Source organism: Zalophus californianus, chromosome 10, assembly GCF_009762305.2.
Source record: "Zalophus californianus isolate mZalCal1 chromosome 10, mZalCal1.pri.v2, whole genome shotgun sequence".
In the NCBI taxonomy this organism is placed as follows: Eukaryota; Metazoa; Chordata; class Mammalia; order Carnivora; family Otariidae; genus Zalophus; species Zalophus californianus.
In genome coordinates, this window is record NC_045604.1 from 96571223 (window position 1) to 96707169 (window position 135947).

At 50.1% G+C, this 135947-nt stretch overlaps 10 protein-coding genes across 28 annotated transcripts in view; 5 read left to right on the plus strand and 5 right to left on the minus strand.

Moving 5' to 3' along the window:
- Positions 1-11834: 11834 nt before the first annotated feature.
- CD2BP2 (CD2 cytoplasmic tail binding protein 2) lies at positions 11835-16521 on the minus strand. 4 transcript variants are annotated; one of them, XM_027610239.2, is made up of 7 exons: positions 16389-16521; positions 15745-15848; positions 15368-15503; positions 15087-15244; positions 14537-14978; positions 14348-14454; positions 11835-14255 (listed from the first exon to the last, which is right to left on the minus strand). In XM_027610239.2, the coding sequence occupies exons 2-7, from the start codon at positions 15820-15822 to the stop codon at positions 14145-14147; spliced, it is 1032 nt and encodes a 343-aa protein (XP_027466040.1). In that variant the 5' UTR covers positions 15823-15848; positions 16389-16521; the 3' UTR covers positions 11835-14144. The 4 variants fall into 4 exon arrangements, with proteins under 4 accessions (XP_027466040.1, XP_027466039.1, XP_027466037.1 ...); XM_027610238.2 differs by having other exon boundaries at positions 15745-15953; positions 16389-16467; XM_027610236.2 differs by lacking the exon at positions 16389-16521 and adding an exon at positions 15945-16324.
- LOC113931954 (sesquipedalian-1-like) lies at positions 16476-18208 on the plus strand. Of its 4 annotated transcripts, none has more exons than XM_027610241.1 (3): positions 16617-16925; positions 17028-17169; positions 17395-18208. In XM_027610241.1, exon 3 carries the CDS (start codon positions 17419-17421, stop codon positions 18034-18036), a length of 618 nt encoding a protein of 205 aa, XP_027466042.1. In that variant the 5' UTR covers positions 16617-16925; positions 17028-17169; positions 17395-17418; the 3' UTR covers positions 18037-18208. The 4 variants fall into 4 exon arrangements, with proteins under 4 accessions (XP_027466045.1, XP_027466042.1, XP_027466043.1 ...); XM_027610245.1 differs by having other exon boundaries at positions 16761-16925; positions 17409-18208; XM_027610244.1 differs by lacking the exons at positions 16617-16925; positions 17028-17169 and adding an exon at positions 16476-16600.
- TBC1D10B (TBC1 domain family member 10B) lies at positions 18199-28478 on the minus strand. The gene is made up of 9 exons (XM_027610235.2): positions 27526-28478; positions 24558-24657; positions 24150-24257; positions 23953-24059; positions 20866-20980; positions 20673-20738; positions 20302-20491; positions 19816-19970; positions 18199-19731 (listed from the first exon to the last, which is right to left on the minus strand). The coding sequence occupies exons 1-9, from the start codon at positions 28476-28478 to the stop codon at positions 19108-19110; spliced, it is 2418 nt and encodes an 805-aa protein (XP_027466036.1). The 3' UTR covers positions 18199-19107.
- A 393-nt stretch (positions 28479-28871) lies between these two features.
- MYLPF (myosin light chain, phosphorylatable, fast skeletal muscle) lies at positions 28872-34765 on the plus strand. Of its 7 annotated transcripts, none has more exons than XM_027611300.1 (8): positions 28872-28919; positions 32389-32427; positions 33034-33129; positions 33380-33455; positions 33651-33755; positions 33862-33940; positions 34424-34472; positions 34564-34765. In XM_027611300.1, exons 2-8 carry the CDS (start codon positions 32425-32427, stop codon positions 34666-34668), a joined length of 513 nt encoding a protein of 170 aa, XP_027467101.1. In that variant the 5' UTR covers positions 28872-28919; positions 32389-32424; the 3' UTR covers positions 34669-34765. The 7 variants fall into 7 exon arrangements, with proteins under 7 accessions (XP_027467101.1, XP_027467096.1, XP_027467099.1 ...); XM_027611295.1 differs by having other exon boundaries at positions 28882-29004; XM_027611298.1 differs by lacking the exon at positions 28872-28919 and adding an exon at positions 29240-29291.
- Positions 34766-35158: 393 nt separating this feature from the next.
- On the minus strand, positions 35159-50053 carry SEPTIN1 (septin 1). 3 transcript variants are annotated; one of them, XM_027611010.2, is made up of 11 exons: positions 50024-50053; positions 38771-38861; positions 38587-38673; positions 38239-38362; positions 37796-37930; positions 37584-37701; positions 36594-36695; positions 36374-36473; positions 35972-36137; positions 35640-35730; positions 35159-35535 (listed from the first exon to the last, which is right to left on the minus strand). In XM_027611010.2, the coding sequence occupies exons 1-11, from the start codon at positions 50036-50038 to the stop codon at positions 35449-35451; spliced, it is 1116 nt and encodes a 371-aa protein (XP_027466811.2). In that variant the 5' UTR covers positions 50039-50053; the 3' UTR covers positions 35159-35448. The 3 variants fall into 3 exon arrangements, with proteins under 3 accessions (XP_027466811.2, XP_027466813.2, XP_027466812.2); XM_027611012.2 differs by lacking the exon at positions 50024-50053 and adding an exon at positions 45488-45608; XM_027611011.2 differs by lacking the exon at positions 50024-50053 and adding an exon at positions 39034-39176.
- Positions 45860-49966, plus strand: ZNF48 (zinc finger protein 48). The gene is made up of 3 exons (XM_027611009.2): positions 45860-46012; positions 46180-46273; positions 47357-49966. Exons 2-3 carry the CDS (start codon positions 46195-46197, stop codon positions 49156-49158), a joined length of 1881 nt encoding a protein of 626 aa, XP_027466810.1. The 5' UTR covers positions 45860-46012; positions 46180-46194; the 3' UTR covers positions 49159-49966.
- Positions 50054-54143: 4090 nt separating the features above from the next.
- On the plus strand, positions 54144-64071 carry ZNF771 (zinc finger protein 771). Of its 2 annotated transcripts, none has more exons than XM_027611014.2 (3): positions 54144-54493; positions 55150-55297; positions 61753-64071. In XM_027611014.2, exons 2-3 carry the CDS (start codon positions 55157-55159, stop codon positions 62563-62565), a joined length of 954 nt encoding a protein of 317 aa, XP_027466815.1. In that variant the 5' UTR covers positions 54144-54493; positions 55150-55156; the 3' UTR covers positions 62566-64071. The 2 variants fall into 2 exon arrangements, with proteins under 2 accessions (XP_027466815.1, XP_027466814.1); XM_027611013.2 differs by lacking the exon at positions 54144-54493 and adding an exon at positions 54718-54793.
- Positions 64072-64262: 191 nt separating this feature from the next.
- DCTPP1 (dCTP pyrophosphatase 1) lies at positions 64263-67774 on the minus strand. Its single transcript, XM_027611015.2, has 3 exons — positions 67600-67774; positions 66756-66866; positions 64263-65241 (listed from the first exon to the last, which is right to left on the minus strand). The coding sequence occupies exons 1-3, from the start codon at positions 67698-67700 to the stop codon at positions 64941-64943; spliced, it is 513 nt and encodes a 170-aa protein (XP_027466816.1). The 5' UTR covers positions 67701-67774; the 3' UTR covers positions 64263-64940.
- An 8451-nt stretch (positions 67775-76225) lies between these two features.
- Positions 76226-78502, minus strand: SEPHS2 (selenophosphate synthetase 2). Its single transcript, XM_027613454.1, has one exon. The coding sequence runs from the start codon at positions 78326-78328 to the stop codon at positions 76985-76987; it is 1344 nt and encodes a 447-aa protein (XP_027469255.1). The 5' UTR covers positions 78329-78502; the 3' UTR covers positions 76226-76984.
- Positions 78503-95952: 17450 nt separating this feature from the next.
- The window catches only part of ITGAL (integrin subunit alpha L), a 40486-nt gene continuing 491 nt past the window's right edge, over positions 95953-135947 (plus strand). The window contains exons 1-32 of one of the 4 annotated variants that reach the window (XR_003523186.2): positions 95953-96148; positions 97207-97309; positions 98165-98259; positions 98372-98439; positions 99894-100011; positions 100133-100263; positions 101068-101213; positions 105445-105577; positions 105717-105867; positions 108490-108563; positions 108666-108798; positions 112141-112292; positions 112646-112783; positions 113268-113465; positions 113611-113741; positions 115204-115364; positions 115443-115594; positions 117083-117172; positions 119573-119629; positions 119723-119796; positions 120141-120282; positions 122094-122204; positions 122544-122623; positions 122722-122808; positions 124341-124416; positions 129049-129162; positions 129422-129478; positions 129575-129673; positions 130077-130172; positions 130856-130966; positions 132793-133132; positions 133329-135947. The exon at positions 133329-135947 is cut by the window's right edge and continues 491 nt beyond it. Coding sequence is in view for 3 of the 4 variants with exons in the window: in XM_027612547.2 (XP_027468348.2) it covers positions 96094-96148; positions 97207-97309; positions 98165-98259; positions 98372-98439; positions 99894-100011; positions 100133-100263; positions 101068-101213; positions 105445-105577; positions 105717-105867; positions 108490-108563; positions 108666-108798; positions 112141-112292; positions 112646-112783; positions 113268-113465; positions 113611-113741; positions 115204-115364; positions 115443-115594; positions 117083-117172; positions 119573-119629; positions 119723-119796; positions 120141-120282; positions 122094-122204; positions 122544-122623; positions 122722-122808; positions 124341-124416; positions 129049-129162; positions 129422-129478; positions 129575-129673; positions 130077-130172; positions 130856-130966; positions 132793-132966 (3507 nt within the window). In the remaining variant the exon portion in view is untranslated. Of the gene's footprint in view, positions 96149-97206; positions 97310-98164; positions 98260-98371; positions 98440-99893; positions 100012-100132; positions 100264-101067; positions 101214-105444; positions 105578-105716; positions 105868-108489; positions 108564-108665; positions 108799-112140; positions 112293-112645; positions 112784-113267; positions 113466-113610; positions 113742-115203; positions 115365-115442; positions 115595-117082; positions 117173-119572; positions 119630-119722; positions 119797-120140; positions 120283-122093; positions 122205-122543; positions 122624-122721; positions 122809-124340; positions 124417-129048; positions 129163-129421; positions 129479-129574; positions 129674-130076; positions 130173-130855; positions 130967-132792 lie in introns of all 4 variants that reach the window. The other 3 variants (XM_027612547.2, XM_027612549.2, XM_027612550.2) reach the window with 3 other exon arrangements.

The window sequence follows — 135947 nt, forward strand, 5'->3', positions numbered from 1 at the left end:
GGATAACAATAGTACACCTCACCCCCTGTTGTATAACATGTATATACACACCCATGTTATGTTATCAGGTAATTAACATGTATATAAAACTTAGTCTAGAGTCTAAGTGCACATTATTAGTGCTTAATAAATTTGGAAGTTTGGACTTCTCCAGTGGGCGTGAGGTAGATGTCACGTATCCAGACTCCTCGTGGATCCCAGATTAGGTGGCAGCTGTAGGATCACAGGGAGCCCATGGCCGGGATATTAAAAGCCAGGCTCTTTCGGCCGCCCTGCTCTCCCTTGCCTGCCTCTCGCCCACATTGCTCAAGTGCTTATGAACACAGAGAATAGTGCCCTCTGCTGACCTCCGTGGAGAACTCTGGGTACATTTGTGGAAAACCAGAAGCTGCCCACTATTACCATTGCTATTGGGGCACAAGATGGGGTTGGGTTGGGGCACAGCATAGTGTAATCAAAAAGCCTGACTAGGGCTTCTGACCAGAATGAAGAAATAGGGACCAGATATACCTGATGTGGAGAACAAAGACAAAAGGAAAAAATTAAATTTCCTTACAACTTACAGCCTATTGACAAGTCTTTGAGACAGGCAGAGTGAACTTCCTCTAGGAACTCAACTTCCTCAATGTTAATACCCTGCAAAGGGCGAAAGGCAACAGTAGCTTAACATTAGCCAGACCTCCAGCATCTGTAAGTCTCTCTTAACATATAAAAATTCCTTTGGAAAATTCCTTTATCTCTACCCCCCAAGATATATGTTGTCAATCATCCTCCAAGCATATGACCCACCGGCATACATCTGAAGGGTCTCATGACTAAGGTTTTACTAGACAGTAATAAACGATTTTTTCTTTTTTTTTCTTTTTTAAAGATTTTATTTATTTATTTGACAGAGAGAGACACAGCGAGAGAGGGAACACAAGCAGGGGGAGTGGAAGAGGGGGAAGCAGGCTTCCCGCTGACCAGGGAGCCCGATGCAGGGCTCGATCCCAGGACCCTGGGATCACGACCTGAGCCAAAGACACTCAATGACTGAGCCACCCATGTACCCTTAAACGACATTTTTCTAACAACAGCTAGCCCCTCAAGGTCCTGAAAGCCTTGCTTCCAAATTCCTTAGAGACTTCCGCTATCCCTAACTCCCTCCCAGCCTGAAAGTCTATAATCAGTCCCTCCTCACAAGCCCGGTGCAGCAGCTCTTTCTGCCCACGGGTCTTGTCCCCGTGCTTTAATAAAACCACACTTTTTGCACCAAAGACATATCAAAAATTCTTTCTTGGCCGTTTACTCCCAAACGCCAACATTTTCACATCAATACCTGCCTCTCTTAAACAAGAAAAAAGAACTTTTGGTCACTGGACAACAGGCAATGCAGGATGGGGGGCTGTAGGGCTGGGCTGGCTCACTGCCTGGGGAGAATTTCTAGGCTGTAGCACAAGAAGAGGGAATCCGAATAGACTCCAGCAGTCTCCCTGGGGTGAGGAGCCAGAGTTCCACAGGGAGACTCTCCAGGGCAGAGAGAGAACTCTAGACCCCAGCACAGGTTGCCACACACCTTCAGCAGAGTACCAAGCTGGGTAACAATCCCCAGGGCTTAAACCAGGTGGAAAAATCTCATGGTTCCGCCAGCCAGAGTGAAAAGATCACCAAATGCACAGGCATCCAGTAGAGGACTCAGAAGGGCATTGCCTCAGCAGTGGGACTGAATTAACCCTCGGTGGAAGGCTGTTCTGGTCTCACCTAACATGTAAAGGCAAGCCTTGAAAGGATCAAACTGTTTCCAAGGCATTGAGACCCTCCAAACTCTTTGGATGAGTAATAGAACTATTTCCCAGAACAGGGTTCAGAATATTTAAAGGAGGAGATTCCCACCTATGGTTGAGTGAGGAGGTCAGCAAATCCTCTCCCCAGAAGCAACTATAAAGCTGCACAAGATAAACAAAACAGCCACTCCTGGGCTCTGAGATCCGCCAAAGGCCGACTACAATCTGAGAAGTATATCGTCTTGAAACCCACTCAACTTTGGGTTAGAACAGGGGGAGTCAGTGGTGTTCTTGCTTGGGGCTGCTCCATCTCTCCCCCTTTCCAGCTTGGGAGACACAGGCTCTGCCAAGGTGGGGTGGGCCTTTGAGGACTGGCAACTTCACTGCTACAGGGGGTTATTTGAATTGGACACATGGACGATGGCTGTGCCCCGTGACATTGCCAGAAGAAGTGGCCATCTTAGTGGCAAGTGAGTGGGGAGAGCCAATGGCTCTATTAACCTGATGTTGCAGTTGTGGTTGAGGCAAGCATACTCCCTGCTGAGGTTGTGTGCATTTGCAGCAGAAAGAGCCCACGTTATCTGTTATCCACTCTTGGCTAACACTGGGTCTGCATGCGCAGAGGAAAAGAAAGCTGGGGTTACCTTGAAAATGGCCCAAACTTTGTACTCTCCTACCTACACATAAGTCCATTGGCAGAGGACAGAATTCTCACTGGCTCAAGGTGAGTGTACAACCTCTGTTCAATAATTAGCTGACCACTGGGGCGCCTGGGTGGCTCAGTCGGTTGAGCAGCTGCCTTCAGGTCAGGTCATGATCCTGGGGTCCTGGGATCAGGTCCCATGTCGGGCTTCCTGCTCAGCGGGGAGTCTGCTTCTCTGTCTCCCTCTGCTGCTCCTCCTGCTCGTGCCCTCTCTCCTTCTCTGGCAAATGAATAAATAAAATCTTTAAAAAAAATAATTAGCTGACCATTAAGCTACACAGACACAAGGGCATTCCTAGAAATCCAAGCTTAAAAACAAAAACAAGAATTATTTTAAATGGGGCAGTGATATCAGTGGCCACCCACCATGGGGGAAGCAGATTTCACAAATTTGGACTAGGCAAATTAAACAAAGAAACAAATAAAAACCAATGACAACAACAACCTGTAGAGGGCATCTGAATCCAGTCTAAACTCCGGAAAAACAAGTTATCAGTGGAACCTGTCTCTGAGTGTCCCCAGATGTTGCATTTAGCAGACAAATACTTTGAAGCAGCTATTATAAATATGTTCAAAGAACTAAAATAAAAGAACTCAAAGGAAAGTGACAACAAATAAATCATCTTGATAAGGGGATAAAAAAAATTTTTTTGAGAGAGTGTGGGAGGAGCAGAGGGAGAAGGAGACAAGTAGACTCCCAATGTGTGGGGAGCCCAATACAGGGCTTGATCTCACAGCCCTAACTGAGATGATGACCTGAGCTGAAATCAAGAGTTGGTCGCTTAACTGACTGAGCCACCAGCTGCCCCAGAATTTTTTTTTTTTTTTAAGGAATGAAATACTGATATGTGCTACATTGTGGATGAGCCTTCAAAACATTATGCTAATTGAAAGAACCTGGACACAGAGGGAAAAATATTGGGTTTTGAGTTTGGGATTTTTTGGTTTTTTTGTGTGTGTGTTTTTTAGAGAGGGAGGGGAGGGGCAGAGGGAGAGGGAAAGAGAGAATATTAAGCAGGCTCTACACCCAGCATGGAGCCCAACATGGGGTTCGATCTCAAGACCCTAAGATCATGACCTGATCCAAAATCAAGAGTGGGCCGCTTAACCGACTGAGCCACCCGGGTGCCCCCAAAAGGAAAAATACTGTATGACTCCACTTATATGAGGTACCTAGAATACACAAATTCATACACAGAGACAAAAAAAAAAAAACAGGTTATCAGGAGCTGGGGGAAGAGAGGAATGGGAAGTTGTTTAATAGATACAGAGTTTTTGTTGAGAAATGAATAGTACTTGTACTTAATGCTATTGAATTATACACTTAAAAAATGGTTAAAATGGCGGGGTGCCTGGCTGACTCAGTTGTTGGAGTGTGCAACTCTTGATCTCAGGGTTGTAAGATCAAGCCCCACATTGGATGTAGAGGTTACTGAAAAATAAAATCTTTTCTTAAAAAATGGTTAAAATGGCAATAAATAAATAAGCAAATTCCAGAGTTGAAAAGTACAATAATAACTGAAATTTAAAATTCACTAGAGGGGTATCTGACTGGCTCAGTTGGTAGAGCATATGACTCTTGATCTCAGGATTGTAAGTTCGAACCCCATGTTGGGTGTAGAGATTACTCAAAAATAAAATCTTAAAAAAAAATTCACTAGGGGGGCTCAACCACAGATTTGAGATGACAGATGGCAGAATCAGTGAACGTGAAGATGGATCAATAGAAACTATCCAACCTGAAGAGGGGAAAAGGCAAGAAAAAAATGAGTCCTTACTCAGAGATCTGTGGAACAGCATCAGGTATAACAACATAAACATAATAGGAGTCCCAGTAGGAAAGGAAAAGAGAAAGCAGAAAAAAAATACTTGAGGAAAAAATTGCAGAGCTTCCAAGTTGAGTTCCACAGAGTTCCACATACCAGGATGGTGGCACACCCCATTTTTATGGGAGCAGAACCTCCTGAGCTTGGGACCCTTCCAGATCCCACCCTATGTACTTCTTTATCTGGCTGTTCATCTGGTTATCTGTATTCTTTATAATATCTTTTATAATAAAGTGGTAAACATAAATTAAGACTCAAAGCAATGAAGTGACTTGTCCAGGTTTGCACAACTAGTAAGTGGCAGACCTGGAATTGAAACCTGGGACTCTGTGACTGGGAAACCAAAATCTTAACCATTTTGTCACAGAATATGTCACCACGGGAACTCATAGAGTACTTTATCAGGGAAAAGGAAAAAAAGAGAAACAATGGCCAAAAACTTTCCAAATTTGATGAAAAAATAATCTCCACATCCAAGAAGCTCAATAAATGCCATGTAGGATCAATGTAAAGATATTCATAGTCAGACACATCATAGTCTAACCATTGAAAGAGAAAATAATAAAAGCAGCATTAAAAAGACTCATCGTGTGCAAAGAAGCATCGACACTGATCTACACGAACTTCTCATCTAAAACAATGGAGGCCAGAAGTCAGTAGAATGACATATTCAAAGTGCGACAAACCAAAAATGAAATTAAGAAAGTAACTCCGTGGGATGCCTGGGTGCCTCAGTCAGTTAAGTGTCTGCCTTCAGCTCAGGTCATGACCGCAGGGTCCTGGGATCAAGTCTCGAATCAGACTTAATCTGATTTTGCTCTCACCCTCTGGCTGCCAGTCCCCCTGCTTATACTCTCTCTCTCTCTCTCTGACAAATAAATAAATCTTTTAAAAAGAAGAAAGAAAAAGAAAGAAAGAAAGAAGGAAAGAAAGAAAGAAAGAAAGAAAGAAAGAAAGAAAGAAAGAAAGAAAGAAAGAAAGAAAGAAAGAAAGAAAGAAAGAAAATTCCATGAACAACTTTGTGCCAGTAAAATTCAATCACATAGATGAAATGGACAAATTCCTTAAAATTAGCAAATTGTCAAAGCTCACTCAAGAAGAAATAGAAAACTTAAATAGCCCTACATATAATTAATGCAATTGAATTTGCAGTTAAATCTTCCCATGAAATTAAATGGAGCTCTGTGCCTAAATAAAAGCATTATCTTTGGAACCAGCACAGACTTCTAGGCACTGAGAGGAAAGGTTTTTCTCTTTTATTCCCAGAAATACTCTTTCATCATACAGTTTTTTGTTGTTGTTGTTTTACACGAGCCAACTTTCAAAATATTTGGAAGCAGAAAGGATTCACTCTCAGGTTTCTCATCATTGTTTTGCTGGTGAACTTGATAAAACCAATTGAACTCTTTTGTGTTTCCCATATACCAGAGACACGAAATGGAAATATTCAGGGGAAAAAATTTCCTACAAAGAAAATTCCAGGTACAGATGGCTCCATCTGTAAATGTAGTATTCTACATAGTAGTAATTCTACATAGATTTAACATTATTCCCATCAAACCCCAACAAGGTTTTTTGAGAAATTGACAAGCTGATTCTAAAATTTGCATAGAAATGCCAAGGACATGGGCGCCTGGGTGGCTCAGTTGGTTGAGCGACTGCCTTCGGCTCAGGTCATGATCCTGGAGTCCCGGGATCGAGTCCCGCATCGGGCTCCCTGCTCGGCGGGGAGTCTGCTTCTCCCTCTGACCCTTTTCTCTCTTGTGCTATCTCTCATTCTCTCTCTCTCAAATAAATAAATAAAATCTTTAAAAAAAAAAGAAAAAAGAAATGCCAAGGACATAGACTAGTCAAAACAATTTTTTTTAAGATTTTATTTATTTATTTGACAGAGAGAGACACAGCGAGAGAGGGAACACAAGCAGGGGGAGTGGGAGAGGGAGAAGCAGGCTTCCCGCTGAGCAGTGAGCCCGATGCGGGGCTCGATTCCAGGACCCTGGAATCATGACCTGAGCCGAAGGCAGCTGCTTAACGACTGAGCCACCCAGGCGCCCCTAGCCAAAACAATTTTTAAAAAGAAAAAAGTTAGAGGATGTTCACTACTTGATGGACTCACTATAAAGCTACAGTTATCAGGGGTGCCTGGGTGGCTCAGTCGGTTAAGCATCTGCCTTCAGCTCAGGTCATGATCCCAGGGTCCTGGATGGAACCCCACGTCCGGCTCTCTGCTCAGCAGGAAGTCTGCTTCTCCCTCTCCCTCTGCCTCTGCTCCTTCCCCCATACTTGTACTTGCACTCTCTCTCTCTGTCTCTCTCTCTTAAATAAATAAATATTTTTAAAAAGATTTTATTTATTTATTTTACAGGGAGAGACACAGCGAGAGAGGGAACACAAGCAGGGGAGTGGGAGAGGGAGAAGCAGGCTCCCCACTGAGCAGGGAGCCCGATGCAGGGCTCGATCCCAGGACCCTGGGATCATGACCTGAGCCGAAGGCAGACACTTAATGACTGAGCCACCCAGGCGCCCCTTATCTTAAAAAAAAATAAAGCTACAGTTATCAAGACAGTATGGTATTGGGGGGTACCTGGCTGGCTCACTCAGTAGAACATGCAACTCTTGATCTCAGGGTCGTGAGTTTGAGCCCCATGTTGGGCTTAGAGATTATTTTTTAAAATATTAAGAAAAAAGACTGTATGGTATTAGTATAGAGATAACCATAGAAATCAATGGAATAGGGGTGCTTGGGTGGCTCAGCCAGTTGAGTGTCTGACTCTTGATCTCAGCTCAGATCTTGATCTCAGGATCGTGAATTCAAGCCCCACATGTGGAGCCTACATAAAAAAAGAGAGAGAGAGCACCTGGGTGGCTCAGTCAGTTAAATGTCTGCCTTCAGCTTGGGTCATGATCCTGAGGTCCTGGGATCGAACCCTACGTCGGGCTCCCTGCTCAGCTGGGAGTCTGCTTTTCCCTCTCTCTCTCTACCCCTCCACCCGTGCTTGTGTGCTCTCTCTCAAATAAATAAAATCTTAAAAAAAAAAGATTCCAATCAATGGAATAAAATCTGTAATTCAGAAATAGATGAACATATATGTGGTCAACTGATGTTTTGCAAAGGTGGCAAGGCAATTTTTCAACAGGACGAAGAATAATCTTCTCTACAAAAGGGTGCTGACACAGTTGGCTAGCCATAAGCAAAAAAAAGTGATGTGTACAAAAGTTAACATGAATGGATCATAGACCTAATGTTAAAGCTGAAACTGTAAGACTTATAGAAGAAAAAGGAAATGTTGGGGACCCTGAGTTTGATGAAGATTTCTTAAATAGGACTCAAAGAGGCACAGACTAAAAGAGAAAAAAAATCAAAAACTGTACTTCTTCAAAATTTAAAACTTTGAACCTTCAAAAGATACTGTTTAAAAACAAGTTAAAGGGGCACCTGGGTGGCTCAGTCGTTAAGCGTCTGCCTTTGACTCAGGTCATGATCCTAGGGTCCTGGGATCGAGCTCCACATCGGGCTCCCTACTCAGCGGGGGGCCTGCTTCTTCCTCTCCCACTCCCCCTGCTTGTGTTTCCTCTCTCACTGTGTCTCTGTCAAATAAATAAAATCTTAAAAATAAATAAATAAATAAATAAAAATAAAAACAAGTTAAAAAACAAGCCACAGACCAAGAGAAATATTTGCAAAATATATATCTGACAAAGGACTTGTATCTGGAATATATAACTGTCTGTTACAAATTCAATAATATTAAGGGCGCCTGGGTGGCTCAGATGGTTAAGCATCTGCCTTCGGCTCAGGTCGTGATCCCGGGGTCCTGGGATCGAGTCCCGCATCGGGCTCCCTGCTAGGCGGGAAGCTTGCTTCTCCCTCTGCCTCTGCCTCTCTCTCTCTGACTCTCATGAATAAATAAATAAAACATTAAAAAAAACCCAAATTCAATAATATTAAGACAAACAACCCAATTTTATAATAGACAAAAAATAGGAGCGGGAAGCTTTAGGTGGAGTGTGTGACTCTCGATCTCGGGGTTGTGAGTTTGAGCCCCATGTTGGGTGTAGAGAATACTTAAAAATAAAATCTTTTTTTTTTTAAAGATTTTATTTCTTTAGTTGACAGAGAGAGAGAGCACAAGCAGGGGGGAGCAGCAGGCAGAGGGAGAGGGAGAAGCAGGCTCCCCGCTGAGCAGGGAGCCTGATGCAGGGCTCGATCCCATGACCCTGGGATCATGACCTGAGCTGAAGGCAGCTGCTCAACTAAGCCACCCAGGCGCCCCTTAAAAATAAAATCTTAAAAAAAAATTGGAACAGGCATTTTGCCAAATATTTTGGCTGGACTTTAGGATCCCACAGACCTGGGTTCAAATACTGGCTTTATCACTTTCAGGCTGTGTGACATTAGATAGGTCACTTCACTACACCTCTACAAGCCTCGTTTTTCTCATCAGCAAAATGGAGGAAACTTGTAAGTAAAAGGTAGGTAGTTGAGAAGATTAAGTATACTATTTCTAACTTATTTAGATACTTAAGAAATGCCAGATGCCCTTTTCTTCCCTTTCAAATACAGATAGGTTTAGTTACTGCATGTCAAGCCTGGGGAAAGCCGACATTGTGATTAAGCAAGCTGAAGAGTTTGAGACAGAGAAATGTGTCCAAAACAGGACACTGGAGCTGCTGCCCCTGGGGCTGCAGGGCGGAGATCTTTGGGGTAGTCGGTGGAGCCCGGAAACTGAAAGCAAGAACAATAGCATCAGAACAGGAAAACCAGAGGCGGCCCAAGGAAATCTCAGGCAACATGAGCATCTGCAGTGGGTGGTACAAGCTTGTCACGTGCTGTGTTTACACAGGTAGGAGGGGTCTTACCTTCAGGGCCAGCTGGGCCAGGCCAGCCTCCTGGAGAACAAGGGGCTTGGTGGGGGCAGGGTGTCAGCAGCCCCCACTAGACCGAGGGAGATGTGCGCTGGGATGGCCCCTTGGAGGGGGCTAAAGCTGTCTGGGGGCCACTGCACCTACCACAGAAAAGCATACCCTTGAACCTAGGGAATGGCCACAAAGAACCAAGGGGCAAGCCTGGCCTCCATGTGCAGGTCAGAAGTGGCTACTGACCGGAAGAAACCTCATCCACCCTTGGGCCTCGTGTAAAACAGCTGCTTCCAAATCCACCCTTGAAAGACATTCCTCTGGGCTGTGAGTGTCTGGAAGGGCTTGGCATCTCCAGGGCTTCAGCTTGGTTCTGGCTGGGAGCAGAATGGAAGACAAGCTGCTCGGTCCCAGGCCTCCCCACTGCCTGGGAGCCTGGCATTCAGTGACCCTGCCTATAAAAGGTGCCATCAAGCCAGCCAGGTGGGTTTGGAAGGGGTGACAGATGGATCATTAAGAGGCATTCAGAGCCTCTCCAACTCCATGGGCTTTGTGGAGCCTGACTCATTGCTTCTTTTAACTCCTTTTTGCCATCCTCCATGGTCTTTGTCTCCCCCAAGATCCTACAGATGCCCAGGACAGACTGTGACACCCAAAGCCCAGACTCGCCTTCTCCCACTCCTGCTAGTCTTCTGAAAAATGGCCTACCAAAGACAAAAGCCTGCATTTCAGAGGTTTTCATGCCCTCGATACAGCGATGACATCTGCAGCTTTGAACTCGGGCCCCCCCCTGGAAATTTTCCCATGGCCCCAGGGACACCCCAGTAAGAATGACCCTACTGACCCCTCGGCTCTGCTCCCTGAGACTCTTGGATCTAGACACCTGTGCACTGCGGTCATAGTTCACCCCTTCTGGGGCAGCAAATAGCCCCACCAGCCCCAGGTTTCTGGTTTTGCTCAAGAGGGCAGTGTCCCACACAGGACTAGGAAAGACTTGGCTCATTCCCTATTCATTCATCAGCACTGATCCCCAGTCTCAGGCTAACTGGTGGAGACAGACCAGGAAACACTGCTCTGGGTATGGCGTCAGGCATCTGTGCTACTGGGCACAGTGGAAGAAATGCTGACCAAGCTGGGAGATGGGGAGTGGGTTAGGAAGCCTTGTAGGAAAAGGAGGCTTTGGACCTAAGTAAAACATGCATAAATTAATTGGTCTTTCCCAGATAGAGACGAGAGAAAGGCATCACTGGCCAGGCCTGGAGAAATGAAATTGCCCTGTTCTGGGAGAAGGCTGGAGCCTGGAGTCAGGGGAGAGAAAGGGGAAGAAAAGCAAAGGCAGATGTGAAGCTGGTGGGGCTGGCTCAAGCCAGGCCATGGAGACCTCAGTCAGTTGCAAGCTGTTGAAATTTATCTTGAGGGAAATGGAGCCATTAAAAGTTTTCAGTAAAAGGGAAGGGACTTCACCTCCGTGGTCTTCCTCCCCCAAAACCCATAACCCAAATCTAAGCATGAGAAAAATACCAGGCTGGAAAAGCCCACATTTGAGGAATATTTTACAAAACACCTAGTCAATACTCCTCAAAACAGTCCAAGTTAGCAAAAACAAGTCTGAGAAACTGTCAGACCAGAGGTTAAGGAGACACGACAATTGTATGTGAAGGGGAATCCCAGAAGAGATTCTGGAACAGACAAGGGACATTAGGGGAAAATGAGTAAAATCCAAAGAAAGTGTGAGGTTTAGTTAATGGTAATATAGTATACATCCATATGGTGGAATATTATTCGACAATAAAAACGCATAAAATACTGTTATATGTTACACGGATGAATCTCGAAAACTGGCCAAGTAGTAGACCCAGAAGACAAAAGAGACCACATGTTTAGGAGTCCATTTGTACGAATGGCCAGAATCGGCAACTCTACAGAGACAGGAAGTAGATCAGTGGTTGCCAGGGGCTGGAGGATGAGGAGGGTGGGGAGGAAGGGGGAGCGGCTGCTGATGGGTGGGGTTTCTTCCAGGGTGGACAAAAATGTCCTAAAACTGGATTGTAGTCCCAGCAGTACAACCCTATGAATATACTTTAAAAACCACTGAATTGTACACTTCAAATGGGTGCGTTAGGGGCGCCTGGGTGGCTCAGTCGTTAAGCGGCTGCCTTCAGCTCAGGTCATGATTCCAGGTCCTGGGATCGAGCCCCGCATCAGGCTCCCTGCTCCGCGGGGAACCTGCTTCTCCCTCTCCCACTCCCCCTGTTTGTGTTCCCTCTCTCGCTGTGTCTCTCTCTGTCAAATAAATAAATAAAATCTTTAAAAAAACAAATGGGTGCGTTAATCTCAATAAAGCGGTTGATAAAAATAGTAATGTTTGTTCATTAGTTTTAACAAAGGTACCACTGAAAGATGTTAATAAGGGAAACTGGCTGAGCTCACTGTAATCTTTTGTACATTTTCTGTAAATCTACAACTGTAAAATATAAAAGGCTTAAGTAAAAATTATACATGTGCATATGTACACACAGACGCATACATGCTGTTTTAAGAAGGGCAAGAGAGTTAAATGCTGATAGGGGCTTAAAATAGGGACAAGGGAGAGAGAACTCTGGGATGTTTGTGGGAGGGGAGAGGCATTCAGCTAAATGGGGTATGTTAGGTTTCCTACTGGGGCTGTAACAAATAACCACAAACTTAGCAGCTTGAAACACAAACTTTATTAGGATTCTAGAGGTCAGAAGTCCACAATGGTTTTCACTGGGTTCAAATCCTGAGTAGGGCTGCATTTTGTAGTGGCTTTGGGAAGACTTTTTCTTGCCTTTCCCAGCTTCCATAGGCCACTGCATTCCTTGGCATATGGCCCTGTCTTCCATCTTCAAAGCCAACAGCTTTGTTTAACACCTTCACCTCCCCCTTTGACCCTCCTGACTCCCTTCACTTTGTAGGACCCTTGTGATGACATTGGGCCCACCCACCTCAATAATCCAGAATAACCCCTCCCCCCAACTCATTGATTTAATCACACCTGCAAAGTCTCTTTTGCCACGTAAGCTCCCATACTCAGATTCTGTTGAGGGTATGGATATCTTTGGGGAACGATTATTCTGCCTACACAGTGTCATCAGAGAGGTTGGGGCGCGCCTGGGTGGCTCAGTGGGTTAAGCTTCCGACCCTTCATTTCAACTCAGGTCATGAGCTCAGGGTGCCGACACCAAGCCCCACTGTTGGGGACTCTGCATCAGGATCCGTACTGGGCATGGAGCCTGTTTAAGATTCTCTCTCTCCTCCTCCCTTTGCTCCTCCCCACCCAGCTCTCTCTCTCTCTCTCAAAAACTTCAACAACAACAACAAACAAAAAAACGGTGAACACAGGAAGATGCTGTGAGGGGAAGATAGGGTCAGCTCTGGAGAGGCGGAGCCTGAGGTACCAATGGCATATCCGAGGGCACCGTGCCCTTGGCCTTCATCTATTCACCAAATATTAAGCACCTCCCATGAGTCAGTCATTGGGGTTATAAAGGGGACCGCTGTATTGTTTTTCACTTCTGAACATTTCTGCAATGAGGATGCATTTTAATCAATGATCTCCTGTAAATGTAGTTGGCAGGGGTTTCTTTCTTAAGGACAGAAAAAGACTTGTTACAATCGAAGTCATCCTGGAGTCAATGAACACCAAGCCTGCAGGGACCCAATTATTACAGAAGCTGGAGCCCTCACTGGGGCACCAAGTATCCCCACCCTGTCCCGGTCTTCCTGCTTCCCAGCCTGGCCCCTTCCACCTGGGGCTCTGGTGCTCAGCAATCCTGCAACAGACTCCAGCAGAGCCGTGGCCACACGTGCTCAGCTCTGCCACCACCACAGGATCCGGTGAGTGGCCCCTTGTTCTAGGCATAACCGAGTCACAGGAGTCAGGCTCGGTGGTTCTCCACCTGCCCGCACACTGGAATCCCCTGGGAGCTTTCAAAAACCCCAACCACCAAGCCACTACCTAGACCAATTCATTTAGAATCCGAGGAGTAATTTTACAGCTCCCCCGAGACTCCAAATGGACAGCCGAGATAGAAAAGTGGAGGGTTCAACCTCACCTGGTGCAAGAGAAGAGGTCTAAGGCGGCACTGGTAAGAGGTGGGAGGTGTTAGGTCCAACTATACCTGCCTGTCTCCCTCCTGACCCCACTCCCCAGAATCTCAACTCCTGGAAGAGGATCAACCTCCTAGCTAGCTCAGTTCCTTCAAGGCACCAGCCCTGTACCAGGCACACTGTGAGACCCCAGGAAATGGAAACTTCAGGGCCTCAAAGGTGCCAAAAAAAGGTCGGGAAAGAAGCCTATTGGGTCTGGGCCAGCCCTCTGCTTCACTGTGTGAGCTCCAGGGAGGCACTACCTCTTTGTGTCTGTTCAATGGTTGGCCCAGGTGGCCTTGAGGGGCCTTGAGTTTGCCGTTCCCCCCAAGGAGCTTGAGACCCCTGGGGAGCCGGTGTATACCAGGCTTACTACTCACCCCAACAGATGTCCTAGCCCTTCGAGGCCTAAAATCTCCACTTCTGGTGCTCTATCTTATATTGGCTGCAAAGACCCTGAGGTTCTAAAAGCTGAAGACCTAAGAAGAGCAAAATAGGAAGCCTGCTCCGAGAATACTGGAGAACAGCATGTGAGCAAAGGGATTTTTTAGATGGTAAGCAGTCCGGGTGCGGTCGCCACAGACCACCCGGGAGCCCTGGCTCTGCCCCAGGAGTGGTAAACAAAGGTGAGGTGGTTCAAGTGACCAGAAACTCCCAAGAACGAACTTCATGAGGAAACACTCATGAGGCGAGTCCAAAGGGGCTATGAAGGGCCTTGGCTTCTGCCCATCAGCACAGCCAAGGCCCTAATATACAACTAAAGGCTTTTATTGGGAAAGAAAAACTGAATGAAAAATGGCCCCCCAAATCCTCACTGCCTGAGGCAGCTGGGGCCTCCTCCAGAGAGTGCAGGAAAAAAAACATCAAGCTGGGCCCTCGGCAGGCTCAGGTATAGAGGTCAAAGTCAATGCGTTTGGAGTTATAGAACTGTCCACCGGGAGGGTCCAGCTTCCGGCAATAAACACCATCTGCGAAGTAGCCTTCGTTCACCCAGGTCTGCAGGAAACAAGAGACAGCGGAGCTGGGAGCGATCTGATACGGGTGCGGGGGCGGAGAGCAGTGGCAGAAGGAAGCAGGCAGGGGCTTACCTGCATCTGGGCGCTGGTGAAAGGCCCGTAAAGCTCGGCGTCCCCCGTGTTCTCCCACTTATACTCCCACATCACGTCCACCAGACCGTCGCCTGGCAGCTCTGCTTCTAAAACAACAGGCAAAGCCATCTGGGCCTCAAGTGCCCTGCCCCCTGCCGCCATCACCCCTCCTCTGCCTTCCAATCTTACCTCCCTTCTGGGTAGGGGTTGGGGTCTGCAGCTCCCCCTCTGCCACTTCCTCAGCAAACATGTCCAGAGTGGGTGGGGGCGTGGGCTCAGGGGGTCCCTGGGTCCGGGACCCCAACCCCTTCAGCCGCATGGCTAACCGTTCTCTTGTCTCCTGATACACACCAAGGTTGCCCCGGGCCACCATCTGGTCAGCCAACCCAGAGAGCCGATCCAAGCGCTGGGGGGAACTAGGCCGCCCAGCCCCCTTGCTGCCCCCTTTGCCTCCTCCTCCTCCTCGGGCCCCCAGACGCCTCAGTGCCCCGGCCACTGTCTCTCTTGGTAAGAGCAGCTCCAGAAGACCCTCCAGGAGAGCTTGGGCACTCATTGGTGTCTGGCCCAGGCTGTCCTCTCCCTCTGAGTCTGACGGCGGGTGCTGATCAGGTGGTCGCTCCCTGATCTTCACCTGTGACATGAAAACAGGGGGGTGTTATCTCCAACAAACAGTGAGCAGAGCCCAAGCCCAGCACTTGCTGCCTCCAGGTCCCCAGCCGTGTCAACCCCTGGGCCACACCCAGTCAATGTTGTCCAGCCAGCTGTCTCGGATCTGAGCATCCCGGTTCAGGAAGTAGTTGCCATCGGCGTCAAAGTGGCCCTCCTCCATCTCTTCCTGCAGGTTGAAGGGTGTGATCCGCACACCTCCCTCACTGGGGAGTGTGGCTGCTTCCTGACCTGCACCGAACACAGGGGTGTCCCACGCTGAGCAAGCAATAAGAGACAAAGGCCTTCCTTGCCCCACATCCCCTGAAGCCCTATCTGTTCCTCCAGCAGCCTCAGTTCTTGGATTTAGCTCACCTTCCACATCCTCTGAGGCCAGGATGTCATATTTGCTGGACCCCTCCTCATCATCATCCTCCTCATCGCTGTCCAAAGAGTGTTTGCCTTTGAAGCGGCTCCCAGGACCCCCTGCCCCGGTCACAGGATCCACCAGCTGTGAGGAGGAGCAAGTTGAGAGAGGCAGGTTACTGGCGATTCCTCAAAATACTCTAGGTAGGTTTTTCTTCAAAGCCTTCTCGGACTGAAAATTCTCCAAACCCATTTCCCAGAGAACATGGAAAAGCTAGCCCTTTCTACGCGTCCTTTGTCCCCACGGGCTTTCTTTCTCTTCTAGCTTCTAGTTCCTCTTCCCTCCCCTCACTCCTCCCCACAATGCAGGAGTCTGGCCCCCTCACCTTCTTTTTGGGGACACTGATTTCATCCTCATCAGCCTCATCTCCTACGCCTTGGAAGGTCACTTTCCTCTTTGGCATGACTGCACAGAGGGGCCTTCCCCAAGCTGAGCCGAGGTGAAAGGGTGCAGATTAAGGGAACTGGGCGAGGCTACTCACCGCCGAAGGGCCCCCAGCACAACAAATTATCACCTGGTACGCACTAGATCCAGCTTGGGAGGAGAGGGAGCACAGAATCAGGGGCCGAAAGGGAAGCTGGCAGCCAGGTGGCCCCCGGGACTTGGTTTGGTCCAAAAGAGTCGCTGGAGACAGGCCGGAGAGGCGGACGCGCGGAGAGGTTTCCCACGGGCAACCCCCACCCTTGACGAAAGGAGACAGGCTCCCCCCACACGCACCCCCCATTCCTGGCCCCCGCAGTGCTGGATGCGACGGGGCTCCGCGGGCTGACACCCGCTCCTACACCCCCAGCTCCCTCAGAGCCCGCGGGGCCCGCGCGGACCCAGGACCTGGCGTCCTGGCAGCCCCCCTCCTCCCCGCGCCGAACTCCCAACTCCGCGGGGTAACCACCAACTGTCCCGGGCTAAATATACAAATCAGAGGGGCGGCAGAACCGCGGGGATTCGAGGACCCCACCAGCGCGCGCTCACCTAAGGGTCTACGGGAGGCTGAGGGGAAAGAAAAAGAGAGAGGCTTTCACCGGGGCTACGTCCGGGGCACCGGCCGCCACCACCCGGAAGAGAACTGCGGAAGGCGCCAGAGAAAGCCGGAAGTGGCTTCACTCGGGTTAGAGGACTAAGTGGAGAAACGGGCGGAAGTGCGCCGTGAGCGGGGAAGACCACGCCGCCCTGCCCAGAGTGACGTAAGCAGCGTGGGCGACAATGGCGAGGACAGGGGACGTATGAACGCTTAGACCCTGATCAGACGAAAGGGATGGCCGGCTGCGATTCCGACTCCCTCCTACAGCAGTTAGAGGCTCTGGGGAGAAAGTGGAGCACACTCTACTTAAAGGGGCACCCGGGACCTTGATGGAGGGCCAGAGTGGGACAGTGGGTTTCGGCCTGTTTCCCTCTCCAGGGTTGAGTCACCCTTCCCCAGGATTGGCCAAGAGCTTTGCGCCCCCCACCACCTCTTTGGGGATCCTGCTTTTCCCTTCAGCGTCCAGTTCTATCCTGTCCTACTCCTAGGTGCGGCCTTGCTCTTCTCCCTGGGGAGAGGCCGGGTTCTGACGGCCCGCCTGGACGCCCCGGATGGCTCTGGGAGCACTTACCGAACCCAGCTCTCTTTAGGACCCAGGGGAAGTCATTTACCCCACGCCAATCCCTTGGGCGAGTTCCCGGTTTCTGAGGTGGGAAGAGCCATCACCGGAAAGGTGACGGTGATACCTGTGCCCGGTACCCAGGCCAGAAGTCTCTTGTGTCCTGATCTCAGGTAGGCCTGGAAAAGGGCAACGGTGCCTCTCTCGAACCACAGCCGCAGGCAAATAGGGGCCCAGGCCAGCGTCCCCTGCCCAAGGTCTGTAAACTGGCCCAAGGGCCAGAGCGGGAGGTGGGAGGTGTGGGTCCCAGTGCTGTGGGGACAAGACCGTTACCTCTTGAGGACAGAGTCTTAAATCCCACTGGGCTAGGACCAACCCTCCTCTCTCCTGACCCCCAGGGTTTACTCCCCAGTTGGACTACCATGAAACTGCACCAAAAGCCCGTGCTCAGTTTCTTCCGTGGATGCAGAACACAGGCTCCAGACCGGGAGGGCATCTTGCTAAAGAAGGGAACCCGAAATACCAGCTATCAACGCCGCTGGTTCATCCTCCGGGGAAACCTCCTCTTCTACCTGGAGAACCAAGCGGATCACACCCCCCTGGGCCTCATTCTCTTGGAAAACAGCCAGGTGGAGCCACGCCTTGGGGCCACAGAACCCTATGCCTTTACCATCCTGACCCCCAGGGCTGAGGGCACAGGTGGGCGGGCCTACAAGCTAGCGGCAGAAAACCAGGAAGAGCTGGGAGCCTGGCTGTGGGCGCTGGCTGGGGCGAGCTGGAGGCGGCTGATGGTGCTACTGCCCCCCCTGGAGGCCCGGTACCGGGAGCTGTGCCAGGCAGCTGGCAAGGAGCCCAGCTCACCCCCAGAGGACTGCGGCTTCCTAGCCACCCTCAGTGCCCCCTACAGCTTCCAGGAGTTGCACGAGCACTTTGGGAAGGAGATCCGGGTGTTGCAGATGGTACGTAGAAGGCCCCAGGCCAGTCCCAATGGAAGCAGCAGATCCCAGGCAGAGGAGGAGCAGGAGCTCAACAGCTGTTGATGAGTGACTGAAAGATGGACCAAAGACCAAGAGGTACCTACCTGCCAAGACCAGCCAACTGCTTCAGGAGACACCCAGATCCAGGCCTGCTCCACTGTTTCCCACCCCCTGCCCCGTCCTTATTCTAACCCCCATCATCAAATAACAAAGCGGGAGACAGGCCCAGGTACAACAGCAGGTTCTTTTCTGGTTCCTCAAAGCGCCGCACAGGGTGGGAGCAGAGACAGAAGAGAATGTAAACATTGGGTTCCACCCCCTGGAGCTCAAGGGAAGACCCCCTTCCCCAGATGGGGGCTGCAGGGGAAACAAGGTGAAAGGTGGGGACCCTGGTGGAGACAAAGCAGAAGCCTGAGAATACACAGGAAGGTGGGTGAAGAGGAAAGAAGAGCAAGGAGGATGGCGGGTGGGGAGAGGGGGGACATGGCCTGTTCCAGTGCATGTCCCCTTAAATAAATGAGTGCAAGAACATTGTGGAAGGAGAACTAAAGGACAGAAGACAGAGCGAACACCCCCACCCTGGACCCACCAGGTCCTCTGTACATAATTACAACAGAGAGATGTCCACAAGTAGAGCGAGGAGAGCCTCGGCCCCCAGGCAGGAAGAGGGGGAGACCGGCAGAGCTGAAGAAGGGAAAAGGGAACCCAGCTCCACTCACGGATAAGGGGAGAAACTGGTGTAAGAATCTGAAAACTGCTGATTCCCATCGCCGAGTCACCCCTGAGGTGACAAAAGGCCAATTAGGACTGCACCTGGGAAGGACCCCAGAGGGAACTGGGGCAGGAGTGACAGAAACCCCAGCTGGGCCCAACTGGAGGTGAGGGGGCTCCAGATTTGTTCACGGCTGCCCCAAGGAAAGGCAGCTGCCCTGTGCACTCACTGTCCCAGCTGTGTAGGGATCAGCAGCTGGCAAGGAGATGGGGAGCCAAACCGCTTTCCCCAGAAAGAGTGACGGCCTGCCCAAGAAGCTCAGGGCAGCACCCCAGGCCAGGCCTGCTCTTGACTGAGGAAAAAGAAGAGGGAGGCCGAGCAGTCCAGCCCCGAGACAGAGCAGTCCAGCCCCGAGACAGATGTCAGAAGTAAGCATCCTGCCGGGCCTCAGACGCCGAGGACCTGTCCCCACCATCCTGGGGGGCCGGGGGCCCATCTGCCTTTCGACGCAGCGAGAGCTTCCTGCCTTGGGCCTTCTTTTCCTGCTTCTGCCGCTCCTTCTCCTGCTCTTTTTCCCACTTCTGCCTCTCCTTCTCCTGCTTTTCCCGTTCCTTCTCCTGTTTCTGCCGTTCCTTCTCACGTTCCTTTTCCTGTTTCTGCCGCTCCTTCTCCTGCTTTCGAGTCTCCTTGCTGGGACCCAGTGGGGTGCTGTTGCCAGTAGGCGAAGGAAGGGATGGATGCAGTCCCTCAGCGGTGACCACAGGCCCTGGGGCAGGTCCAGCGCTGGCCCTGCGGGCAGGAGGGGGTGGAGAGGGGGCCCCCCCGGCTGCCCGGGAACCTCGGCTCTTGAGGCCAGGGAGGCTAAGAAGGCTGGAGGAGGGGCCCAGGGGTGGCTGCTGCCGCCGCCGCTCCTCATGGATGGCCCGGGAGCCGTGTAGTCGTCGAGAGGGCCGATACTGCAGCTCCCCCCGGGTTTCCCGCCACTTCTTGAGCTGGGCCGTGTTCTCTCGCTCAATCAGTGCTTCTGTCACCGGGAGGGTGGTCACCTAGACCGAGAAGGAATGGGGAGAGTGAAGGGGAGGGTGGAGACGTGCTGAAGCAGGTGCGGGTGGACTCAGGCTGCGGCCTACCTCATGCACCAGGAAGTCCTCCTGCATGCACTGCGGGGGCAGGTTGCGCAGCTGCTCCATGGTCTCGTACATGCCCTGGCAGGAGCGCAGCTTCTCCACCGAGCCCAGCGTGTGCCGCAGCAGCACCAGGGCCACCCGGAAGATGATCTTGACGCCTGCAAGGGCACAGAAAAGATCAGGGCTGGGATCTCAGCCCGTCCCATTTAGAAGAGACTCACAGGCCCTATCCCCGTCTTACTGCCATCCTCACAGATGAGGAAATGGAGGCCCCACGGAGGGAAATGAGCTGCCATGGGTTTCAGACTCCTGGGAGGGAGAGTGGGCTCCGGAATGATGGCAGAGCCAAGACCAGGCCCCAGTTTCTCCAGCCCCCGGACTGCAGACAGGGAAGCCTAGGCCTCAGACGTACCTTCTGGCAGCAGGCCCCTCTCTGGCAGCCACTGTGGAAACCCCAGACCCCTCATGGCCTGAGCGGCTCCAGAGTACCTTCACAGAAGAACATATCCCAGACACGCAGCACTGACGCCCAGGGCAGGGTGCGGGCAAAGATGCACATGAACCACTCGGTCATGTAGAGCACGGGGTCAATGCGCTGCCGCCGCAGGTGCCGGTGTGCCAGCGGAGAGGCCCGGCGCAGCAGCGCGAAAAAGATTTCTCCATCCAGCTGAATGGCCTCCTGCAGGTGGGAGAGGCCATGAGAAGAGTCCTACGGTGGCCCCCGTGGGGTAGCACTGTCCCTATGAGGGGATCCTCACCTCAGTGGGAGAGGCCCAGAGCAAAGGGACAAAAGGGCAGCAGGTGGGGCAGGACAAGGACTTCCCTGCAGCCTTGGGTGCACCCAGCCTTCAGACACTCACCAGCCCTGCACTGTAGTAACCGGGGAGGTACTTGTCGCAGATCTGCACCAGGCACCAAAAAGCTTGCTGAGGAGGGCAAGAACAAGGGGCGGGGGGATAGGACCTGAGAAACAGGGAGTAGAGTGCTCCCCCATCACCACCGTAGGCCAAGGTCCTCCCAGGCCCTCCCCAGCCAGGACCAGGGTATGCTGACCTCAGCAGGCATGTGCATGAGCAGCACGGCGGCCACTGGGGCCTGGGCCTGGCAGTAGCCCTCATCGGGCCGGTAGATCGTGTAGGCCTTCAGGATTCGGTACAAGTCCTGTTGCCTGTGGGTATTGGGAAAGACCATGAGGGCCATCAGCGGAGTTGGGGGCTCTCTGCCCCAAACTAAGCCTGCTCCCCGCAACCAGCCCCATTCCAGACCCCTCCTAGATCCAGTTCCAGATTAACCTCAGAGCTTCCCCACCACACACCTCCACTGGCGTTCCTGGTGATGCCCACCAAGGTGAAGCCAAAGACTCCGACCATAAGCAAAGCATTCCAGCCTTCCACCTTGCCTGCACACCCCACATGCTCCCTACCCATTCCCCCGCACAGACTGTGCTCTCTCTCCTTCATCTGCCACCATCCCATAGACCTTCAAAGTCACCTTCTTCGGGAAGCTTTCATTGCCCGCAGCATCAGCCCTCCTGTCGCACTGTCTGAATGCTTTTAGTACCTCGGAGCAGGGGCTCTCCCAGAGCAGGGCTCCCCTCATCTGCCTCACTGGATTGAATCAGGTCTCCATCACCATGTCCAGTGGGCCCTGGTTCTTGGGAAGCCTCAGTGAAGGCTTGGGAAGCCAGCTGTGCCTCAAACCTTTCTCTTGTCTCTGCATCCAAAAGAATAAAGTCTCTGCCCTAGACCTGCTCCTCTTTCTTGAGGGCGCCCCATCACTGTGTCTGGGAATCCCATTTAGTCAGCCCCACACTGGAAAAGAGAGCCCTTCATCACTCCCCGTGGCTAAAACCAAATCTTCTCAACACTACCTCCTGATTTTCATTCATATCTGTTCCTTCTCTCTGCCTCCACAGCCATTCCGTAGCTCAGACCCTTATTTCTTACCCAGAAAAAAAGTAAGAATAACCTCCTCTATCCCAAAATTCAGTCACTGAAATGTGATCTTCATTTGTGCTTTATCTGCATACCTCCCGGCTATTTTTCACTTAATCTTTTTTCTCCACTTTGCAATAGCATCCATGAAATGACAGGTTGGATGCACTAGTTATTTTACCTAATACCTATTAAAATAAACATGTAATTCCCACAAGCTCCCATGCTTCATTCACCTACCTACCTGCATGTGTCCCTGCTTTTCTCCCCTGTTGCTGTGGGTGAAATGTCTGTGGTCCTGGCCAAACACAGCCTTTCCACTTGGGCACTGCACTCCATCCACTTACCTACACGGGCCATCACCCCAGCAAGCCTCCCACCTCTCCTGCATCATCAGTTTTTCTCTCCCTACTAGATCATTCCCATTGGCATACCAACATCTGTTATTTCCTCTTGCTTAAAAAAAAATGTCTCTTGACCACCACCCCCCTTTCCCCTCCAAACACCATTTTTCTCCTTACCTACTCAGCAAAAACTTCAGGGTACAGACTCGCTGTCATCAAGCTCTTTCCTCCCATTCTGCAGTCAGGCTTTAACAGACTGCCCCGTGCAAAACTGCCCTTATCAAGGTCACCAATGACTGCCACTGTGCTGAGTCCTGAGGTCAATCTGCAGACTTGACTTTACTTGACCCATCAGCAATATTTCATACAGCTGGTCCTGAAACCCCTCTTTAATTTGCTTCCAGAAACCACACTGCCCTGGTTTTCCTTCTACCTCTCCAGCTTCTGCTTCTAGTCTCCCTTGCTGGTTCGTTCTCATCTTTCCATTCTTGAAATGTTGGAGCAACAGGGCTCAATCTTTGAGCTTCCTTTTGTATCTACACTTGCTGCTTTGATGATCTCATCCAGTCCCATGGGTGAGATTTAGTCCCATCTAGAGGCTGACAACTCTCAATCTCCAGCTTACCCTCACTTTAAACTTCTCCCCAAATTCCAGGCTTGCATATAGTGTACATTCAACTTACTTGACATCTCCATCTGGACATCCAATTAGCATTTCAAACCTCATATTCCAAAACTGAGCTCCTGATGTACCCCTCTAACTTCTTTATCCCCATTTTCCCCATCCACATCAGTATACAACAATTCCATTTTTCTAGTTTCTCAGGCCCAAAACCTTTAGAGTCAGCCTTAATTGTGCTCACTCTCTCTCACACACATCTATTGGCAGATCCTTCTGTTGGCAGATCCTTTTGGCTCTACCTTCGGAATATACCCAGAACCCAACCACTTCTCCCCATAGTTACATGGCTACCAATCTGGTCTATCTGTCATGGTCTCTCTCCTGGATTATGGAAATGGTCTCCTAAAGGGTCTCTCTGCTTCTGTCCTCGTCTCCCTATAGTCTATTCTCAGCACAGCAGCCAGAACGATCCTTTCAAGACACAAATCAGATCAGATCACTTGTAACCCCATCTCCGTTCGCATTCTCTATTCCCCTTTCTTGCTTTAAACTCCTCTTTCATACCATTTCACATGCAACATACTTTTTCCTTCTTTGTCTTATTTATGTATTGTCTATCCCCACTAAAATGTAATAAGCCCCATAACGGGAGGAGTTTTTGTCTCGTTAACTGCTGTCATCTGTGGCTAGACCAGTGTTTAAGTGTTTGCTGAAAAGATGAACCAACTGATGAAAAAAGTCCACCTGCGAGCCACCTAATACCATCTTGCATGTTACTAAGGACTCATACATATATATACACCTTGGGGAAGCCTAGCATACAGAACAAAAGCACAAGTGCCTGGGAACAGTTTTTAAGGGCCTTTGGTGATCTGGCCCTAAACTGCTTCTCCAGCCTCAGCTCTACCCAATCGGCACATCCCAGACAGAGCTTACATAAACCCCCGACCAGGAAAAACCTGCCCCCTGCTCTGCTCCCAACTATCCTTCAAAACCCAGTTCAAATGCGATCTCTTCGATACGTCGTTGTGCCTCCTGTACCCCCTCCAGCAGCCCCCCAGGCCCAAGTCAGAATCTCCCTCCCAGCACGCTTCCTTCAACATGGCTTGGCACTCAGTCCATGAAGGACCACTCTCCTAGAATCCCTGGAGAGCAAGAACTGCTTTCAACCCAGCCCTGTATCCACCTGGAGCCTTCTACCAATGTTGGCTGACTGACCTACGCGGTCAGGCCATCTCACCCATGCCCCCCTCGAGCAGCAAACATCTCATGGAAAGGGAACTGGCGGTGCAGGTCCTTCTCAATTACATCCAGCCACTTGGGGTCCCCAGGCGCCCGTTCCAGCTCCTGCAGTGGGACAGCAGGGATTAGCTCAGGATCTGGAGGGGACTGATGATACCCTTCACACCATGTCACATCCCCATACCCTGGACACACCTCAAACTTGCCGGGGTTCTGCTCCAGGAGTTCCTTGCTATTGGACAGGTACTGCCAGGCCTTGGCTCTGAGGGAAGAGGGGATCCCCTTCCGGCAGCGCAGCTTCACCTAAGACAGAACGGCAGGCAGGGCAGCAGCTCCAGGGGCTGGCAGAGCCTCCAGGCTTTCCCCAGCAGTCGTCGGGCTTCCCGGCACACCCCTCACACATCCCATTGGCTTGACTCCACTGGACCTGGTCTGGCCTTCTATCTTTAAAGCTACTCCTCCCCCCAGGCCCAAGGACCACCTGCCCCCCAGTGTGGCCTAGAGAGCAAATACTAACATGGCTTCCCCGGACCACATGAGCCCTCCCTGCCTGCCCCCTTCCCAACCTGTCCATCGCCCTGCCCACCACTCAGCCTTCCAAACCTTCTGGAAACGCCGTGACAGCCACTTATCCCAGTTACTGAACATCTCCAGCCATTTGAGCTCCCGCTGCCGAGCCACATCTACAGGAATGGAGCTCTCTCTGCAGGATGAAGGGAGCATGGAAGGGGTGAGGAGTGGTAGTGTAAAACATGGATTGCTGGCGGAACTGAAGCAAGCCACCTCCCCGATTTCAAATGAGAGACTGTGAGCTACCAAATATCAGGACATCTGGCCGCTCAGCCATCCACGGTCTAGCTTACCACACTGAAAGGACTTCTCTTTAGAAGGAATCTCTGTACAGAGATTGTGTTCTCATGTTGGATCTCTATACATGCTGGGTGTGTTCAAATCCTGCTTATGGCACATACAAGTTTGGGGAGAGGGTACAGAATATTTAAAAACCACACTTTGCATTAGACCTGGGTCCAAGTTCTAGCTTTACCACTTACTCATTGTGTGACCTTGGACAAGTCACTGAATTCCTCTGATCCTCAATTTCCACATTTGTAAGATGCAGAGGTCATAGGAGAGAACAAACAGCAAGTGCTCAGTATTGGCAATTATTATCCATAAAAGAAAATACAGAACAAATATATTTCTCTGCCTCCTTAGAAACAACTATCTGAGTTTCCTCCTTTCAGACTCTTGAGATCTCCTGGGCCATCTGCAATCCCCTCTACCTCCTCCTCCCTGACATCACCCTAGATTCCCAAGCAAATGAAGTTTTCCTTGCACTGTTTGCCCACTGTTCTGTCACAGCCTCACACTCAAGATGCCCCATGAGTCTTGAAACAGTTACTTGTAGGAGCCAGTACCAGGAGGTGAATGGAAGAAAGAGCTTGAGTTTCCAGACAGACTTGAGCTCAAGTCCCAGTTCCATCCATCTATTAGAAGTTGGGGAATCTTGGCAAATAATAACCTGAGTCTCTTCCTCTCCTATAAAAAAGCGATGTCACCACCTACATCACAAAGTTATGAGAGGACTACCGAGAAACTATATAAAGGACTGGTAAATGGAAGGGCTCTTTAAATATTGGTTTCTTTTGTCTTAGAAGCCCCTTAACCACCTCTCATTAATTTCTATCTAAGTCAGTTCGAAACTCTACTAAGGATCAGGAAGAATAAGATAATATCTTTCCTGTCCTCAAGAAGGTCACAAGCTTGCAGGGGAGATCACTGCAATGTGGTATGGGAAATGCAATGATAAAAATGCACAGAAGAGGCACCGACTGGAGTAGGGACAGTGGATATCAGAAAAGGCTTCCTGGAGGAGGAGATATCTGAGTTATAAGCCATGAAGGACTGAGTAGAACATACTAAGACAAGAAGGGGGAGAAAGGCATTCCTGGCAGGTGGGAAAGCCTGCGTAGGAAGGTGGGAAGACTACAATCCATTCAACAGGACCACAGTACTAAGTGCACGGTTAGGAGTGGTGACAGAGAACACCAGAAAGGCTGGCAAAGCCAGATACTAAGGAGCCTATCTGCAGAATAAAGCACTTGGGACTTCATCCTGTGGCCAGTGGGGAGCCACTACAAGCTTTTAAGGTAACATGTGCCCCAGTCTTAACTCAGAAGTATATTCCGCCAGCACAGTAGACAGATTTTAGAGGAACAAAATTACAAAACATAGAAATAGCAACAAGCACGGTGCCTGGCACACAAGAGCAGCTCACTAAAATGTAATTCAATCCAAGCTCCTAAGGGCAGCATGGTATTGAGAAAGCCTGTCACACAGATCAAGATGTGAGTGGGGCAATTCACTCAACTGCTTCAATCCTGTTTCTTCACCTATAAATTGCGTACAATGCTTCCTCCATGCATGGGAAAACACCAAGGTCAAACTTCAGTTGCCTTCCTAAGACCATGAATGTTGGTGCTCAATCAAAGGTTTTCTGGTTTCTGTTGGATTATAAAACATACTTAGAATATCCTCCCAAGTGTTCCCCCCAACCCCAACATGCACATACACAACTAAATCCTACATTTAGTCAGCATTCAGACCAGCCTCAGCTGACTTCTGAGTGGGCAAAAAGATCCCTTCCCTAGGTGCTCACAAAATCCTGTGATGATCTCTAGGCTAAACCTTATATCGAAACCAACTCTTGAAGTATTTGTTTCTCCCTCCAGATGATAAGCACCTTGAACAACTATTTTATCCAGCACAGGGTCTGGAACCTGGGTGCTCCAGTGATGCTGTAGGTTAAACTGACCAGCAGGTTAAAGAGGTACAGGAACAATGCACAGGATCCAGAGAGAGGGAAGGAAGAAGTCAGAGGCAATCACACCCCTACATCAGGAGTGACTCAGGCCCCTGGAGGGAACTAGGAAAGAGTAAGCCGGGCTGGGGAGATGAGGAAATGGGGAAGAGGCCTCCCCCAACCCTTTCCTTCTAAGAACACAAGACTGCCCTTCTCTGTTTTGCAGGGGAGCCTTGCCTTCAGGGTCTCCCCTCCATCAACCAGACTTCCCCATCTCACTGCCCCATCAGACCTAGGGCTATGGGGGAGGGGAGACGCCTGCATCCCTCCCAGACTCCTTCCCCCTCAGGGACCAAAGATCTCTACCAGAACCCCTGCCCAGCCAGCCTTCCAGAATATCTGGCCCACAGCTGGAGTTTCACATCAAGGACCTGGGACGACCTTAGGTATCATGTCACTCAACCTTTCACTTTATAGAGAAGGAAACTGAGGCACGGAAATAGGGAAGACACTAGCTGAAGGCACACAACACACTAAAAGCAAAGCTCAGACCCAGAACTCCTGGAACCCTAACATGCAAGTGCCACCAAAACCTCAGGATGCTCTAGGCATGATAGGGATCACCAAATATCTCACTCCTGCTGGAGCCACTCCCCTGGAACCTCAGAGGAGGCTGGGCTGCCAGAGTCTGGGCAAGGTGTATCATTTCCTCCTCCCCAATCTTTGCTTCCCTGAAGCAGTCCCACTGGCTGCCCACTGGGTACTCACAGACTGCCCGAATACTGGCTGCCCCCAAGGAAGCCATACTTGTCCGTCTTGCGCAGGGCCAGCCCATTTATCTCCGAGTCTGAGCCCATGGAGCTCACATCATCTGCCAAGGACTCCAAGGTCCCAGACATGAGGCTTACAGAGTCCAAGTAGCTCAGAGTGTCCGGGGCCTGCCCTCGAGGCCCAGAGATGCCGGGACCCAGGCTGGACGTGGAGCCTAGGTCCTGAGAGTTTTCAGCAGGCTCCGGAGCTGGGGTGACCGTCACGACAGCTACCAGAGCCTCACATGTCCCTGAAGGGCCTAGGCCAGGCCCTGAGGGGTCCTCTGGAGCCTGTTCAGTTGATGCTGATGTTGCTCCTGCAGCTCCATGTCCACTTGTCACCTGTCCTGCTGTCACTGCTGCAACCCGCGCAGTCACTCCTGAGGCAACTGTGGTTCCCGGCTTGGGGGCAAGCGGGGGTTTGGCGGTCAGAGCCCCAGGAGCCGTTCTGGAGGGGGTCCTGGTGGGGGTCCCGGTGGGGGTACCTGGTCCAGGGGCGGTGGAGGTTCTAGCTTCCTCCGTCTTCGGAGAGTCTGCCCCCGGGCCCAAAGCCATAGACATCTCGGCTCCTGCCACTGCCGCGGGCACCAGGGCTTCTGAGCCAGGGGAGACCTGCGCCCTCGCGGCTTCGGGTGAGGCCTCCAGCGTCAGCACCACCACTGTGCTGCTCGTGACGGCCGAGGCCGGGGCCGGGGCCGGGGCCGGGGCCTGGGTGGGCTCCGGTACCCAGGCGGGCCGCGCCTCCCCGGGGGCCACCAGGGTGACCGGGGCCGAAGTGGCCGTGGTCACTGGCGGCCCCGGAGCCACCACCACGACGGGTCCGGCCCGGGAGCCGCGGGGCGGCGGCGAGGGGGCCGCGGGGGCGCCATGACGGCGCGGCGGGGCCACCAGGGGCGCCGGGCCCGTCTCCATGGCCGCGGGCCTCCCCTCACATCCCCCCGCCGGGGCGGCCGCAGAAGGCGCCGCCCCTCAGGCCGCTCCGCGCCGCCCGCCAAGGAAGGGGAGAAGGCTAAGGGCGCGGCCCGGCGCGCGTCGGGGACGGGGGCGGCGCGCGGGCCGCCGCCCGGCGCTCAGAGGCGTGGCAGGGGTCCCGGGGCGCCAGGCGCCGGGGTCCCGCTCGCGCCCTCTCACCCCTTGCGCTCTCTCGCCGCCTCCCCCTCCCTCCTGCTTCAGGCGAGCGGCCGACCTCGCGCCTGCGCACATGCCCCAGTGCCGGCTAAGCGGCCAGCGTTTCGGCGTTTCACGCCTGCGCGCGGGCAGTCCCATCGCGCTCCTTTTTTTCTCCCGCCTTGTCAGAGTGTTTGGACGAATAATAGGAGAGAGGGAACTGGGTTTCTGCCAATCGTTGGAAGGGTGGGTGGGGTTGGAGGTGGGAAGGGGCTGGGTAATTTGGAAAGAGGAAATGGAGAAGGCGGAGGGCTATAAGACCAATGAAAGGGTGAGTGAAGGCAGGAGGAGGTGGAACAAAAGAGATAACTAATAGAAAAGCGGGAAGCTGAACCTCCTGGCCAGTAAAAAAGGCTGGAGAGTGAATGACCACGGAAGGAGGCGGGGGCTGCGCGAGAAGAGGCCAGCCTGGCCAATGGAAACAGTAAAAAGGGAGCCAATGAAAAAGGGGAGTAGGCGGAGGTCAAGTTGACAGACAGTGGTGTCTCTTTGGGTGGTGACAGACAGCATCTGCAGTCAATAGGAAGAGCTGAGGAATTCTTTAGGTCTCCCAAGAAGGTCAAGAAGGAATGACAGCTGGGGGGGCGGGCCAGAATTGCTATTAATTTGCATCGTCAGCCAATGAGCGTATTCCCACACTTTAGCAACAGGGAGGGGAGATAGACGGCTGTCTCAGCCAATGGCAGCATCCAAAGGGTAGGGGAGCCGCCAGCGGCGGTGCCAGCGCAGGGATATCGGTGACAACCGGAGACAAGCGCAGGAGGGGGTGACAGTTGGGGACAGCGCCGAGAGGGGGCGGGGGCCAGGGACATTAGAGCAGTCCTTAGCCAATAAGAGCGCCGCGCTGCTTTGCTTGAGTCCTTTTTGGGCTGCCATTCTCTCTCTTTCTCTCTCTCTCTCTAAGTAGGTTCCACAGCCAAGGTGGGGCTTGAACTCACGACCCTGAGATGGAGAGCCGCATGCCCCACCGACTAAGCCAGCCAAGGGCCCCCTGGATTCCCATTCTCCATCCAGAGCCGCCTCACTCTGGTGGTCTGTAAGAGCCCACCACAGATCCAGTGCCCTGATCAAGTACTCTCAACCTCCACTCTGTCTCTAATTTTCATTCCGACCCGCAACCAACCTCAACACTCAAAGCCCAGACGACTATGACCAGAGCCCCCAAATCCTCTAAGTGACCCATCTCCCTGGATCCTCCATTTCCTATAGGAATCCCAAGCCCTAAGTCCTTCTCCTCAACACCTCCCCTCCCCCATCTATCTCATCTCCTCCCCAGAATCCAGGCTCTAATTCCTTGGACCTCATCCTCTGAGTGCCCCCCCATTCTAGTGGGTATCCTAGACCCCAAACCATGAATTCCCAGTAACATGAACTCCCATATCTGTGTTCTTATTCTTTGGGGGATCCAGGACCTGTCCCATCAACTCCTCTCCCATCACTGCCACACCTCTCTGTACTCCTCATTTTCTGCTAAGAAAGCAGACCCCAATCTCATGAGCCCCCAGGCTACCATAGATCACAAACACAAAGCCCTGACTTTAGGAGTCCCATCTCTCTCTGACCCCCATCCCTTTGAGCCTCAGGGTTAGAGGGCCCCACCTTCCATACAGAGTCCACCATCCTGGAGTTTCAGTCAAGCCTAGCTCCCAATGTCCCAGGTCCTCCTTGGTTTCGGAGTTCTCCCAGGCTACTCGTTCCCAGCTCAGACCCAGATCCTGTGTATTCCCATTCAGTGTCAGAGTTAGATATACAGCTACCTGAGCACTTTCCCCTTCCCCTCTTTGGAGTTTTTCTCCCCTCCCAGAACCCAGAATCAAGTGGGCTCCTCCCTGGGCCTAGACCCCCATGGTAACCGTATAAGGTGAGGCAGCTGTCAATTGAGGCGGGGAGGGGCCGGTGTAGGAGGCCAAGGGCAGCTGCTAAGTTTAGGGTGGCTCCTTCTCTCTTCTTAGAGACAACAGGTGGCTGGGCCCCAGTGCCCAGAAAAGAAAATGTCTTAGAGGCATTGGCATGAGACTGGAGGAGGGCAAAGGGAAGAGTCACCTTCCTCAGGACATCGGGTCCTAGAGGGAGCAAGAGAAGGAGGAGACGTGTGTCCTTGCCAGCCTTGGCCTCGTAGGGGGCTTCCTCAGCCACTATTTCCCCAGGAGAGGGTACCTCAAAGTCACACAGTCAGCCAAACTGGTTCTTGCCCAGAATGAAGAAAGGAGCCACTGGCCATCCCAGCCACCCGGAAGGAGGTGACCAACTAGCTTCCCTCTTGGTATTTTGACCCCCCTCCTCTGAGTTCCAACTTTCACAATAGGATCCAAAGAAATGATTATGGACTCACACCAGGTTATGTTCTCCTGTGTCAAACTTTTCCAAGGCTCCCAAGGTCTCAATCCTCAGCCTGGCATGGAAGACCCTCCAATTTCTGGTCTCCAGCCTGCACCCTCTGCTCCAGCCCCATCACCATTCTGGCAATCTGATTTTTCACTTCTCCAGGCCTTTGTCCATCTGTGCTCTCTGCTTAGCATGCTTGCCCCTCCACTTTCACCTGACTTACTTTTCCTGGCCTTCATAAAGTCATCCCCATAGTCCCACACAGGGCTACTATGCTTTCTACTTTTGTGCTCCTAATCACTGTTATGACATTTTCTGCCTTTATCCTGTCTCCACAGCTAGGCTGTAAGTCCACTAAGGCAAGGCATAAATACTAATTGTAATGATTATATTTCACTAAACTGTTTCCAAATAGTGTGCATATCCACAAGTTCTGTGGGATGGGGAAGACAAGGCCCAGGGAGTTAAAGCACAAAGCGCAAGATCACAGAGCAGGCTTTCTGCTCCAGGCTGTCTAGCCTCTTTCTACCTGGTCATTCTATGCTTGGCATCTTTTCTTGAAACATCCTCCCTGCCCCCACCAAAGGGGATTTGGAAGACCTTCTTGATTCTTCAGCTTCTTAGACAGCTGTCTCCCTTTCAATTCTGCCACTACCCCACAAACATACATATACTTGACTGTGAACTCCAGAATGGGAGTGGGGGACTATGCTTGCCAGGGGGCACCCATGAGGCACAGCCCAGTGCCTGGCATACTGTAAGTGCTCAATAATTTTACTGGCTTTAAATCTGGAGGGGCGCCTGGCTGGCCCAGTTGGTAGACCATGCAACTCTTGATTTCTGGGTTGTAAGTTTGAGCCCCACGTTGGGTGTAGAGATTACTTAAAAATAAAAAATCTTTTTAAAAAACACAAATAAATAGAAACATAAAAATGTTAATTTCAAAATAAGGAATATTTTTAAATAAATAATAAATCTGGACCCACCCCACTCAGGGGTACAGGGGCCTGACTTATCTTTCTCCCAGTACAATGCCTCAGTTTGGGTCTTCTCTGAACTCTGGCACATTCAAGCCCCCTTTTGGGAAAGAGAACATCCCTTCCTGCCCAGGTCCTAGTGAGCCATGCATCCCAAGACCCACTCCCTCCTCCCTCCCTGGGCTCCAGCTGCTGCCGGCCCTCCAAGAAAGGAGAGGCCCTGAGCCGGTCTATTTTGGTATCTGGGGTGGGCACCCACAGGGCTAAGGTTACCCTGGTATGTTGAGGGCTCCCTGGGGCAGGACTATATAACCCCAGAGGGATCGCCACAGGCTGACTCTGCTCCTTTCCAGCCAGAGCCACTGCTTTGCCCCCAGGAGACTGAAGACATGGTGAGTAAGAATCCTCCAGCCCCTACCCAGATCCCTCAGACCTCAAGGCAGCCTCACTTTTTAAAAGAAAGTAGCTGATTCCCAGTCCAGTAAGAGGAAACAGATGAATCTTCCCTTTCTTGGCATTGCTAATGAGGAGCGTACAGAACGATGGCCTAAATGACCCAGCCCAGTCTGCCCAAACTCTCCACTCACAGGAGACCCATCCCTCTCAAAGCATGCTCCATACCTTCCTGCACTCCCTCTTCCTAAAACCCTCTGGGACCAATCAGGCAAGGATTCCAACTCCCATTTTGTAAATGGGAGAGTCAAGGTTCAGACAGGGTGAATGAGTAGATCAGGGTCACACAGCAAGTCTGGGACTCAGAGGAGGCAAGCTCAGGGCACTGAGAAGGGGACTCGACTTGTTCAGTAGAATGGAGGATAGGAATTTGGGGATACAATCAAAGCAAGTCCCTCAGCAAAGAGCTCATAAGGAGGGGAAAGCCTAGAACCAGAAGAGTTACTTTAGAAAAATGACTCAAAGAACCCTGAATCTAATCCATTGCCTCCAGAGAAGAGGAGGGATTGGCCCATGGACCCCTTTACCCATCCCTCAACCCCCAGGCACCCAAGAAGGCCAAGAGAAGGGCAGTGGCAGAGGGCGGAAGCTCCAACGTCTTCTCCATGTTTGACCAGACTCAGATCCAGGAGTTCAAGGAGGTGAGTAAGGGGAGAAGGGAGACTGAAGACTAACCAAAGGCCCCCCCTGCCGCCCCTCCCCCCCAACACCCCCTCCCTGGAATGTGCACCTGTTTGGGGGGAGGGGAAGGGCTTAGAACTCCTTGCTCCCCTCCTCATTTGGCATGCAAAAGAACAGCTGGCTGGGGGCCAGAATCTGATCTGCCTGGGGTAGGGATGCTGAAGCCTGGCCATGGGGGACCTAACCCCTCCCTGCCCCTGCCTTCCACAGGCCTTCACAGTAATTGACCAGAACCGTGATGGCATTATCGACAAGGAAGATCTGCGGGACACCTTCGCAGCCATGGGTGAGCCCCTTATCCCACCCAGAAAGATTCAAGGCTACAGAGTCCTGGGAATTCAGAAGCCTTGGGTTTCAGCCTTGCTGGCTCCACCTGGGCCTCAGTCCACCCAGAGGAAAATGGGTGGGATGGTCTGAATTTATGGGAAGGATCAACCCTTGGCCGCAGGACCCCACTCCAGCTTCCCCCACCCTGCTCCAGGGCGCCTCAATGTGAAGAATGAGGAGCTAGATGCCATGATGAAGGAAGCCAGTGGTCCCATCAACTTCACTGTCTTCCTGACCATGTTTGGAGAGAAGCTCAAAGGTGAATGAAGTGTCCTGGGTCTAAGCCCCGAGCTGCCCCTCCCCAGACCTTTCAGGGACAGAACCTTCAAGGACCCTTTAGCTTCATGTGCCTTCTGATCCTCCAGGTGCTGACCCTGAGGACGTGATCACTGGAGCCTTCAAGGTCCTGGACCCTGAGGGGAAGGGCACCATCAAGAAGCAGTTGTAAGTGACCCTCTCCAGCTGCTCACACACAGAAAGCCTCCTTAAATTCTTTTCTTTCTTAAAGATTTTATTTATTTGGGGGGGGCAGAGGGAGAGGGAGAAGCAGCAACCAGATGACCAGAAGAAGAGAGGAGCTTAGTCCCAGAACCCCAGGATCATGACCTGGGCCAAAGGCAGCCGCTTAACTGACTTAACCCAGGTGTCCAAGCCTCCTTAAATTCTCAGCAAAGGTTAGGTATTAAGGGAGGGGATAAGGGAAAAATTAGCACTGTGGAAATGGGCTATAGGATTACATTTTCACAGCACATATGGGAAGGGAAGAGCAAAAGCAGAGAGGCCAGACTGTTTGGGAGACCAGTGAGGGATCTAGAGTGACTTGGGTTTTCAAGCTGATACTAGGAATGGCAACCAGGATGAGATGGGAGGGAGTGGAAAGGAACCACGAAGCCCAATCTCAACTCCCCATATGTCACCTCTCTCCAGCCTGGAGGAGCTGCTTACCACGCAGTGTGACCGCTTCTCCCAGGAAGAGGTGAGGGGGCGGGGAGGGCCCGGGAGAAGCAGAGGGAGGGGGGAGGGGAGCATATGGAAAGGGTAGGAGACGCCCCTGAATCTTTCCCCAGATCAGGAACATGTGGGCAGCCTTCCCCCCCGACGTGGGAGGCAACGTAGACTACAAGAACATCTGCTACGTCATCACGCATGGCGATGCCAAGGACCAGGAGTAGGGGACCCACCCTCTTAGGCCTCTGCTGGCCAACGCCTTGCTGCCAGTCCGACCCCCCCACCCGACTCTAATAAAACTAAACTGGTCGTTGTTTCTTAGCGGCGGCGCCTTCGGTGCGTTTGTGGGAGAGGGGCTTAGGTGGGACGCGGTGCTAAAACACAGCCCGGCACTAAGCCAGCGCACAACAAATGAATAATTAGTGGCTGGGAGGTCTGGGTGGGGCGGTTTCGTTCCACCCGCTACACCCGCCACTTATTCCCGCTGGAAAAGTAAGACTTGCGTGGCCTCGGGGAAACTGTTTATTATTATTATTATTATTATTATTATTATTATTTAAGATTTACCCATTTATTTATTTGAGAGAGCGAGCGCGCGAGCAACGGGAGGGGCAGAGGGAGGCGGAGAGAGAGAAAATGTCTAGCCGACTCCCCGCTGAACAGGGAGCCCAAGGCCGCTAAATCCCAGACCCTGAGATCAGGACCTGAGCGGAAATCAAAAGTCCCACACTTTAACCGACTGAGCCACCCAGGAGCCCTGAAACTGTTTTTATTGAAGTCACAGCTTGGGTGAAGAGCGGCGGGGGTGGGGCCAGGGGCGGAGCTGGAAGCTGGGGCGGGGCCGGTGGGGGCGGAGCCAAAGGCGGGGCCACAGATTTGGGATTGGGAGAACCCGTTAGCCGGTGAGCCCCCTGCGGGGGCGGACCTCTCAGGCTGGGGCTCCAGGATTGGATGGGAGACCGACTGAAGGCGGAGCCGAGGTAAAGCGGGGCTCCGCGGGGTCCTCAGAGAGCTTCAGACTGCTCTCCCTGCGTCTGGCTCTGCTGCATCTGGGCCTGCATCTTCTCCAGCATCTCTTGCATGCGGCGCAGCTGTGCGGGGCAAGATTGTAGGCGTGGGATCGGGGAGGCCAGAGAGGGACTTCGAAGAGGACTTGGGGCCTTGGGGGGAGGAGGGGAGCGAGGTACTTGCTCACCTCTTCATCTTTCTCGCGGATCAACTTTTCGGTCTCGGCCAGAGGCAGCATGGGCAGCGGGATCTCTGTGGCGCTCTGGCGGGAGAGTTTACTAGGGGGCGTGGGAAAAGGGACAGGGAATCAAGGGCGGGACCCTCCGTTGTGGGTCGCAGAAGCGGGGCAGGGCGTGGGGCGACGTTGGGGCCTAGGAGGCAGGGCCATAGGTACTTTCAATGCCGTAAGCAAAGTGGGTGGGGAGAGATTCTGGAAGAGTGGTCTGGATGGTGAAGGCCGGGTCCGGGACAGTGAGGGCCGGGTCTTGGGAGCCCCTGGGACTCAGGTCGGGCTCTCACCTACGGCTGGCTCGATCACGAGCCCCAGGCCGGGCCAGGCTCTGTAGGCAGCGGGCTCGGTAGCCCTCGTAGAGCAGATCGTGGGTCACCTCCTTCAGGTCCTGCAGGTGTGTTTGCACCAGCATCCGTCTCAGGTTCAGGAAGTCGCAGTGATGTGGGTTCTCCACTGAGGGGCGGACCGGCGAGCGTCAGGGAGCTTCGGGTCCAGCCCTATTGGCCGGGTCCAGTCGGCCCGGAGTCCTGCCCCGGACCTAGGTGAGGGTCTGCAGTCCAAGGACCCCTCTTTTGGCCCTTAGGATCGCCGGGACCAGAGATCGCCCCAACTTCATATGTTGGGTGCGGTTGACTCAGAGGCATTCTGGGCTCCCTGTTGGCCTCAGAACGCATGCCCACCTTACTCACCCTCCACGGTACCCCAGGAATAGCGGCGTCCCCTCACGGGACGGATCCCGCCGTCCCTCACGACCTCGCAGGAACCAACGACTGCGAAAGGGATGCTTTCCTGGAGGGCAGGAGTCAGGAATCACCGTTGGAGCCCCCCTGGGCAGAAACCTCGTTTTCAGCCTCCACCTCCACATCCGCCTCCCCTGCTTCTTTGCCCCTTCCTCCTTTGCCTCTGCACCTTCATCTCTGCATCCTGCCTCTTGAAGTCTTCATCCTCATCAGAGTCACAATCGGGGAACTGGTAGATGTTGATCTCCTCCTCTTTCAGCTGGTCCCGGATCTAGGAGCAGACATGCACAGACGGTGAGAAACAGAGGCTGTGCGCAGCAGACACTGCATGGCTGGACACTGAGATACAGGTTCCAGGTGGTCAGAGACAGAGAGGAAGACATGAAAGACAGAGATGGTAACATACAGTATGCCCCAAACCAAAATCTCAGAGGGGCGCCTAGCTGGCTCAGTCAGTAGAGCATGTGACTCTTGATCTTGGGGTTGTGAGTTTGAGCCCCACATTGGGTGTAGAGATTACTTAAAATCTTGGGGCGCCTGGGTGGCTCAGTGTGGGTTAAGCATCCAGCTTGATTTCAGCTCACATCTTGATCTCAGGGTCGTGAGTTCAAGCCCCATGTCGGGCCCCACGCTGGGCGTGGAGCCTACTTAAAAAATAAATAAAAATTTGCAAATAAATAAATAAATAATCTTTAAACAAAAAACCCTCAGACAACGAGAGATATAGATGGTGAAAATGAGACAAAGACACCCTAACAGGGATGACCTAGGTCTGGAAAGATTGTAAGATGAGGCGGACACCAGAGGCCCAGGAGAGAGAGGCCTAAGCATAAACAAGTAGGAGAGGCCTCTGAAGTCATGAGGCAGGTCATCATCCTGGGGCTGGAGGGATATCAAGAGTGCTCATGTCTTTGCTGCCGCCCTCAGACAGGCCTCAGCCAAGCATCCAGTCCAGGGATTCTATTCCGGGCCTCCGGAGACATGGCTCCTTCAGCCAGCTTACTACCCACCTTCCTTGGAAACTTTCTCCCACAATGTAGCTTGACACATTATACTTCCAAAAGGCAATCCCAAGATCAAAGAAGTCAAAGCTGAGTTCAGGTTTGATAACGACTTCTGGCTTCATGTAGGACCAAAGATCAGGGGTCACCAGACATACCTTCTGCTTGAGGGCCTGGGTTTCCTTAGGCATCAGGGCATCTGCTTTGCCAATGACTGGGATGATGTTGACCTTTTCGTGCACTGCCCGGAGGAAGGCCACATCTAGGGGCCGGAGCCTGCACAGAGTGATTGGTCAGGGCTCAGCCTTAGGCCACAGAAACCCTCCCCATCCCCCTCCAAATACCCCAACCCCCCAGGGTGTCCCCAGACCCTCGGCCAAAGGGTGAGATGAAATAGAGGCAGCAGTGGACACGGGAATCCTGAATGTTCTTCCGGTTCAGGCCACTCTCATCCCTCAGATACTGCTCAAATTGCTCCTCAATGAAGCGCACCACAGGCAGCCAGCTGGGTGTGGGGCAAGAGAGTAGGTCAGAGATGAGGGTTCACAGGGCAGGGAAGGCACCAAGGTTAGCCAGGACTGGGGGTAGGAACTAGTTTCTTGGGGTCCAACCAAAGACATCAAAGGAGATTGGGAGTGTTTCGGTCAGATGTCAGGAAGCACAGGGCACTCTGGGCCACATGGCCACCAGAAACGGGCCCCACCTTCTGGGGAGGGCAGGGGCTGAGCAGACCAGCCCTGGAACTGACCCCTCAGTCTTCATAGAGTAGCCACATTGGGAAGCTTAGTCCCCGCTCCTTCCCCTGCTCCTCACCAGTCTGAGCAATCCACAGAGTCCCCAAAGCCAGGTGTGTCCACCAGGGTCAGTTTCACCTTAATACCCCCCTCCTCGATCTCCACACCCCGGCGCTCAATGGTCAGCGTTTGTGTCAAGCGAGCTGTGGGGACGGGGAGAGGTCAGGGAGCTGGGTAGGGGTCTGAGCCAGGACTGATTTCCTTTCTCAGAATCACAGTTACCCCCACCCATTTTTAGGGGAGTCTCAGAGAAAAGCAGTGAGTGGCCCAAGTCCCCCAGAAAGTCAGGGGAGACCCAGATGAAAAGAAAGAGTGCAGCCTGGGGATGGGAGAGACAGAGTCCCTGGAGAGGTCAGGAAGGTCTTACCACTGGCTTCTGGCAGTTGCCGGTCCTCATAGAGATTGGTGAGAAACAGGCTGTTGATGAGGGTGGATTTTCCCAGGCCTGACTCCCCTGTAGGCAGGACAGACCCACCTGGTCAGGTGAGGAGACAGCCAGGGTATCTGGGGAAGCCTCCCCCAACCAGTCCCCTGTCCAAAACCCATCAGACCTGCCACCATGAGTGTGAAGTCAAAGCCCTTCTTGACGGACTTGCGGTGCAGCTGGTTGGGGAGGGCGGCGAAACCCACATACTCCTTGTCCTGTGGTGGGGGACAGTGTGAGGCTGCTGGGAGCAGCGGGCTGGGCCCCCAGGATAACCTGACCTTGTGGGTGAGGAGAAGTCAGCCTGCTGTGGGTTGACCTGAACCTGGCTACTCTGGGGGTTGGGGGCTGAGGGCAGAGATGCCTGTATTCTGGGGCAGAAGGACTCACCATGGCCCTGCTAGCTGTCGCTGCACCTGCTATCTCTCCCCACTTCCTCTGGTGGGGCAGGAAGTTGAGTGTGGCAAATAAGGGGGCGGGCAATGTAGGAAGCTGAGATGCTCGAACTGGTGGGGAAACCCAAGACCAAGAATACCTGGAGTTCTCACTTCCTGGATCCCTTTGGCTATCCCCCCATGAAGCTTCAACACCTCAGTTCTCTGCACACCCTTATTCCAAGCCCCCTCTGTAGTCCCATCACCCGGGTAGATAGGGTATAGGCAGAGAGGAAGGAAGCAGATTGGTGTCTCTAGCAAGTGAGACGAAGGCTTTGACTGGGATGGTTAAAAAAAAAAGTTCCCAGGGTCTAAGTGGACCAAAAATCATAATAGGATTAGGGGTGGAAGGGGCCATCAATTTTCCTTACCAGCTCATGCAACTGATTCTTTTTCTTTTTTTTTATGCAATTGGTTTCTTTTTTTTTTTTAAAGATTTTATTTATTCATTTGGGAGAGAGAGAGGGAGAGAAAGAGAGCACTCAGCACATGAGTAGGAGAGAAGGGGGAAAACGGGGGGTGGGGGAAGGAGAGGGACAGAGGGAGAGAGAGAAGCAGACTCCCAGTGAGTAGGGAGCTCACCTTGGGGCTCGATCCCAGGACCCTAAGATCATGACCTGAGCTAAAAGCAGACACTTAACCACCGAGTCCCCTTCATGCAATTGATTTTTGAAAGGACTTCAAGTCTTTGGACATCACCGCCAGAGAGACCTTCCTTTAGAATCCTGGCCAAGGCAGTCCCCTGCTCTAGCCCCTTCAGGGGCTTCCCAGTAACTTCAGAATTAAGTCTGAGTTCTGGCCTGGCAGCCAGAGCCTTCCACATCTGACCTTATCACCCATCCCTCACTTCTCCTTGGAGAATGCCCACATCCTTCACTCTGCCCACATTGAGTTGTTTGTTTTTTTTTTAAGATTTTATTTATTTATTTGACGGAGAAAAACACAGCGAGAGAGGGAACACAAGTAGGGGGAGCAGGAGAGGGAGAAGCAGGCTTCCCGCTGAGTAGGGAGCCCGATGTGGGACTTGATCCCAGGACCCTAGGACCATGACCTGAGCCAAAGGCAGACGCCCAATGACTGAGCCACCCAGGCACCCCCACATTGAGCTTTTCCTTCTGCTCTTCCAGATCCTTCAAGGGTTTGATTCAAAGATCTCTTCTTCCTCCTCTAGGAAATCTTGCCCAGCTACCCCAGGCACAGTCATTTTCCCTCCTCCAAACTCTCTAACACCTTCCACAGACCTCTCCTCAATGCTTGCATTTATTTATCTGGCTATCTTCTCTACCAGCTGAGCTTTCTGAGGTCATGGACCATGTCCTCTTCAGTTCTATATCTTCAGTGTCTTGCCAAGGCCCGCCACAAAGCAGGTGCCAATAAATAATATACTAGATGAATGCATGCATGGAGTAATGAGTGAATGAAGTTGGTCAGGGCCCAAGCCTAGCAGAACATGTAAAAGGAGCCTTGCTCTGGAGGCAGAAAGCTCTGCAAACCTCAGTTCTCCCACTTACTATGGGACCTTGGGTGAGTCATTGGACCTCTCTAAACTCCATTTTCCTCATGGTAAAATGAGATACACATATTTCCACTTGGTTATCAGGACTTGGAGTAGTTTCAGATGACATGAGCTTTGGAGTCAAATCAGCTGTATGCACAAATCCTGACTTTAGCCTCTACGACCTGAGTCACCTCTCCAGGCCTCTAAAGCTAGTCTTCCTACTATGGCCTATAAGGCCCTGCTAGAACTGGATTCCATCTACTGCTCCACCTCATTTTCTTTCTCCACTGCTTGTGGTTCTATTTATTATTTCCCTGTTAGCCCCTGTTGTGGACTCAACTGTGTCGCCCTCGGCCAAATTCATGTGCTGGAGCTCTAACCCTCAATGTGACTGTATTTGGAAATAGGGCCTTTAAGAATGTAATTGAGGTTAAATGAAGTCATAAGTCATAAGGGTGGAACCCTGATCCAATAGGTCTGGTGTCCTTATAAGAAGAGACACCCATGGGGCGCCTGGGTGGCTCAGTCGTTGGGCGTCTGCCTTCGGCTCAGGTCATGATCCCAGGTCCTGGGATTGAGTCCCGCATCGGGCTCCCTGCTCAGCAGGAAGCCTGCTTCTCCCTCTCCCCTCCCCCTGCTTGTGTTCCTGCTCTCGCTATCTCTTTCTCTGTCAAATAAATAAATAAAATCTTAAAACAAACAAACAAACAAAAAACCGAAGAGACACCCATGATCTCAGCCCAGGCACAGAGGAAAGGCCACGTGACCATGTGAGGCCACAGTGAGAAGGTAGCTGTCTGCGACCCAAGGAGACCAGAAACCAGCCCTGCTGGCGCCTTGAGCTTGGACTTCCAGTCTCCAGAACTATGAGAAAATCAATAGCTGTTGTTTAAGACTCCCAGCCTGTGGTATTTTGTTATGGCAGCCGGAGCTGACTGATACAGCATCGTAGCTCACTCCTATCCCTCATCCTAAGGCAACCACCCTAATGTGCTTCGAGTGTAGTTTTTTGGTTTGTATACATTTTGAAAAATGTGTAGTATACAGTGCATGTTTACACAAATGGTTATACATGTATATATGAATACATATTTGTTAACTTTTTCATTCAGCACTATCTTTTTAAAACTTTTTTAAAGCTTTTTTTTTTTTTAAGTAATCTGTACATCCAATGTGGGGCTCGAACCCATGACCCAGAGAGATCAAGATTGCATGCTGTTCTGATTGAGCCAGCCAGGCACCCCCTTCTGTACTATTTTTTAAGATCCATCCATGTTGCCATGTGTCTATCTTATTCTCACTCAAACTCATTTCTATAACTGTCCCCTTCGTGTAACCTTGGACATGAAGTCCAGGACCTCTCTGGACCTTACTTTCCTTATCTTTCAAATGGGATTGGAATCTCCTGGCACATTAAACTCAGAAGTTGTGCAAGAATCAGAGGATTATAGAGACATCGTGATTAAGAGATGTATGATCTTGCTGTGTGATCTTGGGCATCTTACTTTTACTTCTCTGTGACTTCGTTTCTTTATCTGTTAAATGTTAAATTAATAATTCTACCTCTTAGGGTGACAGTGGTCTAATTATATGGTCTAATACACATAAAGCTCTTAGTTCAGTATCCAGCGTATGAGATGAGCGCCCACAGAATGCTGGTTATTGTTGCATTACTTGAGCGGAGGGCTGTGTCAGTACCACGGTCTCAAATCTAGTGACTGCTCTTTGCTGAGGATCCAGACAGTGGATCGGTCGGGGTTTCGGCCCTCTGGGAAGACAGAGACAGCCAGTAGTAAGTATGCCAAAGAACACTGGTGCTAAAAATGTCGTGCAACAAGGATATAAACAGAGGACTTTGAGAAGCCAAGGGAAAGGATAATTATACCCCTCTTCACTCCACCACAGCCCTTCCTCCTGCATTTCTTATCAAGCTGAGCAGGCCTAATGTCTTAATTAAAACTCTGAGCTCCTCCCCCTTTGCGCTGCACAAGTACATTTGACTCTTGACCAACACTGGTTTAAACCATGTGGGGGGGGCACTTACATGCAGATTTTTTTTCAATAAATACAGTATTATAAAGGTATTTTCTCTTATGATTTTTTAAAAAATTTTTATTTATTTTTTAAGAGATTTCATTTATTATTTGAGAGAGAGAGAGCAGGAGAGCACAAGCCGGGGTAGGGGCAGAGGGAAAGAGAGAAGCAGACTTCCCATTGAGCAGGGAGTCCAGTGTGGGGCTTGATTCCAGGACCCCAGGATCATGATCTGAGCCAAAGGCAGACACTTAGCCCACCCACCCTGGTGCCCCCCCCCCCTTTTAAGATTTATTTATTTGAGACAGAGAGAGAGAGAGAGAGAGTGTGCATGAGGCAGGGGGAGAGGCAGAGGGAGAGGCAGAGGGAGAGGGACAGCCAACTCTCCATTGATGGAGGAGTGCAACTCAGGACTCCATCCCGGGACAAGATCATGACTTGAGCCAAAGTCAGATGCTTAACTGGCTGAGCCACCCAGGCACACCTCTCTTATGATTTTCTTAACATTTTCTTTTCTCCAGCTTACTTTGTTGTAAGAACACAGTATGTAATACATGCAACATACAAAATACGGGTTAATCAATGGTTTATGTTGCCTGTTCAAAGAAAGGAAGATCCTACCTTGAGATTCCTATGGGGCAGTTTATAGTAGATAGCTGTTTTCCCATTTAATCATCTGGATTAGTTCTTTTTCATCTTGCCAGCAAACCTGCACAGCTATCTATGGCCCCATCAGGCATTCCTGGAGGGGCTTCTTTATCTTTAGACCCAAATTCAGATTCAGACCTAATAACTCCAGGCTTTCTCTTCCCAAAGTTAAAGATAGCTCTGTGAGTGAGTATGGCGTGTGGGCTGGCCACCTTTCAGGGGATGATTCCTCCAAGAGGGGCTACCTCTCTGCCATTTGGTACCCTCTTAACCTGTTTTCCAGCACAATTGGCTGGCACATGGTGGGCCCCCAGGAAACAAAAAAACGTACCATTCTATCTTCAGCTTCCGCTGCTTTCCTATTATGTAAACTCTTGACACATTAAAACACAACTATTCTGTTTTCCTCTTGGAAGATAGGTCTTGACCATCTTTGGATCTCAAACTTCTAGCACATAGTAGGTTTTCAGTTAGTGTGTAGGCAGCTGTTCATTTCATTCCCTTTGTCTGGAGTTCTTCGTTCAGCCCCCACTTCAGCCCTCTCTGGACTTTGCAGAAATCTTAGCTGTTCTGAAAGGATTAGCTCAAAAAAGCCACTTTCTTTCTTGGTTGCTCCAGCCAAAAGAGTAAAAGCTGATATTTTTGGCTAAGCACTTTACACATATAACACATATGAATTCTCACCATTCAAATTAGCTATTATCATCCCCATTACAGTTTAGGAAACAGAAGTAATTTCCCCAGGGTCAAATAATAGTAAATGACAAGGTCAGGAATCAGACTGCAGGAATGGCCTTAAAGACAGAGTCCACGGCCACTAAACTGGACAGATTTCTCTCTCTGCACTACACTCCTATCATATTTTGTTCATCAGGTTGGTAGGGAATCTGTCTCATCACCTGCACATCTCCATATTCTACTGGACCAAGACCTCCCTGAGTTCCTTTGTATTTTCAGGGCCTAGACAGTGTCTAGATACTGGTTGGTGATCCCCAAGTATGTGCTGATTGATTTGTGGCCCTGGTTTCCGTGTCTAACATCCACGCACACCAGGCACCCACAACCATGCAGACTCATTCCCACAGCTTAGAATTCTTCCTGCTCTCCCACACTATCTTGTACTGGTACATGGAACTCTCCCATGCCTTCACAATTTTCTTTTTCATGTTTGTGCGCTTGCCCCTGTAAACTGGTAGCATCCAAGGACAAATCTTACATGTGTTTCATCTCTTTATCCCAAACTCTTGGCTTAGCATTAAGGTGCTAATTAAATGTGAATTAATATAGGGCGCCTGGGTGGCTCAGTCGGTTAAATGTCTGCTTTCAGCTCAGGTCATGATCCCAGAGTCCTGGGATCCAGTCCTACATCAGGTTCCCTGCTCTGCAGGGAGCCTGCTTCTCCCTCTGCCTCTGCCTCTCTTTCTGTCTCTCATGAATAAATAAAATAAAATCTTTTTAAAAAATGTGAATTAATATACAAACCTCAGTCACCCCTCCCTATCATCAGATCATCAAGGGACCCTTCCAGGCACTCCCCTCTTCCCCAAAGGCAAGCTTGCTCGGAGTACAGATACATGGGAACACAGACCCAGGCGGCACCAAGCTGGGAATCAGGGTTTAATGTTTTAGGTTCCCCTTGGGTTTGGCCTTTGTAGGTCTGTCGACCTGTCCCCTAGTCTCCCTATGGGCTCTTTCTTTGTGTCTCTCTTTGTCTCTGCCTGTTTCACTGTCTTTTGTTCCTCTGCCTCCGGGCCTGCTTCTCTCCAGATTCCCTTCCTTTTCTTACAGCTCCTCCGACTGTGCTTCAGTGACTTCGTATCTATCTCTTAGGTTTCTACATCTCTTTGTCTCTGGTGGCCAATCTCTTGCTCCTGTATTTTCGGGCCGCCGCAGTCTCTCGGTCTCTTTCTCTGCCTCTGTGTCCTTTCTGACTCGGGGCTCTTAGGTTACGACTTTGTGAGTCTCTGGCTCCGGGTCTCCGCTCCGCGCCCCAGGCCTGATTTCAACTGGCCGCCTCTCCCCATCATTTCTCTGGAGTCTGTCTCTATCCTCTAGCTGCAGCTCGGGCCTCGGTCTCCCCCAGCCCAGCCCCCCTCCCTACCCCACCCCCGGCCCTAGGCCTCTCGGACCGGCCCCGCTTTGTTTCCTGTGTCTCGGCGCCCCGCCCCCGCCCCGTCTGGGGTCTCCGCCGCCCTCCGCCGCCCTTTGTTTGCCTTGGTCTCTCCCCCACCCTTTTCCCTGGGTCAGTCTTCGGATCTCTCTTTGTCTCTCCCGGCCGGGGAGGCTGGCGCAGTCGGCCAGCCCCGGAGGTTGGCGCGGGCGGCCCGACACAGCGATAAATAGGAAGAGTCTTCGGCCCTCATCGCCCGGCTCCAGCCCAGGAGGTACACGGTTAATACCACCGAGTTCGGGCAACTGTCCTCGGCTTAGAGTAGCCCTGTCCGCGGCACGCGGCCTCCCGCCGGCCACCGAGCTCCGGAGGACGCGGGCGGCCCCCACAGGCGTGCAGCTCCTCCCGGGTCCTAGAGCGGCTCGGTGAGGCCCAGCGCTTCCGCTTCCCGTCCCCGCCCCCGGCGGCCGCCCCCGGGACGCCTGGGTCCGAGCCCCCTCCCCATTTGGCGCGGAGCCCGCATCCCGGGGCCGCCGGCGGCTCGGGCAGCGGAGCCCCACCGAGGAGCTCGCGAGGGCGCCGGGGTGACATAGCCGGAGGCGGCCAGGAGGAGAAGGGGGCGCTGCGGGCCGGAAGGAGCAGCAGGTGCAGGGGCGGCCGGCGGCGCGGGCGGGGGTCACCGGGAGCCGCGCCCCGCACCTCGGACCCGGCCGCTGCCCGGTGCCCGCGCTGGCCGGCAGAGGGCAGCGGCAGGGCGCCGCGGGCCGCACATGGCTGTGTGACCGTGGGATTGTGTCTGTCCCCTTGCTCAGGGCGGCGTGCGGGCGATGGAGCGCGCGGTGGAGCCCTGGGGCCCGGATCTCCAGGGCGCAGAGGAGAGGGAGCAGCTGAGAGGCGCCCGCACAGGTGAGGGCCGGGACGGTGCGCCGCCAGGGGCAGGTAAAGTCCGGGTGGGGACTCCGGTGCTGGGCTCTGTCTAGCCGAGACCCAGAAAAATCGGACGTGAACTGTGCTTCCAGGGGGAGGGGGAGGGGGAGGGGAGCAAAAACTGAGGTTAAGGAGCCAACGTTTTTGAGCACCTACTCTGCGTCAGGCCTTGAGGGGCTTCATCTCAAGGACTCTCCTGGCTCCTCGACAGTCATTACCAGCCTCACTGCCTCTGCCCTACTTCAGCCCTCCTTTTATCTCATCCTGACAATTGCAACAGCCTCCCCACATCCCTTTTCTCTTCAGTGATGCACTCAGCAGCCACATTGATCCAAGTCCGTATTTAATCCTGTTTCCCTTCTCAAAAACCTTCCCTAGCTCCTTTCTGCCTACTAATCAAAAGCCTAGTGTTTGATCTAGGCCTTACATGCTTAATCTAGTCCCAACATCCCTTTCCAGCTTTATCTTCCATTCCTCTCCGTGGTTTGCTCTTTTCTTTTGCTGTGAAAGCTTGGCCCTATCTCCTTATTTCCTCGCTCTCTTGTGACAGCGGTTATTCTGAGCCCACAATTACATGTGCTTGATCTTCTCTCTCCTACCAACCCTATGCGTTTTGAGGGACAGGTGGGCGTCTGGGTCCTCTTAGGTACAGGCAAGATGATTGAAGTAATAAATTACAGAATGGGCTACAGGCTTGGGAATCAGACAGACCTGAGTTAGAAACATGGCTTTGCTACTTTCTAACCTTTCTAACCTTGAGCAAGTGACTTAAATTCTCTGAGTCTTCATGTCTATAAAATGGGAGTAGTAAGTATTATTTCATAGCATTGTTTGCAAGGATTCAGTGGTGCCTGGTTCAGTGACTGGCACATATTAAGGGCATGTTATAAGGAAGTTAGCATTGTTAATGAGAGGCAGCATTAGGAAGTTTCAGAAGTTCAGAGGAGAGGGAGAGCATCCTTGTGACCGCAGATTGTCAAGGAAGCCTTCCTGGGGAAGTTGTTATCAAAGATAGGGGCTGAGCCAAAGGGCAGGGTCTACTACTCCCTTTTCTTTCCCCAGGTATAGGGAGTGAGAATGTGGAGATTTCTCAGCCGGATGAGTTTGAACATACCCCACAGGAGGATGACTTGGGGTTCAAGGAAGAGGAAGATTTGGCCCCAGGTCATGAAGTAGGAAATGCCTCTCTCAAACCTGAAGGCATCCAGACCTGGGATGACTTGTGGGTCCAGAGAGAGGGACCAGGAAAACCTCAGGCTCGAGACAGAGGTCCCCGGCTCCTGGGAGAGCCACGTTGGGGCCAGGCTAGTGATCGGGCTGCCGTATGTGGTGAGTGTGGCAAGAGTTTTCGGCAGATGTCAGATCTGGTGAAACACCAGCGGACCCATACAGGGGAGAAACCGTACAAGTGTGGGGTCTGCGGCAAGGGCTTTGGGGATAGCTCTGCCCGTATAAAACACCAGCGAACTCATAGTGGTGAAAAGCCCTACAGAGCCCGACCACCAGCCCAAGGCCCCCCAAAGATTTCTCGGTCCAGGATCCCAGCTGGTGAACGTCCCACTATCTGCGGCGAATGTGGCAAGAGCTTCCGGCAGAGTTCTGACCTGGTGAAACACCAGCGGACACACACGGGTGAGAAGCCCTACAAGTGTGGCATCTGTGGCAAGGGCTTTGGTGACAGTTCTGCTCGCATAAAGCACCAGCGGACACACCGGGGGGAGCAGCCTCCCCGGCCCGTGGTGCCCAGACGGCAGCCTTCTCGAGCAGCCACGGCAGCCACACAGGGACCTAAGGCCCAGGACAAGCCATATATCTGCCCCGATTGTGGCAAAAGATTTGTGCTCAGCTGCAGCCTTCTGAGCCACCAGCGCAGTCACTTGGGGCCCAAACCTTTTGGCTGTGATGTGTGTGGAAAGGAGTTTGCCCGGGGCTCAGACCTGGTGAAGCACCTTCGGGTGCACACCGGAGAGAAGCCCTACCTGTGCCCTGAGTGTGGCAAGGGCTTTGCCGACAGCTCTGCCCGGGTCAAACACCTCCGCACCCACAGTGGGGAGAGGCCTCACGCCTGTCCAGAATGTGACCGCACCTTCAGCCTCAGCTCCACCCTTCTCCGCCACCGCCTCACTCACATGGAGCCCCAGGACTTCAGCTTCCCAGGCTACCCCTTGGCCCCCCTGATCCCCAGCCCACCCCCCAGCTCAAGCCCACCCCCACCTCCTCTTGGCACGAGCCCCCCGCTGACACCTCGAAGCCCTTCACACTCGGGTGATGGGCCTTTTGGCCTGCCTGGCTTGGAGCCAGAGCCTGGGGGCCCACAGGCTGGGGAGCCACCCCCACCATTGGCAGGCGACAAGCCCCACAAGTGCCCTGAGTGTGGCAAGGGCTTCCGCCGAAGCTCGGACCTGGTGAAACACCATCGTGTGCACACAGGGGAAAAACCCTACCTCTGCCCTGAATGCGGCAAGGGTTTTGCTGACAGCTCAGCCCGAGTCAAGCACCTCCGCACCCACCGGGGTGAACGGGCTCGGGCACCACCACCATCCACTCTCCTGAGGCCACATAACCCCCCTGGCCCAGCACCCACAGCCCCTCGACCCCGAGTCCGAGCCCAGCCCTCTGGACCCAGCCAGCCCCATGTGTGTGGCTTCTGTGGGAAGGAATTCCCCCGGAGCTCAGATCTGGTCAAACACAGGCGAACACACACTGGGGAGAAGCCATATAAGTGTGCAGAGTGTGGCAAAGGTTTTGGTGACAGTTCTGCCCGCATCAAGCACCAGCGTGGGCACTTGGTCCTGAGGCCCTTTGGGACAGGGGATGGTCGAGCAAGGCCCCTCAAAGAGGAGCCACCAACAGGACTGGAATGATGGGGTCCAGGGAAGATGCAAGCCCAGGAGACCAAAGGGAGGGTATCTGCTGCTTAAGCAGAGAATAAAGGGCCGGGGAGGTGGTGGGAGGGAGAAGGAGGGGAAGAAATGGGAGAAAGGAGTGAATAGATAGAAATAGAGATTGGAGACAATGACCTTGAAGCTCAGGAAACTGTCCTGGCTGGGCTCAGTCAGGACCTTGACAGTATGGTCTATACCCCCAGCTTCTAGAACACTGCCTTGTATTCTGAATAGTGTAGGCACTCAGTACTTATTAATGAATAAACTGGCCTTAGCCTGAGGGCCCTTAAAAAACTCTAAATTCTGCTGCCTCTTAATCTAAGAATTGATCCCACCCAACCTTGCCCCTAGGAGACCAGCACCCTGGCCAGCACCAAACAGGGTTTGTTTGACCTCATGAGCCACAACAGTGAGACTTCAGGAGTTTTGGGTGGTAGAGAGGCAGGGGCATTTTGAACCTTCTGATGGGAAGAGTATTGCTGTGTGGATTGCAGTATCCAGGCTCAGGCCACTGGACATGGTCTTAGCCAGGAAGGGCGCTGTTGGACAGCCCAGACCTATCTGCCCTGGAGAACCCCAACCCGCCCCGACACCTGGACACTGGCAGAATAGACCAGAGACAGCAGAAGGAACAAACACTCGATGCCAAGCCCAGGTCCTGGTGCACGTCAGCAGACAAACTGGCTGGGAGAAGGGCAGGACTGGAGTGAGGAGAGGCCAGGGAAGCTCCAAGGCAGGACAGCCACATCTCCGTGTATCTCCTCGCCAATAAACTTTCTTGTCTGAAGCTCGGACTCTGCTTGTGTATGGGGGCGGGGGCGGGGGGGAGGTGTCAAATCCTCACCACAGGTGAAGCCATGCGCAAACTTGTGAGGGTCCCTTGCCCTCTTCGAGCCCGTCAGATAAAGACGTTGGAATAGTGAGCCCCTTTCCAGCTGTGACATCTGGTTGGAAAAACGGCCACCAGGTCTGTCAGCTGATGTCCTAGACCTGAGTTCTGGCTGTCCACAGGCGCCACCTACGCCACAACGTCGAGCGCGACCCCTAAAAGGAAAAAACACGCGGCGCCACGGGGGTGGGGGTGGGGCGTAGGTCGGTGAGCGCCGTTGCTATGGCGACAAGTGGGGGAGAAAGGTGGCCGGCTGTCTAGTAAGGCGCGGAGGTCCCGACACTGAGGCTCTGCCTACTGGGAAACCCCGCCTCCCTGAGACCCTTTTTTATTTGTTGAGAAACAGGTCATTTGACTGCATAGTCCAAAGGGAGGGCAAAGGGGATGCCTCTTTATCCCCTGGAAAAAGCAACCATATTTTCCCAGCGACCCATGCGTCATTAGGAGCAAGACTCCAATTCCTAGCTTTTTCCGAGGAGGGCGCCAGTAGGGAGGAAGGGAAGGAGGAACTGCCCTGATTGGCCAGGGACAAAAAAGACGAGGGCAGTTCACCCATCTAAGAAATGAAGTACAAGACCGCTTTGCAACTTCGCCGGTTGGGCGTCTCTGCTAGTCTCGGTGGGGGAATGGTCCCTGGATAGAGGCTCTCGCGAGATCTTAACCATTGGCCGGGCTTCCCTAGAAACCAATGAAAGCTGGCCTCGGCGCCCTTCCCCCCGATCTTCCCACCTCTGACAAGTTGTACTACACATTCGAAATGTTGCGTTCAGGCCCGGGGTTCTTGGAGGCTTCGGTCCTTAGGAGCACACACGCCCATAGGCCTGAATGGAGGCCTTTGGGGGCTTTTGGAAGATCGCCCCTGCTGGTTTCCGTGTTTCCTCTCACCAGTCGGCCTCCAAGCCGGCCTGCAGTGACCTTTGTAAAATTACATCTGTTTGTGTCGCTACCTATTAAAAACCCTGCCGTAGCTCCATATGTCTCCTCTGGAAAACGTAGCTCCTTGGCATTCAGGTTGGCATCCAAGGTCTTCCATTTGTGTGGTTTCAGCCCTGTGCTTCTTAAATACTGCTTCGTTTACTTGGAATGTTCGTTCCTCCCCTCCCCCCCCACTTGTTTACCTCTCCGAGTCAGAACACTTAAAGCATTACTTTCTCCCAGATGCTTTCCCTGAACCTCCAGCCTGAGTTAAAATCTACTTCTTCTGAACACTTGAAACATGGAGAACTTCTTGAGGGTGATTAGTCACTCAACAGCATTACGAATTGTGTGCTGGGTATGGGGGATAGGAGGGTGAATAAAACAAAGTCTCTGCCCTCAGTTTCTATGCAGAAGACAGACGCTGGACAAATAATTACAAGTGTAGGAAGGACTATGCAGGAAGCATACCTACAGAAGGGAATCCTACCTGATTCAAAGGCCTCTCCAAAGAAATGGCAACTATGTTTAGACCTAAGGACTGAGTAAGCTAAGAAAGGAGGAGTGAGGGATGGTGTAGGAGCTGGAGTCTTCTAGGCAGAGAGAAGAGAATGCTCCCAAGTCCTTGGGCATCAAGAACTGAAGTAAAGTTCTAGTGAGTCTGAAGGCAAACAGTGAAATGCAGAGTAATGAGTTGTATGATAAAGACTTTTCCAGATTCAGTTTTCTACCTCCCAGTCCCAGCGGGAGCCTGGCACACAATAGGCCTCACTAAATACTTTGGTGAGCAGTGTGTCCTTGGAACATGATGTGCTCTTCACAAGAGTTTACAGTCCCACAAGCTGCTACCTCCTTGTCAATATGGCAAGCTCCCACTCATCTTTGAAGGTCCTTCACATTTATCTCCTCAGAGAGGCCTGCACCCGATAACCACTCCCTTCCCAGGGGGTTATTGTTATTCACTCATCTTAAGTATCCTGCCAGAACACTTATACACCTACTGCTTTCCCATTCATACATATATATTTATGTTTATTTGTATATATTTATATATATATTTATTTTTTTATCACAATATTTTTTGCTAGACTATGAGATTCTCAAGAACAGAAACTAGATCTGAGTTCAGGTATATACTTGTACATGTTTGTAGAGCAAATGGACAGAAGTCCTTTTCCTCCTTTTGCAAACATCTATTCCAAAGCCCTCCCACAGCAGGAGACCCTCTCCATGGTAACTTTTCACTGTTCCCAGCTGAGTCTCCTCACTGATTGAATCAAGGCAAGCAGGTCTTACCTTTTGCTAGAAGTGGGGTTCCAGCCATAACCTGGCCCCTCCCCACCTCTCCTCCATCTCTCATGTTACATTTCCCCTTGCTAACTCACTTGGCTCCAGCCACACAAACCTTCTTTCTATTCCTTAAATATGTCAAGCTTATTCTCACCTTAGGCCTTTGCAGTTCTGTCTAGAACACTTTTCCTCCAGATTTTCAAATGGCTAATCCTTTCTTATCATTCAAGATTCATCTCAAGTATTTCCTGACATGCCTTCCCTATCCACATGATAGAAGCCTCCAAGGGGCACCCGAGTGGCTCAGTTGTTTAAGCATCCAACTCTTGATTTCGGCTCAGATCATGATCTCAGGGTCACGTATAAGGAAGGATCTGGGCTCCATGCTCTGCAGGGAGTCTGCTTGAGATTCTCTCTCTCCCTTTCCCTCAGCCCCTCCTTCCCCTCTCTTGCTCCGTCTCATAAATGAATGAATGAATGAATGAATAAATAAATAAATAAGAAAGCCCCGAACCATACCCACTCTATTGCATCATCTTGCCCTATTAATTTCATTAACTACATTTATCTTGTTGATTTACGTGTTTACATTTTTTACACTCTTAAAAGTGCCGTAGCAGTCAAGATTTTTGTCTGTTTTGTTCACTACTGCATCTCCAATACCTAGAATGGTGCCTGGCACATAGTAGGGTACACACAACCAAAGTGGAAATTGAGTGTGAGTATTCAGGCATTTGCCCCCTTTTCCTTGCTCTGAGGAAGAGCAAAAGTTTAACCAGATGTAATCCCAACGTCCAAATTATGCCCTGGCCTCTGAAAACTGAGACTCGGGTTTGAGTACTGGCTCTGCCGCCAATTTCCTCATGTAATTTCATTTCTGAAAGATAATTCGGTGCAATAGAAAGAGCATGAGCTTTGGAACCTGTTACTTACCAGCTTTGTGACTTTGAGCAAATTACTTAGGTTCTCTAAGCTTTGGTTCATTTGTCAAAGGGAGACAATATCATTGATCCCCACAGGGCTGTTATAAAGAGACATAGGGGTCACAAGCACTTGCTGAATGTTATTTCTATTTCTTTTCCGAATCTTGGGTGCCCCATTCATAAAATAGTAGAATTGGGTATCTTTTTCTTTCTAAGATATATTTTTTAAGATTTTATTTATTTATTTGACAGAGAGAGACACAGCGAGAGAGGGAACACAAGCAGGGGGAGTGGGAGAGGGAGAAGCAGGCTTCCCGCTGAGCAGGGAACCCGATGGGGGGCTCAATCCCAGGACCCTAAGATCATGACCCGAGCGGAAGGCAGACGCTTAATGACTGAGCCACCCAGGCGCCCTTGGGTATCTTTTTCAAGAGAAGTGGGAAATACAGATCCTTATTCAAAATATCCCAATTTTTAAATGTGGGAAATTAAAATGTGTAAAAGACCTCTATTTTTTAAAACTAATTTTTTAAAAGTAAAAATACCGGGGGCACCTGGGTGGCTCAGTCGTTAAGCGTCTGCCTTCGGCTCAGGTCATGATCCCAGAGTCCTGGAATCGAGCCCCTGCATCGGGCTCCCTGCTCAATGGGAAGCCTGCTTCTCCCTCTCCCACTCCGCCTGCTTGTGCTCCCTCTCTCGCTGTGTCTCTCTCTGTCAAAGAAATAAATAAAATCTTAAAAAAAAAAAAAGTAAAAATACCCCGAGGGCCAAACAAGATACTTCTGCGGACTGGATTTGAGCTACTGGATTTGGGCTACTAATTTTCCGCTTAGGCTATTGGTTGTCAGGGATGCTATGACAACCCTTACTGTATAACGTAGGCAAATCAGTTTTATCTCCCTCAAGTTCAATTAGCTCATCCGTAAAATGGACCCATCCTTGTGCGGATCAAAGATCAGGTGTGTAAAACGCTTAGCATAATGCTGGAGCATTGTAGGCACACCACACAGGAAGTGGCAGCGGTAGCTTCGGTGGCTGTTGATTTGGGAAGTACGTATTCAAAAGGGGCAAGACATCCCAGAGACTGGGAAGGCGACGCCTGGAAAGCAGAAAAAATGGGAGAGGAAAAAAAGAGGGAAGGGAAGAGGTGAGCAGGCAACAGGGTCCGCCCTCCAGGCGGGGCGCCAGCGAGAGGCCCAGGCCGGGGCGGGAGCGCACGTGGCCTATTTTGGGCGGAGCGGACGCGCCTGGTCGCAGCGGAGACCTCCGAGGCGGCCACAGGAGACGAGCCTTGAAGGTAGGTTACAGCTGGTCTGCGAGTACCTTGGACGCCGGGATGGGGCGGCCCGGGGGTCCCTGGGAGTTGGGGTACAGCCGAAGGCGCCAGATCCGGGCTCGCCACCCTCCCGGGGCAGTTCTGGCCGGACGCCTGGGTCCTCTGGGCCCCTCCCCCTCTGGGGCGGGGTTAGGCGATCTGACCAATGAGCGGCCGTTCGCGAGGCCCCGCCCCGCCCCGCCCCCGGAGCCGCGGCCTCGCAGAGTGCCCAAGCGCCCGGCGCCCTGGCTAGGGGCTGTGCGAGCGCCGAAGCTGCGGCTGGTGAGTGCGCAGCCCCCGAGGGTCTCCGCCTCGATCCCGCCCCCAGCCCGTGCCCTAGAGCTCTGGACCGCCGGCCGGGGCGCTGGGGAGTGACTCAGCGCGAGGAGGGTGGCGACTTGCTGGGGCTAGAGATTCGAACTGTTCAGGGCCTTGAATGCCGGGATGAATGCGGAGAACGGGTGTCTTCGGAGCTGGTCCTGGGACCTGGGGCCGGGCTGGGGTGGAGGGAAGAGGGCAGTGCAGGGCGGGAGAAGCCAAGGCTCCTCCGCCTTGCTGGAGTCAGGGCCATGGGGCGGGGAGGAGGGGGGTGGAGGGGGGTGCGAGTCCGGAGCTTTTGACCCAGCGCCTCGCCCTAGGACCAAGATGCCTGGTGAACAGCAGACAGAGGAGGAGGAAGAGGAAGAGATGCAAGAGGAGATGGTGCTGCTGGTGAAGGGTGAGGAAGATGAGGGTGAGGAGAAGTATGAGGTGGTGAAACTCAAGATCCCCATGGACAACAAGGAGGTACGTGTCCCACACCAGGGGGCTTGGTTACCCTTAAATCTGGCCAGGTCCAGCCTTCCTCAGACAAACCAGCGATCCGGCCCCTACTTTCCTCTGAGTCTTAGACGTAGAATCTCAGGGTTGGTGGCCCATCCTTCTGCCCTACTGCCATCGTACAGATGTTAACCTACTGCGCCAGCTATCTTTGGTTCCCCATGGAGCTTGATGTCTAGCGGGATTGGACTGACAAGTAACCACGCTGCTACAGTCCCGTGTGATGGGTGCAGGCACAGGAGGCATGGAAGCCCAGAGCTGGGAACTGCACTCTTCAGGGTGGGGGGAGGGGTGGTTAGGTAGGCAACAGCGACAGCTGACTCTGAGTAGCATTTGCTATGCACCAGACACTGTTCTAAGTCCTGCAAATCTGGAACGGAGGTAGTATTTCTTCCATTTTACAGGTGAGGAAACAGGCCCAGGAAACTGGACAGTTTGGTGACTGACCCAAGGCCTTAAAGTTAGTAAAGGGATGACTTAGCTGAGACCAGTGGGGATCTGAGATTTAGAAGAAACGGCCCGATTCTTTGCTTAGGGAGGTGGGTGGGGCACTGGGAGAAGTGAAGGCAGGTGGTTCAGCCATGCTATAGCGTGAATGAGAGTAAGGTGGTTGGCAGGCTGGGTGGGACCTCTCCTCTGGGTTTTATCCTGAGGGTTTTGAAGGTTTAAAGAGAGGACTTTTAAGGAGATCTGAATAGGAGTTAGATTTCCCTATGGGAGATCCTAAGTGCCACCAGGTATGTTTCCACTTCCCAGAACCTTTTAGGACTCTCACCCCCAGCCAGAGGAGCCCTGAGTCCTATCTGGAGGACTTCTGTTGGGCGGGGTTTCTGGGCCCAGGCTCCCTCTGATTTCTTCCTGCAAGGGGCCAGTTCTCTGGGAAAGACAGTTCTGCTGCCCCCTAGTGGGTGTGTTGGGCTCTAGGGGGAGGGGGCTGGCTGCTTTGGCAACCGGTTCTAGTCAAAATAACTGTTCAGTTCCGTTTTCCTCAGGCCTCCTTGGTCTGTCATCCTAGCACAGCCTGCCTCTTCTGGCTCTGTGGATCCCCTGATCTCCACCTTTGGCCTGTAAGTTAAGAACCCAGACTCCAGGGGCGCGTGGCTGGCTCAGTCGGTAGAGCATGCGACTCTTGATCTTGTGGTTGTGGGTTTGAGCCCCAGAGTACTTAAAAAAATAAAATCTTAAAAAACAAAAGAACCCAGACTCCAGAGCTTAGGTGGACTTCCAACTCTATCACCTTCCAGCTGTGTGACCTTGGGTAAGTTTCTTAACCTCTTTGTGGCTCAGTTTCCTCTTTGTAAAAGGGAAATCATAACAGCATCTACTTCTTAAGGTTGTGAGGACTAAATGAGTTAGTACTGAAAAGAGTTAGAACTGTGTCTGGTGCATAATAAACACTATGTAAATATTTGCTGCTGATAGTCATTCTTCTCCCTACGGTTCAGGACCTTGCACTAGGACATCCTTCTGGAGATTTTTCAACTCCTTTTTATCAAAGAACTTTCTGGCCTGAACCCCGGGGCTGGGAGTGAACAGGGAAACCAACCTGGAGGCCTAGACAGAAGACTGAGGGCAGACAACTCAAGGCAATGGGGAAAGCTTCATGGAGGTGACTTTTGACTTGGTGCTTGAAGACACAGTGGTGATCTGGCAAATGGAGAAGGAGAAAGGGCATCCCCGGAGGAGGAATAGCAAACGCAGAGGCTCAGAGGAGATGAGGCCAGAGAAGTCGGGGTAGCCAGAGAGTAAAATGGCATTGGAAGCCAGCATAGGAATTTAGAGCCTCAAATTGGAGGAGGGACATGACTAGATTTTCTATTTAGAAGCATCACTGGCTGCTATGGGGAGACCAGGCCAGGGAAGGCTGATAGCCTGCTCTAAGGTTGTGACAGCAGTGGAGAAAAGACGGAGAGAAGGGGATATTTGGGAACCCCGATTGGACTGGCTGGAGGTAAGGATGAGGAGGTGGAGAGCGGGCATGTCTAGTCATCAAAGGTATGTAGGGCTGGACTCTAAATGGTATCATGTAGCAGTGAAAAGCATTGGTTCAAATCCTAATTCTACCATTTACCAGCTTGGCCTCGGCTTTTTCATCGGTAGAGAGGGGTAATGAAAGTTAAGGTCCTCGAATACCAGCCTGAGAAGTATCATCTGGGTTACTGGGTCTGGGGGAGGAGGTTGGAATTGAGGATTGCACACAGACACCCTATGAACATTTAGCACTGTGCCCACAGCATAGCTCATTAATTTGCTGTGTGGTCTCCCTGAGACTCAGTTTCTAAAAATGGTGATCTTGAAAGCTCTTTCCAATGCTGACATTCTGTGACTCCTTGCTATCACCCAGTCCCGTGGCCAGTCGTTGCCCAGAATAGGCCTGAATTATGCGCATTTGGGCTGGAGTATCCTCTCACTGCCTGTCAAAATCTAGTCTATCTTTAATGAGTAGAAAAGATTTTCTCAGAGGGCTCTATACATATCCAATTCTGTCTCTCTTTGCTTAAATCCTTGAGTGGTTTCCTGTTTCCTTCAGGATAAAGTCTCAGCTCCTAAGCCTAGCATTCAAAGCTACTCACCATCTGACCTCACATCTTGGCTTATCTCTAATCACTCAGTACCCATCCCATGCCCTGACTTCAAACACACCCAACCCTTTCTCATCTCTAAGACTTTGCCCGTGTGGTCTTTCAGCCTGTAAAGCCCTCTTCACCTTTTCCACCTGCTTTCTCCAGGAGTAGCTCTTGTCTCTTCTAGATCAGGTTTCTTCACTTTAACATGCATACAAATCACCTGGTGATCTTGTTAAAAGAAGATTTTGATTCTGCAGGTCTGGGGTCAGCCTTGAGATTCTGCATTTCTAGCAAGTTCCTAGTGATGCTGTTGTTGCTGATCTGTGGATCACAATTCCTGTAGCTAGGAGCAAGAGAATAGGGTTGTTATTTTATACTTTGTACCAAAAAGGGGAGATTCTGACTGCTAAAAGAGCCTAGGGGAGGGAGACAAGCTGTGTAGGTGATCTCCCGACTTGTCAATGACAGAGAATTGCATCATGGCTAAGAGAATGCGTATTTTGGACAAGGACAGACTCTCAGTTCCAACCTCGGCTCTGCCATTGATGAGCTGTAGGGCCTTGGGTAATCACTTTACTGCTGAGTCTTATTTCCTTGTTCAAAAATGGAGCAGATAGTACCTAAAAGAAAGGGTTGTGAGAGTTTAAAACGAGAACATGGGTGAAAAGCACTTAGCACAGTTCCCGGCACATAGTGAATCCTCAATGAATGGTAGCTGTTGTTTTTTTTTTTTTTTTTTGGTAGCTGTTGTTCTTAATTTAGGAAAGTAATGGCTAGGGGGAACAGACATGTTTGCCCTGATTTAAAACAAAAACAAAAACCTAAGCAGGAAGACAAAATCACAAACTTCAAATACTTGGATTTTCCTATTATGATATCACATTGATTGTATACTCATAGTACCTCTTGTTATAGTACAAATATCGTTCTAATATTTAAGTCTACTAGCTGTAGATTTAAGACGTAGAAGGGCCTTTAATGATCTCCTAGCCTGGTATTTGCCAAGCTTCAGTGACATGTATATTGCCCATCTGTTGTGCTCATTTATTTACTGCTTTTCTTCAGATAGATTCACACCATTTTGCTAAATAAACCTGCCTTCATCTACACAATATTGATGGAATTGTGGGTTTCATGTGATCTATTGTTTTTCTAATGTCTGTAAAAATAAATACATAATGATTATAATAAGATAGTTTTCCTACATAACACCTAGAGTCCTCTTGCATCTTGTGGTGTGCATGCTTCACGTTGGGAAATTTTGATCTCACCTAGCCTACCTTGCCTTCCTTGGGACACTGAGGCAGGAGAAGGGAGTGACTTGCCTGGGGTCTTAATGAACTGGACCCTGGCTCAGTTGGTAGAACATGCGACTCTTGATCTCATGTATTTGAGGGTCACGTGTTTGAGCCTCACGTTGAGATTACTAAAAAAAAATATATATATATATATATATATATATATTCTTCCTGGGGCATCCAAGGCCCCTTGTCCTGAAGCTGGAGATACTAAGGCTACTCATGTGAAGGATTCCTTTCTCATAAGTCAGTGAACCCAGCACGAGGAAGCCCTCAGGCTTGTCAAAGTCATCTTACAGAAGGGTGCCAAAGAAAAATGGGCCAGAAAAATGTAAACATAATGAGAAAAATTCTCTCCACAATGGCTGATGTGTTGAAATAAAGCCAATAGATGTCAAAACCAGGGCGAGATTGCAAAGTATTACGTTGAATTCAGACTGTGCCAAACCTGCTGTGGGGAGTTTCTTGATTTAAAGTATCAAGTTGTATTTTAACCTTGAATCCCCCTTGGAGAGCACCAGGGACTTGGAGTCCAGCCTCTGTCACATCTTGGCTATTCTAGTGTGGGGAAGTAAGTGTAGCCTACTGGGAAAGGGTGAGTGCTCAGTCCCGACTCCTCCTGGCTTTGTGAATGTAATCTCAACGAGCCTCTGTTTTCCCAACTATCAAAAGATAACACCCTGATTCAAGGGGGTGACACGAAGCTTTAATACGATAATGTACATAAAATAGCACTGTCAAAGCCTTACACTGTAATGTTATCACTGTTATCACTATAAATACTGTTTAAACCAGAGTTCCCATGGCTGGTCACTAATTTCCCAAACTGCCTTGTTTTCCAGTTTGAGTTGGTTACCAAAAAGCTGCCTTTTTATAAAAGATCTTGAAGGACTTGAAGTTGCCCTCCTTGCAACTTCAGAAATAAAAGAGCCTTACTATTCCTTGTCACTCCCCTCTCTTAACAGTTTCCTTATCTATAAAATGAGAATAGTAATAACTACTTTGTGGAGATTGAATGTGGGGAGAAGCTAACACTTTCTTGTCCTTAATATGTGCCAGTTATTTCATTTGGTCTTGAATTAATGTGTCTGTCCGGTTCACGGTAGGTGTTCAATATATCACTTTTGCTAGGATGAGCATTCTCTTTTCTAAGAAGAGAGCAACGTGCCCCCAGTATTCCTCTTCACTCTGCTGTTAGTACAAAATGTTTTCTCTTCTCCTGCCTCTTACAAAGCATTTTTCTTTTCTGGATTTTATCTCTAGAGGCTCAAACCTCATGAAACCAGCTCATTTTCAAAATTTTCCATTTCAGGCCTTGCTTTCCTCACAACTTAAAAAATGATAGGTGCTTGCTCTGAAAAGTTTATTAAAGACTCTGGACTCGGTCCCGGCCTGGCTTCTAAGACACCATGCCCTCCTGGATCTCCTGCCTCATTAACTGCTCCTGCTCAGTCTTTGCTGGCTGCCCATCTGGTTGCCTCAGGTTCTCTCTGCCCATTCCTGGGGTGATCTCATCCGGACTCAGCTTTAAAAAACATTGATAGGCTGACAGCTTCCCAATTAACATCTCCAAGCATAGGCCTCTTTCAGCTCCAGATGTGTCCAGGAGAACTGCAAATATGCTCCAAAACAAATTTCACCTACCACCTTGCTTCTCCTACTGCCCTCATCTCTGCAGATGGCCACTCCACCTTTGCAGTGGCCAAACTCAAAATCCTTGGAGTCATTTTGACTCCTTTCATTACACTATGTATCCAATCTATTATCCAGTCTGTTGTCTCAAACTGCAAAATATATCCAGAAGCAGACCACCTTCACTTTCCACCTGTCACCTGGGTCTGAGCCACTTCTCTTCGCCCTCTCCCCTCCTTTCTGTTCTCAACTCCAGCAACCCCAGGGTGACTTTTAAAACGAGTCTGATCTGTTCAGATCCCTGCTCCAAACCCATCTGACATCTCTATTGGCTCCCCATCTCATTCATATTACTTGGCCCTAAGCTAGGAGATCCCCTCCAAGACCACCCCATTCATCACTCTGTCCCTCAAGCATTCTGCCTTAGGCACTTTTTCATGCCATTCCTGGAACTCAACAGGCAAACTCCCCGCAGGGCCTTGCTGGTCCGTCTGTAGCCTGCTCTCTCACCTCCTTTAAGTCTTTGCTCACGTTCTATCAGTAAGGTTTCTTAGCAATCCTATTTAAATGTGCAGCACGCCACTCCCTGCCCCAATACCAGCACTCTTTATCCATTTTTCCTGAAGCATTTTTTTTTTTTTTAATTTTAATGTTGAATCCCCAGTGCCTAAGCAGAGTCCGGCACATTGTACGCGCTCAATAAATATGTCGAATTAACGAACTGCTAGAATGACACTAGGCCTTGTGATACATACGTTAACAATACTATCTCATTTAAAGCGCACAACCGCCCCGAGGCTGGCACCGCCGCTTTTTCTATTTCACAACGGGTAACTGAGAGGCTGCAGCTTGCGGACACCCCGGCTTCCGGCTCCCGCGCCCGGCTGTCAGGGCTGACGTGTCCCCCCTCCCCCTCTCCCCGCAGGTCCCGAGCGAGGCGCCAGCGCCGTCGGCCGACCCGGCGCGCCCACACGCGTGCCCGGACTGCGGCCGCGCCTTCGCGCGCCGCTCCACGCTGGCCAAGCACGCACGCACGCACACGGGCGAGCGGCCCTTCGCGTGCACCGAGTGCGGCCGGCGCTTCTCGCAGAAGTCGGCGCTGACCAAACACGGCCGCACGCACACGGGCGAGAGGCCCTACGAGTGCCCCGAGTGCGACAAGCGCTTCTCGGCCGCCTCGAACCTGCGGCAGCACCGGCGGCGCCACACGGGCGAGAAGCCGTACGCATGCGCGCACTGCGGCCGCCGCTTCGCGCAGAGCTCCAACTACGCCCAGCACCTGCGCGTGCACACGGGCGAGAAGCCGTACGCGTGCCCGGACTGCGGACGCGCCTTCGGCGGCAGCTCGTGCCTGGCGCGTCACCGACGCACGCACACGGGCGAGAGGCCGTACGCATGCGCCGACTGCGGAACGCGCTTCGCGCAGAGCTCGGCGCTGGCCAAGCACCGGCGCGTACACACGGGCGAGAAGCCGCACCGCTGCGCCGTGTGCGGCCGCCGCTTCGGCCACCGCTCCAACCTGGCGGAGCATGCGCGCACGCACACGGGCGAGCGGCCCTACCCGTGCGCGGAGTGCGGCCGGCGCTTCCGTCTCAGTTCGCACTTCATCCGCCACCGTCGCGCGCACATGAGGCGCCGGCTCTATATCTGCGCTGGCTGCGGCCGGGACTTCAAGCTACCGCCTGGCGCCACGGCCGCCACTGCCACCGAGCGCTGCCCAGAGTGCGAGGGCAGCTGAGCCACCGTTCTTGTCGCCGCGGGGTTGCGAGCGTCCGGCTTGTGGGAGGAGTGGGGGCGGACACGCTGGGACCCTAGACCTGGGGCCGCATTAACCAGGACCTCCCTGGCTCACCACCAGGGGCTGGGAAAGGGTGGGATGGCAGGCCTGGCTGCCTTGGAACTGGGAGGCAGGGAGAATCCCCTTACTGGGAACCCTGGAAACAATGCCCACTCCCCGCTCACTACAACCCCTTGACCCGTGTTAGTGAATAAAGTATTATATCCTCGCCCCACCTGTGCCTGTGAGTGAGGCGGGGGGAAGGAGGAAAGTTGGTGTCTTATCCAGGCTTAAGTGACTTGAATGAGTTATGGAGCCAAGTGGGGCAATAGGCCCAAAGGGGTTCCCTGAACTGGCTTTTTATGTGTGTGGGGAGTCCTCATAACTTAAAGTCTGGAAGGGTCCACAAATAGAGCATATTCTGGTCAAGCAGCCGCTGCATTGTTCGGCGAGCAGGCATGAATTTCCTTCTAGGAGAGATGGGCTGACTTCATTTCTTAACTTGGATGCCAGCGTTCGGTGTCAGGAGGGCACAGGATGAGGAGCAGGACAGGAATTGAAGTGGTGGCAATTGTTACACCCCAATCTGGACACGTTGAGTGTGAGGTAAACGCAGAGGAGTCAGGTGACTGGAAATAACAGCTTGGGGATAGCAGGTCTGGAGTGCATGATACCTCTTCTAGAAGAGGGTACCCAAGGAAAGTCTGTGAAAGGACAGCCAGAGCTGGAAAGAAAACAGAAGCGTCCTGTCTGGGAAATCTAAAGGAAAGTGTTTCATGGAGGGAGTGGTCACTCTGTTAGATGCTGTATCTGTAGCTCAGGGAAAGTGGTGACAGGAGGAGTGGGGGTGAAAGCCATCCTTGAGTGGGCGAGAGTATAAATAGGAGAATGAGGAAGCCGAGTGGATGGGTGTAGACAACCCATTTTAAGAGGCTTGGCTGTGAAAAGCAAGAGGGAAATGGCTGGAGGTTCGTTGGGTTTGTTTGGTCAGTAGGGAAGAAACCTGATGATGCTTTATATATGCTGGTGGCAGAGCTGACAGAAAGGAAGAGAAGTTGGTTATATAGAAGAGAGGGAAGGTAACTCATCATGGAGAGGACATACGATAAGAGACCAGTAAGGATAAGGTTCCTGCTGTCACTAGTAGGGAGAGGAAAGGTGGGTTTGGGAATACAAAGCTGAAGCAGTTCTAATCCGCATTTTGTTTTACCTGGCAAGTAAGAGGTCACTGGTTAAAAGGGAGTGAGGTCATTAGTAAAAGGAATGAGACCAGTAAAGAAGAATGCCTCTTTAGGCTCAGAGGGGCAGCAAAAGTAGTTTGGAGGGTTTTTTCTGGCATTACTGCACACTGAGGGAGGTAGGCCATGGTTATCCCCTAAAGGGAAGTGATGTGCCTGAGGTCACACAAGGGGTAAATCATACGCACCCAACACCAGAGGTGCAAGTGGAAATTGGCCTTGGGAGGATAGGGGAGGAGGTAAGAGGCCCTCTCCAAGATGAGAGGAGTCTCTCTGTTCTCCCTATCAGACACTTGACCCTAATTTGTGATGAGGGCCCAGGGAGAGGAGCATTAGGCTCTCACAGGGTTGGGGTCCTGATCGACAAAGGTGGGTTTTAGGCCCAGGACCCTCTTAACTGTTGACATTCCCTGCTCTGGGGCCCTGAAAGTTTTGAGTTGAAAAAGCAAACAGATAACTGCAAACTTAGTCCCTCCTATATGCCAGGCACTGTCCTAAGCACTCTCCTTAAAAACGACTTAAACCTTACAACCCTATAAGGTAGATACCATTATTTTAATTTTAGATGAGGAAACCAAGGTGCAGAAAGACTAAGTAATTTAATGAACGTCATCCAGCTCGTAATTATCAAAGATGGCATTTGAACCCAGATAGCCTGGCTCCAGAATCTGGGCCCTTAACCAACACTACAATATAGCCTCCAGTCCCCTTTAGAGGCCCAGAAGGGCTAAGGGAATTGCATGACATCAAACAGGGATCTTGCTAGAAACCCACTCTCTCTGCCCTGTAGGTGGGAGGTATACTAGAGAAACATGGCAGCTGGGCTCAGAGGCATCCCTGGCGCCCTGCTCCAGTACCTGCTAAGATAGAGCCTCCCCAGTCACTCCAGGAAGAATCTAGAAGTTGCTAGCCAGAACTTTTATTGAGAGTGAAAAATACCAGGAGGCTGTCTTCTGGAGGTTCTTGGGCCGCAGACCTTATGAAATAGGGCCCCCAGGCCCCTGATCTGTTAGGAAAAGACTAGAACAAAGTTCCATGGCCAAGCCACTCTCTGCTTCTCAGATGCCATGCTGAGTTGCAAGTCCTGTGCCCATGTTTCTAGGTTGAGGCCTGGCCTGTGGACTCACAGTCAAGGTCTGCAGGCCCCACAGCTTGGTCTTCAGAGGTGGCCCCATGGGGCAAGTCTGTATACTTGAGGGCAGAGCCACGGGACAGATGTGCTGGGTAGCGCCGGCGGTTGAGGTCCATCTTGGAGAGCACCGCTTGGGGCAGATCCACATGGCAGCGGGCTGCTAACGCTACCAGGTAGATGAGGACGTCACTAAGCTCCTCTTGAAGGGCTGCCCGTTCCCTGGGGGACCAAGCTTGGGGGCCAGGCTCCTCATCAGGCTTCCACTGACTGGGGGCAGAACACACAGGCACAAACACAGATGCTAGCTAATACGATGGGCTCCGCCTCTCTTAGGAGCCCCCCAGTCCTTGCAACAACACACTTCCAGCTCTTAGGAAGTTCCTTCAAGGACAACTCAACCCACCTGGGCCCCAGGCAGAGTCAGGGTGGGGAAGAGACCCCAGCAGATGATTCATCCAGACCTCTGTGTCCCAACCTGAGCCAAGGACTGGCCAAGAGAACATTTCACTCGTTAAGACCCAATTCCACCTCTCACCAGCCCCAGCCACTGCGACTCCAGACTAATCCCCAGACCTGGACCACTGGGAAACCTTGCTAACTCACCTTCTACTCTTGCCCAGTACCATCTTTTAAACCCACAAATTACATCTTGTCCCTCCGCTGCTAAAGTTCCCCAACTGTACTTGGAATAAAATCCAAACTCCTGGATTTTGGGCGCCTGGGTGGCTCAGTCGTTAAGCATCTGCCTTCGGCTCGGGTCATGATCCTAGGGTCCTGGGATCGAGCCCCGCATCGGGCTCCCTGCTCCGTGGGAAGCCTGCTTCTCCCTCTCCCACTCCCCCTGCTTGTGTTCCCTCTCTCGCTGTGTCTCTCTCTGTCAAATAAATAAAATCTTTTAAAAAAATAAAATAAAATTAGTTTATTGTTATTCTCCTTGTACTGTGAAGGCAAGAACCGTGTTTTTTTTTCCCCCAAAGATTATTTTTAAGTCATCTCTACACCCAATGAGGGGCTTGAACTCACAACCCTGGGATCAAGAGTTGCATGCTCCACTGACTGGGCCAGCCAGGAGCCTCAGGAACCTAACTTGTTCATTCTAGGAGCCCTAGCACATAGCTGATGCTCATATATCTGTAATGAATGAATGGCTTGCCCTCACACTTATCTCTGTGCTCTCATTTCTCCATCCCCAAAGTGACTGCCCTGGTTTAGGCCTGCCTTACCACCTCTTGCCTGATCTGTATCAGCCTCCTCATAGGTCTCCCCTGCCCCAATTCTCTTGGTAACCCAATCCACCCTGCAGAAAGGGATCTTTCTACCACTCTAATCTGGTCAGGTCTTCTGTCCAAAGTCCATCACTTCCTAACTCCAGCTCTGTCACTCTGGGTTCATATTGCCACCCTTCTATTCCACAGCCCCATCACTCACTCTGTAGATACCACTGCCTTTGGTGCACCAGGCACGTGGGACACGGCAGACAACAAAACAGATACAAAATCCTTGCTCTCCCTCGAAAAGCTTACCCTGAAGGAGTCTCAGGATCTCCCTGAATTTAACTTGCCCTTTCCCACTTCACTACCTTTGCAAATGATTCTCACGGCTGGAATGCCACTGGGAGGTAGGTCTTCTAAAGAACACCCTCCTTTCCACCCCCAAGAGGGCAGGGACAGGTGAGTCCTTTCAATCCCCAGGTACAGAGCCCAGCATGGGTAGTTAATGATCAGATAAATGTTCCCCTCCCCCATAACACAGACTGTTCCAAGACGACTTCATCTACTCACAAGAGCTCCGCCAACTCCCCGACTTCCCCCACCAAGGCCAGCAGGAGGTTCCGAGGCCGGTGGAACTGGCCCCAGTCTCGTTCAGCAGCAAACTCCGCATGGAGGCGGCGGCTGGAATAGAAGAAAAGGGTGGAAGTCCTGGTTCCAGGGTTAGAGAACCCAAGAGAAGACACAGAGCCCAGGCGGGCATCTCAGTGATATGCAATGGGGGCATAAGTATCAGGGGTTGGGCAACGAATTCCTTGGATGGCCTTAAGCAAATCATTTCTTCTCTTTGGGACTTGGACTCCTCGTCTATAAAGTGGGTGCGCCCTACACAGACCCTCAACTCTATGGAAAACTAACAATACCCTCTTTTCCATTATTCCACCTCTTGCTGCTGCTTCTGCAGTTTCTTCCACCTGAGGAAGAGTCCTCTCTCTGCATATCGAAATCCTACCGATTTTAGAAAAGGGCAGCTCCAGGGACACTTCCCCCTAAGAAGCCCTCCTTGATTTCCTCCAGCAAAAATAATATCACCCACCTCTCAGCACTGCATTTGCCCCGTCCTACCACCCACTCCTGGAGGGCAGGGGCCAGGCAGAAGCAGCATCGGAAGTGGCAGCCCAATTTCCCCAGGGCTGGTTCTGATATTACTCAACGGGCGTCACCATTTCCCCTGCCTTTGGTGGGCATCACTAAGCCCATTTTGCAGATAAGGAGGTGAGATGACTCGCCCGCGATCAGCCAGCCGAGCTGGGACACCAGCATAGCCGCTTAGCCTTCTTCCAGACCACGTGAAGGACCCTCCCCAGTAGGAGGGAGAAAGGGGGCCACCTCCCCAGGCCGGGCAGGGACGGCTTACATGTCCTCGAGCGTGGGCTCCGGGCTGAAGCTGAAGGGGCCGGCAGCAGCAGTGCCGTCTCCCCCCGTGTCCCCACGCGCGTCCCCATTCGCCCGATACATGCCACCCACCACGCAGCAGTCTGGATGCACGGAACAACACCGCGCCAAGCTCGGAACCCGCCTCCAAGGACCCTGACCAATCACAGGCGATCACGACTGCTTCTCGGGGCGGAGCCGCAGGAAAGACCAATTACTTCTGTGGACTTTACTGAAGCCCGCCCTTTACCCCGCAGCCTTGGATTCTTCAGTCTTGGCCGATAGCATCTTAAAGGTATAGAGACCAGATTCGACCGCGAAGAGACAATGGACAGAGGGCGAGGAGGGTGCAGGCGCGTCCCTTCTCTTGTGGGCGCCAGATGGCGCCAAAGAGAAATGACGGAGCGGGGAAGGGGGTGGGGCGCTCCGTGGAAAACCCCAGAAATGGAGGAGGGTTTAAGCGAGAAAGGGAAATTTATTATAAGGATACAAGAATGTCTCCAGGATAGGCCGCCGCTCGGCTCCTCACTCCCAACAATGGCGGCTCCGAGCCCGAGCGGCGGCGGCGGCGGCTCCGGGGGCGGCAGCGGCAGCGGCACCCCGGGCCCCGTGGGGCCCCCGGCGCCGGGCCACCCGGCCGTCAGCAGCATGCAGGAGAGACACAGCTGAAGAGGGAACACAAGCGGGGGGAGTGGGAGAGGGAGAAGCAGGCTTCCCACGGAACAGGGAGTCAGCCCAATGTGGGGCTCGATCCCAGGACCCTGGCTGGGATCATGACCCGAGCTGAAGGCAGATGCTTAACGACTGAGCGAGCCACCCAGGCACCCCGGATGTAAGGATTGTTAATAGACATGGCTATGTACCTGCTTGAGTTACCAATCGCTTAAAATGTATAAAGATCTCATAAATACAAGAAGTTTATTTTAGAAGACTTAAAGTAGGGAAAAAATAAAACTTATATAAACTCAAAAAAAAAAAAAAAAAAAAAAAGAATGTCTCCAGGATATAGGAACTAGGGTAACCGTTCTAAGCATTTTACATATTTAATCCTCACACCAACCCTAGGAGGTAGGTAGTATCGTCATCACCATTTTACAGGTAAGGAAACAGAGAGATTGAGTAATTTAACTCAACAGCTGATAAGGTGGTAGCCAGGTTTCAGTTCTAGGCAATTTGGTTTCAGAGTCCGTTTTTTAACCCTACCCTATATTGCCTCAAATGATAATAAATACAATGGAAAAAAAATTATTTAAACACTGTGAAAAGTGGGGGCAACGTTAGATTGCATGATCCAGGGAAGATGGGGTAAGCATTGTTGGTTACCAGCTCAACTGCCTTTTCCCCTCCTGCATTCTTGTACAACCGTGATTTTATTCTGGTGTTCACCCTCCTCTACTTGATTGATCATGCGGCCCCATTGCCCTGGCCTGATCAGTTTATGGGTGAGTATATGGCCTTGTTCTTGACAATGAGAAGTTGGGAAGTCTGTTGGAGACTTCTGGGAAAGATTCTCAGTTCTTTTGTTAAAAAAATCCCAGGATGTTGCTACCTTTAGATGTTAGTATGTGAAGAAATCTTCGTGTGGAGGGCTAGCCCACAAACTGATGGGCAGCGAGGAAGATAGAAAGGACCTGGATCCTTGGTAACATTGTTGGTACACTTATTTCCCAGAAAGGTCCTAATTTAAGACTCTGGTTATATAAAAAAATAAATCCCTTTATTGGTTAAACCACTTTTAGTTGGGTTTTCTGTTACTTGTCTTTGAGAAAGTGACATTTAATCTGAGCAAAAATCAAGGGGAATAGAGCTCTAGGTAGAGGGATCACCAGTGCTTAAAGCAAGAAAGTCTTGGCATGTTCTAAAGACAGAAAGAATTCCAGTGTGGCAAGGAATATGGTGAGGAAGGGGGAGAGTAGTTGGTTGTGGTATTAGGGAAGTGACAAGAGGCAAGATCAGATTGATCAACCATGGATTTTATTTTATATTTTGTTTTATTTTAGATTTTAAGTATTATGGAAACCCTTTGGAGGGCTTTGGCAGGGAAGTTGTATGATCATATTTTGTATTTATGAACCCTCTGGCTGCCATGTTAAGAATGAGGGTAAGGGTAGAAGCAGGGAAATGAGTTACTGCAATTGCCCAAGGAAAAGATGATGTTGACTCTGGGCCAGATTGATGGTGAGTGAAGATGGAGAGAAGTGGTTGTATTGGGGAGATATTTTTGGAGTTAGATCTATAGGCTTTGTTGATTTTGAATTAGAGGTATGGGAGGAAGGATAGAGTGAAGTATGGCTTACAGGTTTTGAATGTTGAGCAACATGGTGGATGGTGATGACTCATACGGGGATGAGGAAAGTGAGGTGCAGGATTGAACATACATGGCATCAGGAGTTTGGTTTAGAACAAAGCTAATTGAAGCTACATATCAATTCAGTGGATTTATGAGACTAAGGTTTAGAAGAGAGATCAGGGCTACAGATTCACATTTGGTAGTCTCAGTCATTAGACAGTACTTAAAGTCATAGACTTGGAGAAGAATGACTACTACAGGAATCTAGATAGACAAGACTAAGATTTGGGGTACTCCAACATTTAGCAGTTGAGCAAAAGAGAAGAGACAGGTGAGATAACAGGAAAATCGAGAGTGTGGTATTATAGAGGCTGAGGAGGAAAGTGTTCCAAAACAAGGGGACATCTGATTTTGGATGCTGCTGAGCTGCAGGGTAAGAAGAGAGCACAGAAGTTGCTGCAGGATTAGGCAACGTGGAAGTTGGATATGGGATTCGGGAGAAAAGAGGGAGTCCTGGGTAACTCCTGGGTTTCTGGCTTGGGTGAATGGATGGATAATTTTGTCATTTGCTGAAAAGAGGACACAGAAGTTGAGGTGGAAAGGAAGATAATGAATTCAGTTCGGGGCCTGTTGAGTCTAAGATGGCTCTAGAACATCTAGATGACGTCCAGTAGGCAGGTGGACATACAGGTCTGAAGTTCAGAACATTGAGCTGCCTATGTATCTGGGAACTGAAAGTACCTTCCATAGCACCTACCCCAAGGTTTGCGAAGCTTCTCCAGACAAGAATCCAAAGTCTTTTACTGGAATGTAAAACACAGCTTTCTCAGGAGTCGTCTGCATCTCAGATTTTTGAAGAGTCAGGGACCAGGACTTCTAGAGCTCACAGGTCAGATGGTCCTTGGTGATTGACAGGAAGGAGGAGACACTCTTTGTGGGACTGCCTCTGCCTTCCTTCTAGGAGCTCCTGACTGAGCTTGTAAGGCTTTTGCCAAGCATCCTGCAGAACATCCCAGTTCTTTGCTCCATTGCATTGTCCTTGGAAGACCAAGCAAACCCAGCTCCAGCACAGCATAGGGTTGGAGGGGTGGGGAAGGCCCTCGTGCAGGAGAGGGAACAGACCTGAACATGTAATTGGCCCCATGATCTGGACCCTTCATCCAGACTCTGTACCCTCAGCCCCACATCCATTCGCTTTTCTCCATTCTCCTCAGACACATCTTAGCAACCCGACCTCCCTGCTCTAGTCAGGGCCTCAGTGTGCTTGGTCTTGGCTTTTGGTTCACATTTGTGATTGGCCTTTACGAGCCTATCCCTTTAGGGACTGGGTGCCCTAGTCTTTTTGACCAAAGGTGTTTTCCCAGTGTAGGCTAATAAATATTTAATGACAGGATGGGCAAGCTGGGACAAGCAAACATGCACACACTGTCCTTCTGTTATGCAAGAGTTTGGATGCCTTCACCACTGTGCCCAACCGTGTGCAACTGATCCCAGTATGGCTTTTGGAAAACACTGGAGTGGAAGAGGTGGCAACGATTGGAGAACAAAGTAGCAGAGACCCATAAGCTGGGTGGGTGGTGTTGGGGTAGGGAACCTGGACTGCTAAGATCCTAGAGACAATAGAGGATGATGGCAAACTAAGAGTCAGATGATTGGGAACCCAAGCACCAATGCCCTTGGGAAGATTGTTTCTTTTCTCTGAGCCATGATTTCCCTATCTATGTAATGGGGCTCTGGCCTAGGCAGCCTCCAAGGACCCTTCATGTGTGTGCTGGGAAGGCCGGGACAATGTGTATTTTGTTTGTATCACAATGCTGTTCTTATTGGAGGTAGAGCCATTGACCTTGTTGGTTTTGAACTGAGGGATGGCAGAAATGATGCTACTATAACTAAAAGTATTTGTTCTTATTAAGTTTTTCAGGGGGAGTCATGACAGAGGTTTTGAGAAATCTCCAGGCTAGCCCATTCAGGCCAGGGAGTCCCCAACACCTTTAGAAGCTCTTCCTAGGGCACCTGGCTAGCTTAGTCAGTAGAGCATGTGACTTCTGATCTCAGGGTTATGAGTTCAAGCCCCATATTGGGTGTAGAGCTTACTTTAAAAAGAGAGAGAGAGAGAGAGAGAGAAGTCCTTCCCCAATCTATGTATCCAGACTTATTCCCCTACACCCATGCTTAAATCCAGCCAGATGATCCCCACTCTCCCTAATTTTGCTCATATCTGGAATGCCCATTTTCCCTTCTCTGCATATCCAAACCTAAATTCTACTCATTCTGCAGAGCCCTGCTTCAAAGCCACCTCCTCTGGGAAGCCTTCCTAAACTTCCTCCAAAAAGGAAATAATTTGACCACCTATAGCACTTAATCCACTCTAATCCATATGTCACTTACCATTCTTCATCTTGATTTTGGGGTGATGGGTGTCCCTGTTCTAGATCTCCTTTTAGACTGAGTCTCCTGGAGAACAGAAGCAGTGTCAGGCTTTTGTTTCTCCAGGGCCTGGTACTTGATTAGATCTAATAAATACTAATTTATAGGACCATGTCTCATGGGATCCTCTCCATGACTTCCCTGCTGTAGGTGGGTATGGCTGTGCCTATTTTACAGATGAAGAAACTGAGGCCCAGAGACTTCTCTGAGATCACCCAGAAAGGTGAATGCTGAAGCTCACCAGTACCTCCCAGTGCTCCTCAGCAAGTGAAATAAATCTCCCTACCCCCACAAGGGGGTAAAAGAGGCAGCTCAATATTTTTGATATTAGCTGAGCTTACCTTGCTACTGCCTTTTCTTCTGTCCTTCCGTCCTGTCTTTTCATCTTCTTTCTCTTCCTCTATCTTCAACTTCCTCTCCTTTTTCTTTTCTGCATTTTGCTTCCTTTTCCTTTTCTTTCTCTTTTCTTCCATCACCTTCCTTTCCTCTATTTGTGATTCTGTTCTGATTTCTACCCAAGGCCGTGTCCCCTCCACCACCTGCTGCCTCTCTTTTGCTGCCCAGCTCCTCCCCAAGGAAAAGATGGATGCCTATCTTGCTCTCAACCCCTAACCTTTTCTAGGTTAACTAAGAGGATGCATCCCATCATTTTCCTCCCCTTTTGTACTGCCCACTCCAACCAGTTAGAGAGCTGTGTATGTGGACAAACAGAACCAAGGCCTGAATTTCTTCTTCAAAGCCTTGTCTTAAGAGATTGGTGATACCAGCCTCCACCACTAGGAGACACCAAGAGCAAGGAAAGTGTGGACAAAGAAGGTGCTAGGGTCCCCAGCGTTTACCCTACTCACTCACTCGTTTATTCAATATATTCTGAGCACTAACTATGGATCAGACAGTGTTCTAGGTACTGGGGATACAGAACATCTCCTGCCATCTTGGAGCTTACATACTAGCAGAAAGGGACACTTAGAAGGTAAACTAACACATTCTCAAGATAATTATAGATTAGGGTTAGAGCTATGAAGCCAATAAATGAGGTGATGAGTTGGGGAGTCGGTAGGTATGGGCTGATGTCAGAGAAGGTTTTTATGAGGTTTAATTTGAGCTGAGACAGGATTGAGGGTGAGCCTGCCAGGTAGAGAGCCTGAGGTGAGGCTCCAGACAGAGGGAACTGCAAATACAAAGGACCTCGATTTGTTTGGAGCTCCACAGGAAGGCTAATGGGCTAGAGTTTAGTGAGAGAGGGAAGCCGAGTGCCATGAAATGAGGTTGGAGATATGTAGCAGGGATTGTATGGAAAGTGATTTAAGAGCTTTGAGTAGGAGAAAAACTGGTTGAATTTTTTTTTAAATGATTGTTGTAGTTAGATAGTATTTACATTACAACTATGTAAATGTTCATTGCTGAATACTATATATGATTACATTTCATTTGTCACACAAGGTTTTATTTTTTGTTGGAGTTGATAACTGCCTCATTTTTTTTCATTTGCTAGTTTTCTATATAATTATCACTAATTCTTTTTACATCTTCCATTAACCTTCCAAGATAATTTTTCACAAAATCAAATGTATCAGTACTCAAACAGGTCCATTTTCCTTTTCCTGGGAGGCTTTGGGCTCCTCTTCCTGAGTGATGTGCCTGTTCCAGGCTGCTCGCTCTCTAGGCCCGCTGTAGAGCTGTTATCGTGAAACCTCCCTTCACCTTCTCCTGTGCTGGCTTGGGTTTCCTGAACCCCATGTTTTCCTCTTTCCCAGTTTGCCCCCTTATTTTCCTAGAGCACATCTTCCTGTAGTTTCTTGAGATGCATGGGATGAAACCACTTTGATACTTTGCATGTCTAAAAATATCTTTTTTTTTTTACTTTTACTTCTGGCCTTGGAATGTGCTTGTTTGTAAAATGTGGCTAGGTATAGAATTACACAGAGAAAATAATTTATCCTCAGGATTTTGAAGGCGTTACTTCATTGTCTTTTAGCTTCCAATTCTCTGTTGAGAAGTCTGATACCATTCTGATTGCCAGACCTTTCTACATGCTCTTCCCCTCCCCCCCAGAAGGTTTGAGGAGAGCATAATGATTAGAAGTACGGACTCTGGAGGTATCTGGCTGGCTCAGTCAGTGGAGCATGCAACTCTTGATCTTGCCATTGTAAGTTTGAGCCCCACATTGGGTGTAGAGATTACTTAAAAATAAAATCTAAAAAAAAAATTAATAATGGACTCTGGACTCACACTGCCTGTTAGCCTGTGCAACATTGGATTTCTTAATCTCTTTGCACCTCAGCTTCCTGATTTGCAAAATGGGGTTGTTGGCAGTTCAAATGACTTAATATACATAAAACACTTCTCTTTATTGCTGGTTATTTTAAAATTTAATAAAATTAATGTAGGTCATTTTTCATTCACTATGCTGGGAAGTCAAGAAATGTGTGGTATTTACAACTTTTTAAATTTTAGAGAACTTTCTTGTATCATTTCATGTATTTTTTTTCTTCCGTTTACTTTATTACCTCTTTTTGGAATTCCTCCTAGATGTTGAACCTCCAGGCTTACCTCTAATTTCCATACATTTTTTTCTTCTATTGTGCATCTTTTTGTTGTTCTACTTTCTGATAAATTTCATCTTCTAAGTATTCTAATGAATTTTAAAAACTTTAGCTATATTTTATATTCTAAATGCTTTGTTCTCATTACCTTTTTATGAACTCTTTTATCTTCTTTACCTCTTTTTTTTTTCTTCTGCTCCCTGTTTTGTCTCTTTACTTGTTTTTTTGTTTCTTTGACTTCTTTTCAAGTTAGAGGCTTACCTCAAATGTCTGGTGATCCTTGACCGCTTATATTTAAGAATGAGGCATTGACAAGAATGTGCTTGAAACTTTTCAACTGGGAGGCTTCCTGGTACAGGGATTTTCACTAGGGGCTCCCTAAATGTTTATAGGTCTTTTTCCTGGGCACTTTCTTTTTCTCCAGAGGAGCAAAGGCGGTATAAGCTTTCTGGACTGTGTTTTTTAATAGTTAAGGGGAGGGGGCGCCTGGGTGGCTCCGTCATTAAGCATCTGCCTTCGGCTCAGGTCATGATCCCAGGGTCCTGGGATCGAGTCCCACATTGGGCTCCCTGCTCTGCGGGAAGCCTGCTTCTCCCTCTCCCACTCCCCCTGCTTGTGTTCCCTCTCTCGCTATGTCTCTCTCTGTCAAATAAATAAATAAAATCTTCAAAAATTTTTTAAAAAATAAAAAAAATAGTTAAGGGGAGGAAGGGGGCTGGGGCAATCTCTTTCAGCCTTTATTCTTGTTTTTGGTCAGGCCCCCTGTCCTTTACTGTGGTGTCCCCAATTTTGCAGTATTTTTAAAATTCATTTTCCAGAAAGTAAACCTCCCTTTACCTACAGAGGTGAGAGGCAGTCATCTGGCTATGTGACATCGGGAAGAGATTTGTGAACTTCAAAGATCTAATTATAATTACCCTATTGTATAGAAGCTTTCAAATAATATCTGTCTTTATCCCCACCCTTGACCCCTTAGTACCTCCAGAGCACATCGCCTTGCTTCCTGTTAGTATTCTCCAACTCTGAAGGCATTTACTTTGGCTTCCTCTATTCTGCTAAGTCAGTTACCCTTCTTTCACCTACTTTCAATCTTCCAAGAAGTGTTGACCCCTTTCTTTTGCTATTTCCTCTCCCACCTGCTAGTCCTTGGGGTTTATGCCCGTTTTGAGTCCTCTGCTGTCAACACAGGGGGAAGGTGCAAACCTAAATCTAGGTGTTAAATCCTCTAGTCCAGAATCTGGGAAAACATTCTTCACTCTCCACTTGCCAGACTCTAAATGTATCAATTGGTTCATTTTATGACTGTAAAAGATTCAGAATTCCAAGAATCCAAACATTAGCCAGAAGAATTTTCCCACAAAGTCCTTTTTATTTATTTCACTAGAAATTACTCTTTATTGATTAAATCACCAGGAATTTTCAGCACAAGATTGAACATCTTAATGACCACCAAGGTTTGGGCTCTGGGGCTTGTTCTGCCTCTCCCAGTCCTTAAAGGGGTTTAGAGAGAGAGACGTCATTAACAGAGACCAAATCAGATGGTTGCAGGTCCTCCTTTCCCAGTCATTGAACAAGCTGCTCAATTCTTGTCCAGAGCAGGAAAGAGCCAGTACTTCAGAAAAATCTAATAAAGAATTTGACAATGCATGTAAGATCTCTCTTAACAATTTAGATTTACCAAAAGTATTGGTCCAATCTTATTTGCTTCTGATCTAAATCATTTTGCAATTTACCTTTTTTTGGTGCGTATGTAATTCTAATAAATAACCTCACTCCCTGTGCAGACAACCCAGTGCCAAGAAAAAAATCCCTCAAACCAGAATAGCCTCATCTTGCTCTTGGAAAGAAGTAACCTCTTGGAAAGAGGTTTTTCTGCTCCTTTTACACATACGAGATGAACAAACCTCCCCCCGAAGTCCAAAATGTTACTTCTGGCCTTGGAATGTGCAGCTTGGGATGGGCTGATTCAAATCACCTCGAAAAGGCCGCTGGAACTACTATGCAGGCAACCTTCTTTGGAAATTTCTTCTTAAAATAAAGTTCTGAGAATCGTTAATGATCGTGTACAGAGGCTCTAAGGTCCAAACAACTTCTGCTATTCCATCTCACGAACTAGGCTCAGAGGAGGCACTGGAATTGTCAGGAGCAAGAGCGGTAGCAGTGGCCCCACGAGGTAGGACCTCAATAACTCGAGGCTTGTCAATGATCCGGGCTGTCCGGTTTCCCTTTTCCACAATACCGACGATCCATGCTTGGTGACCCTCTCCATACTTGGAAGATTTGATTTCAGAACAAAAGCGAGCTGCCTGTTCTCTTGGCAGACAAATCAGTAATCCCCCAGAAGTTTCTGCTGAGGTTCCTTGAAGGAGCCCAAAGCGCCCACTGGCCTTGCTGATGGCAGCCATCTTGGCAATAATTGGCAGATTATGAATGACAAAGGACACCTCGTTTCTTTGTTGTTTTGCAAGGTTCTGAGAGTGTCCTAGGATGCCAAAGCCTGTGATATCCGTGGCTGCGTGTGCATTAAACGTGTGCATTAATCCAGCAGCAGTTCTGTTTAGGGTAGCCATGTTGAACATGGCTTCCTGATAAGCCAGCTCTACTTCTTCTCTGGAGACCACCATATTTATTTTATTCCATCTCTCCGGATTATCCAGCCATTGGTGGGCATTGACAGCAACTTGGGTTCCTAAGGGTTTGGTTAACACGAGCACATCCCCAACAACTGCACTGTCGGGCATGATGAATTCATTTGGCTGACATACCACAGTGGCAACCCCACCGACGATAATCCAAGGGTTTACCACCGTTTGTCCACCAGTCACTGCAGTCCCTCCTTCCTCAGCAGCATCACGAAAGCCTTTGATCATGAGTGGTGTTATCTTTTCTCGCTCCTCCTCAGTCATACTCTGGCTGACGCTGAGTAACATCAACATGTTGTCACATTCAGTAATGCCCATGGCGTAGAGGTCACTCAGCACGTTGGCACACGCTATGCGCCCCATCATGTAGGGATCTTCCACCAAGGGGTAAAAGAAGTCCGTAGTCTGCACCAGTGACAGACCCCCGTGCCTCAGGGGTATGACGCAGGAGTCCATCCCAATGCCCAGGGCTGGAAAGGTGGGGTTGGGTTCGGCCCCGGCCGGTAGGCCGCCTTCCTGGGCCGCCTCTTCATGGCTTCCGACCAGGCCCAGGCCCAGCGGGGGCCGCACGTCTGGTCGCGTCAGTCCCGCCAGGAGTTTGAGCAGCGTCTCCTGGGGGACCTTGCAGCCTCAGCCCTTCATGCCGGAGAAGCCGGTCAGCCGCCAGCTCGGGCTGAGGCCCAGCGCCTGGGGCTCGAAGGGCCGGTAGCTCGAGAAGCCCCGGCCCAGAGAGAAGCCCGCGGAGCCCGAGCCTTCCGCCGCCGCCACCACCTCTCCGCCGGCGACCGTCACCGCGGCTTCCGCCATCGCGCCTGCCAGGCAGGGAGGGAAAAGAGGAGAGGCGAGCTCCCTTCTATTTTCTACTCCAGTTACTACGGACTAACAGATATTACCGCAGAGATTCTCCCCGGCGCCACTCACGCCCCCGGACTCACTGCACACCGCGCGCTCCTGGCCTTCCTGAGGGAGGAGCCGCCGGCCTCCCCTACTTATAGTCCTAGTGATTGACAGCCGTGCCATCCAATGACGACTTCGCTACCGAGAGGCGGGCTTCCTTTCGTCTAAAAGATAAATTGCAAATCAACCAGCAGCTTGCGAAATTGTTCCCGGCGAGGTTACCCGCGAGTGCTACGGCTCTCTCCCCTAGTTGTAATTTAAACGATCTCTAGGGAGTGGCTGGCGGAACTTTGCACCCCTAGAGGCAGTTTACCAAGTGCAGCATTTTCGGCTCTCTCCCCTAGTTGTAATTTAAACGATCTCTAGGGAGTGGCTGGCGGAACTTTGCACCCCTAGAGGCAGTTTACCAAGTGCAGCATTTTCGAAGACAAGGAAGATCGGTCACATGGCAGATTTGCCGGTCAGAATTGTCCTAAGGTCATTTGACAGCGCTCGTGACCAATCCAGGATAGGAAAATAGCCCAGGGAAAAATTCGGAAAGAAAAATGAGAAATTAGGTTTTAAATTACTACCATTAAGCAAGCAAACCGTAGCATCAAAATAATGAAATGAAATGAAATGAAACGAAATGAATCGAAATGAAATGAAATGAAATGGGCTTCAAAGCATTTTAAGACTCGGGCGCCTAGCTGGCGGAAGAGTATGCGACTCTTGATCTCGGGATCGTGAGTTACAGCCCACATTGGGGGCAGAGACTACATTTAAAGAATAAGATCTTAAAGTCTTTTAAGACTCTTAAGTCACCACTGTGTGAGTCACTTTCCCTCTCCCGGAATCAGTTGACTCATCTGGACAACAATGTGGCTTATCTTGTTCTGTTCTAAAGTTTCTTTAAGTTAGTATATATGAGGATCTGTGATGTATCCATTAAGAGCAATTTGGCAATATCTATTAAGAATATAACTGCACATAATACCTTTGACTCAGCAGTTCCAATTCTAGGACTTTATCCTACAGATAGATGTACTCAGAGCTGTGAGTGGGAAATGATAGAGTTGTTTTATTTTCTTTTGTTTTTTTCCTGTGCTGTTTGTAATATCAACATACTGGAAACAACTTAAATGTTTATCAATTGTGATTAAGATAAATCGTGGTACATTTATATGATAGACTGCCCAAGCAACTCTTAAAACAGAATGAGAAAACACTGATGTAATTATATTGATAACAGTTACAAGCCTAAGAGGCACAGTTCTAAATGCTTTAGTATATTAACTTAGTTCTTACAAAAACCTTTGAGTTAGGATTCTTTCCACATTTTACAGATAAGGAATATACTGCACAGAGAGATTATATGACCTACTCAAGGTCATAGCCAGTTTAGAAGGGAGCTGGATATGAATCCAAGCAATCTGTTCCAAAGACCACCAGGTTATATTGCCTATGATGTTTGTTAAGAGAAACAAGCAAACTTCAGAGCAATATTTATAGAAAACTATTATTTGTTGTAAAAGGGGGGGGAAATATATTCAATGGCATATTTCTGGGAGGAGAAGCACCAGAAACCGGTGAATTGATTGCCTCTGGGGAGGGAATGAGGTGGTTGGGGATGGGAGATTCTTCATTGTATTGTCTTTTTTTTTAATTTAAAAAAATTTAAAAATTTTTTAAATATTTGAGTGTATTACATAGTTAAAAAAAAAAAAAGAACAACCTGCCTATGGGACTATAAATTGGTGCAACCATTTTGTAAAAGAGTTTGGCCTTAACTGATTAAATCAAACATGCACAAATTCATGCATTCCACCCATTGGTGGAACTCCCCAGCAATTCTACCCACAAAACATGCCCTAGAGAAACTCTTGCAAAGGTGCCTCGGGAGACACGTGCAAGAATGTAGGAGCAACGTGAAGGTACTTAACACTACTGAACTATACACTTAAAAAAGGCAAGATGGTGAATTTTATGTTATGTGTATTTTACTACAATTAAAAGCATAAACACATAGGAGATACTTAACAGCTCTTAGAGTAAGTCATTACATTTGGTTTTATTATTAAGGCATGGAGTAAATTGGAAGAAACTCGAACGTTAAAATTAGACTGAGTTGCAGTCTTGGCTCTCCTAATGACCTTGGGCAGATTGTCTAACCTCTAGGAACCCATTTCACTACCTATAAAATAGTCCTTTCACCTGAAGATAATGATAGACACCAGATGGAGTGTTTATGAGAATTAAATTTTAAAATGTGTGTGAAGCTCCTAACACAGTTCCTGGCTGATGATAAGCTGTTCATTTTAACTACTGTTAATGTGGATGTAGGGGCTGGAATTTAAATTCACAAAAGTTGTAACATCTTGGAAATGTTTTATAAAAACAAGTCCATTTGTCTTCCTAAAGAAAAAGAAGACTGTAATGCGAGGACACTGGAAACAACCTGTGTGTCTGTTAACAGGGAATGCATAAACGAATCATGGTGTAACTACACAATGGAATATTGTTTATCTGTGAGAATGAATGATAGGTCTAGGCATCATCAGTAAGGGTAATCTCAGAAACAAAATGTTGGGCACAAGAAGCCAGTTGCAGAAGAATCCATAAACTAAGATGCCATTTATATAGAGTTCAACATCAGGCAAATCAATATAATATATTGATAAGAGATGCAAAATGACAAAAAATGTTTTTAAAAATAAGAGAGTGGATGATTAACAAAATTTAGCATAGGGATTACTTCTGGGGAAGGGGGTTAGGGCGGGATTATAGTTACATGATGTTCTTTAAACCATACACATCTATTTTCCCACGCTCTTTTTGTAAGCTGTATGTTAACATTAAAAAAAAAAAGAAAATGTGCTATATTTCAGAATTAAAAACACTGAAGGTAACTGAGGGTTGCTGGAGTGGAGGGGGGTGGGAGGGATGGGGTGGCTGGGTGATGGACATCGGGGAGGGTATGTGCTATGGTAAGCGCTGTGAATTGTGTAAGACTGATGAATCACAAACCTGTACCTCTGAAAAAAATAATACATTATATGTTAATAAAAAAATAAAAATACTAAAGGAAACACGAAATAATGAAAAAGCAAGAGATGTGGAAGCAAAAGACCTCTGGAATTTGGCTGACCTTTGGATTTGCTGTCAGTGAGCTGTCTGCCCTTGAAGAAGTGATATAACCTCTGTACACCTTAGTTTCCACTTCTGTAAAATGAGGGTCATCGTCTCTGCTTAGGATCTGGTATAGGGATTGTATGAAAATCTCAACTATGAAAGTTTCCTTGCAAAATGTTCAGTGTATTGTACCTGTGAAGGATCTTCCTATCACTAAGGGAAAAATGAAAACGCTCTACTATCTGTGGTCACCTCACCTGGGTTAAAAAGTGACTAGATCAGGTGCCCCTGTTTATATGCTCTCTTTGTTCTTTGGACTTTCTCCTCTCGGCATTTAGGATAGTCTGTAATTTTTTAAAAAGATTTTATTTATTTATTTATTTGCCAGAAACAGCAAGAGAGCACAAGCAGGGGGAGCTGCAGAAGGAGAGGGAGAAGCAGACTCCCCGCTGAGCAGGGAGCCTGATGTGGGACTCGATCCCAGGACCCTGAGATCATGACCCGAGCCGAAGGCAGACGCTCAACAGACTGAGTCACCTTTTTTTTTTTAAAGACTTTATTTATTGGGCACCTGGGTGGCTCCCCCTGCTTGTGCTCTCTCTCTGGCAAATAAATAAATAAAATCTTTAAAAATATAAAGATTTTAGGGCACCTGGGTGGCTCAGTCGTTAAGTGTCTGACTTTGGCTCAGGTCATGATCCCAGGGTCCTGGAATCGAGTCCCACATCGGGCTCCCTGTTCGGCGGGAAGCCTGCTTCTCCCTCTCCCACTCCCCCTGCTTGTGTTCCCTCTCTCGCTGTGTCTCTCTCTGTCAAATAAATAAATAAAATCTTTAAAAAAATAAAGATTTTATTTATTTGAGAGAGAGAGCGAGAGAGCACAAGTAGAGGGGAGGGGCAGAGGGAGAGGGAGAAGAAGACTCCCCACTAAGCAGGGAGCCCAACGCTGGGCTGGATCCCAGGACCCTGAGATCATGATCTAAGGCATCCACTTAACCAGCTAGCCACCCAGGCGCCCCTGTAATTCTTTATTCATGTGATTATTCCACGACTGTCTGCCCCACTAGTCTGTAAGCTGCAAGGGCAGGGGCTGTCCTGTTGTGTCCACCCTGGCTTCCTTGGCACTTTACATGGCAATGACATTTGATGAACGAATACATCATTTTATGCAACATAATTTGCTGAGCTCATATGATGAGCCAGGCCTGGTGCTGAGCATTTTGCACTTATTCATCTCCTCATTAATGCTCATAGCAGCCCCAGGGAATTGGCATTATTAGCTCCATTTTAGAGATGAGGAAACTGAGGTCCCTAACAGGTCAGGAGTCCTGCCCAGGGTCACTTAGTGAGAATACAAACCTAGGTCTGTTTAACCTGAAGGTTGGTGCTCTATCCCTCATCCTGGGCATTCCTCCCCTTGAGAATACTAACAACCCCCATCATGCACCTCGAGAAACCAGGACTCTTTGGAAGGAAGATTTCTTTTCTTTTTAAGATTTTATTTATTTGTCAGAGAGCGAGTGAGCACAAGCTGGGGGAGCAGCAGACAGAGGGAGAAAACAGGCTCCCCACAGACCAAGGAGCCCTCTGTGGGGCTCGATTCCAGGACCCTGGGAAGGCAGATGCTTAACGACTGAGCCACCCAGGCACCCCTGTTTAGTACACTTTAAAAAATATATTTTATTTTATTTTTATTTTTTAAATTTTTAAGATTTTATTTTTAAGTAATCTCTATACCCAAGGTGGGGTTTGAACTCATAATCCTGAAATCAAGAGTCACGCGCTCTGTTGACTGAGACAGAAAACTTATTGCAAAATCATTATGTTGTCATTGGAGAAAAATCACAAGATTCAGCTTAGTAAAAAAGAAGAAAGTTAAAATAACTCGCAATCCCTTCTCCCAGAGAGAGGTACTAGTAACAGCCTAGCAGAGTGGATTTTAGACATTTTCCTTCAATGTTAAGGAGAGCCACTACCTCATATTGAACTCCAGGGGGAGCCCTGTCACTCCCCCAGGCAAAGTAGAGCTGTGTGCTCTGTGTATTTGCATATACTTTTTAACTTTTTAAAACAAAAATGGGATCATTCCAAGTATTTCTAGTAAGAAATAACATAATGGATGAAAATAATCTGGCATGTAATAGATGTTCAACACTCCTGTTGGGTTCATTCATAAATATTTATTGAAAACTTTTTTTTTTTTTAATTTGAGAGAGAGCCCAAGCAGGGAGGGGCAAAGGAAGAGGGAGAAAGAATCTGAAGCCGACTCTGTGCTGAGTGCTGAGAGCCTGACGTGGGGATTGATCCCAGGACCCTGAGATCATGACCTGAGCCAAAACCAAGAGTTGGACGCTTAACCAACTGAGCCACCCAGGTGCCCCCTATTTATTGAAAACTTTTGTGCACTAGATACTGAAGTTATAACAATGAACGCCAGGCAAAACTCCCTGTCCTCATGGAGCTGACATACTAATGGAAAGAGATAGCAATAGATAAGATCAATCATTTGTTAGAGATAGATATCGAGGGAAAAATGAAGTCTGAAGAGGGGGAGGGTAGGAAGTCTGGTATGTGAATGTGTCTTCTGTGATTGTACCCAGGGAAGACCTCACTGAGAAGGTGACTTTGAAGTAAAGGCCTGAATTAAGAGAAGAATAGCATGCAAATATCTGGGAAAGAGTGTTTCAGGCCGAGAATGGTAAGTGCAAAGGCCCTGAGGCAGGAGTATACCTGGGGCATTCTAGGAGCAACAAGGCAGCCTGATGACTGGTGCACACTGAGTGGAAAGAGCTGTAGGAAATGAGGTCAGACAGATGTGTAACAAGGTTGGTGAGGATGGCACAGGACATAGGGCCTTACAGGTCATTGTAGGACTGAGGTAATCTGACTTTGCTCTAGCTGTTACTCTGCATTCAAACCCCAGAGGTCAAAACGTTCCCCATTGTTCTGAGCCCCCACCACCCTGGCCCAACATCCAGGTCAGTGTCTCCGTTGCCAGCCCCTGAACCTAAGCCTGACCCAGGCCAGGCACAGCCTCAGCCCCCAATCCCACCTCCCCTGCATTTGCCCCATGGGGCTGCCAGCAATAGGCTCTCCCTTAGGAAACTCGAGAACTGACACCTATGTTCACAGCCCCTCACACTGTTAACCATCTTCCATCACCTTATGGGGCAGGAAGTTTCATCTCTGCCTCTGGGGTAAATGTGAGAAGCCATACTGAGTCACCTCTTGCCATAAGAATGAGAGAGACACAGTACAGAAAGAGACTGAGAGTGATGGCAGAACTCAGGGAATGGAAGGTTTGGAGATGGAGATAAAGAGCGAGAAGGTGAGTGGGAAGGTGCAGAGAGAGGGACTCGTGGGATAACCTGGCAGAACAGCACCCCTGGCAAAGGCCCCAAGACGAGCAAGCCTCATGTGTTGGATGGAGGCCAGTGTGGCTGGTGACAAGTGGGCGAGGGAGAGAGCAGGAGGAGGTGACACCGGAGAGACAATGAAAGGCCAGATGTGCAGGGCCCCTGGACTATGGGATGGCCTTTGGCTTTGGCTCTGGGTAAGATGGGAGCCACGGGACGGTTTAGACCAGAAGAGTGACATGGTTGGTCTGGCTGAGGTGAGGGTGGACAGGGTTGGCAAGTGGATACAGAGAGACAGTGAGGAGCCTCCTGCAAAAACCCAGGGGAGAGACAATGGTGACTTGGTTACATCAGGGATAATGACAGGTGGTCATATTCTGGATATTTTTTGAAGGCAGAACCAACAGATTTCCTGATGATTAGATGCAAGATCTGATGGGTTAGGGCGCCTGGGTGGCTCAGTTGGTTAGGCATCTGCCTTCAGCTCAGGTCATGATCCCAGAGTCCCGGGATCCAGTCCCCCATCACGCTCCCTGCTCAGCGGGGGGGCTCTCTTTGTGCTCTCTTTCTCTCAAATAAATAAGTAAAATCTTTAAAAGAAAAACCGATCTGATGAGCCATGTGAAGAAATCTTGGACTTTTTGTCCTAAGAGAAAGAGGAAGTCACAGGATTGGTTTTAAGCAGGGAGGTGACATCATTGTATTTGTAATTTTGAAAGATCACTCTGGCTGCTAGATCAAGAACAGACTGGAGAGGAATGATGCAGCAGAGGATGGTGGTGACTTGGATTAAGATAGAGTAGGGTATGGGATGGACAGAACCAGCATAGTTCTCTCTGCCTCAGGGCCTTTGCACAGGCCACTCTTAGTTACCCAACAACCCTTCATGCCCAACAAACACTATTATCTTCAAGACTTCAGGAGGTCCCTCCCCTGTGATCCCATAACCCTGAAATTTCCTTGTTTTTGCAATTATCATTCTAGATTCCCTCTAACATCTGTAAGCTCCTCACAGCTGGGACCACGCCTCACTGGATTCCAGGAGCTCAAGGCCCAGCATGGGCTCTGGTGCAGAGAAGGCCTTAGAGAGCATTTGTTGAATGACTAAATGGAAAGAATGTGAATGAGGTGGGAGATTGACACCCTGATATTTGGAGCTCACCAAAGCACTGCAAATCCTTTATTATTATTGTTTTCTGATTATAAAAGTAATGTGTGCTCTTCATAAAAAAAAACACTACATATATAATGAAAGAGCTCTAAAACGTCATCCTCTATACTCTAGAAATAATCAAGACATCTCTAGAATCTAGAAATAACTATGTAGAGTCCAGTAAATACCCTCCCCCCAATTTTTTAAGTTTATTTATTCAAATAGTCTCTACACCCAACGTGGGGCTTGAACTCACAACCCAGAGATTAAGAGTCACGTGCTCTTCCAACTGAGCCAGCCAGACAGCCCTCTTCCCCCACCAAGTTTTTTTTAATGTATACACCAAAAAATGAAGTGTTTAAGATGTAACACATGCTAGGGGCGCCTGGGTGGCTCAGTCGGTTAAGCGTCTGTCTTTGGCTCTCTGCTCAGTGGGGAGTCTGCTTCTCCCTCTCCCTCTGTGCTCTCTCTCTCAGATAAATAAATAAAATCTTAATAAAAAAAAGATGTAACACACACTAGTAATTTGCTTTTCTTCTCCTTATATTATCATGACAATCTTTCTATGCCAGTACATGTAAATCTACCATATTTTTTAAAGGCTGAATAGTATTTCATAAAATGGACTTATTCAACTGGTATAACCAACTTCCTATTATTGTTAGATACTCAATTTACTTTTTCCTTTTTTTAAAAAAGATTTTTATTTATTTATTTGAAAGACAGACACAGCAAGTGCAGGAACACAAGCAGGGGGAGTGGGAGAGGGAGAAGCAGGCTTCCCGCCAAGCAGGGAGCCCAAAGTGGGGCTCAATCCCAGGACCTGGGATCATGACCTGAGCCGAAGGCAGACGCTAAACGACTGAGCCACCTAGGCACCCCTAGTTTTTCCTTTTTTAATTAAAGTATTTCCTTGAATATCCTCGTTACATTTATTTCAAGGCACCAGATTTTAGGAGGATCGTTGAAATGGGCATTCTTCCTGGGGTGGTCAGAGGACTTGAGACTTTGTCTTACAGGGAACATTAGATATAATTGAGGATGTTCAGCCTGGAAGAGAGACCCATAAGCCTTGTCCACATTTCTGAAGGGGCTTCCAGAAGAGAAAAAGAACAGATTTGTCCTGGGCATTTCAGCCGGGCAGAACCAGGTCTAAAGCATGGAAGTCACAAAGAAGCAAACTCGCATGTAATACAAGAAAGCATTTTCCTACAAGCAGAGCTGCAGGAGATGCAGTGGATCTCCTTGGGAAGTCAGGAGCATCCTGTCTCGGGAGGTGTGGAAGGAGAACCTGGTTGAAAATTTCATAGGAAGTAATATATAAGGGGCATTCGTGCAGTAGGCCAAAGTTTAATTAGGTGATATTTGATAGCCCTTTCAAATCTGAAATTTTGTTACTACGCTTTTTTTAAAAAGATATTTATTTACTTGAAAGAGAGAAAGAGAGGAGGGAGGGGCAGAGGGAGGGGGAGAGGGAGATTCCCAAGCAGACTCCCTGCTGAGTGTGGAGCCTGACACAGGGCTTGATCGCACCACTCCAGGATCATGATCCCAAGATCATGACTCCAAAATCATGACCTGAGCTGAAACCAAGAGTCGGACACTTAAGTGACTGAACCATCCAGGTGCCCTGTTACGACACTTCCAATCGAAGGTATCATAAAGGATGGCACAAAGAAGTTGGCACAATGCCTCAGGGCTGGGAAGGTTTTGACAAATGGCAATGGGGATGCACGTTCCAGGCAAAGGGGATAGGCTGGTGAGAGATTGAGGGCGGAAAGTAGGGCATGAAGCTAAAGAAAATTATGGAGTAAGATTGAGCATTAGCCCAGGTAACTAAGAACTTCAGAGGTTGAGGGTGAGGTGGCCAGATGCTGGTTTTTGTGTAGGACCCTGTTTCCTTGGCAGTAGCTGATTACTGTAGGGTGAACATTTCACCCCAGCTTGGCCAGATTCTCTTTCCTAAGAGTTTGGAAATTCAGAGTGTATGGGAAGTTGGGCTGATGTTGGCATTGAAGGGCAACCTTCTTCAACCTTTGTTGAAGAGGTGGAGAAGGGTGGAAGACCTGATCGTATTTGGGTTCTTCTAAGGGCTTTGTGATAGCCCTTGGACAAAGATATTCGTTTGCTTTCTGTCAGCTCAAATGGGTTCCTGTGACTTGCCACGACAGGACATTTGGCCAAGACCCTCTAAATTAAGAGGGAGTCATCCAAGGCTTTGAAGGAAGTCATCCACACCTCCTGATGGAGCTTCAGGAACATTCAGCTGGAGGAGCAGTGGCAGAAAGGATTGAGAAGAGTCTGATAGATGGTGAGAGCGGGGAGGAAGCCTTCCTTAACACTTAGATAATCAACAGGGCTGCTGCTTCCCCCAAACGCTTCACCTCATTTTACAGTGCAAACACGTAATGCAATGACAAGTGTTCCAGGTTCTGTTTGACTTGTTTTCTAAACGGACTCAGGCTACCTCTTCAGAAGACAGGAGAGGTTTTCTTTTCCCCAGGGAAGGAGAGTTATGGCAGGGAGTTCACTTTCCTTGATGCAACAAAAAAGATAGGCTGGAGTTACCAATATCCCCATTGTAAGCCAAATGTGGGTTTTGGTCATTTTGGAAGTTCCAGAACAACTGGGCGTGTATGGAGAACTAATGGGGTGACCCAATAGAAGACCTAGTCAAGAGGGAGCATCAGAGTGCCCTAAGGGGGGGAGGCTCAGACTAGAATGAGCTTCTAGTTGGTTCACTAGAATGAACCAGAGTGAAATTTAGTTGTCAGAGGGGAGTAGTGGTCCTTCCTGTACATGTATCTATTCTGCAGGTCGGTCTGGCTCAGCTCCCTGAACATAAATCCGTGAGAAAGAGAGAGAGAGATTGGGGGAGAGAGAGAGACAGATTGAGACAGAGAGAGAGAAAGTCATAAGTAAAACTTGAAAGGGCTTCTTTACTAGCCTGTACACACTGGAGCCCAAGCAGTTGGAGCTTAGGGTAACTCAAAGCAGAGAGGCTCTTCCTGACTCCACCACAGCTTTGGTGTTTTACGGGCTTGGGGCAAATAGCCAAGAATTGTTGTATCTGTGGTTTTGGTTATAGAATTACAGCCAAGATGTGAAGCCTGGAGCAGCTCCCATACAAGGGAGTGGAGTACAAATGAAATACCTCTGAAGACTTTCTGAAATAGCAGAGACTTTGCAGGAAGTGGGAGATCTTGTACCAGCAGGTGGGGGTAATAAGGCAACAACATGAGAGTATTAACATTCATATGATCCTGTTTGAACTCACAGACTGGTGAGTCCTGCAGAAGCCTGAGCTGTGTAGGGAGGAGGGAACCAAGGCCCAGAGAGAGGTGAAGGGAGGTAGTGGCACAACATAGCAAGTCAATACTGCTTGAAACTGGATCCCAGGCTTCTGGCCCCGAATGATAGCCTCTTTTGGACACAATCAACCATATGCCAAGAGGCTGGACGTGGAGCCTCCAGAGTGAGGTCACTCAGTGACAACAGGACCCCGTGGACTGCATGTGAATACTCAAGAGTGCCATCCGTAGAAAATCCCTACCTGTGGTGCATTCAGCTCAGCCCTCCCTCAGAAAATCCCAGGTAGAGCTTCTAGGACTTTAGAATGCCCTGGTGCACCTAGCCATGAGATCATAAGGGCCTTGGAATAGGGTGGTGGCCTCTGTGCCGCACCCACTGTGGGCCCCTCTGGGCCTCAATGACCTCCCCTCCCCTGAGGCCCAGCCTCCTTCCCCAGGGAGTTTCTCCCTCTAACCTCCTGGCAGGTGGAAAGAAGGGGAAAGACCACTGTGGTGAGCCAGATATTTCTGTTAGAACCATCCTGACCAAAGTGGCCTATGTTACTCTACCTAGGAGGAAGTGGTGGGTGGGGAGCCTGGGCGAGGAGATAGCAGCTGATGGCAACCAGCAGCATTTGCACCAGCAAATCTTCAGTGTGAATCTGAAAAGAGAACTTTGCCCTGGTTTGTCCTGGGTTTGTAGGCAGTCAGGCCTGGTGGATTGGGGGTGGGGGGCAGGGGAGGCCCCAGCTTGCTTTTCCTGCTGCCATCTACATCAGCCAGGGGCCCATTGGTCCCCAAACATGCCCAGAGGCTCCCTGCTGCCACACCTTTGCTTAGTCAACATTTTATTCATTTAAGCACCACAAGAGAAAGGGTTCAGCATGGCCATACTGTGGACTGGAACTAGGGAGGCCATCAGGAATGGAGGCAGCCCTCCAAGCTGTCACCACTCCTTTCATAGACCTCACGATTATCTCTTCTGACATCCATGTCTCTGTATGTCTGCATCATTCTCCCCTCCCTTGTGAATTGACCGGTCCCCTCTGCATCCTCCAGTTTCTGTTCTAAAGGGAGCCAACTGATTGCTAACCTGCCACCAGCTTATTACTTAATTTTATATATTAAATTAAATATATAATTTAATGTGGGCCTCCACTTTCAACTCCCCCAACCTCTCTTTCTTGCTCCTAAGCATCTAGACCCTGGAAAGCAAAAACCTCTTCATTATCCTCAGCAGCAAGAGGAGCATTCATTCATCAGTAAATATTTGCTGACTACATATTTACCTACTATGCTCCAGGCACTGTTTTAGGTACTGGGGATAGAGCAGTGAATAGCAACAACAAATAATCATGAGTTTAGGTTGTAATAGGGAAGATGGACAATAAGCCAGGTGGATAAGTAAATTAGATAGTGTAAGCAGAAGTCTACAAGTGCTAAGGAGCAAAGTTCAAAGGAGATGATGCAGGAATGAGCCATGAGGCTTTCTTGGGAAAGAGAAGCAAGAGAACAGCAAGTGCAAAGGCCCTGAGGCAGGGGTGTGATGGAATGAAGGAAGAGCCAGGACAGCAGTGTAGTTGAAAAGGGGCGAGCAAGAGGGGGACTGGGTTTCAGAGAGATAGTGAGATGTCTGATAGGTTAAGGCTTTCTAGGCTACAATGAGAACTCTGGCTTGCATTTTGAGTGAAATGGAGAACCACTGGAGGGCTTTGAGCAAGAAAGTAACATGATCTGATCCCTCTGGCTGCTGTGTGGAGAACAGACTATAGCAGGGGCAGGGTTGGAAGCAGGGGCACCAGTTAGGGGACTGCCACAAAGTCCAGGCACGAGGTGATGGTGGCTCGGACCAGGGAATGAGCAATGATGAAGATGAGAAATGGCTGGACACAAAGTCTTGTTTACTCTCTCCAGTGGAGCAAGAGAAAATTCTCTCTCATCGTTTTCAGATGAACCCCTAGAAAAATAAGACATAATTGAAATCATTTTACCTTACAAAAGACACAGCAGACCTGAGCTATTCAGGCCACTGAGTGCATCTTAGATGCACAGATTCTGGGTACCCCAGAACTTCCCAGTCGAGGGTCTCATTTGTCACTCCCCTGTGAAATGATATGTTGGAGTCCATTTCCATGGAACAATGGAAAATTGGTAAGTGGAACAACCAAGTCATCCTGAAGAGAGCTGGCATCTGTTGGGTTGAGTCTATTTGAGGCACCCTTCGCCCTCGGCATTGATCTTGGGTACGGCCAGCAGCATCAGTTTCTTTTCCCTTTTTCCTTTTTTTTTTAAGATTTTATTTTATTGTTTTTAAAAGATTTTATTTATTTATTTGACAGAGAGAGACACAGTGAGAGAGTGAACACAAGCAGGGGGAGTGGGAGAGGGAGAAGCAGACTCCCACCGAGCAGGGAGCCCGGCACAGGGCTCGATCCCAGGACCCTGGGATCATACTCGAGCTGAAGGCAGATGCTTAACCAACTGAGCCACCCAGGCACCCCTTTAAGATTTTATTTTTTTTTAAGATTCTATTTATTTATTTGAGAGAGAGAGAGAGAGAGAATGAGAGATAGAAAGCACGAGAGGGAAAGAGGGTCAGAGGGAGAAGCAGACTCCCTGCTGAGCAGGAAGCCCGATGTGGAATTCGATCCCAGGACTCCAGGATCATCACCTGAGCCGAAGGCAGTCGCTTAACAAACTGAGCCACCCAGGCGCCCCTAAGATTTTATTTTTTAAGTAATCTCTACACCCAACATCGTGGGGCTCAAATTCACAGCCCTGAGGTCAAAAGTCACACACACTCCACCGACTGAGCCAGCCCAGCGCCCCAGCACGATCGGTTTTGTACTGTTCATTTGATGCAGGCAAGATAACATCAAGCAGAAAGCACCTACTGAAGCTAATTTCCTCGGGAGGGGGTCACAGTATGGCGGATGCTCTGAGTTTCATAGACTCCTCTCTAGATACTTTGTCTGTTTAAACCCTGATGAGTCATTGGCTAGCTAAGTTAGAGCACAGAGTATGGAGAGACAACGAGGCCCTTGAAAGCCATGCCAACAAACTTGGACATGATCTTGTGTATGCAAAAGGGGGAATCAATCACCTGAGGTAATTCTTAAGAGAGACATGCTCATGTTTCTCGAGGTTAATTTGGAATTCCCCAGGAGGTAGAACCTTCTCTAGAGGCAGGGTAGTGAAGGAAGAAAGAGCTGTAGAGGTTGCAAATTGTTCACATGGGAACTGATGGGGATTTGAACAAATGGAATGGAATTGGAGAAACCCAACTGGGCCCTGAGAGAACTGACAATCTGAGAGATGATGAAGACCCATGACTAACGAAGTGTGTGTGTGTGTGTGTGTGTGTGTGTGTGTGTGTGTGTGTGTAAGGAAAATCCTGCCTCAGGATTTCCTCACATGGCCCAGCCTGAGATCTCTGCAACCCAGTTCTTCAGGGGAGTCAACTGCTCTCTCCAACTTGGAGCCCCTGACACTCTAGAATCCTTGGGGCTTACTTGTACTTTTGTAGCTTCCTCAGCCTTAGCCCTCAAACAGCAGGGGAAAAAATATTCTTTTGTTCTTTTAAACTGAAAACCGGAATCTGATAAATATGTAAATGAGTTGCTTGCCTACTGAAGCATATAGCTAAACTACGATCCAAGCAGTGGGGACGTTGAGATCATTTCCTGAATTCCTTCTGTCCCAGGTGTTAAGACTGATACACTTGAAGTTTCTATAAACTTAAGCCCTAATTTAAGAATTTAAATTTTGAAGACGGTCTACAGGAAAACCTTCACTCTAGAAAGGGCCAATTTGACTATTAATTCTGGGTTAGATGTTCTGTGGTGAACAAACTGGTCCAACTTGTATGGTTAATTACTAGAACTAACAAATTTTTTTCAGTCTAGAAGAATGTACGGCTCTAAATTGTTACCAATGGTTATTTTTGAGATTTAGGAGTGTGTGTGTGTGGGGGGGTGGATATTAAAAGAGAGTGTTTATCCTTGTACTTTACATGCTCCTGTAGTGTTTGAATTTTTAAACATGTATTCTTTTTTGTAATTTCAGAACAACCAAAAGAATTTGATTAGATGTAAATTTTAACGGCTGTACAGAGGATCAAAAGGAGTCAGTCTGAATTATCTGATTTTAACTGAATTTGAAAAAGACTATCTGATATTATCTAAGTACCAGGAGGCAACTTGTCACGTTGCAGCTGCCTAGCAGCAGATTATAATGTGTCTGCAAAAGCATCCCACAGGCCATGACCCTGGAAGTGGCCTTGCAAGCTGAGCAGGATTTCCTCACAACACAGGGAGAATCTGAAGGGCCTTCCCACTTTCCCATAAATAAATACAAGTTCCTCCATTCTGTTGTGTTTTTAATTATTTTTATTTTCTAAAATTATGTAAGTTATACATCCTCACTGTAAAAACAAAATTCAGACAATACAGACATATGAAAACCTTATTCTTTCAGAAGTAACCACTGTTTGGAGTTTGGTTGTGTGTCCTTTCAGATTTTACACACACACAATTTCAACTCCTAGTTTTCTTTCTTTTCTTTTTTTAAGTGGGTTCCACACCCAGTGCGGAGCCCAGCATGGGGCTTGAATTCACAACCTGGAGATCAAGACCTGAGCCAAGACCAGGAGTCGGATGCCTAAGGGACTGAGCCACCGAGGCACCCCTTCCTTTTTTATTTTTTTAAGATAGAATTCACATACCATAAACTTGGCCATTTTAAAGATTTTATTTATTTATTTATTTATTTATTTATTTAAATGTATTTGAGAGAGAGCGAAAGTGAGAGAGATCACAGAGGGAGAGGGAGAAGCAGACTCGCCACTGAGCAGAGAGCCCAATGCGGGGCTCGATTCCAGGACCCTGGGATCATGACCTGAGCCAAAGGCATCCACTCAACTGACTGAGCCACCCAGATGCCCCAGACTTTGCCATTTTAAATAAGTGTACAATTCAGTGGTTTTCAAAGATTTTTTTTTAAATTTAAGTAATTTCTATACCCCAAGTGGGGCTCAAAATCCCAACCCCGAGATCAAGAGTTACATGCTCTTCCGACTGCACCAGTCGGGTGCCCCCTATTCAGTGGTTTTTAATATATCCATAAAGTTGCACAATCATCACCACAAATTCCAGAACATTTCATCACCCCAAAAAGAAACCCTATACCCATTAGCAGTCACTCCTCATTCCCCACTCCCCCCACCCATCCTGGCAACCATTAATCTATTTTCTGTCTCTAAAGATCTACCTATTCTGGACATTTCACTTAAACGGAATCACACAATATGTGTCCTTTAGTACCTGGCTTCTTTCACTTAGCATGTTTTCAAGGTTCTTCCACATTGTGGCACGGATCCATGCTTCATTCCTTTTTACGGTTGAATAATATTCCATCCTGTGGATAGACCACATTTTTTTGATCTATTCATCAGTTGATAGACATTTACATTTTTTTCCAGTTTGGGGCTAATATGAATAATGCTGCTGTGAGTATCCATGTATACATTTTTGTATGAACGTACATTCTCCATTCTTTTAGAATTGCTAGGTCGTATGGTAACTCTATGTTTAACTTTTCTTTGAGAAACTGTCAAACTGTTTCGCACAGCAGCAGCACCATTTTACTGGCAACTTACAAGGGCTCCAGTTTCTCCACACCCTCATCAATACATGTTATTTTCTTTCTTTCTTATTCTAGCCATCCCCATGAGTGTGAAGTGGTGTCTTATTTTGGTTTTTGATTTGCATTTCGCTAAGGACTAATGATACTGAACATCTTTTCTATGTGAGTGGCTGTTTACATGTCATCCTCAGGGGCGCCTGGACGGCTCAGTCAGTTAAACATCTGACTCCTGGTTTTGGCTCGGGTCATGACCCTGGTGTCCTGGGATCGAACCCTGTGTCAGGCTGTGCACTCAGCAGAGAGATTACTTGTCCCTCAGCCCCTCCCCCCCAGTTGCACATGCGCGCACGCTCTCTCTCTCTAAAATAAATAAAATCTTACATATCATCTTTGAAGAAATGTTTATTTAAATTCTTTGCCCATTTGAAAAGCTGGGTCAATTTGTCTTTTCACTGTTGAGTTGCAAGAGGTCGTTGTATATTCTGGAGGCAAGTCCCATAGCAGATATAAAATTTGCAAATATTTTCTCCCATTCTGTGGATATTTTTTTCTGTTTTTTTTAATAAAAATAAGTTACTAAATATACTAACTGTAATTTGTTCTTTGTCTTCATCTGTATTATGGGCCTCTTTCAATGTCAAGAGAAAACTATGTCATTCTTTTTCCTACGTTATTTTTTTCCTTCCTTCCTTTCTCTCTCTCGCTCTCTTTTTTTTTTTTTTTTTTTTGGTGGCATTCCATTATGATTTGACCAGTCTTCTGCTGAGCTTTACAGAGTCTTCAGTTTGTGTGTTGGTGAAAGACAAGGCATCAGCAACTGTTGGACTGGAGAGACAGTCATCTACCTACTGTGTTGTCTGCTCCTGGACGATGTGAAAACGCAAGCGGGTAAAGGAAGTGTCTCTAACCTGCTTATACTTCCTCTCAACCAATGCGGTTTCACAACCCCTACAGGCTCACCCCCACCCAGTGTCACCAGCCTGGCGCCTCTGTGAGAAAGTCCCACTGTAAGAGGCCCTGGGGCATTATCATTTCCTTCTTTCACCCTGTCTGGGTTGCCAGCAAATCCCCAGGGCTCTCTGAGCCTGGAGTGTTGGATTAGGTCCCTCCAGCTGCTGGAAAGATGAACTCCTGCATCATCGTAATGAGGCTCCTGCTGTCTGGGCCTTTTCTCTTTGGTAGGCAAGGGAAAAGGGGACGGGAAGGGAAGGGAAGAGACTGTGTCGGTGGCCAGGGAGACTGCAGGGCTTTGTGGAACTGGAGTAAATGAGCAGCTGCTGGAGGGTGGGATTGGCCATAGGTGACCGTGAGGCTCAGGAATCTCGGAGGGAGAAGAGGGAAAGGAAAGAAAGTCAGAGTCCAAAGTCGAGTCAAGGTCTGGAGGGAAAGACAGAGAAGGGAGACACAGGTGGCAACAGAGAAGCGGAGTGGGGTCTTAAAAGGAGGCAGATGGCTAATGGGTACCTGGAGCTGTCGCTGGGGTCTGGTCCTGCCCGTGGTAGGACCGTGTACCACCATCTCAGCCCTTTCCCCTTCCTGCGCGTCAGTCCATTCGTCTGAACAAATGGCGGGGCAGCTTCTCTGCCATCCTAGGATGGGGCGGAAAGAAGCCTGATGCCTGGAAGGAAAGCAGAGCCAGAGAAGACAGTTAGGGACTTGCAGAGGATGCATAGGTTGCTTGAGGTGGGGGTGACATGGGGGCATCTGAGAGCTAACAGAAGGAAGAGACTGGTGCATGGTAGGGCGGGCAGTAGGGGAGCGTTAGATGAGAAGCAGTTTCACAGAGACCAGGGGATCCTGAAACCATGAATCTGTGGGCAGAAGCCTGAGGCGAATTATCTTGGGTCTCAGGCCCAAGGGAGAAGTGGGTGTGTAGGGAGGCGAACCCTGCCATGGGGCAACCCCATCGCCTGGGGGCCCTTCCATCTGCCTCTTTCTCCCAGACCTCCACCTTCTCATCCTTCAGTCTTTGCTGGGGTAAAGCGGGCTCTGGGTAGTAAGGCTTCGCTGTTATCAGATTTCCCCGGAGTCAAGGCCCTGAAAGGGGAAGCCCAAGGGGAAATGTTCAGCCCTGCCTCTCGTGCTGGCCGCCTGCCGGAGGAGCGAGCCGGGTCTCTGTGGGTGGGCCGTCCACTGGGGGCACGTGGGCGGCGGCCAATCAGCGCTCGCGGCTCTGGGGGCACGTGCCGGGACTGGCCAGCCGAAGTGGCTGACCACACCCCCTGGTCTCCCTCAGCCCCCGCCTCAGGCTACAACTTGGAAGTACGGCACGTGCAAAACTTCTCCTTCCCACTCGCCGGGAGGCATTTTGGGTACCGAGTCCTGCAGGTTGGAGACAGGTGAGCTGCCGCCCCAGGCCCTCCCTGCCCTGCAGAGCCAGGACGGGCGACCAGGCAACCAGGCCACCAGCCCCGGGTGGGCCAGATCCGGGGAACCGGCAGGGAGTCTCCTGTCTGGAGACGTCGTGGTGGGATTTCTCAGAAATAGGAGCGAGGCCATCAGATAGTAGGACGAGGACAGTCCATGGTTAAATCTCCACACGAGTGCCTGAAAAAAGGGGAAATGTCACAACCCCTAAAGGGCTTTGCAGCACTTCTAGATTCCCCACTGGTGCTCTGACTAGACAGTGAGAGCCTTGATGGCAAGGATTTTCCCCCTCAGCCCTAGTACATGCCCCAGCCTAGCACATAGTAGATATGCCATAAATGACTTTTTAAAAAGGTTTTATTTATTTATTTATTTATTTGAGAGAGACAGTGAGAGCATGGGCAGGGAGGAGGTGCATAGGGAGAGGGAAAAGCAGACACCCCACTGAGCAGGGAGCCCAACACGGGCTCGATCCCAGGACCCCGGGACCATGACCTGAGCTGAAGGCAGACGCTTAACCAACTGAGCCATCCAGGCACCCCCATAAATGACTTTTGAATTGATAACTGATTGAATGAACTCATAATGTGACATTCTGGCACCTCATTCTCTGGACCTCAGTTTTCCTAGACTATAAATGGAAAAGATCCTTAACTTTCTAGAAGTTTGAGGTATTCAATAGGGAAGAGGTAGGGGCTGAGGAGCCTCCCTGAAAGGGACTGGCTGCATTGCTTTGAGAGATACCTGTGGATCTGAACCCCCCTAATGGGTAGGAGGGGTGGGTAAAGACGGGACAACTCCGTCTCACCGGTGAGATTTCTCATCAGGGTTATCGTGGGAGCTCCAGGTGAGGGGAACAGCACGGGAAACCTCTATCAGTGCCAGCCAGACACTGGCCACTGCCTTCCAGTCAGCCTGAGTGGTGAGTAACTGGTGAGGGGCCTGGGAGGAATGGTGTCCCAGGGAAGTTGAGGCTGGCTGTGCCACACCTGGGTTACCTAAGTTCCTCCAGACCAATCTCCTGGTGCCTACAGGTTCCAACTATACCTCCAAGTACTTGGGGATGACCTTGGTGACAGACTCCACAAGTGGAAATATTTTGGTAAGAATCTTGTGTAGTGTGATATCAGTCGATGCTAAGAAAGACAGATTGAAAAGAAGGAAGGAAAAAGTGAAGTAAAGATCCTATAGGAGATTACAGGCATCAGAGAGATTCTGATTCAATCAGGGTTTTTTTTTTTTTAAAGATTTTATTTATTTTTTTGAGAGAGAGAGACAATGAGAGACAGAAAGCACAAGAGGGAAGAGGGTCAGAGGGAGAAGCAGACTCCCCGCTGAGCAGGGAGCCCGATATGGGACTCGATCCTGGGACTCCAGGATCATGACCTGAGCCGAAGGCAGTCGCTTAACCAACTGAGCCACCCAGGTGCCCTCAATCAGGGTTTATTAAGAACTGAGTATGAGCCAGCTAGTTTCGAGACCTTACTTATGTCAGTTTTTTCCAAATATGAAATGTGGCCATGGATATACAAAGATTATTTTGGTGGTACAAAAACTTTTAATGTTTTGTAGTTATATTTTTATTTAATGGTTTATTAGGGAAAATATACAACACATCAAATTCATGATTTCTTGGATCGAATTGCTTGGGATAAGGCTAAAGTTTAAATAAAAAGTAAATTTAAGGTAAAATATTAAACAAATAATAGTCTGCATGATATGCCCACGTGGCTGAAATTGTGAAGTGGTGCACAAATGCCTAAAGTTTGGGAAACACTGCTTTCTCTCTTTTAACCTTCAAGACACTCGGGGCAGACAGGGATCAATATACACATTTTACATGTGAAGAAACAAGACCCAAGGGGTTAAGAGACTTAGCCAAGGTCACATGGTTTTAAAGAGGTAAAGCCAGGATTTGAATTAAATTCCCATTTGATTCTAAGCCATTGATCTTTACAGTTTATCCCAGCAGCATCTTCTGACACAGGTATATGAGAGATAGAAGGCTGGCTGAGTGAAATATTTAGCCAGCATTTACTGGGAGCTTGTTTACTTAGCCCCTATTACATGCCAGCCAATGTGCTAGGCTCCAATGGGGTCAGAGGAGTGAGATACAAAGATGACATGAGCCCCGACTTTCCAGAAATTGCAGTCTGGAAGGAAAGATAGTCATAAATGAAAGAAACAACATTGTATATTCTGGGGATAGTGAGTGATCTGGCTTAAACACAGAAGGTGTGATTGGGAATCAAAGGGGATAGACCTGGAAATGTAGGAGAGTGCCCAAATGTAAACAGTATGAATGCCAAACTCAGGAGTGTAGACTCTCTCTTATAGGCAGTGAGCATTCACTTGTACACAGCTTTGGTAGGAGGGAGGGAGAGGTGGCTGTAAGACCTGGAGGCAGAATTACCTTGCCTTGGTCACCAGTTGGATGTAGGGAGTGAGGTCAGGGGATGGTGACCCTGAAGCTTCTTTTTCTTGGCTGATGATGCCCAGAAGACACACAGGAAGAAGCCCCACCCCACCCCCCTTTTTAACCTTTGCTTCTTTCAGGCCTGTGATCCTGGGCTGTCTCGTATGTGTGACCAGAATGTCTACCTAAGTGGCCTGTGTTACCTTTTCCACCAGAATCTGAGGGGTCCTGTGCTGCAAGGGCGCCCTGGTTATCAGGGTAAGGAGCTGGGGACCCAGGGGGTAAAAATTTCTCCCAGGGAGCTGCCCATACAAGGAAACAGTATGGGCAGGCCAACCCGTGGAGACACTTCAACTCCCTTTGTGTCTGGGGTCTGTAGAATGTATAAAGGGCAACGTGGACTTGGTATTTCTGTTTGATGGTTCAATGAGCTTGCAGCCAGATGAATTTCAGAAAATTCTGGACTTCATGAAGGACGTGATGAAGAAGCTCAGCAACTCTTCCTACCAGGTAAATATATTAATTTGTTTTCCTGTTTGTAGGCAGTAGATGCCTACTTGAGCTAGCTTAAGGCATAAAAGAAAAATTTAGTATGAGGTGTCTCCAAAACCTAAAGGCACAGTTGGACTGGACCTCTGGAAGAGACAAGAACTAGGAAGTAGAAAGTGTCTGGGATTCTCTTTAGTTCTCATTTCTGTTTCTTTTTGGCTTTTGCTTTCCTCTTCTCTCTCCACAAACTGACTCCCACAGCTTCTTTGGATCACATGGGCCTGTGGAAAGCTCCTCAGTTCACATGTTGAAGTTTCAGGAGGGTCTATTGTCCTCTCCACCAACCCCTCCCTCTGCAAATTCCAAATTCTTGGAGGATAGATTCTGAGTGGGCTAACCTCAGCGAAGTGGCCATCTGTGGCCCAACCAGCTGTATCCAGCTTAGCAGGGTCACCAGCAGAACCATCCCCACTGGGAAGGCAGGCCGACCCAGAGGACAGGAGTTCAGCAGACAGCACTACATAAGGGATCAGAGGTTTATTTAATTGTATTTCTGTGTTTGTGTATATATTACCTCATTTTCAAAAGAATGCTTTGAGGCAGGGATGTGGGGTTGGGTTACCCAGGTCCCAGATAAGAAATAGACTGGAAGGGGCACCTGGCTCGCTCAGCTGGAAGAGCGTGCAACTCTTGATCTTGGGGTTATGAGTTGGAGCCCCATGTTGGGTGTAGAGATTACTTAAAGTTAAAAAAAAAGAAACAGATTGGAGCAGACAAGTAGGAAGGGATATGTAATGATGTTTCATTTCTTGCTTCTTTTTCTAGTTTGCTGCTGTTCAGTTTTCCACGGACTGCAAAACAGAATTTAATTTCTTGAAATATGTTAAGGTGAAGAACCCTGATGTTCTGCTGGGCAAAGTAGAACACATGCGCCAGTTGACCAACACCTTTGGTGCCATCAACTATGTCGCGTGAGTCCCCTTTTGTAGGAGACAGCCCACCCGTCAGTTGCACTGGCTTCTTCAGGTTTCAGAGTATAGGAACTCAACAGGTGGGCTCAGCAAGGGGCAGGTTATTGTAGGAATTCAAGTGGAGCAATTTTAGTCCAGTTTCTTTTACTTTTTTTTAATTTTTAAAAAAGATTATTTATTTGAGAGAGAGAGAGAGCATGAGCAGGGGGAGGGGCAAAGGGGGAGGGAGAAGCAGACTCCCCGCTGAGCAGGGAGCCTGATGGGGGACTTGATCCCAGGACCCTGGGATCATGACCTGAGCTGAAGGCAGATGCTTAACCGACTGAGTCACCCAGGCTCCCCTAGTCCAGTTTCTTTTAATTATAAGTAACAGAAATCTTTTAATTATAAATAACTAAATCCTCAAGGGCAATTCTTTGGAGGATTCAGGGATAGCTCATGAGCCTTTGGGACAGGGAGTAATGCCAAACCTCATGAGGAACGAGAGCCAAGACTTGGAAAGTGATTGTGAACATGGAAGCCATGACTGAGTCACATCTGAGTTGGGGATCAGCTCTTGAAGTCAGCGTGTGAACAAAAATCTCTTAATAGTCAAAATTCTCCTTGAAAAATTCCTTGAATTGTTCATAAAATTCAATATACTCGAGTCCCATATTGGAAGCTAGCATATCCTGATTTCCTAAATCTACTTTAGATTAGAAGTTTTTTCCCCCAGAGTTGGACCAGGTGGCTGTGTTTAAATTGAGGCCTAGATAAATGCAGTTAGGTTGTGTTGAAGGGCCATATTGTATATTTTATTTGATTTTTTTTTTGTTAAGGATGATAAACAAGACATTTACTTTTCATACTCATTTGGGGGAAAGGAGAAAAATCAGTTTGTCCTACTCAACAATGGTCTGTCTGAAAGAGTCTCCATTCATTCCATAGAATTGGATAGGTTGCTTGATCTGAGGATTTTGTACTTTTCATTCATAAAGAGAACTTCTTTTGAAGTGAGTGATCAAAGGGTGAGTCTTTGTGAGCAGCTTCACTGGTGCACAGCCAAACACCCTCTGAGTGAAGTTTTTCCCACACGGGCCACATAGATAGGGTGTCTCTCCTGTGTGGATTTTGCCTTTCAGGATACAGTTCCCCCCTGGTGTGAAAACTCTTCCTACACTGTGTTTCAGGCTTGTGTGGACTCTGACGTGAACAATTCAGGTTCCTTTCTGACTGAAGGCTTTTCCACACTGATCATATCTATAGGGCTTTTCACCGCTATGAGCTCTTCTACGAACAGCAAGGTTACATTGATTCCTGAAGCTTCTCTGAGAAACAGCACACTCATAGGGTTTCTTTCCAGTGTGGGGTCTTTCACGAACGGCCAGACTACCTCATCAACTAAAGCTTTTCTCACACTCCTTGCACTGATAGGGCTTCTCTCGTGTGTGTATTTGCTGATGTGTAACAAGATTGCCTTTGGCCCCAAAGCTTTTTCCCCAATGAGGACACTCAAGGGGCTTCGGACTAGTGTGGATTCTCTCATGCAAGTTTAGACTACCTTTTTGCCTGAAGGATTTTCCATATTCCTGATACTCATAGACTCTCTGTCTCACTCCAGGTGAATCTTCCTGTAGTGTCTTAGAATCTGGGGACTTTTGTTCCAGTTTCTCCCTTCTGAAAGAATTCTGGAAATCCCAGCTTGAGGATCCTGTGGCCTCAGAGTGATCATATTTATGGTGGGCTTCTGTCATTACAGTCACTGAAAAAATGCTACATTCTGGGACTTTCTTCCATGATAGTCCAGCAGGGTAGCTGTTGGGAATCCAGTCATGTCCACGCCTGTGGTATGACCTTAATCCCTGCCTCATCATCATAGCATCATAGAAATATATTTTATGAATACTTCTTGACTACCTGTGTGCTAGGCAGTATTACAGGTCAGGAGGGGGCTGATTTTTTTCTGTAAAGGATCAGATGGTACATTTTAGGCTTTTCTGGCCACATACTGTCTCTCTTGCATATTCTTCTTTTTTGTAACTGTTTAAAAACAAAACTATAAAAACTATTTTTAGCCCATGGACCATACAGAAGGAAGCTGTGGGCTGGCTTTGGCCTGTGGGTTGTTTGCCATGTTCTAGGTCCTGGGGATATAGCAGTGAATGAAACAAAAATCTCTACCTTCTTGAGGTTTAACATTATATTAGGGGAGAGAAACACAATAGACAGGACCAGTTTGTAAATTAGACAATATGGTAGAAGATGTAAGTTTTATAAGGAAAAAGAAAGCAGTATTCAGTAGGAAGATGAGGGAAGGTTACATTTGAGCAAAGACTCATTGGAGGTGAGGAAGCAGCCATGCCCATACTGGGGAAGACCATTCCAGGCAGAGGGAATAGCAAAGGCCCTGAAATGAGAACATGCTTGGGACGTTCGAAGAAGAGCTAGGACACCAGTGTGACTGGAGAGAAGTAAGTGAGGGCGAAAGTGGTAGGAGATGAGGTCAGAGAGACAGGGGAGTCCGGAGCACTTAGGGCCTTGGAGGCCGTAGCGAGGACTTTGGCTTTTCCTCAGAGTGAGATGAGAAGTCATTGGAGGTTTTGAGCAGAGGAGTGATCATATGATTTATGTTTTTATGTTTTTATTTTTTTTAAAGATTTTATTTATTTATTTGACAGAGAGAAACATAGTGAGAGAGGGACCCAAGCAGGGAGAGTGGGAGAGGGAGAAGCAGGCTTCCCGCTGAGCAGGGAGCCCGATGTGGGACTCCATCCCAGGACCCCGGGATCATGACCTGAGCTGAAGGCAAACGCTTAACGACTGAGCCACCCAGGCCCCCCTGATTTATGTTTTTATAAGGATCACTCCGGGGCACCTGGGTGGCTCAGTCAGTTAAGCATCTGCCTTCACTCAGGTCATGATCCCGGGGTCCTGGGATTGAGTCCTGCTTCAGGCTCCCTGCTCCATGGGGAGCCTGCTTCTCCCTCTGCCCCTCCCCCGATCGTGCTCTCTCGCTCTCTCTCTCTCAAATAAATAAATAAAATATTTAAAAAAAAAAAAGATCCCTCTGGCTGCGGGGCTATTAGGTTGTGGAGGGAACAGGGGTGGGACCAGGGAGGCCAGGAAGGAGGCTATTGAAAAATAGAGATGAGAGGTAATGGCGGTTTAAACAGGGTGGAAATCCATGAACAGGAGCCATGAGAGGCCGTGTCTGTGTGGATGGAGGCTGGGGAAATGATTTGCATCCAAGATGGAACAGAGGTCTCGGCCCTGCCCCTTTCAGAGCTCCTCTGTCCTGAGGTTCCCCCCCTGCCTCTCTCCCCCACCTGCCGTTGTGCACCACACCCTCCCCCCCCCCCCCCCCCCGCCCTGTGTGACTTTCTGCTTCCCCTTCCAAGGCAAGTCATGTCATAAGTCAGGGGTTGTAGACTGGCTGCTCTTGGATTAAGCGACCATCTCTGGTTAGCTGCGGGGTGGGGACGGAAGGATCAGATGGTGCAGAGAGAGCTCCTGTCCCAAAAGAAGCTGTGGGCACCCTGTCTTGCTCCAGAAGGAGGCTGTGGGCAGGTGGGACTTTGGAGAGTTGGCCTATCCAGTATTCAGGACTCCCTTCTTCCTTTTATGTCACGTGCACTGAGCACCTGCTGTGTCAGGAGCCAGAAACACAGCAGCAAATCAGACATGTTCCTTCCTTGAGGAACTCATGGTTTGGGGAACATGGAAACGGAAACAGGTGACTTCGATTCCCGAGGAGACTTGCTGTAGCAGAGATCTACAGGCAGCCTGCCATCGATGGTGGGGGGTTGCCAGATGAGCTTGCTCTGGAAGCGTGACTTCCCCATTTTCTCCAGCCATGGAGCCCATTTTCCGTACTGAAATCTCACCTGGATCCCCAGCATGTCTAACCGCTAAAAGGGTAGCTGTCATGTGGTTGAACTGGAGAGTAGGAATGGAGAGTAGGAAGCCCACGGTCTCTCCTCAGAAAGCCTCCGCATCACTGTCCATGGGCTCCGGGACAACCTCCTGGCCACCCAGAATTCCTTCAAAGACCACTGGTCTGGAAGCAGAGGTGTGGCAGCCAGGGTGAGGGAGGAGGTTCAGGAGAGAACTTGGAAGACTGGGGATACCTGCCTGGGGGATAGGAGAAGGGCTTCTGCGTAATCAACAGGACAGTGACTTAATGAGCTGGGTGAGTGGGGGGAGACCTCATGATTTGGGGGGGTCTTTCACATACACCCCTTCCTGGACACAGGACAGAGGTGTTCCGGCAAGACTTGGGGGCCCGGCCAGATGCCACCAAAGTGCTTATCATCATCACTGATGGGGAAGCCACGGACCACGTCAACATTGACTCAGCCAAAGACATCATCCGCTACATCATTGGGGTACGGGCCCTGGGTCCTGGCTGCTTCCCAAGTCCCATCTTCCCTCTCCTGTTCCTGAGCCTCCCTCCGCTTTCTCCTCGGGGGCCACGGCCTTCTCTGCAAGTCTGGGGATGCCTCTCCAGTCTTTACTCCCTCACAGATTGGAAAGCATTTTGCAACCAAGGAAAGTCAGGAAAGGCTCCACGAATTTGCCTCAAAACCCGCGAAGGATTTTGTCAAGATTTTGGACAAGTTTGAGAAGCTTAAAGATCTGTTCACTGAGCTGCAAAAGAAGATCTATGTCATAGAGGGTGAGTGGCAGACCTGGGGAGGGAGAGTTTGGGAAGTTGTTTACAGAAGTTCATCTGGGACAATAAGACTAGAGACATGCTGGGTGATAATAAAGGACACTTACAGAGTATCTGCCACCGTGTGAAGCACTCTCCTGGGAAAGGGCCTCAGGTGGGAATTTGGGGGAGGGCGCTTGATGAGGAGCCTCTGTTTCTCTCTCTGAAATTCCATCTTCCTCGTAAAGCTCAGCTGGGTCGAGGATGGGGCCCAGAACTGACCTTTAGCTTGCTGGTGTCAACCGAGGCCCGTGGAAGGAGTAGAATTCCTCCCCCCACTCAGCTCCCTCATGCTCCCTTGTCCTCAGCTTACTTAAGGTGGACGGGTGGGCAGGGCCCGAGTGCAGGGAGCCCACAGGCCCTCTTGGCCCGGAATAAGAGAAGGTTTGGACGGCAATCGCAGGATAGAGGGTATTTCCCCAGGAATCCCGGTCTGCTGAAAGCTAAGTGATTCCCTCTGGGAAGGCCCCTTTGCTAGCACTCGGGCTTGGTGTTTGGTTCAGTTGAAGGAGCAATGTGGTATATATAATGGGACTGGGTAGACCACTCAGGAATCCACTCTGCCCACGCTGTGTGACCACCACCAGGTCACTTTCTCTCTCTGAGGCTCGCTGTTCTCTGCTAAATGGGGCTAATAATACCAATCTCACAGCCCTGGGAGGTTTGACTGTTGTATTGGTTTCCTAGGGCTGTTGTAACGAAGTACCAAAAACCGAGCAGCTTAAAGCAACGGAAATTTATTGTCTCACAGTTCAGGAGGCCAGAAGTCAGAGATCAAGGGGTGGGCTGGGGCATGTTCTATCTGACAGGTCTAGGAAAGAATGCGTCCTCGCCCCTTCTAACTTCTGGTGTCTGCAGCAGTCCCCGGCATCCCTTGGCTTGTGGCTGCAACACTTCCGTCATCGGGCTGTCTTCTCCCTGCGTCATATCCTGTCTTCATATCCCCTTCTCTCTGTGTCCACATTTCCCTCTGTCATAGGACACTAGAAAATATTGAATCGTATTGGATCGAGGCCCACCCCAGTGACCTCATTTTTAACTCGATTACACTGCAAAGATCCTATTTCCAAACAAGGTCATATTCTCAAGTACTAGGGCTTAGGTCGTGAAAATATCTTTTTTTTAGAGAACACAATTCAAGCCCTAACCCCTGCTTGGCAGCGTGCTTGGTACTTTGTAGGCCCTCTGTACATCGCAGAGCTGGTTATCTCTGGCTTGGATCGTCTATCCTGACCTGCCCTTAGTCATACTTCAGATTGTATCTTAGATGTCATTTCTTCCAATAAATTCTCGCGGAACCCGAGTCTGGGTTGGGGGCTTCTTTCCGGGTGCTGCTGTAACGGCTGTATGTTCCTTATCAGAGCCCCTGAGGCTTACGTTGTGTTAAATTATGTGCTCCATGTCTGTCCCCCACACCACAAGGGGGGGGGTTCTGTCACGGCAAGCAATGTGTCTGCTTTTTCACCATTGTATCCCTGGCACCAAAAGTCTAGTTGCTCTAAATATTTATGCAGGAACGAACAAAATCTTCATGGTAATTGCTGTGTTTCTTGAAAGCTTGCCAGGTAACAGGCACTTTTTCTATATCATTTAATTCATTCCTCTCAGAAGCTTTGCAAGGCTGGTGGGATGATTTTCATTTTATTGATTCAGGCTTGCACTAACCAGGTCCCAGGTACACGTGAATAAGGCGCTAGGGGATATTGTCAACATGGAGCTCATATTCAGGCTGGATAAAGAAAGACGGAAAACAAATGAACAGGATAATAGGAGATTATGATAGGTGCTGTAAAGAAAGTGAATAAACTGGATAGAAAGATTTCACTGGGGGAAGCCACTTTAGATAGGCTCTTCAAGGAAAGCCTTTCTAGAGGCTTTATTTTTCAACGGAAGTAGAATTCACTCTGAGATGACATTTGAGCTGAGACATGAAAGATGAGAATCAAACAGCCACATGAGGAATGTGGTCAGGCCTTTTGAAGTCAGAGAAGAGCCAGCGCAGGGGCCGGAGGTGGGGAAGGGCGGGCAAGCTAGAGGAACGGAAGAAAGGTCAGCGCGACAGGGATGTGGTGAGCAAGTGAGACGACGGGGGAGAGATAGGGGCCTTCCTCATAAGCCCCTGGGGTTTTGATCCTAAGAGTGATGGCAAGGGATGAAGGGTTTTTAAGAAAGGGAAACGTGTGGTCTGATAGACATTTTTAAAAAAAGATTACTCCAGCTTGCTCTGTGGAAAAAAAACACGACAAGAGGAAGAACGAAGTCAGGGACCAAATGAGTAAGTGAGCACGGTTGTCAGGCAAGAGAGGAGCATGGCCGGGCCCATGTGGCGGCAAACACACTCTTCAGAGAAGGGGACAGATGCATTTCAAATGTAGAACATCCCAATTTGCTGATGCAGCGGGGAAGCCTGAGTGGGAACAGAACCACAGAGCTACATCCTGGCTGAGTTCACAGCAGACTCAGCCCACATCCCTGCCCAGTCTAACTGTCGGGTGGGCTCTTTCTACCTTGCCCAAAGGCCGGTGCCATGCTTCTTTCTCGGTCCTTTCTTGAGTGTCCACACATTCTCTTTACCTGGTCCCTCAGGCACAAGCAAACAGGACCTGACATCCTTCAACATGGAGCTGTCCTCCAGTGGGATCAGCGCTGACCTCAGCCATGTGAGTGGCAGGCCTGAAGCGGCGGGGGGGGGGGGGGGGAGCGGGGGGGCTTCGGGATGTTGTGGACACGTGACCAAACATGCTTATCTCCTCCCTGGGCAGGGCCATGGCATCGTGGGGGCAGTCGGAGCCAAGGACTGGGCTGGGGGCTTTCTAGACCTGGAGGCAGACCTGCAGGATGATAGATTTGTTGGAAATGAACCACTGACACCAGAAGCTAGAGCAGGATATTTGGGTGAGTACTTTTCTTTTCTGCTGCGTTTTTTTGGTCTGAGGGGCCAGCGTCACTCAGACTGACTTTCAAAACAATAATGAAAGCGGTTAAGCAACCAGCATGAACAAATTCAGAATTTAAATATGGCTACAACATTCTTAATTTTTCCCTTAATAACCCCTCTGCTGTGTAGTAATCATGCTTTTATTTTCTGTATTTTATGATCCTTGGACATCTTGAGGCCTTGCGAATCCCAGAGACACTGCCCCTCCCAGGGCTAGCTAATTCCTACAGTTAGTGAAGAAGGGGACTGTGAGCAGGCCTTCGACATGCCAACCAGCCAACCCTGAGCCCATATCCCCAGCCACCTCCTTTACCTAACTTTCACACACCAAGCCAGTATTCCCCCAGACCTAAATATCTAGTTAGCTAAGGACCACCCTTGTAGACCAGTGCCAACCAGCATTATTCAAACTGTCCCATCCTAAGCTTGCTCAAGCTTGCCTACCCAGCGACCTCTCTAGGTCTTACCCATAAATTAAATCCTGGGTCCATTTTATAGCAGCCTGCCTCATTAGTAGGGGGACCAGCAGTTCCTCCTTGAGGCTTCCTCCTCTAGAATTGTCCATGAACTCCGAGGTTGATTCACCTCAAGAGATCTTCAGATGCCAAGCGCAGAGCAAAGGCACCTGGTCTGTCCACAGTTGCAGTTGCTTCTCTCTGCTTTGTGGTGTCGCTGTTGAGAGCTTGTCCCGCACAGTTCTGTGGCTGCCAGTCTACCCAGGGGATGCCAGTCTCAGGCACAGAGAGGCCTCACTCTTGTGCACAGAGGTTATAGCTCTTCCAGTCAACCTGTGTCAAGGCACAGACTGGCTTCAAGAGCCCTGGGGTGGGGCGCCTGGGTGGCTCAGTCGTTAAGCGTCTGCCTTCGGCTCAGGTCATGATCCCAAGGTCCTGGGATCGAGCCCCGCATCGGGCTCCCTGCTCAGCAGGAAGCCTGCTTCTCCCTCTCCCATTCCCCCTGCTTGTGTTCCCTCTCTCGCTGTGTCTCTCTCTGTCAAATAAATAAATAAAATCTTTATAAAAAAAAAAAAGAGCCCTGGGGTAAGACTGCTTCCAGGATCTACCTAGAAACCCCATCACCCGGCCTCATGCATGACCCCTGTATAGGGGTGGGCCATGTCTTTATTAAACTCACAGAGCACAAAGACTCCCTTACATAATTACCTTGGCAAAATTGGTGCCATTCATCTTGCATCTACCCTTCTAAGGAAGGCTACCCTCCACGATTTTCTCTATCTCTCTTTTGACATTCTTTACTAAGTATTATGTGCCAGGCGCTGGTGCACGACATGCATTGACAGATTTTATCTTATTTTATCTCATTTTATTCTTACAGTAACCCTGTAAGTAGGCATTTTTATTACCTACTCTTTTTTTTTAAGATTTTATTTTTTTATTTGAGAAAGAGAGAGTGCACGCATTTGAGAGCCAACAAGCCGGGGGAGGGGCAGAGGAAGAGAGAGAATCCCAAGCTGACTCCCTGCTGAGCACGGAGCCTGACGCGGGGCTTGATCCCAGGACCCCAAGATCATGACCTGAGCCGAAATCAAGAGTCGGATGTTCAACCAACTGAGCCACGCAGGCACCCCTATTACTTCTATTTTATAGATGAAAGAACTGAACCCAGGAGAGTTTAAATAACTTGCCCAGGGTCACAGAACAAGTAGGTGGAGCCCAGTAGTGTAGCCCCAAAGTCTGTGCTAGTCAGCACTACACTTACACTATAGTTCCTAACCCTAACCCTTCAAGGAGCTTTGTGTCCCCCAGTATCCTGCGAGCTAGCCAGCAACACTGCTCTTTCAAGAAGAAATAGCCTATAGTTTAATTTCTAGTTAGGCGCCTGTCCCACTAGACACACACACACACACACAATGCATGTATATGTGTATATATGGATATGGTTATATATGCATGTATATATTATATGTGTACATACAGATATATGATTGTACATACATCACCTTGTGTCAACTATACTTCAATAAGAAGAAAAGAAAAAAAGAAACATTTCAACTCCTGCTAAAATAAATAAATAAATAAATAAATAAATAAATAAATAAATAAATAAAATCAATCCCGGGTGCCCGTGGTGCTACTCTCCTTCAAATCTTAGTTTAGATGTCACTAGCGTAGTGCTAAGCATTTTCTATATGCGGTCGTCTTTAACCCTCACAACCACCCTATGAGGCTGGTACTATCCCATTTTTTGGATAAGAAAACTGAGCCTCAGTGCGTGGTGTCATTGACCACAATCACACAGCTGGGAAGCATCAGCACTAGGAATAAAACCTCGCCTCTGATTTCAAAGGGCAAGTTCCTAACCCCAGTGCTCCAGGAATGTACACAGATGAATGGGAAAGGGCTTCAGCCTCTCTACCCTTCTTCTCCTGTGCTGTGGCGTCTCGGATGGCTCTGTTTTTGTCACTCATTTGCAACTGCTCTAAGCAGAGAAGATGAAATTGGGTCAGTTAGTCGTCTCCTGAATCAGAGTGTTCCTACTGGATGGGTCTTGGCTCAAGCACAGTCCCTGGTCCGGTTTCCTGCTGCATTTCCTCAGACGTCCCCGCAACATGCTCACAGGGGAGAAACCTTGCTCACACGCAAGCTGTGGACTAGGAAGGTGGCCTGAAGGGATAACTAAACAAAATGTGTTCAAGTCTCCTGCTTTATTTTTAATATTCCTACAGATTTTGCATTCTTCTTATGAATATATCTCACTTTATTTTTTTAAAGATTTTATTTGTTTATTTGAGACAGGGAGAGCATGAGTAGGGGGGAGAGAGAGGTGGACTCCCTGCTGAGCAGGGACCCCCCCCCCCAAGAATCGGGGATGGATCCCAGGACCCTGGGATCATGACCTGCGCCGAAGGCAGATGCCCAACCAACTGAGCCACCTGGGCTCCCCGTTATTTGATTATTTTTAAATAGTGTAGCTCCCTTCCCAACCTTCAGGTCAGCTGAGGCTCAGGAAGATGCGCCATGTTTACTGGCAGCCTGTCATCCATGGCTGCTTTTTCCTGGGCCTGTGTGTTGGCCACAGTTTGAGAAATGCAGTTTTGGACCAAGATGGCGGGATTTGTGCCACCCGGATCACATGGCTGCTTTTCTCTGGAGAAGGTCCTCTGACTATTTCAGTGCATCTCTGCTACTAACCCAGTTTCCCAGAGTCTCTGCCCTTTTTGTCCTTGGGTTTTACTTTCTTCCAGATGCCACTGTGCTTCTAATTCCAAGCCCCTGTCCTTCCTCTCTCCCTCTCTCTCTTTCTCTCTCTCTCTCTCTCCCCCCCCCCACGCCCCTCAGGTTACACAGTGACCTGGCTGCCCTCCCAAAGGCTCACTTCCCTGCTGGCCGCTGGAGCCCCCCGACACCAGCATGTGGGGCAGGTGCTGCTGTTCCAGAAGTCAAAGGACAGAGGACACTGGAACCAAATCCAGAAGATAGACGGGAGCCAGGTGAGCACGGCCCCAGAGGCATCTGCAGGTCAGGGACTAGTATGGCACTGGTCATGCTCCCTGCTGTCGGCAAGCACTTACCCACTCACGGTGCGGCGGGCCCTGTGCCAAGCACTGTCACATTCAGTCCCCACAGAGCCCTCGAGCTGAGCTTTGTCATCTCCACCTGCCAGTTTAAGAAACAGAACCTCAGAGCACCCTCCTTGCCCTGACTCATACAGGCTCTGCGGAGGCGGGGGGGTCCAGGACTTGCACCTGCATTTGAGGGATGGAATAAGATGGACATGGTACAGCTGAGGGGGAGGAGGTGTCCAGCTCACGGGGCTTCCTCAGACATCTTCCTCTTCCTGCAGATTGGCTCTTACTTTGGTGGTGAGCTGTGTGGCATTGACATGGACCAAGATGGGGAGACAGAGCTGCTGCTGATCGGAGCCCCCTTGTTCTATGGGGAGCAGAGAGGAGGCCGGGTGTTTATCTACCAGAAAAAACAGGTGGGGACCAGGACATGCGGGGGTAGGAGAAACAGATTCCCAGGCTGACCCAGCTCCCAACTATTCTGAAAGGCTTTCCCTGTCTGATCATGATGGATCAGACCTTTAGAGCAACTGACAAACGAGAGCTGACACTCTGTGCTCAGGGAGGGTAGGCTGTGTGCAAGGCCCAGGGCCAAACCTTTTATTTACAGGACACCTCCGTTGGTCCTCACACAGTCACCTTCTGGGAAACTCCGAGCTTTCCTTCATAAATGGGAGCACTGCGGCTCAGCAAGGCCGGGTCACCTTCCAAAGCCCCAAGGTCACCCAGATAGCAAGGGGTGGAGCTGGGACCTGAGCCCAGGTCAGTCAGCAGCACTGTTCCCATTCTGTGAGGGACCACACCTGACCCTTCTTCAGCGTCCTCCATGTACATGGTGCCGCCCCCTGCCAACTCGTGCTGAGTGCCTGAAGTGGGGCTTGTCACTTTGCTTCTTCCCAGCTGGGGTTCGAAGTGGTCTCAGAGCTGCAGGGGGACCCTGGCTACCCGCTTGGGCGATTCGGAGCAGCCATCGCGGCCCTGACGGACATTAATGGGGATGAGCTGGCGGACGTGGCGGTGGGGGCCCCTCTGGAGGAGCAGGGGGCTGTGTACGTCTTCAATGGGCAGTACGGGGGGCTGAGCCCCCGGCCGAGCCAGGTGAGAGGCACCGTGCCTGCCCATCCAAACCCATTCCCGGGCACCCAGAAGCCTCCAAGCCCAGACCCCACTTCCCCACCTGACTCTTCCCGCCCTCCGGGCTGTCCTCTCCCTAGCTTAGCAGGAATTTTTCTCTTGGTCTCAGCGGATTGAAGGGACCCAGGTGTTCTCAGGAATTCAATGGTTTGGACGCTCCATCCATGGGGTGAAAGACCTCGGAGGAGACGGCCTGACAGATGTGGCTGTGGGAGCTGAGGGGCAGGTGATCGTGCTCAGGTAAGATGGGACTGTTGATAATCTCAGCTCTCTCATCCTTTGAACAGCTACCCCTGTACTAGGACTCCTCTGATCTCTTCCTGCACAGCCTTCCTGTCTTACTCTGGTTTAAACAGCTACAATTCAGTGACAGACTGGGATTTGAACCCAGGCCTGGCTGACATTAAAACCTCCTAGAGAAGCAACATCCTGTGATGGCTCTAGAACCGGGTCACCTGGGGCGCCTGGGGGGCTCAGTCGTTAAGCGTCTGCCTTCTGCGCAAGTCATGATCCCGGGGTCCTGGGATCAAGCCCCGCATCCGGCTCCCTGCTCAGCGGGGAGTTTGCTTCTCCCTCTGCCTCTTCCGCTCTCTCTCTGTGTCTCTCATGAATAAATAGATAAAAATCTTAAAAAAAAATAGAACCTGGTCACCTGGATTCAGGTCAAAGCTCTACCATTTACTTCTTGGGTGGTCTGACCCCAGTCACTTAGCTCCTCATGTCCTCAGTTTCTCATTTTTGTGAAACGGTGACGACAGTTCCTGTCTCTCCCCTGTCTTCCAGTTATTGGAAGCATCGTGTAACATCAGTGAGTAGACTAAAGCACCTGCTGGGTTTTAAATACTGGACCAAGCATTGAGTACAGAGTGTATATGTGGGGAAATCTGTAATAAAAAGTTAAGCACACAGGAAGGTGATTACAACTCGTGGTGAGTGCCGTGAGGGAAGTGAACAGCGTTCTGTGAGACGGAACAGTAGGTGAGACCTCCTCTAGATGGGGTGGCTGGGAAAGGCCTCTCGGAGGAGGTGATATTTGAGCTGGGACTTAGAAAAGGAGAAGGAACCAGTCTTGCAGAAATCTGGGGTAAGAGCCTTCCATGTAGAAAGCTCAGGATGTGCGGAGGCCATGAGGGAGGCAAAAGTTGGACTTGGCTGGAACGTCAGCCAAGGGAGAGGGTGGGAGGAAATAAGATGGGAGAGGCGGGCGGCGTGACACGGATAGTAACAAGTTTGGATTTTGTTCTGAAGGCCATGTGGCATCAGTGAAGCATTATAAGCACAGAAGTAGCTCAACATGATTTCTCTTTCTAAAAGCTCGCTCTTCTGGGGGCCCTGGCTGGCTCAGTTGGTTGATCGTCTGACTCTTGATTTCCGTTCGGTTCATGAGCTCAGGGTCATGAGATGGAGCCCTGTGGCAGGCTCCACCCTGGGTGTGGAGCCTGCTTGGGATTCTCTGTCTCTTTCTCCTTGTCCCTCCCCCCCCCTCAAAGCTCACTCTTCCGTATGGAAAATGGGTCAGAGGGCTGCTAGAAGGAACTGGGAAGCCCTAATGAATTACCATTATTATTAGTGTTTCAAGGAGACAGTGCTGTTGAGGTCGGCTTTCGGGGAGGAGAGTCCTCTGGACGCGGGTAGAAGGAGCCTCGAGTCTGACTGGGAGTGCAGTTGAGGCCCAGGGAAAGTGTCGTTCTCCGCTCCGCAGCGCCCGGCCTGTGGTGGATGTCCTCACTCAGATATCCTTCTCCCCGGCGGAGATCCCAGTGCATGAAGTGGAATGCTCCTATTCAACCAGTAACAAGAAGAAAGAAGGAGTTAACATCACGGTGTGTTTCCAGGTCAAGCCTCTCACCCTCCAATTTCAAGGTCAGTGCCATTTCCCCGCTCCCTAGAGCTGCTGCTTATGGCTCCACCCTTCACCTTCTGCCTTTTCTCCCTGCCCAGGGCTCCTGGTTGCCAACCTCACTTACACTCTGCAGCTGGATGGCCATCGGACCAGAAGCCGGGGGCTGTTCCCAGGAGGGAGACATGAACTCAGCGGGAATGCAGCGGTCACTGGAGACCCGACCTGCACCAAGTTCTGGTTCCACTTCCCGGTAAGGGAGCCATCGAGGCTGTGCTAGGAAGTGTGGGGGCGGCGGAGCCGACCGCAGTGGGTGCAAGGCTCAGCTCGGTCACCGACCAGCTGGGTCACAAGGCCCTTGTATCTCTCTACACCACCATCTCCTTGTGTAATAGTGGTAATAATACCGTTAACATATTTTCTCTAGTCCTCAATCTATGGACGTAGGCCTTCTGACATTGTTACCATTAGAAAGTACTTCCCATTTTTTCCCCTAATTTTTCCACACATCATATATTAATGCTGCTACCCAGCTTTTCATAAGTATTTTAATAGGTACAGAATATTCAGTCATGACGGTGCGTCCTTATTTGCCAGGTACACATAATCATTTATTATTAACATCCATCACAGAAAAAGGTTTTTAAATATCAGTTTGAGCAACTGCTGAGACGCCCAAATTCAGTTTGCTTTTAACAGTCCTGTGTAAAGTAGGGTTGATGGTAAATTATTCTGATCCCTTAAATATTTGATAAGAGACTGGGTATGGGATTGGTGTGTAAGATTTTGAAGTTCAGGGGCACCTGGGTGGCTCAGTCAGTTAAGCGTCCAACTCTTGATTTTGGCTCAGGTCATGATCTCAGAGTCGTGAGATCGAGCCCCATGTCGGGCTCCATGCTCGGCATGGAGTCTGCTTGAGATTATCCCTCTCCCTCTCCCTCTGTCCCTCATCCCCCCGTCCAAAAACAAAAAGATTTTGAAGTTTGTTTTAAATTTTTTGTTATGGGGAAATTTCAAACATAAAAGCAGAAAAAAATAGCTCAGTGAACCCCCAAATACTCATCACCCAGTGTTAACAGTTATGAGCTTATTATCTTAGCTCATTCATACCTGCATTCAGTGCCCCTCTGCTTCCTTGCACCCCATCCATACCCACCACATGATTTGGAAATTTTCAACATAAATTTGCCAGAGAAGAGGTAGTGTGTCATGATGGGAAGAACTTGGACTTGGAATTGGACAGATGTGGGCTCACTTCCTAGCTCTAAGCCTTAGGAAACTTGGATTACCTTTGTTGACCTTATGTTCCCCATCTCTAATGTGGAGATAATAATGCCTGCCTCTTTGGGTTGGTGAAGGAGTTCAGGTGAAGATGATTCGGGTGCCTACAAAGTGCCAGTGTGAGGGACTGGTAATAACATAAAAGGCCAAGACTCATCCCTGTTCTCAAGGAACTAGGATATTCTAGTTATTCTAGAAGAATATTCTTTTCTTGTGCAAACTTCAATAATGGCTGCCTAGAGCGGTTTGACAAAGACTCAAGGACTTTGGTCAGGACTCAATGGGAAAGGTGGGGTGGTTGATCAGCAATGTCTGCCATGGGAGTTGGGGCTGAGAAGCGACCCTGGGCATATTATAAACACCTGATGCTAGAATCTCATCATTGGTGAAGTATGAACCAGGTGAGCATTTAACTGGAAGATTAAACTCAAAATAGAGGTGGTATTCTCATCACCCTCAGGTATGCATTCAAGACCTCATCTCTCCCATCAACGTCTCTCTAAATTTCTCTCTCTGGGAGGAAGAAGGGACACCGAGGGACCAACATACGGTAAGAAGAGATGACTTAGAGGAATTGACAGGAAACAGGGGAGAGTAGAATTTCAGTTTAGCAAGACTGTATTATAGAGGAGTCTTTGGTTTTAAGCAATAGAAACCAAATACAGCCCACTTCAGCAGGAAAGGAACGCATGGGAGCTTGTATTTGGCAAAGCAAGACTGGGAAGAAGGAGAACCATAGTGGAGGCTCTGGGGGCTCTTGAGGGGAGGGAATAATGGATGGACTCTTCAGGACATGGTGCCTTCAGTGAATCTACTCCAGGTCCCTGCCAAGCATCAGCTTCAGACCTCACCAGGATCCTAGTAACACTGCTCAAGGAGCAAATTCCAGGCAGGACAGGGCACCCTGATCAGTCTTCTCACCGAAGGGTATTCAGTTGAGAGCAGGTAGTTTCCTCAAAGCCGGATGGGCGGGATGGGCATCATGATGTAAAAGAAGAGGGAAACAGTATCTATCCTCATCTGGACCACACACTCCCCACCCAGGGCCAAAGCCAGATTTCCTCTCCTCAAATCCTTGACACTCAGCTGGTGATTTAGCTTCAAGTCAGCAGGATCTGGTGGAAGGAGCCTGGGCCTGCCAGTCCAGAGATGTGGATTTTGTTTTTCCTGGCATGAACATCTGAGCAGGTTCCATCCCTCCCTTGGACCGTGTCCCCACCTATAAAATAAGTCACGACATCGTGAGGTCTCCCGCCTGAGACGCGACCCCTGAAGTCCCCAGGTAGAGAAGGGGAGGTGGGCGTATATAGAGAGAAGGCATCGTATGAGCCCAGGCAACAAAGATGGCGCAGCTTGTGGGTGTTGGGAGCACAACAGGCCTGAGAGAGAGCGTGCAAGAGCACACCCCTTCCCTTTGAGATGCCTTCCTGAAATCCATGTGATGCTTACCCTTGCATCTCATTGGTCAGAACTTGGTCACATGGCCACACCTAAGTACAAGGCTGAAAAGCGCAGCCTCCTGTCCAGGTGGCCCTATGACCACGTGGAAAGGGGAGGCTCTGTTTTAAAGGCAGATGAAGAGGAAGGGTATATGGAGATAACCAGTAGTGTCTGCCATCGGCACTAATTTTTTTTTTTTTTAAAGCCGAGCTGTGTGGAGTAGGAACTCAGGGTAAAAAAGAGACGCGAGCTCACAGTTTCTTAAGAAAGGCTTCCTGGGGGAAGTGTCCCTGGTTCTGGGTCTTGCAGAATGAGTCGACTTTGGGTAGGTGGGTTGAGGAGAGGTAAAGGGAAAAGCATAAGGAAAGGTGTGGTGCTACATTCAAGGGAGATGAGGAGATGGGCTTAGCTTCTGGTAGAAGGACAACTGAGCAAGACAGAGGCCCCGGATGCCCATTTGGGGGCTGGGTGTGCTCTAGTGAGTGGCGGGAATCTGTGTTGAGGAGGGGTGGGAACAGTCAGCAGAGGGCCCCCAGGACCCCTGCCCCTTAAGGAAGAGTGTGAAGGTTGTTTGGCAGGTGGCCTGGAAGTGGAGGAGGCTGGAGTCTTTCTAGAACATTCAGCTAATAACTCACAGAACACGTCTATGAAGCCATTACCCTCAGGATAAAGTCCCAATTCCCAAACGTGGCTTTAAGGCCCAGGGGAACCTGGACCCTGCTGCGGTCTCCTGCCCCCGCCACGCAGCACTGCGGCGGGTCTGAGCGTCTTCCTGCTGCACGCACAGGCGTAAGCTCTCTAGCCTCGGGCCTTCGTGTAGCCTGCCCTTTCTTCCTTCCTCTCCCTCTTTACCAGGCTCTCTCCTGCTCATCCTTTAGACTTCAGTGGGGGATAGGATTTCCTTCTGCAGGCTCTGAATATACCCTGTACTTGTCCCTTCAAACTCTTGAAGATGCTGGTCGTTTCTCCCCCCGCCCCCCCGCCCAGATCAGGGGGCGACGGGGGAGGAGGGAATGGGCAGTGTGTCTCTTTTGTTCTCTGGTGTGTATACCCAGTGCCCAGCACAGGGCCCAGCCTGGAGCAGAAGCCCCAGAAATGTTGGGAAAACTGGCCTTGATCTGAGGAGAGATGGAGAGCTGCTCTGGGGGGAGCTGGGGTTTGCCAAGGAGAACCACAGTAAGAGCTAGTCACTGGCGGGTGAGCCCAGGGAAGAAGGAGATGGGCTAGGAGGAGCTTTGGAGCTGCTTTGTCAAGGCCAGGTTCTCTTGCCCAATGGACACCCTGAGCCTCGGCCTCCCTTGAGGAGCTGCCATTTGAGGTCTGCACAGGTGAGCTTGGGGCTGAGTCAGGAGCGTGAGGTGCCACCTGGGGCGGGCCTTGGCTCCTGAGAGGGGCCGACCAAGCCAGCCCATCTGGGCCCCAAGCTCTGAGCCCCTCCAGCCCTCCTTCGAGAGTTCTGCTGCCTCAACTCACCTGTCTTGTCTCCCGGCCCTCCCACCACTCTGCTCAGCAGGGCAAGGACATACAGCCCATCCTGAGACCCTCACCACACGCAGAGGCCAAGGAGGTAAGAGGGAAAGAGAGGCAGCTGGAGAGGCCAGGCTCCCTCCCTCCCGGGGCTGGGGCCTGAGTCTCCTAGTCTTTCTTCTTGGCCTTTCAGATCCCTTTTGAGAAGAACTGTGGGGAGGACAAGAAGTGCGAGGCCGACCTGGGGCTGTCGTTCTCGTCTGCAGGGTAAGGCGTCCAGCCCCCTGGGCCCTCCGGTGCCCCCTGGTGTTTTCCTGAGGCAGCTCCTGGGTGTGGGAAAGAACAGGGCGCTTCGAGTCCGGAGACCCGCGTCTGTACTCACTAGACCTGCCTCATGGGCCTTCGCTCACCTCTCGGGGAAATTCCAGTCCCTTGGGCACGCCTGTCAGGATCAGCTGAGGTCGCATCACTCAAAGCCCGTGCGCAGGAGCTGATTGGGGTGTATTCATTTTTTTCTAGCCTAGCAGATCCCTCAGTTCTGACAGCCCCCGCCTCTGATCCTGCTTCCTTCACCTGGGCCCCTGTGACGTTTCCCTGGTCTCGCCCCGCAGATCCAGCGTCCTGCGTCTGACCCCCTCCGCCAGCTTCTCTGTGGAGCTGATACTGAATAACTTGGAAGAGGACGCCTACTGGGTCCACCTCCACCTGAGCTTCCCCCGGGGACTCTCCTTCCGCAAAGTGGAGATGCGCCAGGTGAGCGCCAAGGCAGGGCCTGCCCAAGTCCTCCCTTGTCCCCACAGCTTCTGCTCCCCTCGCAGGGCCTCAGGCAGACTGGACACCCTGAAGATGCGGGCAGCAGCAGGCGCGCAGAAGCCTTGCGCCCACATCCGGGTTCTCAGCCTGATGGCCACCCTCACCCTCCGTGGGCCTCAGATCCCCCACCAGAGAGGCTGGGGACACCCCCAGGGCTAGCGAGAGGGTCACATGGAATGGAGAATGTGACAGAGGCTCATGGATCTGGTGACCAAGAAGGTATACGCAGATTTAGTGAGCTCCGGCTCCCCCCCTCCTAAAGGGGACCAACGTGTTTTTGCGGGGTGGTCTGGGTTGTTTTTATTTTATTTTATTTTTTTATTTTATTTATTTTGTTTATTTATTTGACAGAGAGAGACAGCGAGAGAGGGAACACAAGCAGGGGGAGTGGGAGAGGGAGAAGCAGGCCTCCCACTGAGCAGGGAGCCCGATGCGGGGCTCCATCCCAGGACCCTGGGATCATGACCTGAGCCGAAGGCAGACGCTCAACGACTGAGCCACCCAGGCGCCACCAAGCCTGGGTTGTTTTATTTTTTTTTATTTTTTTTTTAATTTTATTTATTTATTCATGAGAGACAGAGGGAGAGAGAGAGAGAGAGAAGCAGAGAAGCAGAGGGAGAAGCAGGCCCCCAAGGAGCAGGGAGCCCGATGCGGGACTCGATCCCAGGACCCCGGGATCATGACCTGAGCCGAAGGCAGACGCTTAACCATCTGAGCCAGCCAGGCGCCCCAAGCCTGGGTTGTTTTATTATTTTTTTTTAAAGATTTTATTTATTTATTTGAGAGAGAGAATGAGAGAGAGAGAGAGTTCATGAGAGGGGGGAAAGGTCAGAGGGAGAAGCAGACTCCCTGCTGAGCAGGGAGCCCGATGCGGGACTCGATCCCGGGACTCCAGGATCATGACCTGAGCCGAAGGCAGACGCTTAACCATCTGAGCCAGCCAGGCGCCCCAAGCCTGGGTTGTTTTAAATACAACTTTTACTTTGTTAATTCTCAGCACAGAAGTAATACATGATCACCACAGAAAGCTGGAAATCACAGAGAAGTTTAGAGAAGACTATCACCCCATACTCCTACTACTCAGCACTTACTACTTTTAATATTTTGGTGTTTATCCTGCTGTGTATCTACACACATACATATAAATTACGTTGCATATTCATTCATCCTGTACTTGTTTTTACTGATTGGCAATTTGTTCTCCATTTGGTTATTTTTCCTCCTTGTTTTTAAAACAAATGGTTATTGTGGTAAAATATATGTAATAGCAAATGTACCATTTTAGCCCTTTTCAAGCATACAGTTCAGTGGCACTGAGAACATTCACGATGTTGTGCCACCCATCTGTTTGCAGAATTTTTCCATCATCTCAAACAGAAGCTCTCAATCCATTAAAAGCTATAATTCCCCATTCCCCACCCTTTCGCCCCTGGTCATCTCTCATCTACTTTCCGTCTCTATGAATTTGCCTATTCTAGATTTTTCACAGACGTGGAATCGTAGGATATTGTCCTCTCGTGTCTGTCTTCTTCGCTTAGCATGGCATTTGTGAGGTGCATCCATGTGACAGCATGGGCGAATTTGCTTTTTAAGGCTAAATAATACTCCATTTTATGGATAGACCACATTTTGTTTATCCGGTCATCTTTCGGTGGACATTTGAATTATTCTCACCTCCGGGAACCCCGGAGGCCTCCGGGAACCTTGGCCTTGCCCACTAAGAAGTCTGTTCCTTCTCTTCTCACCCGCAGCCCCACAGCCAGATACCTGTGAGCTGCGAGGAGCTTCCCGAGGTATCCGAGCTTCTGACCAGGATCCTCTCTTGCAATGTGAGCTCTCCCATCTTTAAAGCAGGTAGCTTGGTAAGTGCCTCAAACCCTGAGGAGCCAAGCCGCCGCCGCCCAGAGGCTCTGGGCTGAGGTAGGGAGGGAAGGGTGCAGGTGATGGGTAAAGAAGCTCCCCCCTCCTACCCCAAAGGGAATGACAGCTTGGACTTTGGAATCAGATAAACCTGGGGTTGGGTTATTCATTTTGTGACCTTACACACAACTTAAATGTTTGGAACTTTGGATCATCATCTGTACAATGGGGATAAAACACCTATTTATGGGGCCAAATAACAGTGGTCCCCGGTGTCACAGCAGTTGGGCTTGGGGACCCTGAAGTGCTTCCCTCCTCATTGCCCTCTCCTCCCCTGCCAGGTTGCCATCCAGGTGATGTTTCATACGCTGCTGAACAGCTCCTGGGGGGACTTTGTCGAGCTGCACGCCAATGTGAGCTGGTGAGCAGGCCCCAGGCAGGCGCCCCGGCTCGCAGACAGCCACGCGGTTCTGGCCACGCGCTTCTCCTAACGCTGCCCTCTGCCTTGCCCCTGTGTAGTGACAATGAGGACTCAGACGTCTTGGGGAACAACTTGGCCACCACCAGCATCCCCGTCCTGTACCCCATCAACATCCTCACTGAGGAGTAAGTCCTGAGCAGCCCACCAGCCCTTTCCTCCCACCTCCCCCTCCCCCACCCAGGGCTCAGCCTTGCCTCCCGGGGCTCTCCTTCAGAGCCACCTCCTTTCCTCTGGCCCCCCAGGGGTCATTAGAACTGATTCCAGCCATAACCCCAAGAGTTTTCAACACCCCAAAGAGTGGAGGCCCTTTAGGAGTTCTGAGATCAATGGTTTACTGATGGAAGAAAAAGCACACGGAGTGTTGACCTTATTTCAGACACTGTGCTCGTTGCAGTGCACAGCTGGGGCCTCCCCTGGAGCTTTCAGCCCCTCGGGGGCAGCTGTGCCTCTCTCCACATTACCGGGGAACAGGCAGGCTCAGAGGAGAGAGGAACTCACCCAGAGTCATACAGCTAGGAAGCACCGATGCTGGCATCCGAATTTCGGTCTCTCTGACTCCAGAACCCCGTGCTAGAGGCCCCCCGCTTCCTGGGGGCCAGGAGCGCTGGGAGAGAGAAGGAGAAACTGTTTGCAATGGCTCTTGCCCACAGAGAGCTCATAGTCAGGTAGGAGAGGCCAAGCTCATGCGAACACAGAATCAGTGAGTCTCACAAGGTTATGGCGGGAGGGACCCATGGGGATCCCCAGTTGGATTTTCTCATTTACAGAAAAGAGGATGAAGCCCGAAAAGTGGAGTAGCTTTCTCAGGTTGGCTCAGTGAGGGGGGGACAGGGACAGTGACTGAGCCAAGGTCTCTGGTGCTTTTGAAGGCAAATGCCAAACACAATGATATTATCTGGAGTGCGATATGAAATTAGAGCCAGGAGAGGTGATTTGGGTTGGAGGAGAGATGGGAGGGCTCATGGGGAGGTAGGGGCTTAAACTGGGGTCTGGGGAATGAGGGGGTTCAGATAAGGGCCAGGGAGGAGGAAGGACGTTCTCCCAAGAGAGAAAGAGAGAGAGAGAGAGAGAGAGAGGGAGAAGAGCGTAGACAAAAGGAAGCAGCAAGCAGTGGGGTGGATTTGGGGAGCAGGGAGCGTGCAGGCGTGGGGGACTACAGGTGTGTGTGGCGTGCAGCGGGCAGGACTGGACATGTGGGACTGTGGGCCTGACCCTTGTAGGCAGCAGGGGGCCATCGGCGGATTCCGAGTAGGCAGGTGGCAGGATCAGACAGTGACGTTAGGAAGGGCGTTGGAAGGATGGGATGGCGAGGAAGCCAGAGGCTGGTGCCATTATGCAGGAGATGAGGGACCCAGAAGACAACGGAGACCCTCGTGAGGTGGGGACCCTGTGTGGCAGGGAGCACACAGCTCCAAAGGCACATCTGCCTGGGTTCCAGCCCTGGCCCTCCATGGCAGGACACTGGACAACAGACAGACCCCTTCCACAAGCCTCACTTTCCAAAGGGAAACAGCAGAGCGCTGGAAGGTTACATGAGAGCAAGGCTGCGTGGTCCCTGGGAGTCCCCTCTGAAGCTTCCCCTGGCCCAGGCCCCTGCCCTGCTGGAGATTGGGTCCTTGTCTTCTCTTTCTACCTCTGCTCTTCCCTCTCTCCACAGCAAGGAAACCTCCACACTGTATGTCAGCTTCACCCCCAAGGGCCCCAAGAGACACCTTGTCAAACACTTCTACCAGGTATGAACCTCCGCGTGAAAAGGCCCTTCTGGGTCACACAGTTTCCAGCCCCATCCTGAGGAAAGTGCAGAGGCTGCAGACACAAGCCCCATCCTTGGCGAATCCGGCGCCCTCCGCCTCATCCCGTGATCCTTTCTAGAGCTCCTCACAGCCCCCACGGAAGTGCCTCCGGCTCGTTTCCAGCACTGGATCCTTTGTGGGATCGCAGAGCTTGAGAGCCAGAAGCACTCTGAGAGAGAACCTAGATTTTCATTCACACGTTTAATGAACCACAGGTCTAGTCTAGGTACTTTGCTAGATGCTGGGGCAGCAGGTCAGTCAGTCAGGGCCCCTGACCCAGTTCTCTGCCTGGTGCTTTATATACGTGACCCCACGCCCCCGTGATTCTCACCCCAGAAGGTAGAGGCGTGGCCATTTCCAGGGTACAGATGAGACATCCACAGCACAGAGAGGCCGAATAACTTGCCAGGTTACACAGCCACTAAAGGGGAAAGGTCAGATTCCAGCACTTACTGGAATACCAAATTTCATGTTTTAACCTCTACGTTAATGATCTGTCACTTCTCATGCCATATGCTCAGGGCTGTAATAGCAATCTTCATGGGAACAAAGAAGAGGGAGGCCAGCCCCTGAGACTAAAGCTCTAGGAGTCTAAGGCCTTTTTAGAGGTAACCTCAGAGAGGAATAGGCACTGACTGTGCCGAAGGCATTCTTGTTTTCCCATGGAGGAAACTGAGGCCCCAAAGAGAGACTGTCTTTGCCCAAGACCGTGTTGGCGTCAGGGCAGACTGGGGCAGGAACCCAGCAGGAGAGGGACCCCAGGCAGGCAGCCCGTTTAGAACAGAGGCTGGAGCCATCTCCTCCGGAATCAATGATGGAGGAGAGGGACCCTTGGGGAGGTCAGATGCCCATTTGCACAGAGAATGGCCAGTAGGATTGGTTTCTAGTGCTGTTCACTGGGATGCCTCTGGGTTCCCCAAGGAGGTTGGCAGACTAGTCCTTTCGCCAGCAGAATAGTGGGGAAGACTTGGGCAGGCATGGATCCAAGCCTCAACTCTACCCCTGGATCTCTGTGTGACCTTGGGCCAAGGGCTTATCTGTCCATGCCTCAGTTCCCTGCTGTGACAAATGGCATTTGGAACGAGAACTTGTGGGTGTTGTGAGGTTGAAGTGGGGTACTTACTCCCCGTGGAGTGCTTGGCCCAGTGCCTGGGGAGTGGAGGCTGTTCATGGCTGAGGCGGGTCTTGGGCCTCAGCCTGGAGATTCCACAGCGACTGTGGAAGCCTGCTTCCCTTCTTGCCCCACTCCTCTGGGAACCAACTCAAACCTTTTGTGCTCCCACCTGCCCCCACACCCCATTTCTCTCTCTCTCAGGCTAGTCACCAGGGCCAGATGCCTCCGGCCACCTCCAGCCACCTCAGCACCCTCCAGCATCTTAAACTCTGCATTTGGCTCCCTGCCTCCTGGCCTACCGCGCAGCCACTCTTGCTAAAGGCCCTAATGATGTCTGTTTTAACGAAACCCACCTAGGCGTGGGACCCTGGGGATCTTTCCCTCCTGCCGGAAGCTCTCCTGTTAGTTGCCACAAGGCGGTCAGCTCGGGTCTGTTATGAGCTCAACAGGCATGGTAATCCAGTGAGAGCTGGGCAGCCGGCCCGTGGGGTCTTCTTCCTCATGGCCTCCCTCTCCCCTGGCCGGTTAGGCGTACAGGCTTCTGCCAGACCTGAAATCTTTTTAAAGCTCTGCCATTTCAAGCTGTGTGGCCTTGGGCAGTTCACTTAACCTCTCTGAGCCTCAGTTTTTCAATTGGTAAAATGGGGATGATAACCGCACCTACTTTAGGTGGGTCCATCAACCAGGAAAGGTGATAGAACACAGCCCATCCGGTCTCTGGAGGCGCAGCCTGGGTTCAGGTGCCCGCTCTGCTCCCCGATCACTTCAGACAAATTCTTCTCCCTGAACCTCAGTCCTCTGCTCTGTGACACGGGGACAGTGCTGCCCACCGCAGACACCAGCACTTGGCGAGAACCACGGGAGGCCCAGCAAGCGTTCGTGCGTGCGTCTCCCCACACGCCCCGTCTTCACCGCCCGCCGGCGTGGGTTCCCACGGTTCGAGCCCCCCTCCCAGCTCACAACTCCGCACCACGACCCTCCTGCTCCCGCAGCGCGCCTGGCCCTGCAGCCTGTCACTGCTCTCCGCCCAGATGCCCTGGCACGTCTTTTTTTCCGCCTTTTTTAACAGCTTTATGATAGAATGAGATACAGGTCACAGTCCATACGATCTCTTACCTGCTTTTTTATTTTATTTATTTATTTATTTTTAAAGATTTTATTTATTTATTTGAGAGAGAGAGAGAATGAGAGATAGAAAGCACAAGAGGGAAGAGGGTCAGAGGGAGAAGCAGACTCCCTGCCGAGCAGGAAGCCCGACGTGGGACTCGATCCTGGGACTCCAGGATCATGACCTGAGCTGAAGGCAGTCGCTTAACCAACTGAGCCACCCAGGCGCCCTCTACCTGCTTTTTTAAAAAAAGATTTTATTTCAGAGAGAGCACACAAATGGGGGGAGGGGCAGAGGGAGAGGGAGAAGCAGGCTTCCTGCTGAGCAGGGAGCCGCAAAGTGGGGCTTGATCCCAGCACCCTGGGATCGTGACCTGAGCCGAAGGCAGACACTTAACCGACTGAGCCACCCAGGCGCCCCTGATTTACCTGCTTTTAAAGTGTACAGATCAGGGGCACCTGGGTGGCTAAGTCCCTTAAGGGTCTGACTTTGGCTCAGGTCATGATCTCAGGGTCCTGGGGCCCCCTGCTCAGCAGGGAGTCTGCTTCTCCCTCTCTGCCCCTCCCCCTGCTTGTGCTCTCTTTGTCTCTCTCTCAAATAAGTAAATAAAATCTTTTAAAAAATAATAAAGCATAGGGTTCAGTGGCTCTTAGTATATTAGTAAAGTTGTACAATCATCACCATAATCTAATTTTAGAAGATTTTCATTATTCCGGAAAGAACCTCTATGTAGGGGAGGAATCCTACAGTATGGGGTCTTTTGTGACTGGCTTCTTTGAGTTCACATGGTGTTTTCAGGGGTCATTCGCGTTGTAGCCCAGGCCAGTTCTGTATTCTTTTTTATTGCCAGATAGTATTACATCGTGAGGTAGGCCAAGCTAGATTTGTCCGGGCATCAGCTGGTGAGCATCTCGGTGGTTTCCACTTTTTAGCTTTTATAGACCGTGTTGTTTGAACATTCCTGCACAAGTTTTGGTGCAGACATGTTTTATTTATCTTGGGTATATACCTAGGAGTGCAGTTGTTCCTCTTGAAGCTTTGTCTCAGCATGTTCTAAACCAAATGTATCACTTTCCCCTAAGCCAGCATCACCTCAGGGGTGCTCAAAAGCACCCTTTTCCTCAAGCAAAACTTCCAAGTCTGGGTGAATTTGTCCTCCCTCTGTGCCGGGCCCCCCTGCCTCCTCAACTTCTATTCCGTATTCTCTTGTCTCTTTGGCCCCCACTACTGTTCAGACTCAGGTTCCTCTCCCTCTTACAGCTGTTGGCACAGGCTCCTGGCTTGGACCTCGGCCTGCCTTCCCCGCCTCTTTCCCTTCTGGGCCTGGCGTGAGGGAGCCCCCCCAGAGCCTGCCCTCCTCAGCTGACTTGCCTTGCCTAGTTGAGGGTCCCCTGATTTCTGGACTTAGGCCTTCTGGGCACACAATCTCACCCCAAGTCTCCTTTCCAGACGTATGTGCTACCTCCTCTCTGTCCCAGGCCCCCTACCTCCTGCTGTGTCACACTCGCCTGGTGCTGTCCTGACTCCCCACATTTTCACTTCCTGGGTGCCTTCTGCCATCTTCATCTGTTCCAGTCCTCTCTGTCGTCCACGGCTAAAGTCAAATGCTGCCTCTGACATTAGGCCTTTTCAATTTAATATACCTGATATTTTTCAAGCGTCCACAAGTGTTTGTCAGGTGACTAATGGTAGAACCTCTCCAACTGGATATCAGTTTCCCTGTTTGGCCTCCCTGAGCCGTGGTTCCGTGGTGCTACTCCTGGGTCACTTTCTTCTCCGCTTCTGCGTCTCCCAGGCCTCGCACAGTTGGCCCTTTCATCTAAAAGGTACTCAGGACTTGTTTCTTAAATCAGTTCCGTGCCCTCGCCAAAATGAGTCCTTCCCAACCTGCATTGTGCAAACAATTTTTGCATCTATCCTTGTTAAATGCCCTTCGTTCTTTCTTTCACTCATTCAAGCATCGATTTTTCTGGAGACCTGCTGTGTGCTAAGTAGTTTGTCAGGCAGCAGGGAATTGTTAGGGAAAGAAGCCACAGCTGCTGCCTTCACGGAGCGTGTAGTCCGTGGACAGACAGACCCACGTCCTGCTGGGGACGTGGAGCGCTGGGGGAACACATGGCGGGGTAGCCGCCCTCCCCTTGGGGAGTCAGCCGAACCATCAGAGATGATACTTGAGCGGTACCTTGCTGGGTGTGCAAGGGTTTGCCCCGTGGAGAAGGCAGAGAGGCATAGGTAGCCCGCACTGGCCTGACGTCTCCCCCACCCCTCCCTCGGGCCTCAGCCAGTGAGGATTGCCTCTGGAGGGGCAGCTGGCATTTAGGGCTCTGCGGGCCCATGTCCTCTGTCCTAGGTGAGGATTCAGCCTTCTGTCTATGACCACAACATGCCTGCCCTGGAGGCCTTGGTTGGGGTGCCAGGGCCTCACAGCGAGGGGCCCATCACACACAAGTGGAGTGTGCAGATGGTGAGTACTGCCCAGAGGAGGGAGAGACACCCAGGTTGGTGGGAGTGAGCCCATAAAGGGGTACAGATGTGTGGGAAGGGAGTGAGGATGGATGCATCCTGCTGGGCTCAGTGATTTCTGAATCTGCCAAGAGCCAGTGGGAGTGAACTGGGATGCCCTAGATCCGGCAAGTTGGGAGGGAGGCCACGTTCTGGCCTTAAGGGGCCAGCGTCCTCTCTCTGCTCTGGACTAACCAAAGACCCCGTCTCATCATTCCTAGGAGCCTGCTGTGACCTGCCATCCTGAGGATCTCGAGAGGCTGCCCAGTGTGGCTGAGGTCCGGGCCCATGGGCTCAGAAGCTGGGGTGGGGGCCGGCAGAGTGCAGGTGGGAAGACAGGCCTCACTGACCCCTGCTCTCTTCATTCTTGACAGCCTTGTTTGCCCAGAACCAAGTTCCACTGCCCACTTGTCTTCAAGGAGGAGATCCTCGTCCAAGTGAACGGGACTGTGGAGCTGGTGGGAGAGATCGAGGTAGCACCTGCTGGCAACAGACGCAGGGGGTGAGGGGATCCCGAGGGCTGAGCAGTGGGCTTCCGCACCAGATGGGCTTCCTGCATTTTTCTCTAGTACCCGGATGCAAAGCCCTGATATTTCCACAGTGGCAGATGAAAGAGAACCATGATTGGCTTGAAATTTGCAGGGCTGTTTTCATGGGCCTATGGATGGTTCTTCTGGGTTCCCTGTAGGAAAAATTTCCTTCCAGCCGTGGGATGTGGCCCATTAGGACACTACGGTAGAGAACTCAGAAGCCGCGGTGCACCCCACTGGGGCCCCTTCTCCTCGGCTTCTCCCCCTCAGTTGAGGTGGGGTGCAGAGGTCAGTGGGTTGTGCTCCTTGTTCCCCTGGCCTGACGTCTCCCCCAACCCTCCCGCAGGCCCCCTCCGTGTTCAGCCTCTGCAGCTCTCTCTCCATCTCCTTCAACAGTAGCAGGCATTTCCACCTCTACGGCAGCAATGCCTCGCTGGCCCAGGTATGGCTTTGCCTCCTCAGAAGCTTCGGGAACAGAGGGCAGCAGGGGGCTCCGCGGAGCCCCAGGGCAGAGCTGGAAGAGCTCGAACCAGAAGCCAGAGGGGCCCCGTGGGAGGTCTGGGCTGGGCCCAGAAGGAAGAGCTTCCTGGCACTCAGAGCTGTTGGCCTTGGCCAAGGCCGTGCTGGATGCCATGGGCGCCCCGCCACCACTGGTGGGCAAGCGGGCCCCACGGTCACCTGTCTGAGACGTGTCAGGCAGAGATCAATTCGATGGCAGCTCAGCAAAGGGTACCCACCCCGTGTCCACTCTGAGCATGACGGGAAAGTGCTCGAAGCAGAGCAAGCATTGAGTGTGGGGGCCCAGGCCACCCAGGCAGGAAGCTCGGAGCAGGGGAAGGGAAGCTGCACCTCAGCCAGATTCTGGAAGGTTTTGCATGCTGAGCTGAGATTCTGGCATTTCATTCTGGGCCCCAAGGAAGCCATGTCAGGGCTTCCGATGGGTGGTGTGCACGTTTACCAGCTCGCTCGGGCAGCTGCACGGGGAGGTTCACTGGGGAGAGGCATCTGGGCCAGCCTGGTGGTGTCGGGCAGCAGTCCCGACCAGAAACGCGAAGACGTCACCATTCACAAGCATGCTGGAGGTGGGAGAGCCTTCTCCTTACACCCCCTTCTCTCCTCCTGCAGGTCGTCATGAAGGTTGACATCATCTACGAGAAGGAAATGCTCCACGTGTACGTGCTGAGCGGCATCGGGGGGTTCCTGCTGCTGCTGGTGATTTTTGCTGTCCTCTACAAGGTGGGGGCTGCTGGGGGCCACGCGCCTGCCTGAGACAGCCAGGCTCGGGAGGGGGTTCACGGGAGTCGGGGCAGAGAATGTCAGGATCAGGGAGCGTTAAAGCTAGAGGCGGCCTCCGCCTACTCCCTCTTTCTACAGATAAGGCTCGTGAGGCCCAAAGAGCAAGGGAGACTTTTCTCCCCCATCCCTCCACCAAGCACTCGCAGAGCCAGGACTGGGGACCTGGGGAAGGGGGCTGCGCCCACGTCTCAAGGGCCAGGCCCTGGGTCAGAGCGACATCCCACAGACATGGTCCCTGCCTTTGCGGGACTCACAGTCTAATGGGGGAGACAGACAGGCGCACACATGGTAAGGGCTCCACTCAAGGGCCTTTGTGCTGGAGCCTCACTTAGGCTGGGGAAGTCCGGGAAGGCCTCCCAGGAGAGGAGGCATTTGAGTTGGGATTTGAAGGGGGAGTCGCCAGGTGAAGAATGCCAGAGGGCAAATGTTCCATATGAAGCCCTCAAATACTCCAGCAAAAGACAACGCAGAAAATTGGTTTCTTCCTGTTGCACTCCCAGAGGGTTGTCGCCAACAACCATTCGGTTTCTGTTCTTCCAGGTTCTAATTTTGTTGTTTAAATATGTGTATACGTGTGAGTGTGAGAGAGACAAAGAGAAAAGTCAGTGTCTGTGTACACAGGTGGAAAACGTAAATGGGGGGTGGGTGGCTCAGTCGGTTAAGCATCTGCCTTCGGCTCAGGTCATGGTCCTGGGGTCCTGGGATCGAGCCCCACATCGGGCTCCCCGCTCTGCGGGAAGTCTGCTTCTCCCTCTCCCACTCCCCCTGCTTCTGTTCTTGCTCTCACTGTGTCTCTGTCAAATAAATAAAATCTTAAAAAAAAAAAGAGAAAGAGAGAAGAAAATGTAAATGGAAGGATACCATATAAACTGCTTGGGAGCTTGTATTTCCCACCGGATATTCTATCTTGCTGTCTCTCCGTGTGAGCAGTCAGATGCACCTCTTACTCTTTAACCTGGCTGGTTTGCTGCTATCTGGATGCTCCACCTTTTATTTAAACAAGATCCCCACTGATAAGCATTTAGATGGTTTGTAATTTCTACCTATTTTTTTAAAGATTATTTATTTATTTGACTGAGAGCAAGAGAGAGAGAGAGCAGAGCAAGGGAGAACACAAGCAGGGGAAGGGGCAGAGGGAGAGAGAGAAGGAGACTCCCCACTGAGCAGGGACTCCCCCGCTGCCCCCGACTTGGGGCTCCATCCCAGGACCTCGGGATCATGACCTGAGCCAGAGGCAGATGCTTAACCCACTGAGCCACCCAGGCGCCCCTAATTTCCACCTGTTTTAAACAGTGACCAAAAAAGGCTCTTGGCTCCCACATCTTTGCACACTTGTCCAAAACTTCTTTAGAATTAATTCCTGGAGCTGGAATGGCTAAGCCAAAGAATATATACGTTTTGAAAAAAAAGAAGAAGAAGAATATGTATGTTCTGAGCTTTCAACAGAGAGTACGTGGCCCATACTAAGCACTATGTAAGCGCAGGCTATTGTTCTTAGTATTACTGGATATTGTCAAACCGCCCACCCCAAATACTGGTCCATGACATTTTGATGAGCCTGAAGAATAAACTGTTAAACGTACAGCTTTTCAACATACTGCCAGGAAGCCGGTGTGGCAGATACCTCGCCCCGTCCCTGGAGCGGATACCACACATCCGTGGCATGCAGGACTCCTTACCATGAAGGGTGCTTTGATGTTTTGCTGAGGCCGATTGGTCCAGAGTGTTCCATGGGCTTTCCTCACTCCAGTTTTGTCTCCCTACAGTTTGGCTTCTTCAAACGGAACCTGAAGGAGAAGATGGAGGCTACTGCAGAAGCTTCCAATGGAATCCCTAGAGAAGACTCTGAGAAGCCAGTGTCCAAGGAAGAGGCTGGGGACCCGGGCTGCCTGGAACCCCTCCAGGAGGAGGAGGCCCAAGATGGAGACGGCAAAGACTGAGGCCCCGGCCTGATGCAGAGGGCCCACAACTGGACTCGGGATGCCGGCTGGCTCTCTGCCTCTACCTGTGTCTTGCTGTGTGTCTTCGGGCAAGTCACTGCCCCCACCTGGGCCTCCGTGTCGCTGTCTGGAACACGGCGCTCACTGCGGGCTCTGCAGGCTCATGGTGAGGGTCCCTGAGGGATGGGCGGGCAGACCACAGAGGGGAGGCCTTGTCATGGTCAGCTGGCTCTGGCTGCCCCCGGTCCTTCTTAGTATCCTCCCCTGGAAGATAATATGTGATCTAAATCTGGAGAAACTGTCATCTCAGGACCTAGTGACTCTCCCACCCCTCACACCCACCTGCCTTTGGATGTCCGCAGAGGCCTCAGACTCCCAGAACCTTGCCCTTCGCTCTGTCCTGCCCGGAGTCCTGTCAGCTTTCCATCTGCCGCCGGAAAGCAAACCTGATCTGTGTCACTACTTTGCTGCTGCAAACCCCTTGCTCTGGGGCTGGAGACCAAGTTCCTGAGCATGCCTTCCAGAATCTGCAGAATATCCTTAACATGCCAGTGCAAATTCGGGCCCCTGTTGCCTTCCTGGCCTCCTCCAGAGACTCCCCACCTCCCTTCCTGAGCTCCAGTTACACCAACCTTCCTCATGAGCCAAGCTCCTTCCTGTCTCACTGCCTTCACCCAGACTGCTCCCTCTGCCTGGAACATTCCTCTCCAGCCCTTTCCCTGACCGACTTTCACTCAGCCTTCTATCTCAGCTCCAGTAGAACTGCCTCAGGGCAGCCCCCGCCCCCGCCCCAAAGGGGTTCCCATATCACACATGCTTACCCTCGCCTGCACTCTCCCTCATAGCGTGGATTATGTTTGCTACTTAATGTTCATCTCTCAAATCCAGCCATGGACTAGGTGGGGGTAGGGACCATACCGGTCATGTTCACCTTGGTGACATCACAGAGCCGGCCACAGTAGGCGCCCGACGCAATTTCACCAAACTAGGGAGGGTGTCTGTGGGAAGACGGAGAAAATTTTGGGTGGGCCCATGGCGTCTCCACCCTTCAAGGCTCGGTCTTTCCCCAGGCTCTGGCCTCCTTGCTCCACAGCCCCCACGGGGACGCCCCACGCCCCACCGTGGCCCCCACTGGGAGGCTGTGAGCTCAAGGCGCCCGTCATGTCTATCCACCTGGCTCCCGGCACCAGACACAGTGCCTGCCTGTGTTTACCCAATAAATGGGAAAATCCATCCAATTTTGTGATGTTTTTATGCTGGTGCCCCATTCTGGCCTGGCTCAATTAAATGAACATTTCCTTCTCAACCCTTTCTCTAAGTGGGACCCAAACAGCTGTTCTCTTTTTTCTTTTCTTTTTTGTTATGACAACCCTCAGAGACTGACCTGCATAAGGCATTGACAATTCATTAAGGTGTGAGAATAGACCCTCCTTGGCCTTTTTCTAAAAAAACAACAATTGGTGGGGCTTGATTCCCGAGGCCCCCACCTTTAGGAGGGACAGAGGGGCTCCTCACTGCTGCCCTCTTGTGGTCAGTAGGACCCCGGGAGCGGCGGGGGGCACAGAATAGGGAGTAATTCTCAGCCCAGCTCTCTGGGTCCAGCACTGGTTGCTGAGAAGCATTTGGTCTCCCAAGCAGTGACCTTTGAGGGCTCCCTTCTGCTTACAGGGTGTAAGCGAACGTTCTCAAGCCTGGCACACAAGACCCAGAACAGTATTTCAGAGCCTGCCGGCCTCTTCCACCTCCTCAACCCCCTTCTGGTCCAGCACCCAAGGAACCATGGGGCTGGCTCATAAGAAAGACCTCAGGAAGGAAGAAGTGAGGCCCATTTTCCCAGAGAGGGAGAAAAAGGGTTATAATGGTCAGAAATATCACAGAAATGCTAAAAATGCATGAAGTTATCCGTAGGTCTCGTGAAGCCCGTCGGCTTCTATGGATTCACGCAGTATTTCTTGAGAGTTCTGTGTCAGAGCCTGCTCTGTGCCCCGAGGACACGGTGATGAACATGACAGACAAGTCCCTGCCCCCAGGAAACATCAACCCAGTGGGAAAACAGAGTGAAAAGGTAGAAATGTGATTCCACGTGGGCGAGGGGGTTGTGAAGAAGATAAAACAGGATAGCAGGCTGGAGAGTGATGGGGAGGGCCCTCTTACATCGGTGATGCTCTGTCACACACACACACGCAAAAAGTGAATATTTTCATCAGGGTTGGGAGCAAAATAGCACAGAAAATCTGGGAGGTTCATTTCAGGAACAGACCTGCCCAGGAATCTATATCCCCACTCCCTTAAGAGCTCCCATCCTCAATTTCCTACATGTCCTTCACCGCCTGTGTCTTTGCAAATGCTGTTCCCCTTGCCAGCGCATCCAATTCCAGCCCCTTTCTATCCTTTAAAATCTCCCTACTTCAGGGGCGCCTGGGTGGCTCAGTTGGTTAAGCGACTGCCTTCGGCTCAGGTCATGATCCTGGAGTCCTAGGATCAAGTCCCGCATCGGGCTCCCTGCTCAGCAGGGAGTCTGCTTCTCCCTCTGACCCTCATGCTCTCTCTCTATATATATATCTCATTCTCTCTCTCAAATAAATAAAATCTTTAAAATAAATAAATAAATAAATAAAATCTTCCTACTTCAAAGCACTTCCAAGCTTTTCTCATCCCCTCAGTTCCTAGACAAAATGACCCATTTCATCTTCACTTTATACCCCTTCAGAACACATAACACGGTGTGGGCTCCTCTCTCAAGACTGGGAGGTTCTAGAAGGCAAGATTCAGTCTTTGCTCACTTGTGTTACCAACACTGACCCCTCCCCAGGGCTGGCAACAAAGAAGACATTCAATAAGTGTTTGATTCAGTGGCCTTCACATGTTTTGGGCTCAGGACCTCTTTATACTCTTAAAAATTAAAGATCCCCAGACTTTTTGTTTATATGGGTTATACCTATTGGTGTTTGTCCAGTTAGAAATTCAAATGGCGAAAAATT

What these genes read in the sequence shown, in the direction of transcription:
- CD2BP2 (XM_027610236.2), bottom strand. Translation starts at nt 16,143, where the DNA reads ATGGGGGGTGCGTGTGGGGGGAGCCTGTCTCCTTTCGTCAAGGGTGGG. An exon ending in CTCCTCCCAAGCTGGATCTA is followed by an intron (nt 15,849 to 15,944) that starts GTGCGTACCAGG and finishes ACCTCGGCTCAG; the next exon opens with CTTGGGGAAGGCCCCTCTGT. An exon ending in AACCCCTACCCAGAAGGGAG is followed by an intron (nt 14,455 to 14,536) that starts GTAAGATTGGAA and finishes CTGTTGTTTTAG; the next exon opens with AAGCAGAGCTGCCAGGCGAC.
- ZNF48 (XM_027611009.2), top strand. Translation starts at nt 46,195, where the DNA reads ATGGAGCGCGCGGTGGAGCCCTGGGGCCCGGATCTCCAGGGCGCAGAG. An exon ending in GCTGAGAGGCGCCCGCACAG is followed by an intron (nt 46,274 to 47,356) that starts GTGAGGGCCGGG and finishes TTCTTTCCCCAG; the next exon opens with GTATAGGGAGTGAGAATGTG.
- MYLPF (XM_027611295.1), top strand. Translation starts at nt 28,969, where the DNA reads ATGGAGAAGGCGGAGGGCTATAAGACCAATGAAAGG. An exon ending in CCCAGGAGACTGAAGACATG is followed by an intron (nt 32,428 to 33,033) that starts GTGAGTAAGAAT and finishes CTCAACCCCCAG; the next exon opens with GCACCCAAGAAGGCCAAGAG. An exon ending in GGCACCATCAAGAAGCAGTT is followed by an intron (nt 33,941 to 34,423) that starts GTAAGTGACCCT and finishes ACCTCTCTCCAG; the next exon opens with CCTGGAGGAGCTGCTTACCA.
- TBC1D10B (XM_027610235.2), bottom strand. Translation starts at nt 28,478, where the DNA reads ATGGAGACGGGCCCGGCGCCCCTGGTGGCCCCGCCGCGCCGTCATGGC. An exon ending in AGAACCCCGGCAAGTTTGAG is followed by an intron (nt 24,060 to 24,149) that starts GTGTGTCCAGGG and finishes GTCCCACTGCAG; the next exon opens with GAGCTGGAACGGGCGCCTGG. An exon ending in GGATATGTTCTTCTGTGAAG is followed by an intron (nt 19,971 to 20,301) that starts GTACTCTGGAGC and finishes GTGCCCTTGCAG; the next exon opens with GCGTCAAGATCATCTTCCGG.
- ZNF771 (XM_027611014.2), top strand. Translation starts at nt 55,157, where the DNA reads ATGCCTGGTGAACAGCAGACAGAGGAGGAGGAAGAGGAAGAGATGCAA. An exon ending in TCCCCATGGACAACAAGGAG is followed by an intron (nt 55,298 to 61,752) that starts GTACGTGTCCCA and finishes CTCTCCCCGCAG; the next exon opens with GTCCCGAGCGAGGCGCCAGC.
- SEPTIN1 (XM_027611010.2), bottom strand. An exon ending in CTTCACACTCATGGTGGCAG is followed by an intron (nt 38,674 to 38,770) that starts GTCTGATGGGTT and finishes TCCTGCCTACAG; the next exon opens with GGGAGTCAGGCCTGGGAAAA. An exon ending in CGTGATCGAGCCAGCCGTAG is followed by an intron (nt 35,731 to 35,971) that starts GTGAGAGCCCGA and finishes CACGCCCCCTAG; the next exon opens with TAAACTCTCCCGCCAGAGCG.
- LOC113931954 (XM_027610244.1), top strand. Translation starts at nt 17,419, where the DNA reads ATGAAACTGCACCAAAAGCCCGTGCTCAGTTTCTTCCGTGGATGCAGA.
- DCTPP1 (XM_027611015.2), bottom strand. Translation starts at nt 67,700, where the DNA reads ATGTATCGGGCGAATGGGGACGCGCGTGGGGACACGGGGGGAGACGGC. An exon ending in GAGCCCACGCTCGAGGACAT is followed by an intron (nt 66,867 to 67,599) that starts GTAAGCCGTCCC and finishes CTTCTATTCCAG; the next exon opens with CCGCCGCCTCCATGCGGAGT. An exon ending in GGGGAGTTGGCGGAGCTCTT is followed by an intron (nt 65,242 to 66,755) that starts GTGAGTAGATGA and finishes TTCTGCCCCCAG; the next exon opens with TCAGTGGAAGCCTGATGAGG.